Consider the following 136305-nt stretch of genomic DNA (forward strand, 5'->3'; position numbering starts at 1 on the left):
GTGGGTGTGTGAGAGTGTGTGTGAGCGTTTGAGTGTAGGTGTGTCTTTTTGAGTGCCTTTGTGGTTATTATATGTGTGTGTGTGAAAGTGTGTGTGTAAGTGTGAGTGGGAGTGAGAGTGGGACTGTGTGTACGAGTGTGTTATTGTGTGTGATTGTGTTTGTGGGTGAGTGTCTGAGCGTCTTTGTGTGCAGGTGTGTGTGTCTGACGGTTTTAGTGTGGGTGTGAGTGCATGTGACTCTGTGAGAGTGTGTGTGTAGTTGTGTGAGTGGGAGTGAGTGTGTGAATGTGTATACGATTGGGTGACTGTGTGTGAGTGTGTGTGATTGTGTGTGAGAATGTGTGTGTGTGAGTCTGTGTGTGTAGGTGTGTGATTGTGCCGAACCCTGTGTGATTGTGTGTGTTTGTGAGGGTGTGTGACAGTGTGTGTGAGTGTAGGAGTGTCTGAGTGCCTGTGTGATTTCTGTATGTGAGTGTGTGTGTGTTTGATGATGCGTTTGTTTGTGTGTGTGTAGGTGTGTTAGTGGGAGTGAGTGTGAATACGAGTGTGTGATTGTGTGTGAGTGTTTTTGTCTGTGAGTGGCTGTGAGTGTGTCTGTGAGTGCAGGTGAGAGTGCGTGAATTTTTGTGAGTGTGTATGTGATTGCATGTGAGCCTGTGTTTGTGTGTTGGTTTGTTTGTGTGTGTAGGTGTGCATGTGTGTTTGACAGTGTTTGAGTGAGTGTTAGTGCGTGTGTGTCTGTAAGTGTTTGTGTGAGTAGGTGTGTGAGTGTGTGTGACCGGGTGATTGTGTGTGTGAATGCGTGTGAGTCTGTGTGTCTGTGTGTTTGTGGGTGTGTCTACATGTGTGTAGGTGTGTGACTGTTTATGGCACTGTGTCATTGTGCGTGAGTGCTCATGTGTCTGTGTGTGTGTGAGTTTGTGAGAGTGTAGGTGTGAATGGGAATGAGTGTGTGAGTGTGTATATGAGTGTGTCATTGTGTTTGTGTGTGTGAGTGTGTTTTTGTTTAGGTGTGTGTGTGACATTGTGTGAGTCTATGTGGGAGTGCATTTCTGTCTGAGTGTGTGTGTGTCTGTGTGTAAGTGTGAGAGTGTGCTAGGGTGTTTGTGAGAGTGAAGGTGTGTGAGTGGGAGTGAGTGAGTGAATGTGTATATGAGTGGGTGACTGTGTGTGTGTGCATGTGTGTGCCTGACAGTCTGAATATGTGGGTGTTTCTGTGTGTAGGTGTGTGAGTGTGTGTGTGACATTGTGTGAGTGTGTGTGAGTGCATGTGAATCTGTGTGTGTTGGTGTGTGAGTATGTGTGCGAGAGCTTGTGGCAGTGTGTGAGTGTGTGTGTTTGTGACATTCTGTGAATGTGTGTTGGTGTCTCTGTGTGTGTAGATGTGTGAGTGATGCAGTGTGTGAGTGTGTGAGTGCGAATGAGTCTGTGAGTGTGTGTGGGTGTGAGTGTGTTTCTTTGTGAAATTCTAGTTGTGTGAGTGGGTGTGATTTTGTGAGTGTGTATATAAGTGTGTGATTGTGTGTGAGTGTGTGTGATTGTGTGTGAGTATATGTGTGTGTCTATATGTGTGTGTGTCTATGTGTAGGTGTGTAATTGTGTGTGTGCAAATGTGTGTGAGAATGTGGGTGCTTCTGTGTGTATGTGTGTGAATATGTGAATGTGTTTGTGAGAGTGTAGTTGTGTGAGTGTTTGTGTGTGTGTGAGTGTGTATACGGGTGTGTGATTGTGTCTGACTTTTTGTGATTGTGAGAATGTGAGCGATTGTGTGTGTGTGTATGTGTGTGAGTGTGTGAAACAGTGTCTCAGTCTTCGTGATTTTGTGTGGGTGTGTGAGAGTGTGTGTGAGCGTTTGAGTGTAGGTGTGTCTTTTTGAGTGCCTTTGTGGTTATTATATGTGTGTGTGTGAAAGTGTGTGTGTAAGTGTGAGTGGGAGTGAGAGTGGGACTGTGTGTACGAGTGTGTTATTGTGTGTGATTGTGTTTGTGGGTGAGTGTCTGAGCGTCTTTGTGTGCAGGTGTGTGTGTCTGACGGTTTTAGTGTGGGTGTGAGTGCATGTGACTCTGTGAGAGTGTGTGTGTAGTTGTGTGAGTGGGAGTGAGTGTGTGAATGTGTATACGATTGGGTGACTGTGTGTGAGTGTGTGTGATTGTGTGTGAGAATGTGTGTGTGTGAGTCTGTGTGTGTAGGTGTGTGATTGTGCCGAACCCTGTGTGATTGTGTGTGTTTGTGAGGGTGTGTGACAGTGTGTGTGAGTGTAGGAGTGTCTGAGTGCCTGTGTGATTTCTGTATGTGAGTGTGTGTGTGTTTGATGATGCGTTTGTTTGTGTGTGTGTAGGTGTGTTAGTGGGAGTGAGTGTGAATACGAGTGTGTGATTGTGTGTGAGTGTTTTTGTCTGTGAGTGGCTGTGAGTGTGTCTGTGAGTGCAGGTGAGAGTGCGTGACTATTTGTGAGTGTGTGTGTGATTGCATGTGAGCCTGTGTTTGTGTGTTGGTTTGTTTGTGTGTGTAGGTGTGCGTGTGTGTTTGACAGTGTTTGAGTGAGTGTTAGTGCGTGTGTGTCTGTAAGTGTTTGTGTGAGTAGGTGTGTGAGTGTGTGTGACCGGGTGATTGTGTGTGTGAATGCGTGTGAGTCTGTGTGTCTGTGTGTTTGTGGGTGTGTCTACATGTGTGTAGGTGTGTGACTCTTTATGGCACTGTGTCATTGTGCGTGAGTGCTCATGTGTCTGTGTGTGTGTGTGAGTTTGTGAGAGTGTAGGTGTGATTGGGAATGAGTGTGTGAGTGTGTATATGAGTGTGTCATTGTGTTTGTGTGTGTGTGTGAGTGTGTTTTGTTTAGGTGTGTGCGTGACATTTTGTGTGTCTATGTGTGAGTGTATTTTTGTCTGAGTGTGTGTGTCTGTGTGTAAGTGTGAGAGTGTGCTAGGGTGTTTGTGAGAGTGCAGGTGTGTGAGTGGGAGTGAGTGAGTGAATGTGTATATGAGTGGGTGACTGTGTGTGTGTGCATGTGTGTGCCTGACAGTCTGAATATGTGGGTGTTTCTGTGTGTAGGTGTGAGTGTGTGTGTGACATTGTGTGAGTGTGTGTGTGACATTGTGTGAGTGTGTGTGAGTGCATGTGAATCTGTGGGTGTTGGTGTGTGAGTAGGTGTGCGAGAGCTTGTGGCAGTGTGTGAGTGTGTGTGTTTGTGACATTCTGTGAATGTGTGTTGGTGTCTCTGTGTGTGTAGATGTGTGAGTGCAGCAGTGTGTGAGTGTGTGAGTGCGAATGAGTCTGTGAGTGTGTGCGGGTGTGAGTGTGTTTCTTTGTGAAATTTCAGTTGCGTGAGTTGGAGTGATTGTGTGAGTGTGTATATAAGTGTGCGATAGTGTGTGAGTGTGTGTGATTGTGTGTGAGTATGTGTGTGTGCCTATATGTGTTTGTGTCTATGTGTAGGTGCGTAATTGTGTGTGTGCGACTGTGTGTGAGAATGTGGTTGTTTCTGTGTGTAGGTGTGTGAATGTGTGAGTGTGTTTGTGAGAGTGTAGTTGTGTGAGTGTTTGTGTGTGTGTGAGTGTGTATACGGGTGTGTGATTGTGTCTGAGTTTTTGTGATTGTGTGTGAGAATGTGAGTGAATGTGTCTGTGTGTATGTGTGTGAGTGTGTGAAACAGTGTCTCAGTCTTCGTGATTTTGTGTGGGTGTGTGAGAGTGTGTGTGAGCGTTTGAGTGTAGGTGTGTCTTTTTGAGTGCCTTTGTGGTTATTATATGTGTGTGTGTGAAAGTGTGTGTGTAAGTGTGAGTGGGAGTGAGAGTGGGACTGTGTGTACGAGTGTGTTATTGTGTGTGATTGTGTTTGTGGGTGAGTGTCTGAGCGTCTTTGTGTGCAGGTGTGTGTGTCTGACGGTTTTAGTGTGGGTGTGAGTGCATGTGACTCTGTGAGAGTGTGTGTGTAGTTGTGTGAGTGGGAGTGAGTGTGTGAATGTGTATACGATTGGGTGACTGTGTGTGAGTGTGTGTGATTGTGTGTGAGAATGTGTGTGTGTGAGTCTGTGTGTGTAGGTGTGTGATTGTGCCGAACCCTGTGTGATTGTGTGTGTTTGTGAGGGTGTGTGACAGTGTGTGTGAGTGTAGGAGTGTCTGAGTGCCTGTGTGATTTCTGTATGTGAGTGTGTGTGTGTTTGATGATGCGTTTGTTTGTGTGTGTGTAGGTGTGTTAGTGGGAGTGAGTGTGAATACGAGTGTGTGATTGTGTGTGAGTGTTTTTGTCTGTGAGTGGCTGTGAGTGTGTCTGTGAGTGCAGGTGAGAGTGCGTGAATTTTTGTGAGTGTGTATGTGATTGCATGTGAGCCTGTGTTTGTGTGTTGGTTTGTTTGTGTGTGTAGGTGTGCATGTGTGTTTGACAGTGTTTGAGTGAGTGTTAGTGCGTGTGTGTCTGTAAGTGTTTGTGTGAGTAGGTGTGTGAGTGTGTGTGACCGGGTGATTGTGTGTGTGAATGCGTGTGAGTCTGTGTGTCTGTGTGTTTGTGGGTGTGTCTACATGTGTGTAGGTGTGTGACTGTTTATGGCACTGTGTCATTGTGCGTGAGTGCTCATGTGTCTGTGTGTGTGTGAGTTTGTGAGAGTGTAGGTGTGAATGGGAATGAGTGTGTGAGTGTGTATATGAGTGTGTCATTGTGTTTGTGTGTGTGAGTGTGTTTTTGTTTAGGTGTGTGTGTGACATTGTGTGAGTCTATGTGGGAGTGCATTTCTGTCTGAGTGTGTGTGTGTCTGTGTGTAAGTGTGAGAGTGTGCTAGGGTGTTTGTGAGAGTGAAGGTGTGTGAGTGGGAGTGAGTGAGTGAATGTGTATATGAGTGGGTGACTGTGTGTGTGTGCATGTGTGTGCCTGACAGTCTGAATATGTGGGTGTTTCTGTGTGTAGGTGTGTGAGTGTGTGTGTGACATTGTGTGAGTGTGTGTGAGTGCATGTGAATCTGTGTGTGTTGGTGTGTGAGTATGTGTGCGAGAGCTTGTGGCAGTGTGTGAGTGTGTGTGTTTGTGACATTCTGTGAATGTGTGTTGGTGTCTCTGTGTGTGTAGATGTGAGTGATGCAGTGTGTGAGTGTGTGAGTGCGAATGAGTCTGTGAGTGTGTGTGGGTGTGAGTGTGTTTCTTTGTGAAATTCTAGTTGTGTGAGTGGGTGTGATTTTGTGAGTGTGTATATAAGTGTGTGATTGTGTGTGAGTGTGTGTGATTGTGTGTGAGTATATGTGTGTGTCTATATGTGTGTGTGTCTATGTGTAGGTGTGTAATTGTGTGTGTGCAAATGTGTGTGAGAATGTGGGTGCTTCTGTGTGTATGTGTGTGAATATGTGAATGTGTTTGTGAGAGTGTATTTGTGTGAGTGTTTGTGTGTGTGTGAGTGTGTATACGGGTGTGTGATTGTGTCTGACTTTTTGTGATTGTGAGAATGTGAGCGATTGTGTGTGTGTGTATGTGTGTGAGTGTGTGAAACAGTGTCTCAGTCTTCGTGATTTTGTGTGGGTGTGTGAGAGTGTGTGTGAGCGTTTGAGTGTAGGTGTGTCTTTTTGAGTGCCTTTGTGGTTATTATATGTGTGTGTGTGAAAGTGTGTGTGTAAGTGTGAGTGGGAGTGAGAGTGGGACTGTGTGTACGAGTGTGTTATTGTGTGTGATTGTGTTTGTGGGTGAGTGTCTGAGCGTCTTTGTGTGCAGGTGTGTGTGTCTGACGGTTTTAGTGTGGGTGTGAGTGCATGTGACTCTGTGAGAGTGTGTGTGTAGTTGTGTGAGTGGGAGTGAGTGTGTGAATGTGTATACGATTGGGTGACTGTGTGTGAGTGTGTGTGATTGTGTGTGAGAATGTGTGTGTGTGAGTCTGTGTGTGTAGGTGTGTGATTGTGCCGAACCCTGTGTGATTGTGTGTGTTTGTGAGGGTGTGTGACAGTGTGTGTGAGTGTAGGAGTGTCTGAGTGCCTGTGTGATTTCTGTATGTGAGTGTGTGTGTGTTTGATGATGCGTTTGTTTGTGTGTGTGTAGGTGTGTTAGTGGGAGTGAGTGTGAATACGAGTGTGTGATTGTGTGTGAGTGTTTTTGTCTGTGAGTGGCTGTGAGTGTGTCTGTGAGTGCAGGTGAGAGTGCGTGACTATTTGTGAGTGTGTGTGTGATTGCATGTGAGCCTGTGTTTGTGTGTTGGTTTGTTTGTGTGTGTAGGTGTGCGTGTGTGTTTGACAGTGTTTGAGTGAGTGTTAGTGCGTGTGTGTCTGTAAGTGTTTGTGTGAGTAGGTGTGTGAGTGTGTGTGACCGGGTGATTGTGTGTGTGAATGCGTGTGAGTCTGTGTGTCTGTGTGTTTGTGGGTGTGTCTACATGTGTGTAGGTGTGTGACTGTTTATAGCACTGTGTCAATGTGCGTGAGTGCTCATGTGTCTGTGTGTGTGTGTGTGAGTTTGTGAGAGTGTAGGTGTGATTAGGAATGTGTGTGTGAGTGTGTATATGAGTGTGTCATTGTGTTTGAGTGTGTGTGTGAGTGTGTTTTTGTTTAGGTGTGTGTGTGACATTGTGTGAGTCTATGTGGGAGTGCATTTCTGTCTGAGTGTGTGTGTGTCTGTGAGTAAGGGTGAGAGTGTGTTAGGGTGTTTGTGAGAGTGCAGGTGTGTGAGTGGGAGTGAGTGAGTGAATGTGTATATGAGTGTGTGACTGTGTGTGTGTGCATGTGTGTGCCAGACAGTCTGAATATGTGGGTGTTTCTGTGTGTAGGTGTGTGAGTGTGTGTGTGAGTGCATGTGAATCTGTGTGAGTTGGTGTGTGAGTAGGTGTGCGAGAGCTTGTGGCAGTGTGTGAGTGTGTGTGATTGTGACATTCTGTGAATGTGTGTTGGTGTCTCTCTGTGTGTAGATGAGTTAGTGCAGCAGTGTGTGAGTGTGTGAGTGCGAATGAGTCTGTGAGTGTGTGTGGGTGTGAATGTGTTTATTTGTGAAATTTTAGTTGTGTGAGTGGGACTGATTGTGTGAGTGTGTATATAAGTGTGCGATTGTGTGTGAGAATGTGTGTGTGTCTATATGTGTGTGTGTCTATGTGTAGGTGCGTAATTTTGTGTGTGCAATTGTGTGTGAGAATGTGGGTGTTTCTCTGTGTAGGTGTGTGTATGTGTGAGTGTGTTTGTGAGAGTGTATTTGTGTGCGTGTTTGTGTGTGTGAGTGTGTATACGGGTGTTTGATAGTGTCTGAGTTTTTGTGATTGTGTGTGAGAATGTGAGTGAATGTGTCTGTGTGTATGTGTGTGAGTGTGTGAAACAGTGTCTCAGTCTTCGTGATTTTGTGTGGGTGTGTGAGAGTGTGTGTGAGCGTTTGAGTGTAGATGTTCCTGTTTGAGGGCCTTTGTGGTTATTATATGTGTGTGTGTGAGTGTGTGTGTGTGTAAGTGTGAGTGGGAGTGAGAGTGGGAGTGTGTGTACGTGTGTGTTATTGTGTGTGATTGTGTTTGTGGGTGAGTGTCTGAGCGTCTTTGTGTGCAGGTGTGTGTGTCTGACGGTTTTAGTGTGGGTGTGAGTGCATGTGACTCTGTGAGAGTGTGTGTGTAGTTGTGTGAGTGGGAGTGAGTGTGTGAATGTGTATACGATTGGGTGACTGTGTGTGAGTGTGTGTGATTGTGTGTGAGAATGTGTGTGTGTGAGTCTGTGTGTGTAGGTGTGTGATTGTGCCGAACCCTGTGTGATTGTGTGTGTTTGTGAGGGTGTGTGACAGTGTGTGTGAGTGTAGGAGTGTCTGAGTGCCTGTGTGATTTCTGTATGTGAGTGTGTGTGTGTTTGATGATGCGTTTGTTTGTGTGTGTGTAGGTGTGTTAGTGGGAGTGAGTGTGAATACGAGTGTGTGATTGTGTGTGAGTGTTTTTGTCTGTGAGTGGCTGTGAGTGTGTCTGTGAGTGCAGGTGAGAGTGCGTGACTATTTGTGAGTGTGTGTGTGATTGCATGTGAGCCTGTGTTTGTGTGTTGGTTTGTTTGTGTGTGTAGGTGTGCGTGTGTGTTTGACAGTGTTTGAGTGAGTGTTAGTGCGTGTGTGTCTGTAAGTGTTTGTGTGAGTAGGTGTGTGAGTGTGTGTGACCGGGTGATTGTGTGTGTGAATGCGTGTGAGTCTGTGTGTCTGTGTGTTTGTGGGTGTGTCTACATGTGTGTAGGTGTGTGACTGTTTATAGCACTGTGTCAATGTGCGTGAGTGCTCATGTGTCTGTGTGTGTGTGTGAGTTTGTGAGAGTGTAGGTGTGATTAGGAATGTGTGTGTGAGTGTGTATATGAGTGTGTCATTGTGTTTGAGTGTGTGTGTGAGTGTGTTTTTGTTTAGGTGTGTGTGTGACATTGTGTGAGTATGTGGGAGTGCATTTCTGTCTGAGTGTGTGTGTGTCTGTGAGTAAGGGTGAGAGTGTGTTAGGGTGTTTGTGAGAGTGCAGGTGTGTGAGTGGGAGTGAGTGAGTGAATGTGTATATGAGTGTGTGACTGTGTGTGTGTGCATGTGTGTGCCAGACAGTCTGAATATGTGGGTGTTTCTGTGTGTAGGTGTGTGAGTGTGTGTGTGAGTGCATGTGAATCTGTGTGAGTTGGTGTGTGAGTAGGTGTGCGAGAGCTTGTGGCAGTGTGTGAGTGTGTGTGATTGTGACATTCTGTGAATGTGTGTTGGTGTCTCTCTGTGTGTAGATGAGTTAGTGCAGCAGTGTGTGAGTGTGTGAGTGCGAATGAGTCTGTGAGTGTGTGTGGGTGTGAGTGTGTTTATTTGTGAAATTTTAGTTGTGTGAGTGGGACTGATTGTGTGAGTGTGTATATAAGTGTGCGATTGTGTGTGAGAATGTGTGTGTGTCTATATGTGTGTGTGTCTATGTGTAGGTGCGTAATTTTGTGTGTGCAATTGTGTGTGAGAATGTGGGTGTTTCTCTGTGTAGGTGTGTGTATGTGTGAGTGTGTTTGTGAGAGTGTATTTGTGTGCGTGTTTGTGTGTGTGAGTGTGTATACGGGTGTTTGATAGTGTCTGAGTTTTTGTGATTGTGTGTGAGAATGTGAGTGAATGTGTCTGTGTGTATGTGTGTGAGTGTGTGAAACAGTGTCTCAGTCTTCGTGATTTTGTGTGGGTGTGTGAGAGTGTGTGTGAGCGTTTGAGTGTAGTTGTTCCTGTTTGAGGGCCTTTGTGGTTATTATATGTGTGTGTGTGAGTGTGTGTGTGTGTAAGTGTGAGTGGGAGTGAGAGTGGGAGTGTGTGTACGTGTGTGTTATTGTGTGTGATTGTGTTTGTGGGTGAGTGTCTGAGCGTCTTTGTGTGCAGGTGTGTGTGTCTGACGGTTTTAGTGTGGGTGTGAGTGCATGTGACTCTGTGAGAGTGTGTGTGTAGTTGTGTGAGTGGGAGTGAGTGTGTGAATGTGTATACGATTGGGTGACTGTGTGTGAGTGTGTGTGATTGTGTGTGAGAATGTGTGTGTGTGAGTCTGTGTGTGTAGGTGTGTGATTGTGCCGAACCCTGTGTGATTGTGTGTGTTTGTGAGGGTGTGTGACAGTGTGTGTGAGTGTAGGAGTGTCTGAGTGCCTGTGTGATTTCTGTATGTGAGTGTGTGTGTGTTTGATGATGCGTTTGTTTGTGTGTGTGTAGGTGTGTTAGTGGGAGTGAGTGTGAATACGAGTGTGTGATTGTGTGTGAGTGTTTTTGTCTGTGAGTGGCTGTGAGTGTGTCTGTGAGTGCAGGTGAGAGTGCGTGACTATTTGTGAGTGTGTGTGTGATTGCATGTGAGCCTGTGTTTGTGTGTTGGTTTGTTTGTGTGTGTAGGTGTGCGTGTGTGTTTGACAGTGTTTGAGTGTGTGTTAGTGCATGTGTGTCTGTAAGTGTTTGTGTGAGTAGGTGTGTGAGTGTGTGTGACCGGGTGATTGTGTGTGTGAATGCGTGTGAGTCTGTGTGTCTGTGTGTTTGTGGGTGTGTCTACATGTGTGTAGGTGTGTGACTGTTTATGGCACTGTGTCATTGTGCGTGAGTGCTCATGTGTCTGTGTGTGTGTGTGAGATTGTGACAGTGTAGGTGTGATTGGGAATTAGTGTGTGAGTGTGTATATGAGTGTGTCATTGTGTTTGTGTGTGTGTGTGAGTGTGTTTTGTTTAGGTGTGTGCGTGACATTTTGTGTGTCTATGTGTGAGTGTATTTTTGTCTGAGTGTGTGTGTCTGTGTGTAAGTGTGAGAGTGTGCTAGGGTGTTTGTGAGAGTGAAGTGTGTGTGAGTGGGAGTGAGTGAGTGAATGTGTATATGAGAGGGTGACTGTGTGTGTGTGCATGTGTGTGCCTGACAGTCTGAATATGTGGGTGTTTCTGTGTGTAGGTGTGTGAGTGTGTGTGTGACATTGTGTGAGTGTGTGTGTGACATTGTGTGAGTGTGTGTGAGTGCATGTGAATCTGTGTGTGTTGGTGTGTGAGTAGGTGTGCGAGAGCTTGTGGCAGTGTGTGAGTGTGTGTGTTTGTGACATTCTGTGAATGTGTGTTGGTGTCTCTGTGTGTGTAGATGTGTGAGTGCAGCAGTGTGTGAGTGTGTGAGTGCGAATGAGTCTGTGAGTGTGTGCGGGTGTGAGTGTGTTTCTTTGTGAAATTTCAGTTGCGTGAGTTGGAGTGATTGTGTGAGTGTGTATATAAGTGTGCGATAGTGTGTGAGTGTGTGTGATTGTGTGTGAGTATGTGTGTGTGCCTATATGTGTTTGTGTCTATGTGTAGGTGCGTAATTGTGTGTGTGCGACTGTGTGTGAGAATGTGGTTGTTTCTGTGTGTAGGTGTGTGAATGTGTGAGTGTGTTTGTGAGAGTGTAGTTGTGTGCGTGTTTGTGTGTGTGTGAGTGTGTATACGGGTGTGTGATTGTGTCTGAGTTTTTGTGATTGTGTGTGAGAATGTGAGTGAATGTGTCTGTGTGTATGTGTGTGAGTGTGTGAAACAGTGTCTCAGTCTTCGTGATTTTGTGTGGGTGTGTGAGAGTGTGTGTGAGCGTTTGAGTGTAGGTGTGTCTTTTTGAGTGCCTTTGTGGTTATTATATGTGTGTGTGTGAAAGTGTGTGTGTAAGTGTTAGTGGGAGTGAGAGTGGGACTGTGTGTACGAGTGTGTTATTGTGTGTGATTGTGTTTGTGGGTGAGTGTCTGAGCGTCTTTGTGTGCAGGTGTGTGTGTCTGACGGTTTTAGTGTGGGTGTGAGTGCATGTGACTCTGTGAGAGTGTGTGTGTAGTTGTGTGAGTGGGAGTGAGTGTGTGAATGTGTATACGATTGGGTGACTGTGTGTGAGTGTGTGTGATTGTGTGTGAGAATGTGTGTGTGTGAGTCTGTGTGTGTAGGTGTGTGATTGTGCCGAACCCTGTGTGATTGTGTGTGTTTGTGAGGGTGTGTGACAGTGTGTGTGAGTGTAGGAGTGTCTGAGTGCCTGTGTGATTTCTGTATGTGAGTGTGTGTGTGTTTGATGATGCGTTTGTTTGTGTGTGTGTAGGTGTGTTAGTGGGAGTGAGTGTGAATACGAGTGTGTGATTGTGTGTGAGTGTTTTTGTCTGTGAGTGGCTGTGAGTGTGTCTGTGAGTGCAGGTGAGAGTGCGTGACTATTTGTGAGTGTGTGTGTGATTGCATGTGAGCCTGTGTTTGTGTGTTGGTTTGTTTGTGTGTGTAGGTGTGCGTGTGTGTTTGACAGTGTTTGAGTGAGTGTTAGTGCGTGTGCGTCTGTAAGTGTTTGTGTGAGTAGGTGTGTGAGTGTGTGTGACCGGGTGATTGTGTGTGTGAATGCGTGTGAGTCTGTGTGTCTGTGTGTTTGTGGGTGTGTCTACATGTGTGTAGGTGTGTGACTGTTTATGGCACTGTGTCATTGTGCGTGAGTGCTCATGTGTCTGTGTGTGTGTGTGAGTTTGTGAGAGTGTAGGTGTGATTGGGAATGAGTGTGTGAGTGTGTATATGAGTGTGTCATTGTGTTTGTGTGTGTGTGTGAGTGTGTTTTGTTTAGGTGTGTGCGTGACATTTTGTGTGTCTATGAGTGAGTGTATAATTGTCTGAGTGTGTGTGTCTGTGTGTAAGTGTGAGAGTGTGCTAGGGTGTTTGTGAGAGTGAAGGTGTGTGAGTGGGAGTGAGTGAGTGAATGTGTATATGAGTGGGTGACTGTGTGTGTGCATGTGTGTGCCTGACAGTCTGAATATGTGGGTGTTTCTGTGTGTAGGTGTGTGAGTGTGTGTGTGACATTGTATGAGTGTGTGTGTGACATTGTGTGATTGTGTGTGAGTGCATGTGAATCTGTGTGTGTTGGTGTGTGAGTAGGTGTGCGAGAGCTTGTGGCAGTGTGTGAGTGTGTGTGTTTGTGACATTCTGTGAATGTGTGTTGGTGTCTCTGTGTGTGTAGTTGTGTGAGTGCTGCAGTGTGTGAGTGTGTGAGTGCGAATGAGTCTGTGAGTGTGTGCGGGTGTGAGTGTGTTTCTTTGTGAAATTTCAGTTGCGTGAGTTGGAATGATTGTGTGAGTGTGTATATAAGTGTGCGATAGTGTGTGAGTGTGTGTGATTGTGTGTGAGTATGTGTGTGTGCCTATATGTGTTTGTGTCTATGTGTAGGTGCGTAATTGTGTGTGTGCGACTGTGTGTGAGAATGTGGTTGTTTCTGTGTGTAGGTGTGTGAATGTGTGAGTGTGTTTGTGAGAGTTTAGTTGTGTGAGTGTTTGTGTGTGTGTGAGTGTGTATACGGGTGTGTGATTGTGTCTGAGTTTTTGTGATTGTGTGTGAGAATGTGAGTGAATGTGTCTGTGTGTATGTGTGTGAGTGTGTGAAACAGTGTCTCAGTCTTCGTGATTTTGTGTGGGTGTGTGAGAGTGTGTGTGAGCGTTTGAGTGTAGGTGTGTCTTTTTGAGTGCCTTTGTGGTTATTATATGTGTGTGTGTGAAAGTGTGTGTGTAAGTGTGAGTGGGAGTGAGAGTGGGACTGTGTGTACGAGTGTGTTATTGTGTGTGATTGTGTTTGTGGGTGAGTGTCTGAGCGTCTTTGTGTGCAGGTGTGTGTGTCTGACGGTTTTAGTGTGGGTGTGAGTGCATGTGACTCTGTGAGAGTGTGTGTGTAGTTGTGTGAGTGGGAGTGAGTGTGTGAATGTGTATACGATTGGGTGACTGTGTGTGAGTGTGTGTGATTGTGTGTGAGAATGTGTGTGTGTGAGTCTGTGTGTGTAGGTGTGTGATTGTGCCGAACCCTGTGTGATTGTGTGTGTTTGTGAGGGTGTGTGACAGTGTGTGTGAGTGTAGGAGTGTCTGAGTGCCTGTGTGATTTCTGTATGTGAGTGTGTGTGTGTTTGATGATGCATTTGTTTGTGTGTGTGTAGGTGTGTTAGTGGGAGTGAGTGTGTATACGAGTGTGTGATTGTGTGTGAGTGTTTTTGTCTGTGAGTGGCTGTGAGTGTGTCTGTGAGTGCAGGTGAGAGTGCGTGACTATTTGTGAGTGTGTGTGTGATTGCATGTGAGCCTGTGTTTGTGTGTTGGTTTGTTTGTGTGTGTAGGTGTGCGTGTGTGTTTGACAGTGTTTGAGTGAGTGTTAGTGCGTGTGCGTCTGTAAGTGTTTGTGTGAGTAGGTGTGTGAGTGTGTGTGACCGGGTGATTGTGTGTGTGAATGCGTGTGAGTCTGTGTGTCTGTGTGTTTGTGGGTGTGTCTACATGTGTGTAGGTGTGTGACTGTTTATGGCACTGTGTCATTGTGCGTGAGTGCTCATGTGTCTGTGTGTGTGTGTGAGTTTGTGAGAGTGTAGGTGTGATTGGGAATGAGTGTGTGAGTGTGTATATGAGTGTGTCATTGTGTTTGTGTGTGTGTGTGAGTGTGTTTTGTTTAGGTGTGTGCGTGACATTTTGTGTGTCTATGAGTGAGTGTATATTTGTCTGAGTGTGTGTGTCTGTGTGTAAGTGTGAGAGTGTGCTAGGGTGTTTGTGAGAGTGAAGGTGTGTGAGTGGGAGTGAGTGAGTGAATGTGTATATGAGTGGGTGACTGTGTGTGTGTGCATGTGTGTGCCTGACAGTCTGAATATGTGGGTGTTTCTGTGTGTAGGTGTGTGAGTGTGTGTGTGACATTGTGTGATTGTGTGTGAGTGCATGTGAATCTGTGTGTGTTGGTGTGTGAGTAGGTGTGCGAGAGCTTGTGGCAGTGTGTGAGTGTGTGTGTTTGTGACATTCTGTGAATGTGTGTTGGTGTCTCTGTGTGTGTAGTTGTGTGAGTGCTGCAGTGTGTGAGTGTGTGAGTGCGAATGAGTCTGTGAGTGTGTGCGGGTGTGAGTGTGTTTCTTTGTGAAATTTCAGTTGCGTGAGTTGGAGTGATTGTGTGAGTGTGTATATAAGTGTGCGATAGTGTGTGAGTGTGTGTGATTGTGTGTGAGTATGTGTGTGTGCCTATATGTGTTTGTGTCTATGTGTAGGTGCGTAATTGTGTGTGTGCGACTGTGTGTGAGAATGTGGTTGTTTCTGTGTGTAGGTGTGTGAATGTGTGAGTGTGTTTGTGAGAGTGTAGTTGTGTGAGTGTTTGTGTGTGTGTGAGTGTGTATACGGGTGTGTGATTGTGTCTGAGTTTTTGTGATTGTGTGTGAGAATGTGAGTGAATGTGTCTGTGTGTATGTGTGTGAGTGTGTGAAACAGTGTCTCAGTCTTCGTGATTTTGTGTGGGTGTGTGAGAGTGTGTGTGAGCGTTTGAGTGTAGGTGTGTCTTTTTGAGTGCCTTTGTGGTTATTATATGTGTGTGTGTGAAAGTGTGTGTGTAAGTGTGAGTGGGAGTGAGAGTGGGACTGTGTGTACGAGTGTGTTATTGTGTGTGATTGTGTTTGTGGGTGAGTGTCTGAGCGTCTTTGTGTGCAGGTGTGTGTGTCTGACGGTTTTAGTGTGGGTGTGAGTGCATGTGACTCTGTGAGAGTGTGTGTGTAGTTGTGTGAGTGGGAGTGAGTGTGTGAATGTGTATACGATTGGGTGACTGTGTGTGAGTGTGTGTGATTGTGTGTGAGAATGTGTGTGTGTGAGTCTGTGTGTGTAGGTGTGTGATTGTGCCGAACCCTGTGTGATTGTGTGTGTTTGTGAGGGTGTGTGACAGTGTGTGTGAGTGTAGGAGTGTCTGAGTGCCTGTGTGATTTCTGTATGTGAGTGTGTGTGTGTTTGATGATGCATTTGTTTGTGTGTGTGTAGGTGTGTTAGTGGGAGTGAGTGTGTATACGAGTGTGTGATTGTGTGTGAGTGTTTTTGTCTGTGAGTGGCTGTGAGTGTGTCTGTGAGTGCAGGTGAGAGTGCGTGACTATTTGTGAGTGTGTGTGTGATTGCATGTGAGCCTGTGTTTGTGTGTTGGTTTGTTTGTGTGTGTAGGTGTGCGTGTGTGTTTGACAGTGTTTGAGTGAGTGTTAGTGCGTGTGCGTCTGTAAGTGTTTGTGTGAGTAGGTGTGTGAGTGTGTGTGACCGGGTGATTGTGTGTGTGAATGCGTGTGAGTCTGTGTGTCTGTGTGTTTGTGGGTGTGTCTACATGTGTGTAGGTGTGTGACTGTTTATGGCACTGTGTCATTGTGCGTGAGTGCTCATGTGTCTGTGTGTGTGTGTGAGTTTGTGAGAGTGTAGGTGTGATTGGGAATGAGTGTGTGAGTGTGTATATGAGTGTGTCATTGTGTTTGTGTGTGTGTGTGAGTGTGTTTTGTTTAGGTGTGTGCGTGACATTTTGTGTGTCTATGAGTGAGTGTATATTTGTCTGAGTGTGTGTGTCTGTGTGTAAGTGTGAGAGTGTGCTAGGGTGTTTGTGAGAGTGAAGGTGTGTGAGTGGGAGTGAGTGAGTGAATGTGTATATGAGTGGGTGACTGTGTGTGTGTGCATGTGTGTGCCTGACAGTCTGAATATGTGGGTGTTTCTGTGTGTAGGTGTGTGAGTGTGTGTGTGACATTGTGTGATTGTGTGTGAGTGCATGTGAATCTGTGTGTGTTGGTGTGTGAGTAGGTGTGCGAGAGCTTGTGGCAGTGTGTGAGTGTGTGTGTTTGTGACATTCTGTGAATGTGTGTTGGTGTCTCTGTGTGTGTAGTTGTGTGAGTGCTGCAGTGTGTGAGTGTGTGAGTGCGAATGAGTCTGTGAGTGTGTGCGGGTGTGAGTGTGTTTCTTTGTGAAATTTCAGTTGCGTGAGTTGGAGTGATTGTGTGAGTGTGTATATAAGTGTGCGATAGTGTGTGAGTGTGTGTGATTGTGTGTGAGTATGTGTGTGTGCCTATATGTGTTTGTGTCTATGTGTAGGTGCGTAATTGTGTGTGTGCGACTGTGTGTGAGAATGTGGTTGTTTCTGTGTGTAGGTGTGTGAATGTGTGAGTGTGTTTGTGAGAGTGTAGTTGTGTGAGTGTTTGTGTGTGTGTGAGTGTGTATACGGGTGTGTGATTGTGTCTGAGTTTTTGTGATTGTGTGTGAGAATGTGAGTGAATGTGTCTGTGTGTATGTGTGTGAGTGTGTGAAACAGTGTCTCAGTCTTCGTGATTTTGTGTGGGTGTGTGAGAGTGTGTGTGAGCGTTTGAGTGTAGGTGTGTCTTTTTGAGTGCCTTTGTGGTTATTATATGTGTGTGTGTGAAAGTGTGTGTGTAAGTGTGAGTGGGAGTGAGAGTGGGACTGTGTGTACGAGTGTGTTATTGTGTGTGATTGTGTTTGTGGGTGAGTGTCTGAGCGTCTTTGTGTGCAGGTGTGTGTGTCTGACGGTTTTAGTGTGGGTGTGAGTGCATGTGACTCTGTGAGAGTGTGTGTGTAGTTGTGTGAGTGGGAGTGAGTGTGTGAATGTGTATACGATTGGGTGACTGTGTGTGAGTGTGTGTGATTGTGTGTGAGAATGTGTGTGTGTGAGTCTGTGTGTGTAGGTGTGTGATTGTGCCGAACCCTGTGTGATTGTGTGTGTTTGTGAGGGTGTGTGACAGTGTGTGTGAGTGTAGGAGTGTCTGAGTGCCTGTGTGATTTCTGTATGTGAGTGTGTGTGTGTTTGATGATGCGTTTGTTTGTGTGTGTGTAGGTGTGTTAGTGGGAGTGAGTGTGAATACGAGTGTGTGATTGTGTGTGAGTGTTTTTGTCTGTGAGTGGCTGTGAGTGTGTCTGTGAGTGCAGGTGAGAGTGCGTGAATTTTTGTGAGTGTGTATGTGATTGCATGTGAGCCTGTGTTTGTGTGTTGGTTTGTTTGTGTGTGTAGGTGTGCATGTGTGTTTGACAGTGTTTGAGTGAGTGTTAGTGCGTGTGTGTCTGTAAGTGTTTGTGTGAGTAGGTGTGTGAGTGTGTGTGACCGGGTGATTGTGTGTGTGAATGCGTGTGAGTCTGTGTGTCTGTGTGTTTGTGGGTGTGTCTACATGTGTGTAGGTGTGTGACTGTTTATGGCACTGTGTCATTGTGCGTGAGTGCTCATGTGTCTGTGTGTGTGTGAGTTTGTGAGAGTGTAGGTGTGAATGGGAATGAGTGTGTGAGTGTGTATATGAGTGTGTCATTGTGTTTGTGTGTGTGAGTGTGTTTTTGTTTAGGTGTGTGTGTGACATTGTGTGAGTCTATGTGGGAGTGCATTTCTGTCTGAGTGTGTGTGTGTCTGTGTGTAAGTGTGAGAGTGTGCTAGGGTGTTTGTGAGAGTGAAGGTGTGTGAGTGGGAGTGAGTGAGTGAATGTGTATATGAGTGGGTGACTGTGTGTGTGTGCATGTGTGTGCCTGACAGTCTGAATATGTGGGTGTTTCTGTGTGTAGGTGTGTGAGTGTGTGTGTGACATTGTGTGAGTGTGTGTGAGTGCATGTGAATCTGTGTGTGTTGGTGTGTGAGTATGTGTGCGAGAGCTTGTGGCAGTGTGTGAGTGTGTGTGTTTGTGACATTCTGTGAATGTGTGTTGGTGTCTCTGTGTGTGTAGATGTGTGAGTGATGCAGTGTGTGAGTGTGTGAGTGCGAATGAGTCTGTGAGTGTGTGTGGGTGTGAGTGTGTTTCTTTGTGAAATTCTAGTTGTGTGAGTGGGTGTGATTTTGTGAGTGTGTATATAAGTGTGTGATTGTGTGTGAGTGTGTGTGATTGTGTGTGAGTATATGTGTGTGTCTATATGTGTGTGTGTCTATGTGTAGGTGTGTAATTGTGTGTGTGCAAATGTGTGTGAGAATGTGGGTGCTTCTGTGTGTATGTGTGTGAATATGTGAATGTGTTTGTGAGAGTGTAGTTGTGTGAGTGTTTGTGTGTGTGTGAGTGTGTATACGGGTGTGTGATTGTGTCTGACTTTTTGTGATTGTGAGAATGTGAGCGATTGTGTGTGTGTGTATGTGTGTGAGTGTGTGAAACAGTGTCTCAGTCTTCGTGATTTTGTGTGGGTGTGTGAGAGTGTGTGTGAGCGTTTGAGTGTAGGTGTGTCTTTTTGAGTGCCTTTGTGGTTATTATATGTGTGTGTGTGAAAGTGTGTGTGTAAGTGTGAGTGGGAGTGAGAGTGGGACTGTGTGTACGAGTGTGTTATTGTGTGTGATTGTGTTTGTGGGTGAGTGTCTGAGCGTCTTTGTGTGCAGGTGTGTGTGTCTGACGGTTTTAGTGTGGGTGTGAGTGCATGTGACTCTGTGAGAGTGTGTGTGTAGTTGTGTGAGTGGGAGTGAGTGTGTGAATGTGTATACGATTGGGTGACTGTGTGTGAGTGTGTGTGATTGTGTGTGAGAATGTGTGTGTGTGAGTCTGTGTGTGTAGGTGTGTGATTGTGCCGAACCCTGTGTGATTGTGTGTGTTTGTGAGGGTGTGTGACAGTGTGTGTGAGTGTAGGAGTGTCTGAGTGCCTGTGTGATTTCTGTATGTGAGTGTGTGTGTGTTTGATGATGCGTTTGTTTGTGTGTGTGTAGGTGTGTTAGTGGGAGTGAGTGTGAATACGAGTGTGTGATTGTGTGTGAGTGTTTTTGTCTGTGAGTGGCTGTGAGTGTGTCTGTGAGTGCAGGTGAGAGTGCGTGACTATTTGTGAGTGTGTGTGTGATTGCATGTGAGCCTGTGTTTGTGTGTTGGTTTGTTTGTGTGTGTAGGTGTGCGTGTGTGTTTGACAGTGTTTGAGTGAGTGTTAGTGCGTGTGTGTCTGTAAGTGTTTGTGTGAGTAGGTGTGTGAGTGTGTGTGACCGGGTGATTGTGTGTGTGAATGCGTGTGAGTCTGTGTGTCTGTGTGTTTGTGGGTGTGTCTACATGTGTGTAGGTGTGTGACTGTTTATAGCACTGTGTCAATGTGCGTGAGTGCTCATGTGTCTGTGTGTGTGTGTGTGAGTTTGTGAGAGTGTAGGTGTGATTAGGAATGTGTGTGTGAGTGTGTATATGAGTGTGTCATTGTGTTTGAGTGTGTGTGTGAGTGTGTTTTTGTTTAGGTGTGTGTGTGACATTGTGTGAGTCTATGTGGGAGTGCATTTCTGTCTGAGTGTGTGTGTGTCTGTGAGTAAGGGTGAGAGTGTGTTAGGGTGTTTGTGAGAGTGCAGGTGTGTGAGTGGGAGTGAGTGAGTGAATGTGTATATGAGTGTGTGACTGTGTGTGTGTGCATGTGTGTGCCAGACAGTCTGAATATGTGGGTGTTTCTGTGTGTAGGTGTGTGAGTGTGTGTGTGAGTGCATGTGAATCTGTGTGAGTTGGTGTGTGAGTAGGTGTGCGAGAGCTTGTGGCAGTGTGTGAGTGTGTGTGATTGTGACATTCTGTGAATGTGTGTTGGTGTCTCTCTGTGTGTAGATGAGTTAGTGCAGCAGTGTGTGAGTGTGTGAGTGCGAATGAGTCTGTGAGTGTGTGTGGGTGTGAATGTGTTTATTTGTGAAATTTTAGTTGTGTGAGTGGGACTGATTGTGTGAGTGTGTATATAAGTGTGCGATTGTGTGTGAGAATGTGTGTGTGTCTATATGTGTGTGTGTCTATGTGTAGGTGCGTAATTTTGTGTGTGCAATTGTGTGTGAGAATGTGGGTGTTTCTCTGTGTAGGTGTGTGTATGTGTGAGTGTGTTTGTGAGAGTGTATTTGTGTGCGTGTTTGTGTGTGTGAGTGTGTATACGGGTGTTTGATAGTGTCTGAGTTTTTGTGATTGTGTGTGAGAATGTGAGTGAATGTGTCTGTGTGTATGTGTGTGAGTGTGTGAAACAGTGTCTCAGTCTTCGTGATTTTGTGTGGGTGTGTGAGAGTGTGTGTGAGCGTTTGAGTGTAGATGTTCCTGTTTGAGGGCCTTTGTGGTTATTATATGTGTGTGTGTGAGTGTGTGTGTGTGTAAGTGTGAGTGGGAGTGAGAGTGGGAGTGTGTGTACGTGTGTGTTATTGTGTGTGATTGTGTTTGTGGGTGAGTGTCTGAGCGTCTTTGTGTGCAGGTGTGTGTGTCTGACGGTTTTAGTGTGGGTGTGAGTGCATGTGACTCTGTGAGAGTGTGTGTGTAGTTGTGTGAGTGGGAGTGAGTGTGTGAATGTGTATACGATTGGGTGACTGTGTGTGAGTGTGTGTGATTGTGTGTGAGAATGTGTGTGTGTGAGTCTGTGTGTGTAGGTGTGTGATTGTGCCGAACCCTGTGTGATTGTGTGTGTTTGTGAGGGTGTGTGACAGTGTGTGTGAGTGTAGGAGTGTCTGAGTGCCTGTGTGATTTCTGTATGTGAGTGTGTGTGTGTTTGATGATGCGTTTGTTTGTGTGTGTGTAGGTGTGTTAGTGGGAGTGAGTGTGAATACGAGTGTGTGATTGTGTGTGAGTGTTTTTGTCTGTGAGTGGCTGTGAGTGTGTCTGTGAGTGCAGGTGAGAGTGCGTGACTATTTGTGAGTGTGTGTGTGATTGCATGTGAGCCTGTGTTTGTGTGTTGGTTTGTTTGTGTGTGTAGGTGTGCGTGTGTGTTTGACAGTGTTTGAGTGAGTGTTAGTGCGTGTGTGTCTGTAAGTGTTTGTGTGAGTAGGTGTGTGAGTGTGTGTGACCGGGTGATTGTGTGTGTGAATGCGTGTGAGTCTGTGTGTCTCTGTGTTTGTGGGTGTGTCTACATGTGTGTAGGTGTGTGACTGTTTATAGCACTGTGTCAATGTGCGTGAGTGCTCATGTGTCTGTGTGTGTGTGTGTGAGTTTGTGAGAGTGTAGGTGTGATTAGGAATGTGTGTGTGAGTGTGTATATGAGTGTGTCATTGTGTTTGAGTGTGTGTGTGAGTGTGTTTTTGTTTAGGTGTGTGTGTGACATTGTGTGAGTATGTGGGAGTGCATTTCTGTCTGAGTGTGTGTGTGTCTGTGAGTAAGGGTGAGAGTGTGTTAGGGTGTTTGTGAGAGTGCAGGTGTGTGAGTGGGAGTGAGTGAGTGAATGTGTATATGAGTGTGTGACTGTGTGTGTGTGCATGTGTGTGCCAGACAGTCTGAATATGTGGGTGTTTCTGTGTGTAGGTGTGTGAGTGTGTGTGTGAGAGCATGTGAATCTGTGTGAGTTGGTGTGTGAGTAGGTGTGCGAGAGCTTGTGGCAGTGTGTGAGTGTGTGTGATTGTGACATTCTGTGAATGTGTGTTGGTGTCTCTCTGTGTGTAGATGAGTTAGTGCAGCAGTGTGTGAGTGTGTGAGTGCGAATGAGTCTGTGAGTGTGTGTGGGTGTGAGTGTGTTTATTTGTGAAATTTTAGTTGTGTGAGTGGGACTGATTGTGTGAGTGTGTATATAAGTGTGCGATTGTGTGTGAGAATGTGTGTGTGTCTATATGTGTGTGTGTCTATGTGTAGGTGCGTAATTTTGTGTGTGCAATTGTGTGTGAGAATGTGGGTGTTTCTCTGTGTAGGTGTGTGTATGTGTGAGTGTGTTTGTGAGAGTGTATTTGTGTGCGTGTTTGTGTGTGTGAGTGTGTATACGGGTGTTTGATAGTGTCTGAGTTTTTGTGATTGTGTGTGAGAATGTGAGTGAATGTGTCTGTGTGTATGTGTGTGAGTGTGTGAAACAGTGTCTCAGTCTTCGTGATTTTGTGTGGGTGTGTGAGAGTGTGTGTGAGCGTTTGAGTGTAGTTGTTCCTGTTTGAGGGCCTTTGTGGTTATTATATGTGTGTGTGTGAGTGTGTGTGTGTGTAAGTGTGAGTGGGAGTGAGAGTGGGAGTGTGTGTACGTGTGTGTTATTGTGTGTGATTGTGTTTGTGGGTGAGTGTCTGAGCGTCTTTGTGTGCAGGTGTGTGTGTCTGACGGTTTTAGTGTGGGTGTGAGTGCATGTGACTCTGTGAGAGTGTGTGTGTAGTTGTGTGAGTGGGAGTGAGTGTGTGAATGTGTATACGATTGGGTGACTGTGTGTGAGTGTGTGTGATTGTGTGTGAGAATGTGTGTGTGTGAGTCTGTGTGTGTAGGTGTGTGATTGTGCCGAACCCTGTGTGATTGTGTGTGTTTGTGAGGGTGTGTGACAGTGTGTGTGAGTGTAGGAGTGTCTGAGTGCCTGTGTGATTTCTGTATGTGAGTGTGTGTGTGTTTGATGATGCGTTTGTTTGTGTGTGTGTAGGTGTGTTAGTGGGAGTGAGTGTGAATACGAGTGTGTGATTGTGTGTGAGTGTTTTTGTCTGTGAGTGGCTGTGAGTGTGTCTGTGAGTGCAGGTGAGAGTGCGTGACTATTTGTGAGTGTGTGTGTGATTGCATGTGAGCCTGTGTTTGTGTGTTGGTTTGTTTGTGTGTGTAGGTGTGCGTGTGTGTTTGACAGTGTTTGAGTGTGTGTTAGTGCATGTGTGTCTGTGTTTGTGTGAGTAGGTGTGTGAGTGTGTGTGACCGGGTGATTGTGTGTGTGAATGCGTGTGAGTCTGTGTGTCTGTGTGTTTGTGGGTGTGTCTACATGTGTGTAGGTGTGTGACTGTTTATGGCACTGTGTCATTGTGCGTGAGTGCTCATGTGTCTGTGTGTGTGTGTGAGATTGTGACAGTGTAGGTGTGATTGGGAATTAGTGTGTGAGTGTGTATATGAGTGTGTCATTGTGTTTGTGTGTGTGTGTGAGTGTGTTTTGTTTAGGTGTGTGCGTGACATTTTGTGTGTCTATGTGGGAGTGTATTTTTGTCTGAGTGTGTGTGTCTGTGTGTAAGTGTGAGAGTGTGCTAGGGTGTTTGTGAGAGTGAAGGTGTGTGAGTGGGAGTGAGTGAGTGAATGTGTATATGAGAGGGTGACTGTGTGTGTGTGCATGTGTGTGCCTGACAGTCTGAATATGTGGGTGTTTCTGTGTGTAGGTGTGTGAGTGTGTGTGTGACATTGTGTGAGTGTGTGTGTGACATTGTGTGAGTGTGTGTGAGTGCATGTGAATCTGTGTGTGTTGGTGTGTGAGTAGGTGTGCGAGAGCTTGTGGCAGTGTGTGAGTGTGTGTGTTTGTGACATTCTGTGAATGTGTGTTGGTGTCTCTGTGTGTGTAGATGTGTGAGTGCAGCAGTGTGTGAGTGTGTGAGTGCGAATGAGTCTGTGAGTGTGTGCGGGTGTGAGTGTGTTTCTTTGTGAAATTTCAGTTGCGTGAGTTGGAGTGATTGTGTGAGTGTGTATATAAGTGTGCGATAGTGTGTGAGTGTGTGTGATTGTGTGTGAGTATGTGTGTGTGCCTATATGTGTTTGTGTCTATGTGTAGGTGCGTAATTGTGTGTGTGCGACTGTGTGTGAGAATGTGGTTGTTTCTGTGTGTAGGTGTGTGAATGTGTGAGTGTGTTTGTGAGAGTGTAGTTGTGTGCGTGTTTGTGTGTGTGTGAGTGTGTATACGGGTGTGTGATTGTGTCTGAGTTTTTGTGATTGTGTGTGAGAATGTGAGTGAATGTGTCTGTGTGTATGTGTGTGAGTGTGTGAAACAGTGTCTCAGTCTTCGTGATTTTGTGTGGGTGTGTGAGAGTGTGTGTGAGCGTTTGAGTGTAGGTGTGTCTTTTTGAGTGCCTTTGTGGTTATTATATGTGTGTGTGTGAAAGTGTGTGTGTGTTAGTGGGAGTGAGAGTGGGACTGTGTGTACGAGTGTGTTATTGTGTGTGATTGTGTTTGTGGGTGAGTGTCTGAGCGTCTTTGTGTGCAGGTGTGTGTGTCTGACGGTTTTAGTGTGGGTGTGAGTGCATGTGACTCTGTGAGAGTGTGTGTGTAGTTGTGTGAGTGGGAGTGAGTGTGTGAATGTGTATACGATTGGGTGACTGTGTGTGAGTGTGTGTGATTGTGTGTGAGAATGTGTGTGTGTGAGTCTGTGTGTGTAGGTGTGTGATTGTGCCGAACCCTGTGTGATTGTGTGTGTTTGTGAGGGTGTGTGACAGTGTGTGTGAGTGTAGGAGTGTCTGAGTGCCTGTGTGATTTCTGTATGTGAGTGTGTGTGTGTTTGATGATGCGTTTGTTTGTGTGTGTGTAGGTGTGTTAGTGGGAGTGAGTGTGAATACGAGTGTGTGATTGTGTGTGAGTGTTTTTGTCTGTGAGTGGCTGTGAGTGTGTCTGTGAGTGCAGGTGAGAGTGCGTGACTATTTGTGAGTGTGTGTGTGATTGCATGTGAGCCTGTGTTTGTGTGTTGGTTTGTTTGTGTGTGTAGGTGTGCGTGTGTGTTTGACAGTGTTTGAGTGAGTGTTAGTGCGTGTGCGTCTGTAAGTGTTTGTGTGAGTAGGTGTGTGAGTGTGTGTGACCGGGTGATTGTGTGTGTGAATGCGTGTGAGTCTGTGTGTCTGTGTGTTTGTGGGTGTGTCTACATGTGTGTAGGTGTGTGACTGTTTATGGCACTGTGTCATTGTGCGTGAGTGCTCATGTGTCTGTGTGTGTGTGAGTTTGTGAGAGTGTAGGTGTGATTGGGAATGAGTGTGTGAGTGTGTATATGAGTGTGTCATTGTGTTTGTGTGTGTGTGTGAGTGTGTTTTGTTTAGGTGTGTGCGTGACATTTTGTGTGTCTATGAGTGAGTGTATAATTGTCTGAGTGTGTGTGTCTGTGTGTAAGTGTGAGAGTGTGCTAGGGTGTTTGTGAGAGTGAAGGTGTGTGAGTGGGAGTGAGTGAGTGAATGTGTATATGAGTGGGTGACTGTGTGTGTGCATGTGTGTGCCTGACAGTCTGAATATGTGGGTGTTTCTGTGTGTAGGTGTGTGAGTGTGTGTGTGACATTGTATGAGTGTGTGTGTGACATTGTGTGATTGTGTGTGAGTGCATGTGAATCTGTGTGTGTTGGTGTGTGAGTAGGTGTGCGAGAGCTTGTGGCAGTGTGTGAGTGTGTGTGTTTGTGACATTCTGTGAATGTGTGTTGGTGTCTCTGTGTGTGTAGTTGTGTGAGTGCTGCAGTGTGTGAGTGTGTGAGTGCGAATGAGTCTGTGAGTGTGTGCGGGTGTGAGTGTGTTTCTTTGTGAAATTTCAGTTGCGTGAGTTGGAATGATTGTGTGAGTGTGTATATAAGTGTGCGATAGTGTGTGAGTGTGTGTGATTGTGTGTGAGTATGTGTGTGTGCCTATATGTGTTTGTGTCTATGTGTAGGTGCGTAATTGTGTGTGTGCGACTGTGTGTGAGAATGTGGTTGTTTCTGTGTGTAGGTGTGTGAATGTGTGAGTGTGTTTGTGAGAGTTTAGTTGTGTGAGTGTTTGTGTGTGTGTGAGTGTGTATACGGGTGTGTGATTGTGTCTGAGTTTTTGTGATTGTGTGTGAGAATGTGAGTGAATGTGTCTGTGTGTATGTGTGTGAGTGTGTGAAACAGTGTCTCAGTCTTCGTGATTTTGTGTGGGTGTGTGAGAGTGTGTGTGAGCGTTTGAGTGTAGGTGTGTCTTTTTGAGTGCCTTTGTGGTTATTATATGTGTGTGTGTGAAAGTGTGTGTGTAAGTGTGAGTGGGAGTGAGAGTGGGACTGTGTGTACGAGTGTGTTATTGTGTGTGATTGTGTTTGTGGGTGAGTGTCTGAGCGTCTTTGTGTGCAGGTGTGTGTGTCTGACGGTTTTAGTGTGGGTGTGAGTGCATGTGACTCTGTGAGAGTGTGTGTGTAGTTGTGTGAGTGGGAGTGAGTGTGTGAATGTGTATACGATTGGGTGACTGTGTGTGAGTGTGTGTGATTGTGTGTGAGAATGTGTGTGTGTGAGTCTGTGTGTGTAGGTGTGTGATTGTGCCGAACCCTGTGTGATTGTGTGTGTTTGTGAGGGTGTGTGACAGTGTGTGTGAGTGTAGGAGTGTCTGAGTGCCTGTGTGATTTCTGTATGTGAGTGTGTGTGTGTTTGATGATGCATTTGTTTGTGTGTGTGTAGGTGTGTTAGTGGGAGTGAGTGTGTATACGAGTGTGTGATTGTGTGTGAGTGTTTTTGTCTGTGAGTGGCTGTGAGTGTGTCTGTGAGTGCAGGTGAGAGTGCGTGACTATTTGTGAGTGTGTGTGTGATTGCATGTGAGCCTGTGTTTGTGTGTTGGTTTGTTTGTGTGTGTAGGTGTGCGTGTGTGTTTGACAGTGTTTGAGTGAGTGTTAGTGCGTGTGCGTCTGTAAGTGTTTGTGTGAGTAGGTGTGTGAGTGTGTGTGACCGGGTGATTGTGTGTGTGAATGCGTGTGAGTCTGTGTGTCTGTGTGTTTGTGGGTGTGTCTACATGTGTGTAGGTGTGTGACTGTTTATGGCACTGTGTCATTGTGCGTGAGTGCTCATGTGTCTGTGTGTGTGTGTGAGTTTTTGAGAGTGTAGGTGTGATTGGGAATGAGTGTGTGAGTGTGTATATGAGTGTGTCATTGTGTTTGTGTGTGTGTGTGAGTGTGTTTTGTTTAGGTGTGTGCGTGACATTTTGTGTGTCTATGAGTGAGTGTATATTTGTCTGAGTGTGTGTGTCTGTGTGTAAGTGTGAGAGTGTGCTAGGGTGTTTGTGAGAGTGAAGGTGTGTGAGTGGGAGTGAGTGAGTGAATGTGTATATGAGTGGGTGACTGTGTGTGTGTGCATGTGTGTGCCTGACAGTCTGAATATGTGGGTGTTTCTGTGTGTAGGTGTGTGAGTGTGTGTGTGACATTGTGTGATTGTGTGTGAGTGCATGTGAATCTGTGTGTGTTGGTGTGTGAGTAGGTGTGCGAGAGCTTGTGGCAGTGTGTGAGTGTGTGTGTTTGTGACATTCTGTGAATGTGTGTTGGTGTCTCTGTGTGTGTAGTTGTGTGAGTGCTGCAGTGTGTGAGTGTGTGAGTGCGAATGAGTCTGTGAGTGTGTGCGGGTGTGAGTGTGTTTCTTTGTGAAATTTCAGTTGCGTGAGTTGGAGTGATTGTGTGAGTGTGTATATAAGTGTGCGATAGTGTGTGAGTGTGTGTGATTGTGTGTGAGTATGTGTGTGTGCCTATATGTGTTTGTGTCTATGTGTAGGTGCGTAATTGTGTGTGTGCGACTGTGTGTGAGAATGTGGTTGTTTCTGTGTGTAGGTGTGTGAATGTGTGAGTGTGTTTGTGAGAGTGTAGTTGTGTGAGTGTTTGTGTGTGTGTGAGTGTGTATACGGGTGTGTGATTGTGTCTGAGTTTTTGTGATTGTGTGTGAGAATGTGAGTGAATGTGTCTGTGTGTATGTGTGTGAGTGTGTGAAACAGTGTCTCAGTCTTCGTGATTTTGTGTGGGTGTGTGAGAGTGTGTGTGAGCGTTTGAGTGTAGGTGTGTCTTTTTGAGTGCCTTTGTGGTTATTATATGTGTGTGTGTGAAAGTGTGTGTGTAAGTGTGAGTGGGAGTGAGAGTGGGACTGTGTGTACGAGTGTGTTATTGTGTGTGATTGTGTTTGTGGGTGAGTGTCTGAGCGTCTTTGTGTGCAGGTGTGTGTGTCTGACGGTTTTAGTGTGGGTGTGAGTGCATGTGACTCTGTGAGAGTGTGTGTGTAGTTGTGTGAGTGGGAGTGAGTGTGTGAATGTGTATACGATTGGGTGACTGTGTGTGAGTGTGTGTGATTGTGTGTGAGAATGTGTGTGTGTGAGTCTGTGTGTGTAGGTGTGTGATTGTGCCGAACCCTGTGTGATTGTGTGTGTTTGTGAGGGTGTGTGACAGTGTGTGTGAGTGTAGGAGTGTCTGAGTGCCTGTGTGATTTCTGTATGTGAGTGTGTGTGTGTTTGATGATGCGTTTGTTTGTGTGTGTGTAGGTGTGTTAGTGGGAGTGAGTGTGAATACGAGTGTGTGATTGTGTGTGAGTGTTTTTGTCTGTGAGTGGCTGTGAGTGTGTCTGTGAGTGCAGGTGAGAGTGCGTGAATTTTTGTGAGTGTGTATGTGATTGCATGTGAGCCTGTGTTTGTGTGTTGGTTTGTTTGTGTGTGTAGGTGTGCATGTGTGTTTGACAGTGTTTGAGTGAGTGTTAGTGCGTGTGTGTCTGTAAGTGTTTGTGTGAGTAGGTGTGTGAGTGTGTGTGACCGGGTGATTGTGTGTGTGAATGCGTGTGAGTCTGTGTGTCTGTGTGTTTGTGGGTGTGTCTACATGTGTGTAGGTGTGTGACTGTTTATGGCACTGTGTCATTGTGCGTGAGTGCTCATGTGTCTGTGTGTGTGTGAGTTTGTGAGAGTGTAGGTGTGAATGGGAATGAGTGTGTGAGTGTGTATATGAGTGTGTCATTGTGTTTGTGTGTGTGAGTGTGTTTTTGTTTAGGTGTGTGTGTGACATTGTGTGAGTCTATGTGGGAGTGCATTTCTGTCTGAGTGTGTGTGTGTCTGTGTGTAAGTGTGAGAGTGTGCTAGGGTGTTTGTGAGAGTGAAGGTGTGTGAGTGGGAGTGAGTGAGTGAATGTGTATATGAGTGGGTGACTGTGTGTGTGTGCATGTGTGTGCCTGACAGTCTGAATATGTGGGTGTTTCTGTGTGTAGGTGTGTGAGTGTGTGTGTGACATTGTGTGAGTGTGTGTGAGTGCATGTGAATCTGTGTGTGTTGGTGTGTGAGTATGTGTGCGAGAGCTTGTGGCAGTGTGTGAGTGTGTGTGTTTGTGACATTCTGTGAATGTGTGTTGGTGTCTCTGTGTGTGTAGATGTGTGAGTGATGCAGTGTGTGAGTGTGTGAGTGCGAATGAGTCTGTGAGTGTGTGTGGGTGTGAGTGTGTTTCTTTGTGAAATTCTAGTTGTGTGAGTGGGTGTGATTTTGTGAGTGTGTATATAAGTGTGTGATTGTGTGTGAGTGTGTGTGATTGTGTGTGAGTATATGTGTGTGTCTATATGTGTGTGTGTCTATGTGTAGGTGTGTAATTGTGTGTGTGCAAATGTGTGTGAGAATGTGGGTGCTTCTGTGTGTATGTGTGTGAATATGTGAATGTGTTTGTGAGAGTGTAGTTGTGTGAGTGTTTGTGTGTGTGTGAGTGTGTATACGGGTGTGTGATTGTGTCTGACATTTTGTGATTGTGAGAATGTGAGCGATTGTGTGTGTGTGTATGTGTGTGAGTGTGTGAAACAGTGTCTCAGTCTTCGTGATTTTGTGTGGGTGTGTGAGAGTGTGTGTGAGCGTTTGAGTGTAGGTGTGTCTTTTTGAGTGCCTTTGTGGTTATTATATGTGTGTGTGTGAAAGTGTGTGTGTAAGTGTGAGTGGGAGTGAGAGTGGGACTGTGTGTACGAGTGTGTTATTGTGTGTGATTGTGTTTGTGGGTGAGTGTCTGAGCGTCTTTGTGTGCAGGTGTGTGTGTCTGACGGTTTTAGTGTGGGTGTGAGTGCATGTGACTCTGTGAGAGTGTGTGTGTAGTTGTGTGAGTGGGAGTGAGTGTGTGAATGTGTATACGATTGGGTGACTGTGTGTGAGTGTGTGTGATTGTGTGTGAGAATGTGTGTGTGTGAGTCTGTGTGTGTAGGTGTGTGATTGTGCCGAACCCTGTGTGATTGTGTGTGTTTGTGAGGGTGTGTGACAGTGTGTGTGAGTGTAGGAGTGTCTGAGTGCCTGTGTGATTTCTGTATGTGAGTGTGTGTGTGTTTGATGATGCGTTTGTTTGTGTGTGTGTAGGTGTGTTAGTGGGAGTGAGTGTGAATACGAGTGTGTGATTGTGTGTGAGTGTTTTTGTCTGTGAGTGGCTGTGAGTGTGTCTGTGAGTGCAGGTGAGAGTGCGTGACTATTTGTGAGTGTGTGTGTGATTGCATGTGAGCCTGTGTTTGTGTGTTGGTTTGTTTGTGTGTGTAGGTGTGCGTGTGTGTTTGACAGTGTTTGAGTGAGTGTTAGTGCGTGTGTGTCTGTAAGTGTTTGTGTGAGTAGGTGTGTGAGTGTGTGTGACCGGGTGATTGTGTGTGTGAATGCGTGTGAGTCTGTGTGTCTGTGTGTTTGTGGGTGTGTCTACATGTGTGTAGGTGTGTGACTCTTTATGGCACTGTGTCATTGTGCGTGAGTGCTCATGTGTCTGTGTGTGTGTGTGAGTTTGTGAGAGTGTAGGTGTGATTGGGAATGAGTGTGTGAGTGTGTATATGAGTGTGTCATTGTGTTTGTGTGTGTGTGTGAGTGTGTTTTGTTTAGGTGTGTGCGTGACATTTTGTGTGTCTATGTGTGAGTGTATTTTTGTCTGAGTGTGTGTGTCTGTGTGTAAGTGTGAGAGTGTGCTAGGGTGTTTGTGAGAGTGCAGGTGTGTGAGTGGGAGTGAGTGAGTGAATGTGTATATGAGTGGGTGACTGTGTGTGTGTGCATGTGTGTGCCTGACAGTCTGAATATGTGGGTGTTTCTGTGTGTAGGTGTGAGTGTGTGTGTGACATTGTGTGAGTGTGTGTGTGACATTGTGTGAGTGTGTGTGAGTGCATGTGAATCTGTGGGTGTTGGTGTGTGAGTAGGTGTGCGAGAGCTTGTGGCAGTGTGTGAGTGTGTGTGTTTGTGACATTCTGTGAATGTGTGTTGGTGTCTCTGTGTGTGTAGATGTGTGAGTGCAGCAGTGTGTGAGTGTGTGAGTGCGAATGAGTCTGTGAGTGTGTGCGGGTGTGAGTGTGTTTCTTTGTGAAATTTCAGTTGCGTGAGTTGGAGTGATTGTGTGAGTGTGTATATAAGTGTGCGATAGTGTGTGAGTGTGTGTGATTGTGTGTGAGTATGTGTGTGTGCCTATATGTGTTTGTGTCTATGTGTAGGTGCGTAATTGTGTGTGTGCGACTGTGTGTGAGAATGTGGTTGTTTCTGTGTGTAGGTGTGTGAATGTGTGAGTGTGTTTGTGAGAGTGTAGTTGTGTGAGTGTTTGTGTGTGTGTGAGTGTGTATACGGGTGTGTGATTGTGTCTGAGTTTTTGTGATTGTGTGTGAGAATGTGAGTGAATGTGTCTGTGTGTATGTGTGTGAGTGTGTGAAACAGTGTCTCAGTCTTCGTGATTTTGTGTGGGTGTGTGAGAGTGTGTGTGAGCGTTTGAGTGTAGGTGTGTCTTTTTGAGTGCCTTTGTGGTTATTATATGTGTGTGTGTGAAAGTGTGTGTGTAAGTGTGAGTGGGAGTGAGAGTGGGACTGTGTGTACGAGTGTGTTATTGTGTGTGATTGTGTTTGTGGGTGAGTGTCTGAGCGTCTTTGTGTGCAGGTGTGTGTGTCTGACGGTTTTAGTGTGGGTGTGAGTGCATGTGACTCTGTGAGAGTGTGTGTGTAGTTGTGTGAGTGGGAGTGAGTGTGTGAATGTGTATACGATTGGGTGACTGTGTGTGAGTGTGTGTGATTGTGTGTGAGAATGTGTGTGTGTGAGTCTGTGTGTGTAGGTGTGTGATTGTGCCGAACCCTGTGTGATTGTGTGTGTTTGTGAGGGTGTGTGACAGTGTGTGTGAGTGTAGGAGTGTCTGAGTGCCTGTGTGATTTCTGTATGTGAGTGTGTGTGTGTTTGATGATGCGTTTGTTTGTGTGTGTGTAGGTGTGTTAGTGGGAGTGAGTGTGAATACGAGTGTGTGATTGTGTGTGAGTGTTTTTGTCTGTGAGTGGCTGTGAGTGTGTCTGTGAGTGCAGGTGAGAGTGCGTGAATTTTTGTGAGTGTGTATGTGATTGCATGTGAGCCTGTGTTTGTGTGTTGGTTTGTTTGTGTGTGTAGGTGTGCATGTGTGTTTGACAGTGTTTGAGTGAGTGTTAGTGCGTGTGTGTCTGTAAGTGTTTGTGTGAGTAGGTGTGTGAGTGTGTGTGACCGGGTGATTGTGTGTGTGAATGCGTGTGAGTCTGTGTGTCTGTGTGTTTGTGGGTGTGTCTACATGTGTGTAGGTGTGTGACTGTTTATGGCACTGTGTCATTGTGCGTGAGTGCTCATGTGTCTGTGTGTGTGTGAGTTTGTGAGAGTGTAGGTGTGAATGGGAATGAGTGTGTGAGTGTGTATATGAGTGTGTCATTGTGTTTGTGTGTGTGAGTGTGTTTTTGTTTAGGTGTGTGTGTGACATTGTGTGAGTCTATGTGGGAGTGCATTTCTGTCTGAGTGTGTGTGTGTCTGTGTGTAAGTGTGAGAGTGTGCTAGGGTGTTTGTGAGAGTGAAGGTGTGTGAGTGGGAGTGAGTGAGTGAATGTGTATATGAGTGGGTGACTGTGTGTGTGTGCATGTGTGTGCCTGACAGTCTGAATATGTGGGTGTTTCTGTGTGTAGGTGTGTGAGTGTGTGTGTGACATTGTGTGAGTGTGTGTGAGTGCATGTGAATCTGTGTGTGTTGGTGTGTGAGTATGTGTGCGAGAGCTTGTGGCAGTGTGTGAGTGTGTGTGTTTGTGACATTCTGTGAATGTGTGTTGGTGTCTCTGTGTGTGTAGATGTGTGAGTGATGCAGTGTGTGAGTGTGTGAGTGCGAATGAGTCTGTGAGTGTGTGTGGGTGTGAGTGTGTTTCTTTGTGAAATTCTAGTTGTGTGAGTGGGTGTGATTTTGTGAGTGTGTATATAAGTGTGTGATTGTGTGTGAGTGTGTGTGATTGTGTGTGAGTATATGTGTGTGTCTATATGTGTGTGTGTCTATGTGTAGGTGTGTAATTGTGTGTGTGCAAATGTGTGTGAGAATGTGGGTGCTTCTGTGTGTATGTGTGTGAATATGTGAATGTGTTTGTGAGAGTGTAGTTGTGTGAGTGTTTGTGTGTGTGTGAGTGTGTATACGGGTGTGTGATTGTGTCTGACTTTTTGTGATTGTGAGAATGTGAGCGATTGTGTCTGTGTGTATGTGTGTGAGTGTCTGAAACAGTGTCTCAGTCTTCATGATTTTGTGTGTGTGTGTGAGTGTGTGTGCGTTTGAGTGTAGCTGTGTCTGTTTGAGGGCCTTTGTGGTTAATATATGTGTGTGTGTGAGTGTGTGTGTGTGTAGGTGTGAGTGGGTGTGAGAGTGGGAGTGTGTGTACGAGCGTGTTATTGTGTGTGATTGTGTTTGTGGGTGAGTGTCTGAGCGTCTTTGTGTGCAGGTGTGTGTGTCTGACGGTTTTAGTGTGGGTGTGAGTAGATGTGACTCTGTGAGAGTGTGTGTGTGTAGTTGTGTGAGTGGGAGTGAGTGTGTGAATGTGTATACGATTGGGTGACTGTGTGTGAGTGTGTGTGATTGTGTGTGAGAATGTGTGTGAGTGAGTCTGTGTGTGTAGGTGTGTGATTGTGCCGAACCCTGTGTGATTGTGTGTGTTTGTGAGGGTGTGTGACAGTGTGTGTGAGTGTAGGAGTGTCTGAGTGCCTGTGTGATTTCTGTATGTGAGTGTGTGTGTGTTTGATGATGCGTTTGTTTGTGTGTGTGTAGGTGTGTTAGTGGGAGTGAGTGTGTATACGAGTGTGTGATTGTGTGTGAGTGTTTTTGTCTGTGAGTGGCTGTGAGTGTGTCTGTGAGTGCAGGTGAGAGTGCGTGACTATTTGTGAGTGTGTGTGTGATTGCATGTGAGCCTGTGTTTGTGTGTTGGTTTGTTTGTGTGTGTAGGTGTGCGTGTGTGTTTGACAGTGTTTGAGTGAGTGTTAGTGCGTGTGCGTCTGTAAGTGTTTGTGTGAGTAGGTGTGTGAGTGTGTGTGACCGGGTGATTGTGTGTGTGAATGCGTGTGAGTCTGTGTGTCTGTGTGTTTGTGGGTGTGTCTACATGTGTGTAGGTGTGTGACTGTTTATGGCACTGTGTCATTGTGCGTGAGTGCTCATGTGTCTGTGTGTGTGTGTGAGTTTGTGACAGTGTAGGTGTGATTGGGAATGAGTGTGTGAGTGTGTATATGAGTGTGTCATTGTGTTTGTGTGTGTGAGTGTGTTTTTGTTTAGGTGTGTGTGTGACATTGTGTGAGTCTATGTGGGAGTGCATTTCTGTCTGAGTGTGTGTGTGTCTGTGTGTAAGTGTGAGAGTGTGCTAGGGTGTTTGTGAGAGTGAAGGTGTGTGAGTGGGAGTGAGTGAGTGAATGTGTATATGAGTGGGTGACTGTGTGTGTGTGCATGTGTGTGCCTGACAGTCTGAATATGTGGGTGTTTCTGTGTGTAGGTGTGTGAGTGTGTGTGTGACATTGTATGAGTGTGTGTGTGACATTGTGTGATTGTGTGTGAGTGCATGTGAATCTGTGTGTGTTGGTGTGTGAGTAGGTGTGCGAGAGCTTGTGGCAGTGTGTGAGTGTGTGTGTTTGTGACATTCTGTGAATGTGTGTTGGTGTCTCTGTGTGTGTAGATGTGTGAGTGAAGCAGTGTGTGAGTGTGTGAGTGCGAATGAGTCTGTGAGTGTGTGCGGGTGTGAGTGTGTTTCTTTGTGAAATTTCAGTTGCGTGAGTTGGAGTGATTGTGTGAGTGTGTATATAAGTGTGCGATAGTGTGTGAGTGTGTGTGATTGTGTGTGAGTATGTGTGTGTGCCTATATGTGTTTGTGTCTATGTGTAGGTGCGTAATTGTGTGTGTGCGACTGTGTGTGAGAATGTGGTTGTTTCTGTGTGTAGGTGTGTGAATGTGTGAGTGTGTTTGTGAGAGTGTAGTTGTGTGAGTGTTTGTGTGTGTGTGAGTGTGTATACGGGTGTGTGATTGTGTCTGAGTTTTTGTGATTGTGTGTGAGAATGTGAGTGAATGTGTCTGTGTGTATGTGTGTGAGTGTGTGAAACAGTGTCTCAGTCTTCGTGATTTTGTGTGGGTGTGTGAGAGTGTGTGTGAGCGTTTGAGTGTAGGTGTGTCTTTTTGAGTGCCTTTGTGGTTATTATATGTGTGTGTGTGAAAGTGTGTGTGTAAGTGTGAGTGGGAGTGAGAGTGGGACTGTGTGTACGAGTGTGTTATTGTGTGTGATTGTGTTTGTGGGTGAGTGTCTGAGCGTCTTTGTGTGCAGGTGTGTGTGTCTGACGGTTTTAGTGTGGGTGTGAGTGCATGTGACTCTGTGAGAGTGTGTGTGTAGTTGTGTGAGTGGGAGTGAGTGTGTGAATGTGTATACGATTGGGTGACTGTGTGTGAGTGTGTGTGATTGTGTGTGAGAATGTGTGTGTGTGAGTCTGTGTGTGTAGGTGTGTGATTGTGCCGAACCCTGTGTGATTGTGTGTGTTTGTGAGGGTGTGTGACAGTGTGTGTGAGTGTAGGAGTGTCTGAGTGCCTGTGTGATTTCTGTATGTGAGTGTGTGTGTGTTTGATGATGCGTTTGTTTGTGTGTGTGTAGGTGTGTTAGTGGGAGTGAGTGTGAATACGAGTGTGTGATTGTGTGTGAGTGTTTTTGTCTGTGAGTGGCTGTGAGTGTGTCTGTGAGTGCAGGTGAGAGTGCGTGAATTTTTGTGAGTGTGTATGTGATTGCATGTGAGCCTGTGTTTGTGTGTTGGTTTGTTTGTGTGTGTAGGTGTGCATGTGTGTTTGACAGTGTTTGAGTGAGTGTTAGTGCGTGTGTGTCTGTAAGTGTTTGTGTGAGTAGGTGTGTGAGTGTGTGTGACCGGGTGATTGTGTGTGTGAATGCGTGTGAGTCTGTGTGTCTGTGTGTTTGTGGGTGTGTCTACATGTGTGTAGGTGTGTGACTGTTTATGGCACTGTGTCATTGTGCGTGAGTGCTCATGTGTCTGTGTGTGTGTGAGTTTGTGAGAGTGTAGGTGTGAATGGGAATGAGTGTGTGAGTGTGTATATGAGTGTGTCATTGTGTTTGTGTGTGTGAGTGTGTTTTTGTTTAGGTGTGTGCGTGACATTGTGTGAGTCTATGTGGGAGTGCATTTCTGTCTGAGTGTGTGTGTGTCTGTGTGTAAGTGTGAGAGTGTGCTAGGGTGTTTGTGAGAGTGAAGGTGTGTGAGTGGGAGTGAGTGAGTGAATGTGTATATGAGTGGGTGACTGTGTGTGTGTGCATGTGTGTGCCTGACAGTCTGAATATGTGGGTGTTTCTGTGTGTAGGTGTGTGAGTGTGTGTGTGACATTGTGTGAGTGTGTGTGAGTGCATGTGAATCTGTGTGTGTTGGTGTGTGAGTATGTGTGCGAGAGCTTGTGGCAGTGTGTGAGTGTGTGTGTTTGTGACATTCTGTGAATGTGTGTTGGTGTCTCTGTGTGTGTAGATGTGTGAGTGATGCAGTGTGTGAGTGTGTGAGTGCGAATGAGTCTGTGAGTGTGTGTGGGTGTGAGTGTGTTTCTTTGTTAAATTCTAGTTGTGTGAGTGGGTGTGATTTTGTGAGTGTGTATATAAGTGTGTGATTGTGTGTGAGTGTGTGTGATTGTGTGTGAGTATGTGTGTGTGTCTATATGTGTGTGTGTCTATGTGTAGGTGTGTAATTGTGTGTGTGCAAATGTGTGTGAGAATGTGGGTGCTTCTGTGTGTATGTGTGTGAATATGTGAATGTGTTTGTGAGAGTGTAGTTGTGTGAGTGTTTGTGTGTGTGTGAGTGTGTATACGGGTGTGTGATTGTGTCTGACTTTTTGTGATTGTGAGAATGTGAGCGATTGTGTCTGTGTGTATGTGTGTGAGTGTCTGAAACAGTGTCTCAGTCTTCATGATTTTGTGTGTGTGTGTGAGTGTGTGTGCGTTTGAGTGTAGCTGTGTCTGTTTGAGGGCCTTTGTGGTTAATATATGTGTGTGTGTGAGTGTGTGTGTGTGTAGGTGTGAGTGGGTGCGAGAGTGGGAGTGTGTGTACGAGCGTGTTATTGTGTGTGATTGTGTTTGTGGGTGAGTGTCTGAGCGTCTTTGTGTGCAGGTGTGTGTGTCTGACGGTTTTAGTGTGGGTGTGAGTAGATGTGACTCTGTGAGAGTGTGTGTGTGTAGTTGTGTGAGTGGGAGTGAGTGTGTGAATGTGTATACGATTGGGTGACTGTGTGTGAGTGTGTGTGATTGTGTGTGAGAATGTGTGTGAGTGAGTCTGTGTGTGTAGGTGTGTGATTGTGCCGAACCCTGTGTGATTGTGTGTGTTTGTGAGGGTGTGTGACAGTGTGTGTGAGTGTAGGAGTGTCTGAGTGCCTGTGTGATTTCTGTATGTGAGTGTGTGTGTGTTTGATGATGCGTTTGTTTGTGTGTGTGTAGGTGTGTTAGTGGGAGTGAGTGTGTATACGAGTGTGTGATTGTGTGTGAGTGTTTTTGTCTGTGAGTGGCTGTGAGTGTGTCTGTGAGTGCAGGTGAGAGTGCGTGACTATTTGTGAGTGTGTGTGTGATTGCATGTGAGCCTGTGTTTGTGTGTTGGTTTGTTTGTGTGTGTAGGTGTGCGTGTGTGTTTGACAGTGTTTGAGTGAGTGTTAGTGCGTGTGCGTCTGTAAGTGTTTGTGTGAGTAGGTGTGTGAGTGTGTGTGACCGGGTGATTGTGTGTGTGAATGCGTGTGAGTCTGTGTGTCTGTGTGTTTGTGGGTGTGTCTACATGTGTGTAGGTGTGTGACTGTTTATGGCACTGTGTCATTGTGCGTGAGTGCTCATGTGTCTGTGTGTGTGTGTGAGTTTGTGACAGTGTAGGTGTGATTGGGAATGAGTGTGTGAGTGTGTATATGAGTGTGTCATTGTGTTTGTGTGTGTGTGTGAGTGTGTTTTGTTTAGGTGTGTGCGTGACATTTTGTGTGTCTATGAGTGAGTGTATATTTGTCTGAGTGTGTGTGTCTGTGTGTAAGTGTGAGAGTGTGCTAGGGTGTTTGTGAGAGTGAAGGTGTGTGAGTGGGAGTGAGTGAGTGAATGTGTATATGAGTGGGTGACTGTGTGTGTGTGCATGTGTGTGCCTGACAGTCTGAATATGTGGGTGTTTCTGTGTGTAGGTGTGTGAGTGTGTGTGTGACATTGTATGAGTGTGTGTGTGACATTGTGTGATTGTGTGTGAGTGCATGTGAATCTGTGTGTGTTGGTGTGTGAGTAGGTGTGCGAGAGCTTGTGGCAGTGTGTGAGTGTGTGTGTTTGTGACATTCTGTGAATGTGTGTTGGTGTCTCTGTGTGTGTAGATGTGTGAGTGCTGCAGTGTGTGAGTGTGTGAGTGCGAATGAGTCTGTGAGTGTGTGCGGGTGTGAGTGTGTTTCTTTGTGAAATTTCAGTTGCGTGAGTTGGAGTGATTGTGTGAGTGTGTATATAAGTGTGCGATAGTGTGTGAGTGTGTGTGATTGTGTGTGAGTATGTGTGTGTGCCTATATGTGTTTGTGTCTATGTGTAGGTGCGTAATTGTGTGTGTGCGACTGTGTGTGAGAATGTGGTTGTTTCTGTGTGTAGGTGTGTGAATGTGTGAGTGTGTTTGTGAGAGTGTAGTTGTGTGAGTGTTTGTGTGTGTGTGAGTGTGTATACGGGTGTGTGATTGTGTCTGAGTTTTTGTGATTGTGTGTGAGAATGTGAGTGAATGTGTCTGTGTGTATGTGTGTGAGTGTGTGAAACAGTGTCTCAGTCTTCGTGATTTTGTGTGGGTGTGTGAGAGTGTGTGTGAGCGTTTGAGTGTAGGTGTGTCTTTTTGAGTGCCTTTGTGGTTATTATATGTGTGTGTGTGAAAGTGTGTGTGTAAGTGTGAGTGGGAGTGAGAGTGGGACTGTGTGTACGAGTGTGTTATTGTGTGTGATTGTGTTTGTGGGTGAGTGTCTGAGCGTCTTTGTGTGCAGGTGTGTGTGTCTGACGGTTTTAGTGTGGGTGTGAGTGCATGTGACTCTGTGAGAGTGTGTGTGTAGTTGTGTGAGTGGGAGTGAGTGTGTGAATGTGTATACGATTGGGTGACTGTGTGAGTGTGTGTGATTGTGTGTGAGAATGTGTGTGTGTGAGTCTGTGTGTGTAGGTGTGTGATTGTGCCGAACCCTGTGTGATTGTGTGTGTTTGTGAGGGTGTGTGACAGTGTGTGTGAGTGTAGGAGTGTCTGAGTGCCTGTGTGATTTCTGTATGTGAGTGTGTGTGTGTTTGATGATGCGTTTGTTTGTGTGTGTGTAGGTGTGTTAGTGGGAGTGAGTGTGAATACGAGTGTGTGATTGTGTGTGAGTGTTTTTGTCTGTGAGTGGCTGTGAGTGTGTCTGTGAGTGCAGGTGAGAGTGCGTGAATTTTTGTGAGTGTGTATGTGATTGCATGTGAGCCTGTGTTTGTGTGTTGGTTTGTTTGTGTGTGTAGGTGTGCATGTGTGTTTGACAGTGTTTGAGTGAGTGTTAGTGCGTGTGTGTCTGTAAGTGTTTGTGTGAGTAGGTGTGTGAGTGTGTGTGACCGGGTGATTGTGTGTGTGAATGCGTGTGAGTCTGTGTGTCTGTGTGTTTGTGGGTGTGTCTACATGTGTGTAGGTGTGTGACTGTTTATGGCACTGTGTCATTGTGCGTGAGTGCTCATGTGTCTGTGTGTGTGTGAGTTTGTGAGAGTGTAGGTGTGAATGGGAATGAGTGTGTGAGTGTGTATATGAGTGTGTCATTGTGTTTGTGTGTGTGAGTGTGTTTTTGTTTAGGTGTGTGTGTGACATTGTGTGAGTCTATGTGGGAGTGCATTTCTGTCTGAGTGTGTGTGTGTCTGTGTGTAAGTGTGAGAGTGTGCTAGGGTGTTTGTGAGAGTGAAGGTGTGTGAGTGGGAGTGAGTGAGTGAATGTGTATATGAGTGGGTGACTGTGTGTGTGTGCATGTGTGTGCCTGACAGTCTGAATATGTGGGTGTTTCTGTGTGTAGGTGTGTGAGTGTGTGTGTGACATTGTATGAGTGTGTGTGTGACATTGTGTGATTGTGTGTGAGTGCATGTGAATCTGTGTGTGTTGGTGTGTGAGTAGGTGTGCGAGAGCTTGTGGCAGTGTGTGAGTGTGTGTGTTTGTGACATTCTGTGAATCTGTGTTGGTGTCTCTGTGTGTGTAGTTGTGTGAGTGCTGCAGTGTGTGAGTGTGTGAGTGCGAATGAGTCTGTGAGTGTGTGCGGGTGTGAGTGTGTTTCTTTGTGAAATTTCAGTTGCGTGAGTTGGAGTGATTGTGTGAGTGTGTATATAAGTGTGCGATAGTGTGTGAGTGTGTGTGATTGTGTGTGAGTATGTGTGTGTGCCTATATGTGTTTGTGTCTATGTGTAGGTGCGTAATTGTGTGTGTGCGACTGTGTGATAATGTGGTTGTTTCTGTGTGTAGGTGTGTGAATGTGTGATTGTGTTTGTGAGAGTGTAGTTGTGTGAGTGTTTGTGTGTGTGTGAGTGTGTATACGGGTGTGTGATTGTGTCTGAGTTTTTGTGATTGTGTGTGAGAATGTGAGTGAATGTGTCTGTGTGTATGTGTGTGAGTGTGTGAAACAGTGTCTCAGTCTTCGTGATTTTGTGTGGGTGTGTGAGAGTGTGTGTGAGCGTTTGAGTGTAGGTGTGTCTTTTTGAGTGCCTTTGTGGTTATTATATGTGTGTGTGTGAAAGTGTGTGTGTAAGTGTGAGTGGGAGTGAGAGTGGGACTGTGTGTACGAGTGTGTTATTGTGTGTGATTGTGTTTGTGGGTGAGTGTCTGAGCGTCTTTGTGTGCAGGTGTGTGTGTCTGACGGTTTTAGTGTGGGTGTGAGTGCATGTGACTCTGTGAGAGTGTGTGTGTAGTTGTGTGAGTGGGAGTGAGTGTGTGAATGTGTATACGATTGGGTGACTGTGTGTGAGTGTGTGTGATTGTGTGTGAGAATGTGTGTGTGAGTCTGTGTGTGTAGGTGTGTGATTGTGCCGAACCCTGTGTGATTGTGTGTGTTTGTGAGGGTGTGTGACAGTGTGTGTGAGTGTAGGAGTGTCTGAGTGCCTGTGTGATTTCTGTATGTGAGTGTGTGTGTGTTTGATGATGCGTTTGTTTGTGTGTGTGTAGGTGTGTTAGTGGGAGTGAGTGTGAATACGAGTGTGTGATTGTGTGTGAGTGTTTTTGTCTGTGAGTGGCTGTGAGTGTGTCTGTGAGTGCAGGTGAGAGTGCGTGAATTTTTGTGAGTGTGTATGTGATTGCATGTGAGCCTGTGTTTGTGTGTTGGTTTGTTTGTGTGTGTAGGTGTGCATGTGTGTTTGACAGTGTTTGAGTGAGTGTTAGTGCGTGTGTGTCTGTAAGTGTTTGTGTGAGTAGGTGTGTGAGTGTGTGTGACCGGGTGATTGTGTGTGTGAATGCGTGTGAGTCTGTGTGTCTGTGTGTTTGTGGGTGTGTCTACATGTGTGTAGGTGTGTGACTGTTTATGGCACTGTGTCATTGTGCGTGAGTGCTCATGTGTCTGTGTGTGTGTGAGTTTGTGAGAGTGTAGGTGTGAATGGGAATGAGTGTGTGAGTGTGTATATGAGTGTGTCATTGTGTTTGTGTGTGTGAGTGTGTTTTTGTTTAGGTGTGTGTGTGACATTGTGTGAGTCTATGTGGGAGTGCATTTCTGTCTGAGTGTGTGTGTGTCTGTGTGTAAGTGTGAGAGTGTGCTAGGGTGTTTGTGAGAGTGAAGGTGTGTGAGTGGGAGTGAGTGAGTGAATGTGTATATGAGTGGGTGACTGTGTGTGTGTGCATGTGTGTGCCTGACAGTCTGAATATGTGGGTGTTTCTGTGTGTAGGTGTGTGAGTGTGTGTGTGACATTGTGTGAGTGTGTGTGAGTGCATGTGAATCTGTGTGTGTTGGTGTGTGAGTATGTGTGCAAGAGCTTGTGGCAGTGTGTGAGTGTGTGTGTTTGTGACATTCTGTGAATGTGTGTTGGTGTCTCTGTGTGTGTAGATGTGTGAGTGATGCAGTGTGTGAGTGTGTGAGTGCGAATGAGTCTGTGAGTGTGTGTGGGTGTGAGTGTGTTTCTTTGTTAAATTCTAGTTGTGTGAGTGGGTGTGATTTTGTGAGTGTGTATATAAGTGTGTGATTGTGTGTGAGTGTGTGTGATTGTGTGTGAGTATGTGTGTGTGTCTATATGTGTGTGTGTCTATGTGTAGGTGTGTAATTGTGTGTGTGCAAATGTGTGTGAGAATGTGGGTGCTTCTGTGTGTATGTGTGTGAATATGTGAATGTGTTTGTGAGAGTGTAGTTGTGTGAGTGTTTGTGTGTGTGTGAGTGTGTATACGGGTGTGTGATTGTGTCTGACTTTTTGTGATTGTGAGAATGTGAGCGATTGTGTCTGTGTGTATGTGTGTGAGTGTCTGAAACAGTGTCTCAGTCTTCATGATTTTGTGTGTGTGTGTTTGAGTGTAGCTGTGTCTGTTTGAGGGCCTTTGTGGTTAATATATGTGTGTGTGTGAGTGTGTGTGTGTGTAGGTGTGAGTGGGTGTGAGAGTGGGAGTGTGTGTACGAGCGTGTTATTGTGTGTGATTGTGTTTGTGGGTGAGTGTCTGAGCGTCTTTGTGTGCAGGTGTGTGTGTCTGACGGTTTTAGTGTGGGTGTGAGTAGATGTGACTCTGTGAGAGTGTGTGTGTGTAGTTGTGTGAGTGGGAGTGAGTGTGTGAATGTGTATACGATTGGGTGACTGTGTGTGAGTGTGTGTGATTGTGTGTGAGAATGTGTGTGAGTGAGTCTGTGTGTGTAGGTGTGTGATTGTGCCGAACCCTGTGTGATTGTGTGTGTTTGTGAGGGTGTGTGACAGTGTGTGTGAGTGTAGGAGTGTCTGAGTGCCTGTGTGATTTCTGTATGTGAGTGTGTGTGTGTTTGATGATGCGTTTGTTTGTGTGTGTGTAGGTGTGTTAGTGGGAGTGAGTGTGTATACGAGTGTGTGATTGTGTGTGAGTGTTTTTGTCTGTGAGTGGCTGTGAGTGTGTCTGTGAGTGCAGGTGAGAGTGCGTGACTATTTGTGAGTGTGTGTGTGATTGCATGTGAGCCTGTGTTTGTGTGTTGGTTTGTTTGTGTGTGTAGGTGTGCGTGTGTGTTTGACAGTGTTTGAGTGAGTGTTAGTGCGTGTGCGTCTGTAAGTGTTTGTGTGAGTAGGTGTGTGAGTGTGTGTGACCGGGTGATTGTGTGTGTGAATGCGTGTGAGTCTGTGTGTCTGTGTGTTTGTGGGTGTGTCTACATGTGTGTAGGTGTGTGACTGTTTATGGCACTGTGTCATTGTGCGTGAGTGCTCATGTGTCTGTGTGTGTGTGTGAGTTTGTGAGAGTGTAGGTGTGATTGGGAATGAGTGTGTGAGTGTGTATATGAGTGTGTCATTGTGTTTGTGTGTGTGTGTGAGTGTGTTTTGTTTAGGTGTGTGCGTGACATTTTGTGTGTCTATGAGTGAGTGTATATTTGTCTGAGTGTGTGTGTCTGTGTGTAAGTGTGAGAGTGTGCTAGGGTGTTTGTGAGAGTGAAGGTGTGTGAGTGGGAGTGAGTGAGTGAATGTGTATATGAGTGGGTGACTGTGTGTGTGTGCATGTGTGTGCCTGACAGTCTGAATATGTGGGTGTTTCTGTGTGTAGGTGTGTGAGTGTGTGTGTGACATTGTATGAGTGTGTGTGTGACATTGTGTGATTGTGTGTGAGTGCATGTGAATCTGTGTGTGTTGGTGTGTGAGTAGGTGTGCGAGAGCTTGTGGCAGTGTGTGAGTGTGTGTGTTTGTGACATTCTGTGAATGTGTGTTGGTGTCTCTGTGTGTGTAGTTGTGTGAGTGCTGCAGTGTGTGAGTGTGTGAGTGCGAATGAGTCTGTGAGTGTGTGCGGGTGTGAGTGTGTTTCTTTGTGAAATTTCAGTTGCGTGAGTTGGAGTGATTGTGTGAGTGTGTATATAAGTGTGCGATAGTGTGTGAGTGTGTGTGATTGTGTGTGAGTATGTGTGTGTGCCTATATGTGTTTGTGTCTATGTGTAGGTGCGTAATTGTGTGTGTGCGACTGTGTGTGAGAATGTGGTTGTTTCTGTGTGTAGGTGTGTGAATGTGTGAGTGTGTTTGTGAGAGTGTAGTTGTGTGAGTGTTTGTGTGTGTGTGAGTGTGTATACGGGTGTGTGATTGTGTCTGAGTTTTTGTGATTGTGTGTGAGAATGTGAGTGAATGTGTCTGTGTGTATGTGTGTGAGTGTGTGAAACAGTGTCTCAGTCTTCGTGATTTTGTGTGGGTGTGTGAGAGTGTGTGTGAGCGTTTGAGTGTAGGTGTGTCTTTTTGAGTGCCTTTGTGGTTATTATATGTGTGTGTGTGAAAGTGTGTGTGTAAGTGTGAGTGGGAGTGAGAGTGGGACTGTGTGTACGAGTGTGTTATTGTGTGTGATTGTGTTTGTGGGTGAGTGTCTGAGCGTCTTTGTGTGCAGGTGTGTGTGTCTGACGGTTTTAGTGTGGGTGTGAGTGCATGTGACTCTGTGAGAGTGTGTGTGTAGTTGTGTGAGTGGGAGTGAGTGTGTGAATGTGTATACGATTGGGTGACTGTGTGTGAGTGTGTGTGATTGTGTGTGAGAATGTGTGTGTGTGAGTCTGTGTGTGTAGGTGTGTGATTGTGCCGAACCCTGTGTGATTGTGTGTGTTTGTGAGGGTGTGTGACAGTGTGTGTGAGTGTAGGAGTGTCTGAGTGCCTGTGTGATTTCTGTATGTGAGTGTGTGTGTGTTTGATGATGCGTTTGTTTGTGTGTGTGTAGGTGTGTTAGTGGGAGTGAGTGTGTATACGAGTGTGTGATTGTGTGTGAGTGTTTTTGTCTGTGAGTGGCTGTGAGTGTGTCTGTGAGTGCAGGTGAGAGTGCGTGACTATTTGTGAGTGTGTGTGTGATTGCATGTGAGCCTGTGTTTGTGTGTTGGTTTGTTTGTGTGTGTAGGTGTGCGTGTGTGTTTGACAGTGTTTGAGTGAGTGTTAGTGCGTGTGCGTCTGTAAGTGTTTGTGTGAGTAGGTGTGTGAGTGTGTGTGACCGGGTGATTGTGTGTGTGAATGCGTGTGAGTCTGTGTGTCTGTGTGTTTGTGGGTGTGTCTACATGTGTGTAGGTGTGTGACTGTTTATGGCACTGTGTCATTGTGCGTGAGTGCTCATGTGTCTGTGTGTGTGTGTGAGTTTGTGAGAGTGTAGGTGTGATTGGGAATGAGTGTGTGAGTGTGTATATGAGTGTGTCATTGTGTTTGTGTGTGTGTGTGAGTGTGTTTTGTTTAGGTGTGTGCGTGACATTTTGTGTGTCTATGAGTGAGTGTATATTTGTCTGAGTGTGTGTGTCTGTGTGTAAGTGTGAGAGTGTGCTAGGGTGTTTGTGAGAGTGAAGGTGTGTGAGTGGGAGTGAGTGAGTGAATGTGTATATGAGTGGGTGACTGTGTGTGTGTGCATGTGTGTGCCTGACAGTCTGAATATGTGGGTGTTTCTGTGTGTAGGTGTGTGAGTGTGTGTGTGACATTGTATGAGTGTGTGTGTGACATTGTGTGATTGTGTGTGAGTGCATGTGAATCTGTGTGTGTTGGTGTGTGAGTAGGTGTGCGAGAGCTTGTGGCAGTGTGTGAGTGTGTGTGTTTGTGACATTCTGTGAATGTGTGTTGGTGTCTCTGTGTGTGTAGTTGTGTGAGTGCTGCAGTGTGTGAGTGTGTGAGTGCGAATGAGTCTGTGAGTGTGTGCGGGTGTGAGTGTGTTTCTTTGTGAAATTTCAGTTGCGTGAGTTGGAGTGATTGTGTGAGTGTGTATATAAGTGTGCGATAGTGTGTGAGTGTGTGTGATTGTGTGTGAGTATGTGTGTGTGCCTATATGTGTTTGTGTCTATGTGTAGGTGCGTAATTGTGTGTGTGCGACTGTGTGTGAGAATGTGGTTGTTTCTGTGTGTAGGTGTGTGAATGTGTGAGTGTGTTTGTGAGAGTGTAGTTGTGTGAGTGTTTGTGTGTGTGTGAGTGTGTATACGGGTGTGTGATTGTGTCTGAGTTTTTGTGATTGTGTGTGAGAATGTGAGTGAATGTGTCTGTGTGTATGTGTGTGAGTGTGTGAAACAGTGTCTCAGTCTTCGTGATTTTGTGTGGGTGTGTGAGAGTGTGTGTGAGCGTTTGAGTGTAGGTGTGTCTTTTTGAGTGCCTTTGTGGTTATTATATGTGTGTGTGTGAAAGTGTGTGTGTAAGTGTGAGTGGGAGTGAGAGTGGGACTGTGTGTACGAGTGTGTTATTGTGTGTGATTGTGTTTGTGGGTGAGTGTCTGAGCGTCTTTGTGTGCAGGTGTGTGTGTCTGACGGTTTTAGTGTGGGTGTGAGTGCATGTGACTCTGTGAGAGTGTGTGTGTAGTTGTGTGAGTGGGAGTGAGTGTGTGAATGTGTATACGATTGGGTGACTGTGTGTGAGTGTGTGTGATTGTGTGTGAGAATGTGTGTGTGTGAGTCTGTGTGTGTAGGTGTGTGATTGTGCCGAACCCTGTGTGATTGTGTGTGTTTGTGAGGGTGTGTGACAGTGTGTGTGAGTGTAGGAGTGTCTGAGTGCCTGTGTGATTTCTGTATGTGAGTGTGTGTGTGTTTGATGATGCGTTTGTTTGTGTGTGTGTAGGTGTGTTAGTGGGAGTGAGTGTGAATACGAGTGTGTGATTGTGTGTGAGTGTTTTTGTCTGTGAGTGGCTGTGAGTGTGTCTGTGAGTGCAGGTGAGAGTGCGTGAATTTTTGTGAGTGTGTATGTGATTGCATGTGAGCCTGTGTTTGTGTGTTGGTTTGTTTGTGTGTGTAGGTGTGCATGTGTGTTTGACAGTGTTTGAGTGAGTGTTAGTGCGTGTGTGTCTGTAAGTGTTTGTGTGAGTAGGTGTGTGAGTGTGTGTGACCGGGTGATTGTGTGTGTGAATGCGTGTGAGTCTGTGTGTCTGTGTGTTTGTGGGTGTGTCTACATGTGTGTAGGTGTGTGACTGTTTATGGCACTGTGTCATTGTGCGTGAGTGCTCATGTGTCTGTGTGTGTGTGAGTTTGTGAGAGTGTAGGTGTGAATGGGAATGAGTGTGTGAGTGTGTATATGAGTGTGTCATTGTGTTTGTGTGTGTGAGTGTGTTTTTGTTTAGGTGTGTGCGTGACATTGTGTGAGTCTATGTGGGAGTGCATTTCTGTCTGAGTGTGTGTGTGTCTGTGTGTAAGTGTGAGAGTGTGCTAGGGTGTTTGTGAGAGTGAAGGTGTGTGAGTGGGAGTGAGTGAGTGAATGTGTATATGAGTGGGTGACTGTGTGTGTGTGCATGTGTGTGCCTGACAGTCTGAATATGTGGGTGTTTCTGTGTGTAGGTGTGTGAGTGTGTGTGTGACATTGTGTGAGTGTGTGTGAGTGCATGTGAATCTGTGTGTGTTGGTGTGTGAGTATGTGTGCGAGAGCTTGTGGCAGTGTGTGAGTGTGTGTGTTTGTGACATTCTGTGAATGTGTGTTGGTGTCTCTGTGTGTGTAGATGTGTGAGTGATGCAGTGTGTGAGTGTGTGAGTGCGAATGAGTCTGTGAGTGTGTGTGGGTGTGAGTGTGTTTCTTTGTTAAATTCTAGTTGTGTGAGTGGGTGTGATTTTGTGAGTGTGTATATAAGTGTGTGATTGTGTGTGAGTGTGTGTGATTGTGTGTGAGTATGTGTGTGTGTCTATATGTGTGTGTGTCTATGTGTAGGTGTGTAATTGTGTGTGTGCAAATGTGTGTGAGAATGTGGGTGCTTCTGTGTGTATGTGTGTGAATATGTGAATGTGTTTGTGAGAGTGTAGTTGTGTGAGTGTTTGTGTGTGTGTGAGTGTGTATACGGGTGTGTGATTGTGTCTGACTTTTTGTGATTGTGAGAATGTGAGCGATTGTGTCTGTGTGTATGTGTGTGAGTGTCTGAAACAGTGTCTCAGTCTTCATGATTTTGTGTGTGTGTGTGAGTGTGTGTGCGTTTGAGTGTAGCTGTGTCTGTTTGAGGGCCTTTGTGGTTAATATATGTGTGTGTGTGAGTGTGTGTGTGTGTAGGTGTGAGTGGGTGCGAGAGTGGGAGTGTGTGTACGAGCGTGTTATTGTGTGTGATTGTGTTTGTGGGTGAGTGTCTGAGCGTCTTTGTGTGCAGGTGTGTGTGTCTGACGGTTTTAGTGTGGGTGTGAGTAGATGTGACTCTGTGAGAGTGTGTGTGTGTAGTTGTGTGAGTGGGAGTGAGTGTGTGAATGTGTATACGATTGGGTGACTGTGTGTGAGTGTGTGTGATTGTGTGTGAGAATGTGTGTGAGTGAGTCTGTGTGTGTAGGTGTGTGATTGTGCCGAACCCTGTGTGATTGTGTGTGTTTGTGAGGGTGTGTGACAGTGTGTGTGAGTGTAGGAGTGTCTGAGTGCCTGTGTGATTTCTGTATGTGAGTGTGTGTGTGTTTGATGATGCGTTTGTTTGTGTGTGTGTAGGTGTGTTAGTGGGAGTGAGTGTGTATACGAGTGTGTGATTGTGTGTGAGTGTTTTTGTCTGTGAGTGGCTGTGAGTGTGTCTGTGAGTGCAGGTGAGAGTGCGTGACTATTTGTGAGTGTGTGTGTGATTGCATGTGAGCCTGTGTTTGTGTGTTGGTTTGTTTGTGTGTGTAGGTGTGCGTGTGTGTTTGACAGTGTTTGAGTGAGTGTTAGTGCGTGTGCGTCTGTAAGTGTTTGTGTGAGTAGGTGTGTGAGTGTGTGTGACCGGGTGATTGTGTGTGTGAATGCGTGTGAGTCTGTGTGTCTGTGTGTTTGTGGGTGTGTCTACATGTGTGTAGGTGTGTGACTGTTTATGGCACTGTGTCATTGTGCGTGAGTGCTCATGTGTCTGTGTGTGTGTGTGTGAGTTTGTGAGAGTGTAGGTGTGATTGGGAATGAGTGTGTGAGTGTGTATATGAGTGTGTCATTGTGTTTGTGTGTGTGTGTGAGTGTGTTTTGTTTAGGTGTGTGCGTGACATTTTGTGTGTCTATGAGTGAGTGTATATTTGTCTGAGTGTGTGTGTCTGTGTGTAAGTGTGAGAGTGTGCTAGGGTGTTTGTGAGAGTGAAGGTGTGTGAGTGGGAGTGAGTGAGTGAATGTGTATATGAGTGGGTGACTGTGTGTGTGTGCATGTGTGTGCCTGACAGTCTGAATATGTGGGTGTTTCTGTGTGTAGGTGTGTGAGTGTGTGTGTGACATTGTATGAGTGTGTGTGTGACATTGTGTGATTGTGTGTGAGTGCATGTGAATCTGTGTGTGTTGGTGTGTGAGTAGGTGTGCGAGAGCTTGTGGCAGTGTGTGAGTGTGTGTGTTTGTGACATTCTGTGAATGTGTGTTGGTGTCTCTGTGTGTGTAGATGTGTGAGTGCTGCAGTGTGTGAGTGTGTGAGTGCGAATGAGTCTGTGAGTGTGTGCGGGTGTGAGTGTGTTTCTTTGTGAAATTTCAGTTGCGTGAGTTGGAGTGATTGTGTGAGTGTGTATATAAGTGTGCGATAGTGTGTGAGTGTGTGTGATTGTGTGTGAGTATGTGTGTGTGCCTATATGTGTTTGTGTCTATGTGTAGGTGCGTAATTGTGTGTGTGCGACTGTGTGTGAGAATGTGGTTGTTTCTGTGTGTAGGTGTGTGAATGTGTGAGTGTGTTTGTGAGAGTGTAGTTGTGTGAGTGTTTGTGTGTGTGTGAGTGTGTATACGGGTGTGTGATTGTGTCTGAGTTTTTGTGATTGTGTGTGAGAATGTGAGTGAATGTGTCTGTGTGTATGTGTGTGAGTGTGTGAAACAGTGTCTCAGTCTTCGTGATTTTGTGTGGGTGTGTGAGAGTGTGTGTGAGCGTTTGAGTGTAGGTGTGTCTTTTTGAGTGCCTTTGTGGTTATTATATGTGTGTGTGTGAAAGTGTGTGTGTAAGTGTGAGTGGGAGTGAGAGTGGGACTGTGTGTACGAGTGTGTTATTGTGTGTGATTGTGTTTGTGGGTGAGTGTCTGAGCGTCTTTGTGTGCAGGTGTGTGTGTCTGACGGTTTTAGTGTGGGTGTGAGTGCATGTGACTCTGTGAGAGTGTGTGTGTAGTTGTGTGAGTGGGAGTGAGTGTGTGAATGTGTATACGATTGGGTGACTGTGTGAGTGTGTGTGATTGTGTGTGAGAATGTGTGTGTGTGAGTCTGTGTGTGTAGGTGTGTGATTGTGCCGAACCCTGTGTGATTGTGTGTGTTTGTGAGGGTGTGTGACAGTGTGTGTGAGTGTAGGAGTGTCTGAGTGCCTGTGTGATTTCTGTATGTGAGTGTGTGTGTGTTTGATGATGCGTTTGTTTGTGTGTGTGTAGGTGTGTTAGTGGGAGTGAGTGTGAATACGAGTGTGTGATTGTGTGTGAGTGTTTTTGTCTGTGAGTGGCTGTGAGTGTGTCTGTGAGTGCAGGTGAGAGTGCGTGAATTTTTGTGAGTGTGTATGTGATTGCATGTGAGCCTGTGTTTGTGTGTTGGTTTGTTTGTGTGTGTAGGTGTGCATGTGTGTTTGACAGTGTTTGAGTGAGTGTTAGTGCGTGTGTGTCTGTAAGTGTTTGTGTGAGTAGGTGTGTGAGTGTGTGTGACCGGGTGATTGTGTGTGTGAATGCGTGTGAGTCTGTGTGTCTGTGTGTTTGTGGGTGTGTCTACATGTGTGTAGGTGTGTGACTGTTTATGGCACTGTGTCATTGTGCGTGAGTGCTCATGTGTCTGTGTGTGTGTGAGTTTGTGAGAGTGTAGGTGTGAATGGGAATGAGTGTGTGAGTGTGTATATGAGTGTGTCATTGTGTTTGTGTGTGTGAGTGTGTTTTTGTTTAGGTGTGTGTGTGACATTGTGTGAGTCTATGTGGGAGTGCATTTCTGTCTGAGTGTGTGTGTGTCTGTGTGTAAGTGTGAGAGTGTGCTAGGGTGTTTGTGAGAGTGAAGGTGTGTGAGTGGGAGTGAGTGAGTGAATGTGTATATGAGTGGGTGACTGTGTGTGTGTGCATGTGTGTGCCTGACAGTCTGAATATGTGGGTGTTTCTGTGTGTAGGTGTGTGAGTGTGTGTGTGACATTGTATGAGTGTGTGTGTGACATTGTGTGATTGTGTGTGAGTGCATGTGAATCTGTGTGTGTTGGTGTGTGAGTAGGTGTGCGAGAGCTTGTGGCAGTGTGTGAGTGTGTGTGTTTGTGACATTCTGTGAATCTGTGTTGGTGTCTCTGTGTGTGTAGTTGTGTGAGTGCTGCAGTGTGTGAGTGTGTGAGTGCGAATGAGTCTGTGAGTGTGTGCGGGTGTGAGTGTGTTTCTTTGTGAAATTTCAGTTGCGTGAGTTGGAGTGATTGTGTGAGTGTGTATATAAGTGTGCGATAGTGTGTGAGTGTGTGTGATTGTGTGTGAGTATGTGTGTGTGCCTATATGTGTTTGTGTCTATGTGTAGGTGCGTAATTGTGTGTGTGCGACTGTGTGATAATGTGGTTGTTTCTGTGTGTAGGTGTGTGAATGTGTGATTGTGTTTGTGAGAGTGTAGTTGTGTGAGTGTTTGTGTGTGTGTGAGTGTGTATACGGGTGTGTGATTGTGTCTGAGTTTTTGTGATTGTGTGTGAGAATGTGAGTGAATGTGTCTGTGTGTATGTGTGTGAGTGTGTGAAACAGTGTCTCAGTCTTCGTGATTTTGTGTGGGTGTGTGAGAGTGTGTGTGAGCGTTTGAGTGTAGGTGTGTCTTTTTGAGTGCCTTTGTGGTTATTATATGTGTGTGTGTGAAAGTGTGTGTGTAAGTGTGAGTGGGAGTGAGAGTGGGACTGTGTGTACGAGTGTGTTATTGTGTGTGATTGTGTTTGTGGGTGAGTGTCTGAGCGTCTTTGTGTGCAGGTGTGTGTGTCTGACGGTTTTAGTGTGGGTGTGAGTGCATGTGACTCTGTGAGAGTGTGTGTGTAGTTGTGTGAGTGGGAGTGAGTGTGTGAATGTGTATACGATTGGGTGACTGTGTGTGAGTGTGTGTGATTGTGTGTGAGAATGTGTGTGTGTGAGTCTGTGTGTGTAGGTGTGTGATTGTGCCGAACCCTGTGTGATTGTGTGTGTTTGTGAGGGTGTGTGACAGTGTGTGTGAGTGTAGGAGTGTCTGAGTGCCTGTGTGATTTCTGTATGTGAGTGTGTGTGTGTTTGATGATGCGTTTGTTTGTGTGTGTGTAGGTGTGTTAGTGGGAGTGAGTGTGAATACGAGTGTGTGATTGTGTGTGAGTGTTTTTGTCTGTGAGTGGCTGTGAGTGTGTCTGTGAGTGCAGGTGAGAGTGCGTGAATTTTTGTGAGTGTGTATGTGATTGCATGTGAGCCTGTGTTTGTGTGTTGGTTTGTTTGTGTGTGTAGGTGTGCATGTGTGTTTGACAGTGTTTGAGTGAGTGTTAGTGCGTGTGTGTCTGTAAGTGTTTGTGTGAGTAGGTGTGTGAGTGTGTGTGACCGGGTGATTGTGTGTGTGAATGCGTGTGAGTCTGTGTGTCTGTGTGTTTGTGGGTGTGTCTACATGTGTGTAGGTGTGTGACTGTTTATGGCACTGTGTCATTGTGCGTGAGTGCTCATGTGTCTGTGTGTGTGTGAGTTTGTGAGAGTGTAGGTGTGAATGGGAATGAGTGTGTGAGTGTGTATATGAGTGTGTCATTGTGTTTGTGTGTGTGAGTGTGTTTTTGTTTAGGTGTGTGTGTGACATTGTGTGAGTCTATGTGGGAGTGCATTTCTGTCTGAGTGTGTGTGTGTCTGTGTGTAAGTGTGAGAGTGTGCTAGGGTGTTTGTGAGAGTGAAGGTGTGTGAGTGGGAGTGAGTGAGTGAATGTGTATATGAGTGGGTGACTGTGTGTGTGTGCATGTGTGTGCCTGACAGTCTGAATATGTGGGTGTTTCTGTGTGTAGGTGTGTGAGTGTGTGTGTGACATTGTGTGAGTGTGTGTGAGTGCATGTGAATCTGTGTGTGTTGGTGTGTGAGTATGTGTGCAAGAGCTTGTGGCAGTGTGTGAGTGTGTGTGTTTGTGACATTCTGTGAATGTGTGTTGGTGTCTCTGTGTGTGTAGATGTGTGAGTGATGCAGTGTGTGAGTGTGTGAGTGCGAATGAGTCTGTGAGTGTGTGTGGGTGTGAGTGTGTTTCTTTGTTAAATTCTAGTTGTGTGAGTGGGTGTGATTTTGTGAGTGTGTATATAAGTGTGTGATTGTGTGTGAGTGTGTGTGATTGTGTGTGAGTATGTGTGTGTGTCTATATGTGTGTGTGTCTATGTGTAGGTGTGTAATTGTGTGTGTGCAAATGTGTGTGAGAATGTGGGTGCTTCTGTGTGTATGTGTGTGAATATGTGAATGTGTTTGTGAGAGTGTAGTTGTGTGAGTGTTTGTGTGTGTGTGAGTGTGTATACGGGTGTGTGATTGTGTCTGACTTTTTGTGATTGTGAGAATGTGAGCGATTGTGTCTGTGTGTATGTGTGTGAGTGTCTGAAACAGTGTCTCAGTCTTCATGATTTTGTGTGTGTGTGTTTGAGTGTAGCTGTGTCTGTTTGAGGGCCTTTGTGGTTAATATATGTGTGTGTGTGAGTGTGTGTGTGTGTAGGTGTGAGTGGGTGTGAGAGTGGGAGTGTGTGTACGAGCGTGTTATTGTGTGTGATTGTGTTTGTGGGTGAGTGTCTGAGCGTCTTTGTGTGCAGGTGTGTGTGTCTGACGGTTTTAGTGTGGGTGTGAGTAGATGTGACTCTGTGAGAGTGTGTGTGTGTAGTTGTGTGAGTGGGAGTGAGTGTGTGAATGTGTATACGATTGGGTGACTGTGTGTGAGTGTGTGTGATTGTGTGTGAGAATGTGTGTGAGTGAGTCTGTGTGTGTAGGTGTGTGATTGTGCCGAACCCTGTGTGATTGTGTGTGTTTGTGAGGGTGTGTGACAGTGTGTGTGAGTGTAGGAGTGTCTGAGTGCCTGTGTGATTTCTGTATGTGAGTGTGTGTGTGTTTGATGATGCGTTTGTTTGTGTGTGTGTAGGTGTGTTAGTGGGAGTGAGTGTGTATACGAGTGTGTGATTGTGTGTGAGTGTTTTTGTCTGTGAGTGGCTGTGAGTGTGTCTGTGAGTGCAGGTGAGAGTGCGTGACTATTTGTGAGTGTGTGTGTGATTGCATGTGAGCCTGTGTTTGTGTGTTGGTTTGTTTGTGTGTGTAGGTGTGCGTGTGTGTTTGACAGTGTTTGAGTGAGTGTTAGTGCGTGTGCGTCTGTAAGTGTTTGTGTGAGTAGGTGTGTGAGTGTGTGTGACCGGGTGATTGTGTGTGTGAATGCGTGTGAGTCTGTGTGTCTGTGTGTTTGTGGGTGTGTCTACATGTGTGTAGGTGTGTGACTGTTTATGGCACTGTGTCATTGTGCGTGAGTGCTCATGTGTCTGTGTGTGTGTGTGAGTTTGTGAGAGTGTAGGTGTGATTGGGAATGAGTGTGTGAGTGTGTATATGAGTGTGTCATTGTGTTTGTGTGTGTGTGTGAGTGTGTTTTGTTTAGGTGTGTGCGTGACATTTTGTGTGTCTATGAGTGAGTGTATATTTGTCTGAGTGTGTGTGTCTGTGTGTAAGTGTGAGAGTGTGCTAGGGTGTTTGTGAGAGTGAAGGTGTGTGAGTGGGAGTGAGTGAGTGAATGTGTATATGAGTGGGTGACTGTGTGTGTGTGCATGTGTGTGCCTGACAGTCTGAATATGTGGGTGTTTCTGTGTGTAGGTGTGTGAGTGTGTGTGTGACATTGTATGAGTGTGTGTGTGACATTGTGTGATTGTGTGTGAGTGCATGTGAATCTGTGTGTGTTGGTGTGTGAGTAGGTGTGCGAGAGCTTGTGGCAGTGTGTGAGTGTGTGTGTTTGTGACATTCTGTGAATGTGTGTTGGTGTCTCTGTGTGTGTAGATGTGTGAGTGCTGCAGTGTGTGAGTGTGTGAGTGCGAATGAGTCTGTGAGTGTGTGCGGGTGTGAGTGTGTTTCTTTGTGAAATTTCAGTTGCGTGAGTTGGAGTGATTGTGTGAGTGTGTATATAAGTGTGCGATAGTGTGTGAGTGTGTGTGATTGTGTGTGAGTATGTGTGTGTGCCTATATGTGTTTGTGTCTATGTGTAGGTGCGTAATTGTGTGTGTGCGACTGTGTGTGAGAATGTGGTTGTTTCTGTGTGTAGGTGTGTGAATGTGTGAGTGTGTTTGTGAGAGTGTAGTTGTGTGAGTGTTTGTGTGTGTGTGAGTGTGTATACGGGTGTGTGATTGTGTCTGAGTTTTTGTGATTGTGTGTGAGAATGTGAGTGAATGTGTCTGTGTGTATGTGTGTGAGTGTGTGAAACAGTGTCTCAGTCTTCGTGATTTTGTGTGGGTGTGTGAGAGTGTGTGTGAGCGTTTGAGTGTAGGTGTGTCTTTTTGAGTGCCTTTGTGGTTATTATATGTGTGTGTGTGAAAGTGTGTGTGTAAGTGTGAGTGGGAGTGAGAGTGGGACTGTGTGTACGAGTGTGTTATTGTGTGTGATTGTGTTTGTGGGTGAGTGTCTGAGCGTCTTTGTGTGCAGGTGTGTGTGTCTGACGGTTTTAGTGTGGGTGTGAGTGCATGTGACTCTGTGAGAGTGTGTGTGTAGTTGTGTGAGTGGGAGTGAGTGTGTGAATGTGTATACGATTGGGTGACTGTGTGAGTGTGTGTGATTGTGTGTGAGAATGTGTGTGTGTGAGTCTGTGTGTGTAGGTGTGTGATTGTGCCGAACCCTGTGTGATTGTGTGTGTTTGTGAGGGTGTGTGACAGTGTGTGTGAGTGTAGGAGTGTCTGAGTGCCTGTGTGATTTCTGTATGTGAGTGTGTGTGTGTTTGATGATGCGTTTGTTTGTGTGTGTGTAGGTGTGTTAGTGGGAGTGAGTGTGAATACGAGTGTGTGATTGTGTGTGAGTGTTTTTGTCTGTGAGTGGCTGTGAGTGTGTCTGTGAGTGCAGGTGAGAGTGCGTGAATTTTTGTGAGTGTGTATGTGATTGCATGTGAGCCTGTGTTTGTGTGTTGGTTTGTTTGTGTGTGTAGGTGTGCATGTGTGTTTGACAGTGTTTGAGTGAGTGTTAGTGCGTGTGTGTCTGTAAGTGTTTGTGTGAGTAGGTGTGTGAGTGTGTGTGACCGGGTGATTGTGTGTGTGAATGCGTGTGAGTCTGTGTGTCTGTGTGTTTGTGGGTGTGTCTACATGTGTGTAGGTGTGTGACTGTTTATGGCACTGTGTCATTGTGCGTGAGTGCTCATGTGTCTGTGTGTGTGTGAGTTTGTGAGAGTGTAGGTGTGAATGGGAATGAGTGTGTGAGTGTGTATATGAGTGTGTCATTGTGTTTGTGTGTGTGAGTGTGTTTTTGTTTAGGTGTGTGTGTGACATTGTGTGAGTCTATGTGGGAGTGCATTTCTGTCTGAGTGTGTGTGTGTCTGTGTGTAAGTGTGAGAGTGTGCTAGGGTGTTTGTGAGAGTGAAGGTGTGTGAGTGGGAGTGAGTGAGTGAATGTGTATATGAGTGGGTGACTGTGTGTGTGTGCATGTGTGTGCCTGACAGTCTGAATATGTGGGTGTTTCTGTGTGTAGGTGTGTGAGTGTGTGTGTGACATTGTGTGAGTGTGTGTGAGTGCATGTGAATCTGTGTGTGTTGGTGTGTGAGTATGTGTGCAAGAGCTTGTGGCAGTGTGTGAGTGTGTGTGTTTGTGACATTCTGTGAATGTGTGTTGGTGTCTCTGTGTGTGTAGATGTGTGAGTGATGCAGTGTGTGAGTGTGTGAGTGCGAATGAGTCTGTGAGTGTGTGTGGGTGTGAGTGTGTTTCTTTGTTAAATTCTAGTTGTGTGAGTGGGTGTGATTTTGTGAGTGTGTATATAAGTGTGTGATTGTGTGTGAGTGTGTGTGATTGTGTGTGAGTATGTGTGTGTGTCTATATGTGTGTGTGTCTATGTGTAGGTGTGTAATTGTGTGTGTGCAAATGTGTGTGAGAATGTGGGTGCTTCTGTGTGTATGTGTGTGAATATGTGAATGTGTTTGTGAGAGTGTAGTTGTGTGAGTGTTTGTGTGTGTGTGAGTGTGTATACGGGTGTGTGATTGTGTCTGACTTTTTGTGATTGTGAGAATGTGAGCGATTGTGTCTGTGTGTATGTGTGTGAGTGTCTGAAACAGTGTCTCAGTCTTCATGATTTTGTGTGTGTGTGTTTGAGTGTAGCTGTGTCTGTTTGAGGGCCTTTGTGGTTAATATATGTGTGTGTGTGAGTGTGTGTGTGTGTAGGTGTGAGTGGGTGTGAGAGTGGGAGTGTGTGTACGAGCGTGTTATTGTGTGTGATTGTGTTTGTGGGTGAGTGTCTGAGCGTCTTTGTGTGCAGGTGTGTGTGTCTGACGGTTTTAGTGTGGGTGTGAGTAGATGTGACTCTGTGAGAGTGTGTGTGTGTAGTTGTGTGAGTGGGAGTGAGTGTGTGAATGTGTATACGATTGGGTGACTGTGTGTGAGTGTGTGTGATTGTGTGTGAGAATGTGTGTGAGTGAGTCTGTGTGTGTAGGTGTGTGATTGTGCCGAACCCTGTGTGATTGTGTGTGTTTGTGAGGGTGTGTGACAGTGTGTGTGAGTGTAGGAGTGTCTGAGTGCCTGTGTGATTTCTGTATGTGAGTGTGTGTGTGTTTGATGATGCGTTTGTTTGTGTGTGTGTAGGTGTGTTAGTGGGAGTGAGTGTGTATACGAGTGTGTGATTGTGTGTGAGTGTTTTTGTCTGTGAGTGGCTGTGAGTGTGTCTGTGAGTGCAGGTGAGAGTGCGTGACTATTTGTGAGTGTGTGTGTGATTGCATGTGAGCCTGTGTTTGTGTGTTGGTTTGTTTGTGTGTGTAGGTGTGCGTGTGTGTTTGACAGTGTTTGAGTGAGTGTTAGTGCGTGTGCGTCTGTAAGTGTTTGTGTGAGTAGGTGTGTGAGTGTGTGTGACCGGGTGATTGTGTGTGTGAATGCGTGTGAGTCTGTGTGTCTGTGTGTTTGTGGGTGTGTCTACATGTGTGTAGGTGTGTGACTGTTTATGGCACTGTGTCATTGTGCGTGAGTGCTCATGTGTCTGTGTGTGTGTGTGAGTTTGTGAGAGTGTAGGTGTGATTGGGAATGAGTGTGTGAGTGTGTATATGAGTGTGTCATTGTGTTTGTGTGTGTGTGTGAGTGTGTTTTGTTTAGGTGTGTGCGTGACATTTTGTGTGTCTATGAGTGAGTGTATATTTGTCTGAGTGTGTGTGTCTGTGTGTAAGTGTGAGAGTGTGCTAGGGTGTTTGTGAGAGTGAAGGTGTGTGAGTGGGAGTGAGTGAGTGAATGTGTATATGAGTGGGTGACTGTGTGTGTGTGCATGTGTGTGCCTGACAGTCTGAATATGTGGGTGTTTCTGTGTGTAGGTGTGTGAGTGTGTGTGTGACATTGTATGAGTGTGTGTGTGACATTGTGTGATTGTGTGTGAGTGCATGTGAATCTGTGTGTGTTGGTGTGTGAGTAGGTGTGCGAGAGCTTGTGGCAGTGTGTGAGTGTGTGTGTTTGTGACATTCTGTGAATGTGTGTTGGTGTCTCTGTGTGTGTAGTTGTGTGAGTGCTGCAGTGTGTGAGTGTGTGAGTGCGAATGAGTCTGTGAGTGTGTGCGGGTGTGAGTGTGTTTCTTTGTGAAATTTCAGTTGCGTGAGTTGGAGTGATTGTGTGAGTGTGTATATAAGTGTGCGATAGTGTGTGAGTGTGTGTGATTGTGTGTGAGTATGTGTGTGTGCCTATATGTGTTTGTGTCTATGTGTAGGTGCGTAATTGTGTGTGTGCGACTGTGTGTGAGAATGTGGTTGTTTCTGTGTGTAGGTGTGTGAATGTGTGAGTGTGTTTGTGAGAGTGTAGTTGTGTGAGTGTTTGTGTGTGTGTGAGTGTGTATACGGGTGTGTGATTGTGTCTGAGTTTTTGTGATTGTGTGTGAGAATGTGAGTGAATGTGTCTGTGTGTATGTGTGTGAGTGTGTGAAACAGTGTCTCAGTCTTCGTGATTTTGTGTGGGTGTGTGAGAGTGTGTGTGAGCGTTTGAGTGTAGGTGTGTCTTTTTGAGTGCCTTTGTGGTTATTATATGTGTGTGTGTGAAAGTGTGTGTGTAAGTGTGAGTGGGAGTGAGAGTGGGACTGTGTGTACGAGTGTGTTATTGTGTGTGATTGTGTTTGTGGGTGAGTGTCTGAGCGTCTTTGTGTGCAGGTGTGTGTGTCTGACGGTTTTAGTGTGGGTGTGAGTGCATGTGACTCTGTGAGAGTGTGTGTGTAGTTGTGTGAGTGGGAGTGAGTGTGTGAATGTGTATACGATTGGGTGACTGTGTGTGAGTGTGTGTGATTGTGTGTGAGAATGTGTGTGTGTGAGTCTGTGTGTGTAGGTGTGTGATTGTGCCGAACCCTGTGTGATTGTGTGTGTTTGTGAGGGTGTGTGACAGTGTGTGTGAGTGTAGGAGTGTCTGAGTGCCTGTGTGATTTCTGTATGTGAGTGTGTGTGTGTTTGATGATGCGTTTGTTTGTGTGTGTGTAGGTGTGTTAGTGGGAGTGAGTGTGTATACGAGTGTGTGATTGTGTGTGAGTGTTTTTGTCTGTGAGTGGCTGTGAGTGTGTCTGTGAGTGCAGGTGAGAGTGCGTGACTATTTGTGAGTGTGTGTGTGATTGCATGTGAGCCTGTGTTTGTGTGTTGGTTTGTTTGTGTGTGTAGGTGTGCGTGTGTGTTTGACAGTGTTTGAGTGAGTGTTAGTGCGTGTGCGTCTGTAAGTGTTTGTGTGAGTAGGTGTGTGAGTGTGTGTGACCGGGTGATTGTGTGTGTGAATGCGTGTGAGTCTGTGTGTCTGTGTGTTTGTGGGTGTGTCTACATGTGTGTAGGTGTGTGACTGTTTATGGCACTGTGTCATTGTGCGTGAGTGCTCATGTGTCTGTGTGTGTGTGTGAGTTTGTGAGAGTGTAGGTGTGATTGGGAATGAGTGTGTGAGTGTGTATATGAGTGTGTCATTGTGTTTGTGTGTGTGTGTGAGTGTGTTTTGTTTAGGTGTGTGCGTGACATTTTGTGTGTCTATGAGTGAGTGTATATTTGTCTGAGTGTGTGTGTCTGTGTGTAAGTGTGAGAGTGTGCTAGGGTGTTTGTGAGAGTGAAGGTGTGTGAGTGGGAGTGAGTGAGTGAATGTGTATATGAGTGGGTGACTGTGTGTGTGTGCATGTGTGTGCCTGACAGTCTGAATATGTGGGTGTTTCTGTGTGTAGGTGTGTGAGTGTGTGTGTGACATTGTATGAGTGTGTGTGTGACATTGTGTGATTGTGTGTGAGTGCATGTGAATCTGTGTGTGTTGGTGTGTGAGTAGGTGTGCGAGAGCTTGTGGCAGTGTGTGAGTGTGTGTGTTTGTGACATTCTGTGAATGTGTGTTGGTGTCTCTGTGTGTGTAGTTGTGTGAGTGCTGCAGTGTGTGAGTGTGTGAGTGCGAATGAGTCTGTGAGTGTGTGCGGGTGTGAGTGTGTTTCTTTGTGAAATTTCAGTTGCGTGAGTTGGAGTGATTGTGTGAGTGTGTATATAAGTGTGCGATAGTGTGTGAGTGTGTGTGATTGTGTGTGAGTATGTGTGTGTGCCTATATGTGTTTGTGTCTATGTGTAGGTGCGTAATTGTGTGTGTGCGACTGTGTGTGAGAATGTGGTTGTTTCTGTGTGTAGGTGTGTGAATGTGTGAGTGTGTTTGTGAGAGTGTAGTTGTGTGAGTGTTTGTGTGTGTGTGAGTGTGTATACGGGTGTGTGATTGTGTCTGAGTTTTTGTGATTGTGTGTGAGAATGTGAGTGAATGTGTCTGTGTGTATGTGTGTGAGTGTGTGAAACAGTGTCTCAGTCTTCGTGATTTTGTGTGGGTGTGTGAGAGTGTGTGTGAGCGTTTGAGTGTAGGTGTGTCTTTTTGAGTGCCTTTGTGGTTATTATATGTGTGTGTGTGAAAGTGTGTGTGTAAGTGTGAGTGGGAGTGAGAGTGGGACTGTGTGTACGAGTGTGTTATTGTGTGTGATTGTTTGTGGGTGAGTGTCTGAGCGTCTTTGTGTGCAGGTGTGTGTGTCTGACGGTTTTAGTGTGGGTGTGAGTGCATGTGACTCTGTGAGAGTGTGTGTGTAGTTGTGTGAGTGGGAGTGAGTGTGTGAATGTGTATACGATTGGGTGACTGTGTGTGAGTGTGTGTGATTGTGTGTGAGAATGTGTGTGTGTGAGTCTGTGTGTGTAGGTGTGTGATTGTGCCGAACCCTGTGTGATTGTGTGTGTTTGTGAGGGTGTGTGACAGTGTGTGTGAGTGTAGGAGTGTCTGAGTGCCTGTGTGATTTCTGTATGTGAGTGTGTGTGTGTTTGATGATGCGTTTGTTTGTGTGTGTGTAGGTGTGTTAGTGGGAGTGAGTGTGAATACGAGTGTGTGATTGTGTGTGAGTGTTTTTGTCTGTGAGTGGCTGTGAGTGTGTCTGTGAGTGCAGGTGAGAGTGCGTGAATTTTTGTGAGTGTGTATGTGATTGCATGTGAGCCTGTGTTTGTGTGTTGGTTTGTTTGTGTGTGTAGGTGTGCATGTGTGTTTGACAGTGTTTGAGTGAGTGTTAGTGCGTGTGTGTCTGTAAGTGTTTGTGTGAGTAGGTGTGTGAGTGTGTGTGACCGGGTGATTGTGTGTGTGAATGCGTGTGAGTCTGTGTGTCTGTGTGTTTGTGGGTGTGTCTACATGTGTGTAGGTGTGTGACTGTTTATGGCACTGTGTCATTGTGCGTGAGTGCTCATGTGTCTGTGTGTGTGTGAGTTTGTGAGAGTGTAGGTGTGAATGGGAATGAGTGTGTGAGTGTGTATATGAGTGTGTCATTGTGTTTGTGTGTGAGTGTGTTTTTGTTTAGGTGTGTGTGTGACATTGTGTGAGTCTATGTGGGAGTGCATTTCTGTCTGAGTGTGTGTGTGTCTGTGTGTAAGTGTGAGAGTGTGCTAGGGTGTTTGTGAGAGTGAAGGTGTGTGAGTGGGAGTGAGTGAGTGAATGTGTATATGAGTGGGTGACTGTGTGTGTGTGCATGTGTGTGCCTGACAGTCTGAATATGTGGGTGTTTCTGTGTGTAGGTGTGTGAGTGTGTGTGTGACATTGTGTGAGTGTGTGTGAGTGCATGTGAATCTGTGTGTGTTGGTGTGTGAGTATGTGTGCGAGAGCTTGTGGCAGTGTGTGAGTGTGTGTGTTTGTGACATTCTGTGAATGTGTGTTGGTGTCTCTGTGTGTGTAGATGTGTGAGTGATGCAGTGTGTGAGTGTGTGAGTGCGAATGAGTCTGTGAGTGTGTGTGGGTGTGAGTGTGTTTCTTTGTTAAATTCTAGTTGTGTGAGTGGGTGTGATTTTGTGAGTGTGTATATAAGTGTGTGATTGTGTGTGAGTGTGTGTGATTGTGTGTGAGTATGTGTGTGTGTCTATATGTGTGTGTGTCTATGTGTAGGTGTGTAATTGTGTGTGTGCAAATGTGTGTGAGAATGTGGGTGCTTCTGTGTGTATGTGTGTGAATATGTGAATGTGTTTGTGAGAGTGTAGTTGTGTGAGTGTTTGTGTGTGTGTGAGTGTGTATACGGGTGTGTGATTGTGTCTGACTTTTTGTGATTGTGAGAATGTGAGCGATTGTGTCTGTGTGTATGTGTGTGAGTGTCTGAAACAGTGTCTCAGTCTTCATGATTTTGTGTGTGTGTGTTTGAGTGTAGCTGTGTCTGTTTGAGGGCCTTTGTGGTTAATATATGTGTGTGTGTGAGTGTGTGTGTGTGTAGGTGTGAGTGGGTGTGAGAGTGGGAGTGTGTGTACGAGCGTGTTATTGTGTGTGATTGTGTTTGTGGGTGAGTGTCTGAGCGTCTTTGTGTGCAGGTGTGTGTGTCTGACGGTTTTAGTGTGGGTGTGAGTAGATGTGACTCTGTGAGAGTGTGTGTGTGTAGTTGTGTGAGTGGGAGTGAGTGTGTGAATGTGTATACGATTGGGTGACTGTGTGTGAGTGTGTGTGATTGTGTGTGAGAATGTGTGTGAGTGAGTCTGTGTGTGTAGGTGTGTGATTGTGCCGAACCCTGTGTGATTGTGTGTGTTTGTGAGGGTGTGTGACAGTGTGTGTGAGTGTAGGAGTGTCTGAGTGCCTGTGTGATTTCTGTATGTGAGTGTGTGTGTGTTTGATGATGCGTTTGTTTGTGTGTGTGTAGGTGTGTTAGTGGGAGTGAGTGTGTATACGAGTGTGTGATTGTGTGTGAGTGTTTTTGGCTGTGAGTGGCTGTGAGTGTGTCTGTGAGTGCAGGTGAGAGTGCGTGACTATTTGTGAGTGTGTGTGTGATTGCATGTGAGCCTGTGTTTGTGTGTTGGTTTGTTTGTGTGTGTAGGTGTGCGTGTGTGTTTGACAGTGTTTGAGTGAGTGTTAGTGCGTGTGCGTCTGTAAGTGTTTGTGTGAGTAGGTGTGTGAGTGTGTGTGACCGGGTGATTGTGTGTGTGAATGCGTGTGAGTCTGTGTGTCTGTGTGTTTGTGGGTGTGTCTACATGTGTGTAGGTGTGTGACTGTTTATGGCACTGTGTCATTGTGCGTGAGTGCTCATGTGTCTGTGTGTGTGTGTGAGTTTGTGAGAGTGTAGGTGTGATTGGGAATGAGTGTGTGAGTGTGTATATGAGTGTGTCATTGTGTTTGTGTGTGTGTGTGAGTGTGTTTTGTTTAGGTGTGTGCGTGACATTTTGTGTGTCTATGAGTGAGTGTATATTTGTCTGAGTGTGTGTGTCTGTGTGTAAGTGTGAGAGTGTGCTAGGGTGTTTGTGAGAGTGAAGGTGTGTGAGTGGGAGTGAGTGAGTGAATGTGTATATGAGTGGGTGACTGTGTGTGTGTGCATGTGTGTGCCTGACAGTCTGAATATGTGGGTGTTTCTGTGTGTAGGTGTGTGAGTGTGTGTGTGACATTGTATGAGTGTGTGTGTGACATTGTGTGATTGTGTGTGAGTGCATGTGAATCTGTGTGTGTTGGTGTGTGAGTAGGTGTGCGAGAGCTTGTGGCAGTGTGTGAGTGTGTGTGTTTGTGACATTCTGTGAATGTGTGTTGGTGTCTCTGTGTGTGTAGTTGTGTGAGTGCTGCAGTGTGTGAGTGTGTGAGTGCGAATGAGTCTGTGAGTGTGTGCGGGTGTGAGTGTGTTTCTTTGTGAAATTTCAGTTGCGTGAGTTGGAGTGATTGTGTGAGTGTGTATATAAGTGTGCGATAGTGTGTGAGTGTGTGTGATTGTGTGTGAGTATGTGTGTGTGCCTATATGTGTTTGTGTCTATGTGTAGGTGCGTAATTGTGTGTGTGCGACTGTGTGTGAGAATGTGGTTGTTTCTGTGTGTAGGTGTGTGAATGTGTGAGTGTGTTTGTGAGAGTGTAGTTGTGTGCGTGTTTGTGTGTGTGTGAGTGTGTATACGGGTGTGTGATTGTGTCTGAGTTTTTGTGATTGTGTGTGAGAATGTGAGTGAATGTGTCTGTGTGTATGTGTGTGAGTGTGTGAAACAGTGTCTCAGTCTTCGTGATTTTGTGTGGGTGTGTGAGAGTGTGTGTGAGCGTTTGAGTGTAGGTGTGTCTTTTTGAGTGCCTTTGTGGTTATTATATGTGTGTGTGTGAAAGTGTGTGTGTAAGTGTGAGTGGGAGTGAGAGTGGGACTGTGTGTACGAGTGTGTTATTGTGTGTGATTGTGTTTGTGGGTGAGTGTCTGAGCGTCTTTGTGTGCAGGTGTGTGTGTCTGAAGGTTTTAGTGTGGGTGTGAGTGCATGTGACTCTGTGAGAGTGTGTGTGTAGTTGTGTGAGTGGGAGTGAGTGTGTGAATGTGTATACGATTGGGTGACTGTGTGTGAGTGTGTGTGATTGTGTGTGAGAATGTGTGTGTGTGAGTCTGTGTGTGTAGGTGTGTGATTGTGCCGAACCCTGTGTGATTGTGTGTGTTTGTGAGGGTGTGTGACAGTGTGTGTGAGTGTAGGAGTGTCTGAGTGCCTGTGTGATTTCTGTATGTGAGTGTGTGTGTGTTTGATGATGCGTTTGTTTGTGTGTGTGTAGGTGTGTTAGTGGGAGTGAGTGTGAATACGAGTGTGTGATTGTGTGTGAGTGTTTTTGTCTGTGAGTGGGTGTGAGTGTGTCTGTGAGTGCAGGTGAGAGTGCGTGACTATTTGTGAGTGTGTGTGTGATTGCATGTGAGCCTGTGTTTGTGTGTTGGTTTGTTTGTGTGTGTAGGTGTGCGTGTGTGTTTGACAGTGTTTGAGTGAGTGTTAGTGCGTGTGTGTCTGTAAGTGTTTGTGTGAGTAGGTGTGTGAGTGTGTGTGACCGGGTCATTGTGTGTGTGAATGCGTGTGAGTCTGTGTGTCTGTGTGTTTGTGGGTGTGTCTACATGTGTGTAGGTGTGTGACTGTTTATAGCACTGTGTCAATGTGCGTGAGTGCTCATGTGTCTGTGTGTGTGTGTGAGTTTGTGAGTGTGTAGGTGTGATTAGGAATGTGTGTGTGAGTGTGTATATGAGTGTGTCATTGTGTTTGAGTGTGTGTGTGAGTGTGTTTTTGTTTAGGTGTGTGTGTGACATTGTGTGAGTCTATGTGGGAGTGCATTTCTGTCTGAGTGTGTGTGTGTCTGTGAGTAAGTGTGAGTGTGCTAGGGTGTTTGTGAGAGTGAAGGTGTGTGAGTGGGAGTGAGTGAGTGAATGTGTATATGAGTGGGTGACTGTGTGTGTGTGCATGTGTGTGCCTGACAGTCTGAATATGAGGGTGTTTCTGTGTGTAGGTGTGGGAGTGTGTGTGTGACATTGTATGAGTGTGTGTGTGACATTGTGTGAGTGTGTGTGAGTGCATGTGAATCTGTGTGTGTTGGTGTGTGAGTAGGTGTGTGAGAGCTTGTGGCAGTGTGTGAGTGTGTGTGTTTGTGACATTCTGTGAATGTGTGTTGGTCTCTCTGTGTGTGTAGTTGTGTGAGTGCTGCAGTGTGTGAGTGTGTGAGTGCGAATGAGTCTGTGAGTGTGTGCGGGTGTGAGTGTGTTTCTTTGTGAAATTTCAGTTGCGTGAGTTGGAGTGATTGTGTGAGTGTGTATATAAGTGTGCGATAGTGTGTGAGTGTGTGTGATTGTGTGTGAGTATGTGTGTGTGCCTATATGTGTTTGTGTCTATGTGTAGGTGCGTAATTGTGTGTGTGCGACTGTGTGATAATGTGGTTGTTTCTGTGTGTAGGTGTGTGAATGTGTGAGTGTGTTTGTGAGAGTGTAGTTGTGTGAGTGTTTGTGTGTGTGTGAGTGTGTATACGGGTGTGTGATTGTGTCTGAGTTTTTGTGATTGTGTGTGAGAATGTGAGTGAATGTGTCTGTGTGTATGTGTGTGAGTGTGTGAAACAGTGTCTCAGTCTTCGTGATTTTGTGTGGGTGTGTGAGAGTGTGTGTGAGCGTTTGAGTGTAGGTGTGTCTTTTTGAGTGCCTTTGTGGTTATTATATGTGTGTGTGTGAAAGTGTGTGTGTAAGTGTGAGTGGGAGTGAGAGTGGGACTGTGTGTACGAGTGTGTTATTGTGTGTGATTGTGTTTGTGGGTGAGTGTCTGAGCGTCTTTGTGTGCAGGTGTGTGTGTCTGACGGTTTTAGTGTGGGTGTGAGTGCATGTGACTCTGTGAGAGTGTGTGTGTAGTTGTGTGAGTGGGAGTGAGTGTGTGAATGTGTATACGATTGGGTGACTGTGTGTGAGTGTGTGTGATTGTGTGTGAGAATGTGTGTGTGTGAGTCTGTGTGTGTAGGTGTGTGATTGTGCCGAACCCTGTGTGATTGTGTGTGTTTGTGAGGGTGTGTGACAGTGTGTGTGAGTGTAGGAGTGTCTGAGTGCCTGTGTGATTTCTGTATGTGAGTGTGTGTGTGTTTGATGATGCGTTTGTTTGTGTGTGTGTAGGTGTGTTAGTGGGAGTGAGTGTGAATACGAGTGTGTGATTGTGTGTGAGTGTTTTTGTCTGTGAGTGGCTGTGAGTGTGTCTGTGAGTGCAGGTGAGAGTGCGTGAATTTTTGTGAGTGTGTATGTGATTGCATGTGAGCCTGTGTTTGTGTGTTGGTTTGTTTGTGTGTGTAGGTGTGCATGTGTGTTTGACAGTGTTTGAGTGAGTGTTAGTGCGTGTGTGTCTGTAAGTGTTTGTGTGAGTAGGTGTGTGAGTGTGTGTGACCGGGTGATTGTGTGTGTGAATGCGTGTGAGTCTGTGTGTCTGTGTGTTTGTGGGTGTGTCTACATGTGTGTAGGTGTGTGACTGTTTATGGCACTGTGTCATTGTGCGTGAGTGCTCATGTGTCTGTGTGTGTGTGAGTTTGTGAGAGTGTAGGTGTGAATGGGAATGAGTGTGTGAGTGTGTATATGAGTGTGTCATTGTGTTTGTGTGTGTGAGTGTGTTTTTGTTTAGGTGTGTGTGTGACATTGTGTGAGTCTATGTGGGAGTGCATTTCTGTCTGAGTGTGTGTGTGTCTGTGTGTAAGTGTGAGAGTGTGCTAGGGTGTTTGTGAGAGTGAAGGTGTGTGAGTGGGAGTGAGTGAGTGAATGTGTATATGAGTGGGTGACTGTGTGTGTGTGCATGTGTGTGCCTGACAGTCTGAATATGTGGGTGTTTCTGTGTGTAGGTGTGTGAGTGTGTGTGTGACATTGTGTGAGTGTGTGTGAGTGCATGTGAATCTGTGTGTGTTGGTGTGTGAGTATGTGTGCGAGAGCTTGTGGCAGTGTGTGAGTGTGTGTGTTTGTGACATTCTGTGAATGTGTGTTGGTGTCTCTGTGTGTGTAGATGTGTGAGTGATGCAGTGTGTGAGTGTGTGAGTGCGAATGAGTCTGTGAGTGTGTGTGGGTGTGAGTGTGTTTCTTTGTTAAATTCTAGTTGTGTGAGTGGGTGTGATTTTGTGAGTGTGTATATAAGTGTGTGATTGTGTGTGAGTGTGTGTGATTGTGTGTGAGTATGTGTGTGTGTCTATATGTGTGTGTGTCTATGTGTAGGTGTGTAATTGTGTGTGTGCAAATGTGTGTGAGAATGTGGGTGCTTCTGTGTGTATGTGTGTGAATATGTGAATGTGTTTGTGAGAGTGTAGTTGTGTGAGTGTTTGTGTGTGTGTGAGTGTGTATACGGGTGTGTGATTGTGTCTGACTTTTTGTGATTGTGAGAATGTGAGCGATTGTGTCTGTGTGTATGTGTGTGAGTGTCTGAAACAGTGTCTCAGTCTTCATGATTTTGTGTGTGTGTGTTTGAGTGTAGCTGTGTCTGTTTGAGGGCCTTTGTGGTTAATATATGTGTGTGTGTGAGTGTGTGTGTGTGTAGGTGTGAGTGGGTGTGAGAGTGGGAGTGTGTGTACGAGCGTGTTATTGTGTGTGATTGTGTTTGTGGGTGAGTGTCTGAGCGTCTTTGTGTGCAGGTGTGTGTGTCTGACGGTTTTAGTGTGGGTGTGAGTAGATGTGACTCTGTGAGAGTGTGTGTGTGTAGTTGTGTGAGTGGGAGTGAGTGTGTGAATGTGTATACGATTGGGTGACTGTGTGTGAGTGTGTGTGATTGTGTGTGAGAATGTGTGTGAGTGAGTCTGTGTGTGTAGGTGTGTGATTGTGCCGAACCCTGTGTGATTGTGTGTGTTTGTGAGGGTGTGTGACAGTGTGTGTGAGTGTAGGAGTGTCTGAGTGCCTGTGTGATTTCTGTATGTGAGTGTGTGTGTGTTTGATGATGCGTTTGTTTGTGTGTGTGTAGGTGTGTTAGTGGGAGTGAGTGTGTATACGAGTGTGTGATTGTGTGTGAGTGTTTTTGGCTGTGAGTGGCTGTGAGTGTGTCTGTGAGTGCAGGTGAGAGTGCGTGACTATTTGTGAGTGTGTGTGTGATTGCATGTGAGCCTGTGTTTGTGTGTTGGTTTGTTTGTGTGTGTAGGTGTGCGTGTGTGTTTGACAGTGTTTGAGTGAGTGTTAGTGCGTGTGCGTCTGTAAGTGTTTGTGTGAGTAGGTGTGTGAGTGTGTGTGACCGGGTGATTGTGTGTGTGAATGCGTGTGAGTCTGTGTGTCTGTGTGTTTGTGGGTGTGTCTACATGTGTGTAGGTGTGTGACTGTTTATGGCACTGTGTCATTGTGCGTGAGTGCTCATGTGTCTGTGTGTGTGTGTGAGTTTGTGAGAGTGTAGGTGTGATTGGGAATGAGTGTGTGAGTGTGTATATGAGTGTGTCATTGTGTTTGTGTGTGTGTGTGAGTGTGTTTTGTTTAGGTGTGTGCGTGATATTTTGTGTGTCTATGAGTGAGTGTATATTTGTCTGAGTGTGTGTGTCTGTGTGTAAGTGTGAGAGTGTGCTAGGGTGTTTGTGAGAGTGAAGGTGTGTGAGTGGGAGTGAGTGAGTGAATGTGTATATGAGTGGGTGACTGTGTGTGTGTGCATGTGTGTGCCTGACAGTCTGAATATGTGGGTGTTTCTGTGTGTAGGTGTGTGAGTGTGTGTGTGACATTGTATGAGTGTGTGTGTGACATTGTGTGATTGTGTGTGAGTGCATGTGAATCTGTGTGTGTTGGTGTGTGAGTAGGTGTGCGAGAGCTTGTGGCAGTGTGTGAGTGTGTGTGTTTGTGACATTCTGTGAATGTGTGTTGGTGTCTCTGTGTGTGTAGTTGTGTGAGTGCTGCAGTGTGTGAGTGTGTGAGTGCGAATGAGTCTGTGAGTGTGTGCGGGTGTGAGTGTGTTTCTTTGTGAAATTTCAGTTGCGTGAGTTGGAGTGATTGTGTGAGTGTGTATATAAGTGTGCGATAGTGTGTGAGTGTGTGTGATTGTGTGTGAGTATGTGTGTGTGCCTATATGTGTTTGTGTCTATGTGTAGGTGCGTAATTGTGTGTGTGCGACTGTGTGTGAGAATGTGGTTGTTTCTGTGTGTAGGTGTGTGAATGTGTGAGTGTGTTTGTGAGAGTGTAGTTGTGTGAGTGTTTGTGTGTGTGTGAGTGTGTATACGGGTGTGTGATTGTGTCTGAGTTTTTGTGATTGTGTGTGAGAATGTGAGTGAATGTGTCTGTGTGTATGTGTGTGAGTGTGTGAAACAGTGTCTCAGTCTTCGTGATTTTGTGTGGGTGTGTGAGAGTGTGTGTGAGCGTTTGAGTGTAGGTGTGTCTTTTTGAGTGCCTTTGTGGTTATTATATGTGTGTGTGTGAAAGTGTGTGTGTAAGTGTGAGTGGGAGTGAGAGTGGGACTGTGTGTACGAGTGTGTTATTGTGTGTGATTGTGTTTGTGGGTGAGTGTCTGAGCGTCTTTGTGTGCAGGTGTGTGTGTCTGACGGTTTTAGTGTGGGTGTGAGTGCATGTGACTCTGTGAGAGTGTGTGTGTAGTTGTGTGAGTGGGAGTGAGTGTGTGAATGTGTATACGATTGGGTGACTGTGTGTGAGTGTGTGTGATTGTGTGTGAGAATGTGTGTGTGTGAGTCTGTGTGTGTAGGTGTGTGATTGTGCCGAACCCTGTGTGATTGTGTGTGTTTGTGAGGGTGTGTGACAGTGTGTGTGAGTGTAGGAGTGTCTGAGTGCCTGTGTGATTTCTGTATGTGAGTGTGTGTGTGTTTGATGATGCGTTTGTTTGTGTGTGTGTAGGTGTGTTAGTGGGAGTGAGTGTGAATACGAGTGTGTGATTGTGTGTGAGTGTTTTTGTCTGTGAGTGGCTGTGAGTGTGTCTGTGAGTGCAGGTGAGAGTGCGTGAATTTTTGTGAGTGTGTATGTGATTGCATGTGAGCCTGTGTTTGTGTGTTGGTTTGTTTGTGTGTGTAGGTGTGCATGTGTGTTTGACAGTGTTTGAGTGAGTGTTAGTGCGTGTGTGTCTGTAAGTGTTTGTGTGAGTAGGTGTGTGAGTGTGTGTGACCGGGTGATTGTGTGTGTGAATGCGTGTGAGTCTGTGTGTCTGTGTGTTTGTGGGTGTGTCTACATGTGTGTAGGTGTGTGACTGTTTATGGCACTGTGTCATTGTGCGTGAGTGCTCATGTGTCTGTGTGTGTGTGAGTTTGTGAGAGTGTAGGTGTGAATGGGAATGAGTGTGTGAGTGTGTATATGAGTGTGTCATTGTGTTTGTGTGTGAGTGTGTTTTTGTTTAGGTGTGTGTGTGACATTGTGTGAGTCTATGTGGGAGTGCATTTCTGTCTGAGTGTGTGTGTGTCTGTGTGTAAGTGTGAGAGTGTGCTAGGGTGTTTGTGAGAGTGAAGGTGTGTGAGTGGGAGTGAGTGAGTGAATGTGTATATGAGTGGGTGACTGTGTGTGTGTGCATGTGTGTGCCTGACAGTCTGAATATGTGGGTGTTTCTGTGTGTAGGTGTGTGAGTGTGTGTGTGACATTGTGTGAGTGTGTGTGAGTGCATGTGAATCTGTGTGTGTTGGTGTGTGAGTATGTGTGCGAGAGCTTGTGGCAGTGTGTGAGTGTGTGTGTTTGTGACATTCTGTGAATGTGTGTTGGTGTCTCTGTGTGTGTAGATGTGTGAGTGATGCAGTGTGTGAGTGTGTGAGTGCGAATGAGTCTGTGAGTGTGTGTGGGTGTGAGTGTGTTTCTTTGTTAAATTCTAGTTGTGTGAGTGGGTGTGATTTTGTGAGTGTGTATATAAGTGTGTGATTGTGTGTGAGTGTGTGTGATTGTGTGTGAGTATGTGTGTGTGTCTATATGTGTGTGTGTCTATGTGTAGGTGTGTAATTGTGTGTGTGCAAATGTGTGTGAGAATGTGGGTGCTTCTGTGTGTATGTGTGTGAATATGTGAATGTGTTTGTGAGAGTGTAGTTGTGTGAGTGTTTGTGTGTGTGTGAGTGTGTATACGGGTGTGTGATTGTGTCTGACTTTTTGTGATTGTGAGAATGTGAGCGATTGTGTCTGTGTGTATGTGTGTGAGTGTCTGAAACAGTGTCTCAGTCTTCATGATTTTGTGTGTGTGTGTGAGTGTGTGTGTGTTTGAGTGTAGCTGTGTCTGTTTGAGGGCCTTTGTGGTTAATATATGTGTGTGTGTGAGTGTGTGTGTGTGTAGGTGTGAGTGGGTGTGAGAGTGGGAGTGTGTGTACGAGCGTGTTATTGTGTGTGATTGTGTTTGTGGGTGAGTGTCTGAGCGTCTTTGTGTGCAGGTGTGTGTGTCTGACGGTTTTAGTGTGGGTGTGAGTAGATGTGACTCTGTGAGAGTGTGTGTGTGTAGTTGTGTGAGTGGGAGTGAGTGTGTGAATGTGTATACGATTGGGTGACTGTGTGTGAGTGTGTGTGATTGTGTGTGAGAATGTGTGTGAGTGAGTCTGTGTGTGTAGGTGTGTGATTGTGCCGAACCCTGTGTGATTGTGTGTGTTTGTGAGGGTGTGTGACAGTGTGTGTGAGTGTAGGAGTGTCTGAGTGCCTGTGTGATTTCTGTATGTGAGTGTGTGTGTGTTTGATGATGCGTTTGTTTGTGTGTGTGTAGGTGTGTTAGTGGGAGTGAGTGTGTATACGAGTGTGTGATTGTGTGTGAGTGTTTTTGGCTGTGAGTGGCTGTGAGTGTGTCTGTGAGTGCAGGTGAGAGTGCGTGACTATTTGTGAGTGTGTGTGTGATTGCATGTGAGCCTGTGTTTGTGTGTTGGTTTGTTTGTGTGTGTAGGTGTGCGTGTGTGTTTGACAGTGTTTGAGTGAGTGTTAGTGCGTGTGCGTCTGTAAGTGTTTGTGTGAGTAGGTGTGTGAGTGTGTGTGACCGGGTGATTGTGTGTGTGAATGCGTGTGAGTCTGTGTGTCTGTGTGTTTGTGGGTGTGTCTACATGTGTGTAGGTGTGTGACTGTTTATGGCACTGTGTCATTGTGCGTGAGTGCTCATGTGTCTGTGTGTGTGTGAGTTTGTGACAGTGTAGGTGTGATTGGGAATGAGTGTGTGAGTGTGTATATGAGTGTGTCATTGTGTTTGTGTGTGTGTGTGAGTGTGTTTTGTTTAGGTGTGTGCGTGACATTTTGTGTGTCTATGAGTGAGTGTATATTTGTCTGAGTGTGTGTGTCTGTGTGTAAGTGTGAGAGTGTGCTAGGGTGTTTGTGAGAGTGAAGGTGTGTGAGTGGGAGTGAGTGAGTGAATGTGTATATGAGTGGGTGACTGTGTGTGTGTGCATGTGTGTGCCTGACAGTCTGAATATGTGGGTGTTTCTGTGTGTAGGTGTGTGAGTGTGTGTGTGACATTGTATGAGTGTGTGTGTGACATTGTGTGATTGTGTGTGAGTTCATGTGAATCTGTGTGTGTTGGTGTGTGAGTAGGTGTGCGAGAGCTTGTGGCAGTGTGTGAGTGTGTGTGTTTGTGACATTCTGTGAATGTGTGTTGGTGTCTCTGTGTGTGTAGTTGTGTGAGTGCTGCAGTGTGTGAGTGTGTGAGTGCGAATGAGTCTGTGAGTGTGTGCGGGTGTGAGTGTGTTTCTTTGTGAAATTTCAGTTGCGTGAGTTGGAGTGATTGTGTGAGTGTGTATATAAGTGTGCGATAGTGTGTGAGTGTGTGTGATTGTGTGTGAGTATGTGTGTGTGCCTATATGTGTTTGTGTCTATGTGTAGGTGCGTAATTGGGTGTGTGCGACTGTGTGTGAGAATGTGGTTGTTTCTGTGTGTAGGTGTGTGAATGTGTGAGTGTGTTTGTGAGAGTGTAGTTGTGTGAGTGTTTGTGTGTGTGTGAGTGTGTATACGGGTGTGTGATTGTGTCTGAGTTTTTGTGATTGTGTGTGAGAATGTGAGTGAATGTGTCTGTGTGTATGTGTGTGAGTGTGTGAAACAGTGTCTCAGTCTTCGTGATTTTGTGTGGGTGTGTGAGAGTGTGTGTGAGCGTTTGAGTGTAGGTGTGTCTTTTTGAGTGCCTTTGTGGTTATTATATGTGTGTGTGTGAAAGTGTGTGTGTAAGTGTGAGTGGGAGTGAGAGTGGGACTGTGTGTACGAGTGTGTTATTGTGTGTGATTGTGTTTGTGGGTGAGTGTCTGAGCGTCTTTGTGTGCAGGTGTGTGTGTCTGACGGTTTTAGTGTGGGTGTGAGTGCATGTGACTCTGTGAGAGTGTGTGTGTAGTTGTGTGAGTGGGAGTGAGTGTGTGAATGTGTATACGATTGGGTGACTGTGTGTGAGTGTGTGTGATTGTGTGTGAGAATGTGTGTGTGTGAGTCTGTGTGTGTAGGTGTGTGATTGTGCCGAACCCTGTGTGATTGTGTGTGTTTGTGAGGGTGTGTGACAGTGTGTGTGAGTGTAGGAGTGTCTGAGTGCCTGTGTGATTTCTGTATGTGAGTGTGTGTGTGTTTGATGATGCGTTTGTTTGTGTGTGTGTAGGTGTGTTAGTGGGAGTGAGTGTGAATACGAGTGTGTGATTGTGTGTGAGTGTTTTTGTCTGTGAGTGGCTGTGAGTGTGTCTGTGAGTGCAGGTGAGAGTGCGTGAATTTTTGTGAGTGTGTATGTGATTGCATGTGAGCCTGTGTTTGTGTGTTGGTTTGTTTGTGTGTGTAGGTGTGCATGTGTGTTTGACAGTGTTTGAGTGAGTGTTAGTGCGTGTGTGTCTGTAAGTGTTTGTGTGAGTAGGTGTGTGAGTGTGTGTGACCGGGTGATTGTGTGTGTGAATGCGTGTGAGTCTGTGTGTCTGTGTGTTTGTGGGTGTGTCTACATGTGTGTAGGTGTGTGACTGTTTATGGCACTGTGTCATTGTGCGTGAGTGCTCATGTGTCTGTGTGTGTGTGAGTTTGTGAGAGTGTAGGTGTGAATGGGAATGAGTGTGTGAGTGTGTATATGAGTGTGTCATTGTGTTTGTGTGTGTGAGTGTGTTTTTGTTTAGGTGTGTGTGTGACATTGTGTGAGTCTATGTGGGAGTGCATTTCTGTCTGAGTGTGTGTGTGTCTGTGTGTAAGTGTGAGAGTGTGCTAGGGTGTTTGTGAGAGTGAAGGTGTGTGAGTGGGAGTGAGTGAGTGAATGTGTATATGAGTGGGTGACTGTGTGTGTGTGCATGTGTGTGCCTGACAGTCTGAATATGTGGGTGTTTCTGTGTGTAGGTGTGTGAGTGTGTGTGTGACATTGTGTGAGTGTGTGTGAGTGCATGTGAATCTGTGTGTGTTGGTGTGTGAGTATGTGTGCGAGAGCTTGTGGCAGTGTGTGAGTGTGTGTGTTTGTGACATTCTGTGAATGTGTGTTGGTGTCTCTGTGTGTGTAGATGTGTGAGTGATGCAGTGTGTGAGTGTGTGAGTGCGAATGAGTCTGTGAGTGTGTGTGGGTGTGAGTGTGTTTCTTTGTTAAATTCTAGTTGTGTGAGTGGGTGTGATTTTGTGAGTGTGTATATAAGTGTGTGATTGTGTGTGAGTGTGTGTGATTGTGTGTGAGTATGTGTGTGTGTCTATATGTGTGTGTGTCTATGTGTAGGTGTGTAATTGTGTGTGTGCAAATGTGTGTGAGAATGTGGGTGCTTCTGTGTGTATGTGTGTGAATATGTGAATGTGTTTGTGAGAGTGTAGTTGTGTGAGTGTTTGTGTGTGTGTGAGTGTGTATACGGGTGTGTGATTGTGTCTGACTTTTTGTGATTGTGAGAATGTGAGCGATTGTGTCTGTGTGTATGTGTGTGAGTGTCTGAAACAGTGTCTCAGTCTTCATGATTTTGTGTGTGTGTGTGTGTTTGAGTGTAGCTGTGTCTGTTTGAGGGCCTTTGTGGTTAATATATGTGTGTGTGTGAGTGTGTGTGTGTGTAGGTGTGAGTGGGTGTGAGAGTGGGAGTGTGTGTACGAGCGTGTTATTGTGTGTGATTGTGTTTGTGGGTGAGTGTCTGAGCGTCTTTGTGTGCAGGTGTGTGTGTCTGACGGTTTTAGTGTGGGTGTGAGTAGATGTGACTCTGTGAGAGTGTGTGTGTGTAGTTGTGTGAGTGGGAGTGAGTGTGTGAATGTGTATACGATTGGGTGACTGTGTGTGAGTGTGTGTGATTGTGTGTGAGAATGTGTGTGAGTGAGTCTGTGTGTGTAGGTGTGTGATTGTGCCGAACCCTGTGTGATTGTGTGTGTTTGTGAGGGTGTGTGACAGTGTGTGTGAGTGTAGGAGTGTCTGAGTGCCTGTGTGATTTCTGTATGTGAGTGTGTGTGTGTTTGATGATGCGTGTTTGTGTGTGTGTGTAGGTGTGTTAGTGGGAGTGAGTGTGTATACGAGTGTGTGATTGTGTGTGAGTGTTTTTGTGTGTGAGTGGCTGTGAGTGTGTCTGTGAGTGCAGGTGAGAGTGCGTGACTATTTGTGAGTGTGTGTGTGATCGCATGTGAGCCTGTGTTTGTGTGTTGGTTTGTTTGTGTGTGTAGGTGTGCGTGTGTGTTTGACAGTGTTTGAGTGAGTGTTAGTGCGTGTGCGTCTGTAAGTGTTTGTGTGAGTAGGTGTGTGAGTGTGTGTGACCGGGTGATTGTGTGTGTGAATGCGTGTGAGTCTGTGTGTCTGTGTGTTTGTGGGTGTGTCTACATGTGTGTAGGTGTGTGACTGTTTATGGCACTGTGTCATTGTGCGTGAGTGCTCATGTGTCTGTGTGTGTGTGTTTGTGACAGTGTAGGTGTGATTGGGAATGAGTGTGTGAGTGTGTATATGAGTGTGTCATTGTGTTTGTGTGTGTGTGTGAGTGTGTTTTGTTTAGGTGTGTGCGTGACATTTTGTGTGTCTATGAGTGAGTGTATATTTGAGTGTGTGTGTCTGTGTGTAAGTGTGAGAGTGTGCTAGGGTGTTTGTGAGAGTGAAGGTGTGTGAGTGGGAGTGAGTGAGTGAATGTGTATATGAGTGGGTGACTGTGTGTGTGTGCATGTGTGTGCCTGACAGTCTGAATATGTGGGTGTTTCTGTGTGTAGGTGTGTGAGTGTGTGTGTGACATTGTATGAGTGTGTGTGTGACATTGTGTGATTGTGTGTGAGTGCATGTGAATCTGTGTGTGTTGGTGTGTGAGTAGGTGTGCGAGAGCTTGTGGCAGTGTGTGAGTGTGTGTGTTTGTGACATTCTGTGAATGTGTGTTGGTGTCTCTGTGTGTGTAGTTGTGTGAGTGCTGCAGTGTGTGAGTGTGTGAGTGCGAATGAGTCTGTGAGTGTGTGCGGGTGTGAGTGTGTTTCTTTGTGAAATTTCAGTTGCGTGAGTTGGAGTGATTGTGTGAGTGTGTATATAAGTGTGCGATAGTGTGTGAGTGTGTGTGATTGTGTGTGAGTATGTGTGTGTGCCTATATGTGTTTGTGTCTATGTGTAGGTGCGTAATTGTGTGTGTGCGACTGTGTGTGAGAATGTGGTTGTTTCTGTGTGTAGGTGTGTGAATGTGTGAGTGTGTTTGTGAGAGTGTAGTTGTGTGCGTGTTTGTGTGTGTGTGAGTGTGTATACGGGTGTGTGATTGTGTCTGAGTTTTTGTGATTGTGTGTGAGAATGTGAGTGAATGTGTCTGTGTGTATGTGTGTGAGTGTGTGAAACAGTGTCTCAGTCTTCGTGATTTTGTGTGGGTGTGTGAGAGTGTGTGTGAGCGTTTGAGTGTAGGTGTGTCTTTTTGAGTGCCTTTGTGGTTATTATATGTGTGTGTGTGAAAGTGTGTGTGTAAGTGTGAGTGGGAGTGAGAGTGGGACTGTGTGTACGAGTGTGTTATTGTGTGTGATTGTGTTTGTGGGTGAGTGTCTGAGCGTCTTTGTGTGCAGGTGTGTGTGTCTGAAGGTTTTAGTGTGGGTGTGAGTGCATGTGACTCTGTGAGAGTGTGTGTGTAGTTGTGTGAGTGGGAGTGAGTGTGTGAATGTGTATACGATTGGGTGACTGTGTGTGAGTGTGTGTGATTGTGTGTGAGAATGTGTGTGTGTGAGTCTGTGTGTGTAGGTGTGTGATTGTGCCGAACCCTGTGTGATTGTGTGTGTTTGTGAGGGTGTGTGACAGTGTGTGTGAGTGTAGGAGTGTCTGAGTGCCTGTGTGATTTCTGTATGTGAGTGTGTGTGTGTTTGATGATGCGTTTGTTTGTGTGTGTGTAGGTGTGTTAGTGGGAGTGAGTGTGAATACGAGTGTGTGATTGTGTGTGAGTGTTTTTGTCTGTGAGTGGGTGTGAGTGTGTCTGTGAGTGCAGGTGAGAGTGCGTGACTATTTGTGAGTGTGTGTGTGATTGCATGTGAGCCTGTGTTTGTGTGTTGGTTTGTTTGTGTGTGTAGGTGTGCGTGTGTGTTTGACAGTGTTTGAGTGAGTGTTAGTGCGTGTGTGTCTGTAAGTGTTTGTGTGAGTAGGTGTGTGAGTGTGTGTGACCGGGTCATTGTGTGTGTGAATGCGTGTGAGTCTGTGTGTCTGTGTGTTTGTGGGTGTGTCTACATGTGTGTAGGTGTGTGACTGTTTATAGCACTGTGTCAATGTGCGTGAGTGCTCATGTGTCTGTGTGTGTGTGTGAGTTTGTGAGTGTGTAGGTGTGATTAGGAATGTGTGTGTGAGTGTGTATATGAGTGTGTCATTGTGTTTGAGTGTGTGTGTGAGTGTGTTTTTGTTTAGGTGTGTGTGTGACATTGTGTGAGTCTATGTGGGAGTGCATTTCTGTCTGAGTGTGTGTGTGTCTGTGAGTAAGTGTGAGAGTGTGCTAGGGTGTTTGTGAGAGTGAAGGTGTGTGAGTGGGAGTGAGTGAGTGAATGTGTATATGAGTGGGTGACTGTGTGTGTGTGCATGTGTGTGCCTGACAGTCTGAATATGAGGGTGTTTCTGTGTGTAGGTGTGTGAGTGTGTGTGTGACATTGTATGAGTGTGTGTGTGACATTGTGTGATTGTGTGTGAGTGCATGTGAATCTGTGTGTGTTGGTGTGTGAGTAGGTGTGCGAGAGCTTGTGGCAGTGTGTGAGTGTGTGTGTTTGTGACATTCTGTGAATGTGTGTTGGTCTCTCTGTGTGTGTAGTTGTGTGAGTGCTGCAGTGTGTGAGTGTGTGAGTGCGAATGAGTCTGTGAGTGTGTGCGGGTGTGAGTGTGTTTCTTTGTGAAATTTCAGTTGCGTGAGTTGGAGTGATTGTGTGAGTGTGTATATAAGTGTGCGATAGTGTGTGAGTGTGTGTGATTGTGTGTGAGTATGTGTGTGTGCCTATATGTGTTTGTGTCTATGTGTAGGTGCGTAATTGTGTGTGTGCGACTGTGTGATAATGTGGTTGTTTCTGTGTGTAGGTGTGTGAATGTGTGAGTGTGTTTGTGAGAGTGTAGTTGTGTGAGTGTTTGTGTGTGTGTGAGTGTGTATACGGGTGTGTGATTGTGTCTGAGTTTTTGTGATTGTGTGTGAGAATGTGAGTGAATGTGTCTGTGTGTATGTGTGTGAGTGTGTGAAACAGTGTCTCAGTCTTCGTGATTTTGTGTGGGTGTGTGAGAGTGTGTGTGAGCGTTTGAGTGTAGGTGTGTCTTTTTGAGTGCCTTTGTGGTTATTATATGTGTGTGTGTGAAAGTGTGTGTGTAAGTGTGAGTGGGAGTGAGAGTGGGACTGTGTGTACGAGTGTGTTATTGTGTGTGATTGTGTTTGTGGGTGAGTGTCTGAGCGTCTTTGTGTGCAGGTGTGTGTGTCTGACGGTTTTAGTGTGGGTGTGAGTGCATGTGACTCTGTGAGAGTGTGTGTGTAGTTGTGTGAGTGGGAGTGAGTGTGTGAATGTGTATACGATTGGGTGACTGTGTGTGAGTGTGTGTGATTGTGTGTGAGAATGTGTGTGTGTGAGTCTGTGTGTGTAGGTGTGTGATTGTGCCGAACCCTGTGTGATTGTGTGTGTTTGTGAGGGTGTGTGACAGTGTGTGTGAGTGTAGGAGTGTCTGAGTGCCTGTGTGATTTCTGTATGTGAGTGTGTGTGTGTTTGATGATGCGTTTGTTTGTGTGTGTGTAGGTGTGTTAGTGGGAGTGAGTGTGAATACGAGTGTGTGATTGTGTGTGAGTGTTTTTGTCTGTGAGTGGCTGTGAGTGTGTCTGTGAGTGCAGGTGAGAGTGCGTGAATTTTTGTGAGTGTGTATGTGATTGCATGTGAGCCTGTGTTTGTGTGTTGGTTTGTTTGTGTGTGTAGGTGTGCATGTGTGTTTGACAGTGTTTGAGTGAGTGTTAGTGCGTGTGTGTCTGTAAGTGTTTGTGTGAGTAGGTGTGTGAGTGTGTGTGACCGGGTGATTGTGTGTGTGAATGCGTGTGAGTCTGTGTGTCTGTGTGTTTGTGGGTGTGTCTACATGTGTGTAGGTGTGTGACTGTTTATGGCACTGTGTCATTGTGCGTGAGTGCTCATGTGTCTGTGTGTGTGTGAGTTTGTGAGAGTGTAGGTGTGAATGGGAATGAGTGTGTGAGTGTGTATATGAGTGTGTCATTGTGTTTGTGTGTGTGAGTGTGTTTTTGTTTAGGTGTGTGTGTGACATTGTGTGAGTCTATGTGGGAGTGCATTTCTGTCTGAGTGTGTGTGTGTCTGTGTGTAAGTGTGAGAGTGTGCTAGGGTGTTTGTGAGAGTGAAGGTGTGTGAGTGGGAGTGAGTGAGTGAATGTGTATATGAGTGGGTGACTGTGTGTGTGTGCATGTGTGTGCCTGACAGTCTGAATATGTGGGTGTTTCTGTGTGTAGGTGTGTGAGTGTGTGTGTGACATTGTGTGAGTGTGTGTGAGTGCATGTGAATCTGTGTGTGTTGGTGTGTGAGTATGTGTGCGAGAGCTTGTGGCAGTGTGTGAGTGTGTGTGTTTGTGACATTCTGTGAATGTGTGTTGGTGTCTCTGTGTGTGTAGATGTGTGAGTGATGCAGTGTGTGAGTGTGTGAGTGCGAATGAGTCTGTGAGTGTGTGTGGGTGTGAGTGTGTTTCTTTGTTAAATTCTAGTTGTGTGAGTGGGTGTGATTTTGTGAGTGTGTATATAAGTGTGTGATTGTGTGTGAGTGTGTGTGATTGTGTGTGAGTATGTGTGTGTGTCTATATGTGTGTGTGTCTATGTGTAGGTGTGTAATTGTGTGTGTGCAAATGTGTGTGAGAATGTGGGTGCTTCTGTGTGTATGTGTGTGAATATGTGAATGTGTTTGTGAGAGTGTAGTTGTGTGAGTGTTTGTGTGTGTGTGAGTGTGTATACGGGTGTGTGATTGTGTCTGACTTTTTGTGATTGTGAGAATGTGAGCGATTGTGTCTGTGTGTATGTGTGTGAGTGTCTGAAACAGTGTCTCAGTCTTCATGATTTTGTGTGTGTGTGTGTGTTTGAGTGTAGCTGTGTCTGTTTGAGGGCCTTTGTGGTTAATATATGTGTGTGTGTGAGTGTGTGTGTGTGTAGGTGTGAGTGGGTGTGAGAGTGGGAGTGTGTGTACGAGCGTGTTATTGTGTGTGATTGTGTTTGTGGGTGAGTGTCTGAGCGTCTTTGTGTGCAGGTGTGTGTGTCTGACGGTTTTAGTGTGGGTGTGAGTAGATGTGACTCTGTGAGAGTGTGTGTGTGTAGTTGTGTGAGTGGGAGTGAGTGTGTGAATGTGTATACGATTGGGTGACTGTGTGTGAGTGTGTGTGATTGTGTGTGAGAATGTGTGTGAGTGAGTCTGTGTGTGTAGGTGTGTGATTGTGCCGAACCCTGTGTGATTGTGTGTGTTTGTGAGGGTGTGTGACAGTGTGTGTGAGTGTAGGAGTGTCTGAGTGCCTGTGTGATTTCTGTATGTGAGTGTGTGTGTGTTTGATGATGCGTGTTTGTGTGTGTGTGTAGGTGTGTTAGTGGGAGTGAGTGTGTATACGAGTGTGTGATTGTGTGTGAGTGTTTTTGTGTGTGAGTGGCTGTGAGTGTGTCTGTGAGTGCAGGTGAGAGTGCGTGACTATTTGTGAGTGTGTGTGTGATCGCATGTGAGCCTGTGTTTGTGTGTTGGTTTGTTTGTGTGTGTAGGTGTGCGTGTGTGTTTGACAGTGTTTGAGTGAGTGTTAGTGCGTGTGCGTCTGTAAGTGTTTGTGTGAGTAGGTGTGTGAGTGTGTGTGACCGGGTGATTGTGTGTGTGAATGCGTGTGAGTCTGTGTGTCTGTGTGTTTGTGGGTGTGTCTACATGTGTGTAGGTGTGTGACTGTTTATGGCACTGTGTCATTGTGCGTGAGTGCTCATGTGTCTGTGTGTGTGTGAGTTTGTGACAGTGTAGGTGTGATTGGGAATGAGTGTGTGAGTGTGTATATGAGTGTGTCATTGTGTTTGTGTGTGTGTGTGAGTGTGTTTTGTTTAGGTGTGTGCGTGACATTTTGTGTGTCTATGAGTGAGTGTATATTTGAGTGTGTGTGTCTGTGTGTAAGTGTGAGAGTGTGCTAGGGTGTTTGTGAGAGTGAAGGTGTGTGAGTGGGAGTGAGTGAGTGAATGTGTATATGAGTGGGTGACTGTGTGTGTGTGCATGTGTGTGCCTGACAGTCTGAATATGTGGGTGTTTCTGTGTGTAGGTGTGTGAGTGTGTGTGTGACATTGTATGAGTGTGTGTGTGACATTGTGTGATTGTGTGTGAGTGCATGTGAATCTGTGTGTGTTGGTGTGTGAGTAGGTGTGCGAGAGCTTGTGGCAGTGTGTGAGTGTGTGTGTTTGTGACATTCTGTGAATGTGTGTTGGTGTCTCTGTGTGTGTAGTTGTGTGAGTGCTGCAGTGTGTGAGTGTGTGAGTGCGAATGAGTCTGTGAGTGTGTGCGGGTGTGAGTGTGTTTCTTTGTGAAATTTCAGTTGCGTGAGTTGGAGTGATTGTGTGAGTGTGTATATAAGTGTGCGATAGTGTGTGAGTGTGTGTGATTGTGTGTGAGTATGTGTGTGTGCCTATATGTGTTTGTGTCTATGTGTAGGTGCGTAATTGTGTGTGTGCGACTGTGTGTGAGAATGTGGTTGTTTCTGTGTGTAGGTGTGTGAATGTGTGAGTGTGTTTGTGAGAGTGTAGTTGTGTGCGTGTTTGTGTGTGTGTGAGTGTGTATACGGGTGTGTGATTGTGTCTGAGTTTTTGTGATTGTGTGTGAGAATGTGAGTGAATGTGTCTGTGTGTATGTGTGTGAGTGTGTGAAACAGTGTCTCAGTCTTCGTGATTTTGTGTGGGTGTGTGAGAGTGTGTGTGAGCGTTTGAGTGTAGGTGTGTCTTTTTGAGTGCCTTTGTGGTTATTATATGTGTGTGTGTGAAAGTGTGTGTGTAAGTGTGAGTGGGAGTGAGAGTGGGACTGTGTGTACGAGTGTGTTATTGTGTGTGATTGTGTTTGTGGGTGAGTGTCTGAGCGTCTTTGTGTGCAGGTGTGTGTGTCTGAAGGTTTTAGTGTGGGTGTGAGTGCATGTGACTCTGTGAGAGTGTGTGTGTAGTTGTGTGAGTGGGAGTGAGTGTGTGAATGTGTATACGATTGGGTGACTGTGTGTGAGTGTGTGTGATTGTGTGTGAGAATGTGTGTGTGTGAGTCTGTGTGTGTAGGTGTGTGATTGTGCCGAACCCTGTGTGATTGTGTGTGTTTGTGAGGGTGTGTGACAGTGTGTGTGAGTGTAGGAGTGTCTGAGTGCCTGTGTGATTTCTGTATGTGAGTGTGTGTGTGTTTGATGATGCGTTTGTTTGTGTGTGTGTAGGTGTGTTAGTGGGAGTGAGTGTGAATACGAGTGTGTGATTGTGTGTGAGTGTTTTTGTCTGTGAGTGGGTGTGAGTGTGTCTGTGAGTGCAGGTGAGAGTGCGTGACTATTTGTGAGTGTGTGTGTGATTGCATGTGAGCCTGTGTTTGTGTGTTGGTTTGTTTGTGTGTGTAGGTGTGCGTGTGTGTTTGACAGTGTTTGAGTGAGTGTTAGTGCGTGTGTGTCTGTAAGTGTTTGTGTGAGTAGGTGTGTGAGTGTGTGTGACCGGGTCATTGTGTGTGTGAATGCGTGTGAGTCTGTGTGTCTGTGTGTTTGTGGGTGTGTCTACATGTGTGTAGGTGTGTGACTGTTTATAGCACTGTGTCAATGTGCGTGAGTGCTCATGTGTCTGTGTGTGTGTGTGAGTTTGTGAGTGTGTAGGTGTGATTAGGAATGTGTGTGTGAGTGTGTATATGAGTGTGTCATTGTGTTTGAGTGTGTGTGTGAGTGTGTTTTTGTTTAGGTGTGTGTGTGACATTGTGTGAGTCTATGTGGGAGTGCATTTCTGTCTGAGTGTGTGTGTGTCTGTGAGTAAGTGTGAGAGTGTGCTAGGGTGTTTGTGAGAGTGAAGGTGTGTGAGTGGGAGTGAGTGAGTGAATGTGTATATGAGTGGGTGACTGTGTGTGTGTGCATGTGTGTGCCTGACAGTCTGAATATGAGGGTGTTTCTGTGTGTAGGTGTGTGAGTGTGTGTGTGACATTGTATGAGTGTGTGTGTGACATTGTGTGATTGTGTGTGAGTGCATGTGAATCTGTGTGTGTTGGTGTGTGAGTAGGTGTGCGAGAGCTTGTGGCAGTGTGTGAGTGTGTGTGTTTGTGACATTCTGTGAATGTGTGTTGGTCTCTCTGTGTGTGTAGTTGTGTGAGTGCTGCAGTGTGTGAGTGTGTGAGTGCGAATGAGTCTGTGAGTGTGTGCGGGTGTGAGTGTGTTTCTTTGTGAAATTTCAGTTGCGTGAGTTGGAGTGATTGTGTGAGTGTGTATATAAGTGTGCGATAGTGTGTGAGTGTGTGTGATTGTGTGTGAGTATGTGTGTGTGCCTATATGTGTTTGTGTCTATGTGTAGGTGCGTAATTGTGTGTGTGCGACTGTGTGATAATGTGGTTGTTTCTGTGTGTAGGTGTGTGAATGTGTGAGTGTGTTTGTGAGAGTGTAGTTGTGTGAGTGTTTGTGTGTGTGTGAGTGTGTATACGGGTGTGTGATTGTGTCTGAGTTTTTGTGATTGTGTGTGAGAATGTGAGTGAATGTGTCTGTGTGTATGTGTGTGAGTGTGTGAAACAGTGTCTCAGTCTTCGTGATTTTGTGTGGGTGTGTGAGAGTGTGTGTGAGCGTTTGAGTGTAGGTGTGTCTTTTTGAGTGCCTTTGTGGTTATTATATGTGTGTGTGTGAAAGTGTGTGTGTAAGTGTGAGTGGGAGTGAGAGTGGGACTGTGTGTACGAGTGTGTTATTGTGTGTGATTGTGTTTGTGGGTGAGTGTCTGAGCGTCTTTGTGTGCAGGTGTGTGTGTCTGACGGTTTTAGTGTGGGTGTGAGTGCATGTGACTCTGTGAGAGTGTGTGTGTAGTTGTGTGAGTGGGAGTGAGTGTGTGAATGTGTATACGATTGGGTGACTGTGTGTGAGTGTGTGTGATTGTGTGTGAGAATGTGTGTGTGTGAGTCTGTGTGTGTAGGTGTGTGATTGTGCCGAACCCTGTGTGATTGTGTGTGTTTGTGAGGGTGTGTGACAGTGTGTGTGAGTGTAGGAGTGTCTGAGTGCCTGTGTGATTTCTGTATGTGAGTGTGTGTGTGTTTGATGATGCGTTTGTTTGTGTGTGTGTAGGTGTGTTAGTGGGAGTGAGTGTGAATACGAGTGTGTGATTGTGTGTGAGTGTTTTTGTCTGTGAGTGGCTGTGAGTGTGTCTGTGAGTGCAGGTGAGAGTGCGTGAATTTTTGTGAGTGTGTATGTGATTGCATGTGAGCCTGTGTTTGTGTGTTGGTTTGTTTGTGTGTGTAGGTGTGCATGTGTGTTTGACAGTGTTTGAGTGAGTGTTAGTGCGTGTGTGTCTGTAAGTGTTTGTGTGAGTAGGTGTGTGAGTGTGTGTGACCGGGTGATTGTGTGTGTGAATGCGTGTGAGTCTGTGTGTCTGTGTGTTTGTGGGTGTGTCTACATGTGTGTAGGTGTGTGACTGTTTATGGCACTGTGTCATTGTGCGTGAGTGCTCATGTGTCTGTGTGTGTGTGAGTTTGTGAGAGTGTAGGTGTGAATGGGAATGAGTGTGTGAGTGTGTATATGAGTGTGTCATTGTGTTTGTGTGTGTGAGTGTGTTTTTGTTTAGGTGTGTGTGTGACATTGTGTGAGTCTATGTGGGAGTGCATTTCTGTCTGAGTGTGTGTGTGTCTGTGTGTAAGTGTGAGAGTGTGCTAGGGTGTTTGTGAGAGTGAAGGTGTGTGAGTGGGAGTGAGTGAGTGAATGTGTATATGAGTGGGTGACTGTGTGTGTGTGCATGTGTGTGCCTGACAGTCTGAATATGTGGGTGTTTCTGTGTGTAGGTGTGTGAGTGTGTGTGTGACATTGTGTGAGTGTGTGTGAGTGCATGTGAATCTGTGTGTGTTGGTGTGTGAGTATGTGTGCGAGAGCTTGTGGCAGTGTGTGAGTGTGTGTGTTTGTGACATTCTGTGAATGTGTGTTGGTGTCTCTGTGTGTGTAGATGTGTGAGTGATGCAGTGTGTGAGTGTGTGAGTGCGAATGAGTCTGTGAGTGTGTGTGGGTGTGAGTGTGTTTCTTTGTTAAATTCTAGTTGTGTGAGTGGGTGTGATTTTGTGAGTGTGTATATAAGTGTGTGATTGTGTGTGAGTGTGTGTGATTGTGTGTGAGTATGTGTGTGTGTCTATATGTGTGTGTGTCTATGTGTAGGTGTGTAATTGTGTGTGTGCAAATGTGTGTGAGAATGTGGGTGCTTCTGTGTGTATGTGTGTGAATATGTGAATGTGTTTGTGAGAGTGTAGTTGTGTGAGTGTTTGTGTGTGTGTGAGTGTGTATACGGGTGTGTGATTGTGTCTGACTTTTTGTGATTGTGAGAATGTGAGCGATTGTGTCTGTGTGTATGTGTGTGAGTGTCTGAAACAGTGTCTCAGTCTTCATGATTTTGTGTGTGTGTGTTTGAGTGTAGCTGTGTCTGTTTGAGGGCCTTTGTGGTTAATATATGTGTGTGTGTGAGTGTGTGTGTGTGTAGGTGTGAGTGGGTGTGAGAGTGGGAGTGTGTGTACGAGCGTGTTATTGTGTGTGATTGTGTTTGTGGGTGAGTGTCTGAGCGTCTTTGTGTGCAGGTGTGTGTGTCTGACGGTTTTAGTGTGGGTGTGAGTAGATGTGACTCTGTGAGAGTGTGTGTGTGTAGTTGTGTGAGTGGGAGTGAGTGTGTGAATGTGTATACGATTGGGTGACTGTGTGTGAGTGTGTGTGATTGTGTGTGAGAATGTGTGTGAGTGAGTCTGTGTGTGTAGGTGTGTGATTGTGCCGAACCCTGTGTGATTGTGTGTGTTTGTGAGGGTGTGTGACAGTGTGTGTGAGTGTAGGAGTGTCTGAGTGCCTGTGTGATTTCTGTATGTGAGTGTGTGTGTGTTTGATGATGCGTTTGTTTGTGTGTGTGTAGGTGTGTTAGTGGGAGTGAGTGTGTATACGAGTGTGTGATTGTGTGTGAGTGTTTTTGGCTGTGAGTGGCTGTGAGTGTGTCTGTGAGTGCAGGTGAGAGTGCGTGACTATTTGTGAGTGTGTGTGTGATTGCATGTGAGCCTGTGTTTGTGTGTTGGTTTGTTTGTGTGTGTAGGTGTGCGTGTGTGTTTGACAGTGTTTGAGTGAGTGTTAGTGCGTGTGCGTCTGTAAGTGTTTGTGTGAGTAGGTGTGTGAGTGTGTGTGACCGGGTGATTGTGTGTGTGAATGCGTGTGAGTCTGTGTGTCTGTGTGTTTGTGGGTGTGTCTACATGTGTGTAGGTGTGTGACTGTTTATGGCACTGTGTCATTGTGCGTGAGTGCTCATGTGTCTGTGTGTGTGTGTGAGTTTGTGACAGTGTAGGTGTGATTGGGAATGAGTGTGTGAGTGTGTATATGAGTGTGTCATTGTGTTTGTGTGTGTGTGTGAGTGTGTTTTGTTTAGGTGTGTGCGTGACATTTTGTGTGTCTATGAGTGAGTGTATATTTGTCTGAGTGTGTGTGTCTGTGTGTAAGTGTGAGAGTGTGCTAGGGTGTTTGTGAGAGTGAAGGTGTGTGAGTGGGAGTGAGTGAGTGAATGTGTATATGAGTGGGTGACTGTGTGTGTGTGCATGTGTGTGCCTGACAGTCTGAATATGTGGGTGTTTCTGTGTGTAGGTGTGTGAGTGTGTGTGTGACATTGTATGAGTGTGTGTGTGACATTGTGTGATTGTGTGTGAGTGCATGTGAATCTGTGTGTGTTGGTGTGTGAGTAGGTGTGCGAGAGCTTGTGGCAGTGTGTGAGTGTGTGTGTTTGTGACATTCTGTGAATGTGTGTTGGTGTCTCTGTGTGTGTAGTTGTGTGAGTGCTGCAGTGTGTGAGTGTGTGAGTGCGAATGAGTCTGTGAGTGTGTGCGGGTGTGAGTGTGTTTCTTTGTGAAATTTCAGTTGCGTGAGTTGGAGTGATTGTGTGAGTGTGTATATAAGTGTGCGATAGTGTGTGAGTGTGTGTGATTGTGTGTGAGTATGTGTGTGTGCCTATATGTGTTTGTGTCTATGTGTAGGTGCGTAATTGTGTGTGTGCGACTGTGTGTGAGAATGTGGTTGTTTCTGTGTGTAGGTGTGTGAATGTGTGAGTGTGTTTGTGAGAGTGTAGTTGTGTGAGTGTTTGTGTGTGTGTGAGTGTGTATACGGGTGTGTGATTGTGTCTGAGTTTTTGTGATTGTGTGTGAGAATGTGAGTGAATGTGTCTGTGTGTATGTGTGTGAGTGTGTGAAACAGTGTCTCAGTCTTCGTGATTTTGTGTGGGTGTGTGAGAGTGTGTGTGAGCGTTTGAGTGTAGGTGTGTCTTTTTGAGTGCCTTTGTGGTTATTATATGTGTGTGTGTGAAAGTGTGTGTGTAAGTGTGAGTGGGAGTGAGAGTGGGAGTGTGTGTACGAGTGTGTTATTGTGTGTGATTGTGTTTGTGGGTGAGTGTCTGAGCGTCTTTGTGTGCAGGTGTGTGTGTCTGACGGTTTTAGTGTGGGTGTGAGTGCATGTGACTCTGTGAGAGTGTGTGTGTAGTTGTGTGAGTGGGAGTGAGTGTGTGAATGTGTATACGATTGGGTGACTGTGTGTGAGTGTGTGTGATTGTGTGTGAGAATGTGTGTGTGTGAGTCTGTGTGTGTAGGTGTGTGATTGTGCCGAACCCTGTGTGATTGTGTGTGTTTGTGAGGGTGTGTGACAGTGTGTGTGAGTGTAGGAGTGTCTGAGTGCCTGTGTGATTTCTGTATGTGAGTGTGTGTGTGTTTGATGATGCGTTTGTTTGTGTGTGTGTAGGTGTGTTAGTGGGAGTGAGTGTGAATACGAGTGTGTGATTGTGTGTGAGTGTTTTTGTCTGTGAGTGGCTGTGAGTGTGTCTGTGAGTGCAGGTGAGAGTGCGTGAATTTTTGTGAGTGTGTATGTGATTGCATGTGAGCCTGTGTTTGTGTGTTGGTTTGTTTGTGTGTGTAGGTGTGCATGTGTGTTTGACAGTGTTTGAGTGAGTGTTAGTGCGTGTGTGTCTGTAAGTGTTTGTGTGAGTAGGTGTGTGAGTGTGTGTGACCGGGTGATTGTGTGTGTGAATGCGTGTGAGTCTGTGTGTCTGTGTGTTTGTGGGTGTGTCTACATGTGTGTAGGTGTGTGACTGTTTATGGCACTGTGTCATTGTGCGTGAGTGCTCATGTGTCTGTGTGTGTGTGAGTTTGTGAGAGTGTAGGTGTGAATGGGAATGAGTGTGTGAGTGTGTATATGAGTGTGTCATTGTGTTTGTGTGTGAGTGTGTTTTTGTTTAGGTGTGTGTGTGACATTGTGTGAGTCTATGTGGGAGTGCATTTCTGTCTGAGTGTGTGTGTGTCTGTGTGTAAGTGTGAGAGTGTGCTAGGGTGTTTGTGAGAGTGAAGGTGTGTGAGTGGGAGTGAGTGAGTGAATGTGTATATGAGTGGGTGACTGTGTGTGTGTGCATGTGTGTGCCTGACAGTCTGAATATGTGGGTGTTTCTGTGTGTAGGTGTGTGAGTGTGTGTGTGACATTGTGTGAGTGTGTGTGAGTGCATGTGAATCTGTGTGTGTTGGTGTGTGAGTATGTGTGCGAGAGCTTGTGGCAGTGTGTGAGTGTGTGTGTTTGTGACATTCTGTGAATGTGTGTTGGTGTCTCTGTGTGTGTAGATGTGTGAGTGATGCAGTGTGTGAGTGTGTGAGTGCGAATGAGTCTGTGAGTGTGTGTGGGTGTGAGTGTGTTTCTTTGTTAAATTCTAGTTGTGTGAGTGGGTGTGATTTTGTGAGTGTGTATATAAGTGTGTGATTGTGTGTGAGTGTGTGTGATTGTGTGTGAGTATGTGTGTGTGTCTATATGTGTGTGTGTCTATGTGTAGGTGTGTAATTGTGTGTGTGCAAATGTGTGTGAGAATGTGGGTGCTTCTGTGTGTATGTGTGTGAATATGTGAATGTGTTTGTGAGAGTGTAGTTGTGTGAGTGTTTGTGTGTGTGTGAGTGTGTATACGGGTGTGTGATTGTGTCTGACTTTTTGTGATTGTGAGAATGTGAGCGATTGTGTCTGTGTGTATGTGTGTGAGTGTCTGAAACAGTGTCTCAGTCTTCATGATTTTGTGTGTGTGTGTGAGTGTGTGTGTGTTTGAGTGTAGCTGTGTCTGTTTGAGGGCCTTTGTGGTTAATATATGTGTGTGTGTGAGTGTGTGTGTGTGTAGGTGTGAGTGGGTGTGAGAGTGGGAGTGTGTGTACGAGCGTGTTATTGTGTGTGATTGTGTTTGTGGGTGAGTGTCTGAGCGTCTTTGTGTGCAGGTGTGTGTGTCTGACGGTTTTAGTGTGGGTGTGAGTAGATGTGACTCTGTGAGAGTGTGTGTGTGTAGTTGTGTGAGTGGGAGTGAGTGTGTGAATGTGTATACGATTGGGTGACTGTGTGTGAGTGTGTGTGATTGTGTGTGAGAATGTGTGTGAGTGAGTCTGTGTGTGTAGGTGTGTGATTGTGCCGAACCCTGTGTGATTGTGTGTGTTTGTGAGGGTGTGTGACAGTGTGTGTGAGTGTAGGAGTGTCTGAGTGCCTGTGTGATTTCTGTATGTGAGTGTGTGTGTGTTTGATGATGCGTTTGTTTGTGTGTGTGTAGGTGTGTTAGTGGGAGTGAGTGTGTATACGAGTGTGTGATTGTGTGTGAGTGTTTTTGGCTGTGAGTGGCTGTGAGTGTGTCTGTGAGTGCAGGTGAGAGTGCGTGACTATTTGTGAGTGTGTGTGTGATTGCATGTGAGCCTGTGTTTGTGTGTTGGTTTGTTTGTGTGTGTAGGTGTGCGTGTGTGTTTGACAGTGTTTGAGTGAGTGTTAGTGCGTGTGCGTCTGTAAGTGTTTGTGTGAGTAGGTGTGTGAGTGTGTGTGACCGGGTGATTGTGTGTGTGAATGCGTGTGAGTCTGTGTGTCTGTGTGTTTGTGGGTGTGTCTACATGTGTGTAGGTGTGTGACTGTTTATGGCACTGTGTCATTGTGCGTGAGTGCTCATGTGTCTGTGTGTGTGTGAGTTTGTGACAGTGTAGGTGTGATTGGGAATGAGTGTGTGAGTGTGTATATGAGTGTGTCATTGTGTTTGTGTGTGTGTGTGAGTGTGTTTTGTTTAGGTGTGTGCGTGACATTTTGTGTGTCTATGAGTGAGTGTATATTTGTCTGAGTGTGTGTGTCTGTGTGTAAGTGTGAGAGTGTGCTAGGGTGTTTGTGAGAGTGAAGGTGTGTGAGTGGGAGTGAGTGAGTGAATGTGTATATGAGTGGGTGACTGTGTGTGTGTGCATGTGTGTGCCTGACAGTCTGAATATGTGGGTGTTTCTGTGTGTAGGTGTGTGAGTGTGTGTGTGACATTGTATGAGTGTGTGTGTGACATTGTGTGATTGTGTGTGAGTGCATGTGAATCTGTGTGTGTTGGTGTGTGAGTAGGTGTGCGAGAGCTTGTGGCAGTGTGTGAGTGTGTGTGTTTGTGACATTCTGTGAATGTGTGTTGGTGTCTCTGTGTGTGTAGTTGTGTGAGTGCTGCAGTGTGTGAGTGTGTGAGTGCGAATGAGTCTGTGAGTGTGTGCGGGTGTGAGTGTGTTTCTTTGTGAAATTTCAGTTGCGTGAGTTGGAGTGATTGTGTGAGTGTGTATATAAGTGTGCGATAGTGTGTGAGTGTGTGTGATTGTGTGTGAGTATGTGTGTGTGCCTATATGTGTTTGTGTCTATGTGTAGGTGCGTAATTGGGTGTGTGCGACTGTGTGTGAGAATGTGGTTGTTTCTGTGTGTAGGTGTGTGAATGTGTGAGTGTGTTTGTGAGAGTGTAGTTGTGTGAGTGTTTGTGTGTGTGTGAGTGTGTATACGGGTGTGTGATTGTGTCTGAGTTTTTGTGATTGTGTGTGAGAATGTGAGTGAATGTGTCTGTGTGTATGTGTGTGAGTGTGTGAAACAGTGTCTCAGTCTTCGTGATTTTGTGTGGGTGTGTGAGAGTGTGTGTGAGCGTTTGAGTGTAGGTGTGTCTTTTTGAGTGCCTTTGTGGTTATTATATGTGTGTGTGTGAAAGTGTGTGTGTAAGTGTGAGTGGGAGTGAGAGTGGGACTGTGTGTACGAGTGTGTTATTGTGTGTGATTGTGTTTGTGGGTGAGTGTCTGAGCGTCTTTGTGTGCAGGTGTGTGTGTCTGACGGTTTTAGTGTGGGTGTGAGTGCATGTGACTCTGTGAGAGTGTGTGTGTAGTTGTGTGAGTGGGAGTGAGTGTGTGAATGTGTATACGATTGGGTGACTGTGTGTGAGTGTGTGTGATTGTGTGTGAGAATGTGTGTGTGTGAGTCTGTGTGTGTAGGTGTGTGATTGTGCCGAACCCTGTGTGATTGTGTGTGTTTGTGAGGGTGTGTGACAGTGTGTGTGAGTGTAGGAGTGTCTGAGTGCCTGTGTGATTTCTGTATGTGAGTGTGTGTGTGTTTGATGATGCGTTTGTTTGTGTGTGTGTAGGTGTGTTAGTGGGAGTGAGTGTGAATACGAGTGTGTGATTGTGTGTGAGTGTTTTTGTCTGTGAGTGGCTGTGAGTGTGTCTGTGAGTGCAGGTGAGAGTGCGTGAATTTTTGTGAGTGTGTATGTGATTGCATGTGAGCCTGTGTTTGTGTGTTGGTTTGTTTGTGTGTGTAGGTGTGCATGTGTGTTTGACAGTGTTTGAGTGAGTGTTAGTGCGTGTGTGTCTGTAAGTGTTTGTGTGAGTAGGTGTGTGAGTGTGTGTGACCGGGTGATTGTGTGTGTGAATGCGTGTGAGTCTGTGTGTCTGTGTGTTTGTGGGTGTGTCTACATGTGTGTAGGTGTGTGACTGTTTATGGCACTGTGTCATTGTGCGTGAGTGCTCATGTGTCTGTGTGTGTGTGAGTTTGTGAGAGTGTAGGTGTGAATGGGAATGAGTGTGTGAGTGTGTATATGAGTGTGTCATTGTGTTTGTGTGTGTGAGTGTGTTTTTGTTTAGGTGTGTGTGTGACATTGTGTGAGTCTATGTGGGAGTGCATTTCTGTCTGAGTGTGTGTGTGTCTGTGTGTAAGTGTGAGAGTGTGCTAGGGTGTTTGTGAGAGTGAAGGTGTGTGAGTGGGAGTGAGTGAGTGAATGTGTATATGAGTGGGTGACTGTGTGTGTGTGCATGTGTGTGCCTGACAGTCTGAATATGTGGGTGTTTCTGTGTGTAGGTGTGTGAGTGTGTGTGTGACATTGTGTGAGTGTGTGTGAGTGCATGTGAATCTGTGTGTGTTGGTGTGTGAGTATGTGTGCGAGAGCTTGTGGCAGTGTGTGAGTGTGTGTGTTTGTGACATTCTGTGAATGTGTGTTGGTGTCTCTGTGTGTGTAGATGTGTGAGTGATGCAGTGTGTGAGTGTGTGAGTGCGAATGAGTCTGTGAGTGTGTGTGGGTGTGAGTGTGTTTCTTTGTTAAATTCTAGTTGTGTGAGTGGGTGTGATTTTGTGAGTGTGTATATAAGTGTGTGATTGTGTGTGAGTGTGTGTGATTGTGTGTGAGTATGTGTGTGTGTCTATATGTGTGTGTGTCTATGTGTAGGTGTGTAATTGTGTGTGTGCAAATGTGTGTGAGAATGTGGGTGCTTCTGTGTGTATGTGTGTGAATATGTGAATGTGTTTGTGAGAGTGTAGTTGTGTGAGTGTTTGTGTGTGTGTGAGTGTGTATACGGGTGTGTGATTGTGTCTGACTTTTTGTGATTGTGAGAATGTGAGCGATTGTGTCTGTGTGTATGTGTGTGAGTGTCTGAAACAGTGTCTCAGTCTTCATGATTTTGTGTGTGTGTGTGTGTTTGAGTGTAGCTGTGTCTGTTTGAGGGCCTTTGTGGTTAATATATGTGTGTGTGTGAGTGTGTGTGTGTGTAGGTGTGAGTGGGTGTGAGAGTGGGAGTGTGTGTACGAGCGTGTTATTGTGTGTGATTGTGTTTGTGGGTGAGTGTCTGAGCGTCTTTGTGTGCAGGTGTGTGTGTCTGACGGTTTTAGTGTGGGTGTGAGTAGATGTGACTCTGTGAGAGTGTGTGTGTGTAGTTGTGTGAGTGGGAGTGAGTGTGTGAATGTGTATACGATTGGGTGACTGTGTGTGAGTGTGTGTGATTGTGTGTGAGAATGTGTGTGAGTGAGTCTGTGTGTGTAGGTGTGTGATTGTGCCGAACCCTGTGTGATTGTGTGTGTTTGTGAGGGTGTGTGACAGTGTGTGTGAGTGTAGGAGTGTCTGAGTGCCTGTGTGATTTCTGTATGTGAGTGTGTGTGTGTTTGATGATGCGTTTGTTTGTGTGTGTGTGTAGGTGTGTTAGTGGGAGTGAGTGTGTATACGAGTGTGTGATTGTGTGTGAGTGTTTTTGTGTGTGAGTGGCTGTGAGTGTGTCTGTGAGTGCAGGTGAGAGTGCGTGACTATTTGTGAGTGTGTGTGTGATTGCATGTGAGCCTGTGTTTGTGTGTTGGTTTGTTTGTGTGTGTAGGTGTGCGTGTGTGTTTGACAGTGTTTGAGTGAGTGTTAGTGCGTGTGCGTCTGTAAGTGTTTGTGTGAGTAGGTGTGTGAGTGTGTGTGACCGGGTGATTGTGTGTGTGAATGCGTGTGAGTCTGTGTGTCTGTGTGTTTGTGGGTGTGTCTACATGTGTGTAGGTGTGTGACTGTTTATGGCACTGTGTCATTGTGCGTGAGTGCTCATGTGTCTGTGTGTGTGTGAGTTTGTGACAGTGTAGGTGTGATTGGGAATGAGTGTGTGAGTGTGTATATGAGTGTGTCATTGTGTTTGTGTGTGTGTGTGAGTGTGTTTTGTTTAGGTGTGTGCGTGACATTTTGTGTGTCTATGAGTGAGTGTATATTTGTCTGAGTGTGTGTGTCTGTGTGTAAGTGTGAGAGTGTGCTAGGGTGTTTGTGAGAGTGAAGGTGTGTGAGTGGGAGTGAGTGAGTGAATGTGTATATGAGTGGGTGACTGTGTGTGTGTGCATGTGTGTGCCTGACAGTCTGAATATGTGGGTGTTTCTGTGTGTAGGTGTGTGAGTGTGTGTGTGACATTGTATGAGTGTGTGTGTGACATTGTGTGATTGTGTGTGAGTGCATGTGAATCTGTGTGTGTTGGTGTGTGAGTAGGTGTGCGAGAGCTTGTGGCAGTGTGTGAGTGTGTGTGTTTGTGACATTCTGTGAATGTGTGTTGGTGTCTCTGTGTGTGTAGTTGTGTGAGTGCTGCAGTGTGTGAGTGTGTGAGTGCGAATGAGTCTGTGAGTGTGTGCGGGTGTGAGTGTGTTTCTTTGTGAAATTTCAGTTGCGTGAGTTGGAGTGATTGTGTGAGTGTGTATATAAGTGTGCGATAGTGTGTGAGTGTGTGTGATTGTGTGTGAGTATGTGTGTGTGCCTATATGTGTTTGTGTCTATGTGTAGGTGCGTAATTGTGTGTGTGCGACTGTGTGTGAGAATGTGGTTGTTTCTGTGTGTAGGTGTGTGAATGTGTGAGTGTGTTTGTGAGAGTGTAGTTGTGTGAGTGTTTGTGTGTGTGTGAGTGTGTATACGGGTGTGTGATTGTGTCTGAGTTTTTGTGATTGTGTGTGAGAATGTGAGTGAATGTGTCTGTGTGTATGTGTGTGAGTGTGTGAAACAGTGTCTCAGTCTTCGTGATTTTGTGTGGGTGTGTGAGAGTGTGTGTGAGCGTTTGAGTGTAGGTGTGTCTTTTTGAGTGCCTTTGTGGTTATTATATGTGTGTGTGTGAAAGTGTGTGTGTAAGTGTGAGTGGGAGTGAGAGTGGGACTGTGTGTACGAGTGTGTTATTGTGTGTGATTGTGTTTGTGGGTGAGTGTCTGAGCGTCTTTGTGTGCAGGTGTGTGTGTCTGACGGTTTTAGTGTGGGTGTGAGTGCATGTGACTCTGTGAGAGTGTGTGTGTAGTTGTGTGAGTGGGAGTGAGTGTGTGAATGTGTATACGATTGGGTGACTGTGTGTGAGTGTGTGTGATTGTGTGTGAGAATGTGTGTGTGTGAGTCTGTGTGTGTAGGTGTGTGATTGTGCCGAACCCTGTGTGATTGTGTGTGTTTGTGAGGGTGTGTGACAGTGTGTGTGAGTGTAGGAGTGTCTGAGTGCCTGTGTGATTTCTGTATGTGAGTGTGTGTGTGTTTGATGATGCGTTTGTTTGTGTGTGTGTAGGTGTGTTAGTGGGAGTGAGTGTGAATACGAGTGTGTGATTGTGTGTGAGTGTTTTTGTCTGTGAGTGGCTGTGAGTGTGTCTGTGAGTGCAGGTGAGAGTGCGTGAATTTTTGTGAGTGTGTATGTGATTGCATGTGAGCCTGTGTTTGTGTGTTGGTTTGTTTGTGTGTGTAGGTGTGCATGTGTGTTTGACAGTGTTTGAGTGAGTGTTAGTGCGTGTGTGTCTGTAAGTGTTTGTGTGAGTAGGTGTGTGAGTGTGTGTGACCGGGTGATTGTGTGTGTGAATGCGTGTGAGTCTGTGTGTCTGTGTGTTTGTGGGTGTGTCTACATGTGTGTAGGTGTGTGACTGTTTATGGCACTGTGTCATTGTGCGTGAGTGCTCATGTGTCTGTGTGTGTGTGAGTTTGTGAGAGTGTAGGTGTGAATGGGAATGAGTGTGTGAGTGTGTATATGAGTGTGTCATTGTGTTTGTGTGTGTGAGTGTGTTTTTGTTTAGGTGTGTGTGTGACATTGTGTGAGTCTATGTGGGAGTGCATTTCTGTCTGAGTGTGTGTGTGTCTGTGTGTAAGTGTGAGAGTGTGCTAGGGTGTTTGTGAGAGTGAAGGTGTGTGAGTGGGAGTGAGTGAGTGAATGTGTATATGAGTGGGTGACTGTGTGTGTGTGCATGTGTGTGCCTGACAGTCTGAATATGTGGGTGTTTCTGTGTGTAGGTGTGTGAGTGTGTGTGTGACATTGTGTGAGTGTGTGTGAGTGCATGTGAATCTGTGTGTGTTGGTGTGTGAGTATGTGTGCGAGAGCTTGTGGCAGTGTGTGAGTGTGTGTGTTTGTGACATTCTGTGAATGTGTGTTGGTGTCTCTGTGTGTGTAGATGTGTGAGTGATGCAGTGTGTGAGTGTGTGAGTGCGAATGAGTCTGTGAGTGTGTGTGGGTGTGAGTGTGTTTCTTTGTTAAATTCTAGTTGTGTGAGTGGGTGTGATTTTGTGAGTGTGTATATAAGTGTGTGATTGTGTGTGAGTGTGTGTGATTGTGTGTGAGTATGTGTGTGTGTCTATATGTGTGTGTGTCTATGTGTAGGTGTGTAATTGTGTGTGTGCAAATGTGTGTGAGAATGTGGGTGCTTCTGTGTGTATGTGTGTGAATATGTGAATGTGTTTGTGAGAGTGTAGTTGTGTGAGTGTTTGTGTGTGTGTGAGTGTGTATACGGGTGTGTGATTGTGTCTGACTTTTTGTGATTGTGAGAATGTGAGCGATTGTGTCTGTGTGTATGTGTGTGAGTGTCTGAAACAGTGTCTCAGTCTTCATGATTTTGTGTGTGTGTGTTTGAGTGTAGCTGTGTCTGTTTGAGGGCCTTTGTGGTTAATATATGTGTGTGTGTGAGTGTGTGTGTGTGTAGGTGTGAGTGGGTGTGAGAGTGGGAGTGTGTGTACGAGCGTGTTATTGTGTGTGATTGTGTTTGTGGGTGAGTGTCTGAGCGTCTTTGTGTGCAGGTGTGTGTGTCTGACGGTTTTAGTGTGGGTGTGAGTAGATGTGACTCTGTGAGAGTGTGTGTGTGTAGTTGTGTGAGTGGGAGTGAGTGTGTGAATGTGTATACGATTGGGTGACTGTGTGTGAGTGTGTGTGATTGTGTGTGAGAATGTGTGTGAGTGAGTCTGTGTGTGTAGGTGTGTGATTGTGCCGAACCCTGTGTGATTGTGTGTGTTTGTGAGGGTGTGTGACAGTGTGTGTGAGTGTAGGAGTGTCTGAGTGCCTGTGTGATTTCTGTATGTGAGTGTGTGTGTGTTTGATGATGCGTTTGTTTGTGTGTGTGTAGGTGTGTTAGTGGGAGTGAGTGTGTATACGAGTGTGTGATTGTGTGTGAGTGTTTTTGGCTGTGAGTGGCTGTGAGTGTGTCTGTGAGTGCAGGTGAGAGTGCGTGACTATTTGTGAGTGTGTGTGTGATTGCATGTGAGCCTGTGTTTGTGTGTTGGTTTGTTTGTGTGTGTAGGTGTGCGTGTGTGTTTGACAGTGTTTGAGTGAGTGTTAGTGCGTGTGCGTCTGTAAGTGTTTGTGTGAGTAGGTGTGTGAGTGTGTGTGACCGGGTGATTGTGTGTGTGAATGCGTGTGAGTCTGTGTGTCTGTGTGTTTGTGGGTGTGTCTACATGTGTGTAGGTGTGTGACTGTTTATGGCACTGTGTCATTGTGCGTGAGTGCTCATGTGTCTGTGTGTGTGTGTGAGTTTGTGAGAGTGTAGGTGTGATTGGGAATGAGTGTGTGAGTGTGTATATGAGTGTGTCATTGTGTTTGTGTGTGTGTGTGAGTGTGTTTTGTTTAGGTGTGTGCGTGACATTTTGTGTGTCTATGAGTGAGTGTATATTTGTCTGAGTGTGTGTGTCTGTGTGTAAGTGTGAGAGTGTGCTAGGGTGTTTGTGAGAGTGAAGGTGTGTGAGTGGGAGTGAGTGAGTGAATGTGTATATGAGTGGGTGACTGTGTGTGTGTGCATGTGTGTGCCTGACAGTCTGAATATGTGGGTGTTTCTGTGTGTAGGTGTGTGAGTGTGTGTGTGACATTGTATGAGTGTGTGTGTGACATTGTGTGATTGTGTGTGAGTGCATGTGAATCTGTGTGTGTTGGTGTGTGAGTAGGTGTGCGAGAGCTTGTGGCAGTGTGTGAGTGTGTGTGTTTGTGACATTCTGTGAATGTGTGTTGGTGTCTCTGTGTGTGTAGTTGTGTGAGTGCTGCAGTGTGTGAGTGTGTGAGTGCGAATGAGTCTGTGAGTGTGTGCGGGTGTGAGTGTGTTTCTTTGTGAAATTTCAGTTGCGTGAGTTGGAGTGATTGTGTGAGTGTGTATATAAGTGTGCGATAGTGTGTGAGTGTGTGTGATTGTGTGTGAGTATGTGTGTGTGCCTATATGTGTTTGTGTCTATGTGTAGGTGCGTAATTGTGTGTGTGCGACTGTGTGTGAGAATGTGGTTGTTTCTGTGTGTAGGTGTGTGAATGTGTGAGTGTGTTTGTGAGAGTGTAGTTGTGTGAGTGTTTGTGTGTGTGTGAGTGTGTATACGGGTGTGTGATTGTGTCTGAGTTTTTGTGATTGTGTGTGAGAATGTGAGTGAATGTGTCTGTGTGTATGTGTGTGAGTGTGTGAAACAGTGTCTCAGTCTTCGTGATTTTGTGTGGGTGTGTGAGAGTGTGTGTGAGCGTTTGAGTGTAGGTGTGTCTTTTTGAGTGCCTTTGTGGTTATTATATGTGTGTGTGTGAAAGTGTGTGTGTAAGTGTGAGTGGGAGTGAGAGTGGGACTGTGTGTACGAGTGTGTTATTGTGTGTGATTGTGTTTGTGGGTGAGTGTCTGAGCGTCTTTGTGTGCAGGTGTGTGTGTCTGACGGTTTTAGTGTGGGTGTGAGTGCATGTGACTCTGTGAGAGTGTGTGTGTAGTTGTGTGAGTGGGAGTGAGTGTGTGAATGTGTATACGATTGGGTGACTGTGTGTGAGTGTGTGTGATTGTGTGTGAGAATGTGTGTGTGTGAGTCTGTGTGTGTAGGTGTGTGATTGTGCCGAACCCTGTGTGATTGTGTGTGTTTGTGAGGGTGTGTGACAGTGTGTGTGAGTGTAGGAGTGTCTGAGTGCCTGTGTGATTTCTGTATGTGAGTGTGTGTGTGTTTGATGATGCGTTTGTTTGTGTGTGTGTAGGTGTGTTAGTGGGAGTGAGTGTGAATACGAGTGTGTGATTGTGTGTGAGTGTTTTTGTCTGTGAGTGGCTGTGAGTGTGTCTGTGAGTGCAGGTGAGAGTGCGTGAATTTTTGTGAGTGTGTATGTGATTGCATGTGAGCCTGTGTTTGTGTGTTGGTTTGTTTGTGTGTGTAGGTGTGCATGTGTGTTTGACAGTGTTTGAGTGAGTGTTAGTGCGTGTGTGTCTGTAAGTGTTTGTGTGAGTAGGTGTGTGAGTGTGTGTGACCGGGTGATTGTGTGTGTGAATGCGTGTGAGTCTGTGTGTCTGTGTGTTTGTGGGTGTGTCTACATGTGTGTAGGTGTGTGACTGTTTATGGCACTGTGTCATTGTGCGTGAGTGCTCATGTGTCTGTGTGTGTGTGAGTTTGTGAGAGTGTAGGTGTGAATGGGAATGAGTGTGTGAGTGTGTATATGAGTGTGTCATTGTGTTTGTGTGTGAGTGTGTTTTTGTTTAGGTGTGTGTGTGACATTGTGTGAGTCTATGTGGGAGTGCATTTCTGTCTGAGTGTGTGTGTGTCTGTGTGTAAGTGTGAGAGTGTGCTAGGGTGTTTGTGAGAGTGAAGGTGTGTGAGTGGGAGTGAGTGAGTGAATGTGTATATGAGTGGGTGACTGTGTGTGTGTGCATGTGTGTGCCTGACAGTCTGAATATGTGGGTGTTTCTGTGTGTAGGTGTGTGAGTGTGTGTGTGACATTGTGTGAGTGTGTGTGAGTGCATGTGAATCTGTGTGTGTTGGTGTGTGAGTATGTGTGCGAGAGCTTGTGGCAGTGTGTGAGTGTGTGTGTTTGTGACATTCTGTGAATGTGTGTTGGTGTCTCTGTGTGTGTAGATGTGTGAGTGATGCAGTGTGTGAGTGTGTGAGTGCGAATGAGTCTGTGAGTGTGTGTGGGTGTGAGTGTGTTTCTTTGTTAAATTCTAGTTGTGTGAGTGGGTGTGATTTTGTGAGTGTGTATATAAGTGTGTGATTGTGTGTGAGTGTGTGTGATTGTGTGTGAGTATGTGTGTGTGTCTATATGTGTGTGTGTCTATGTGTAGGTGTGTAATTGTGTGTGTGCAAATGTGTGTGAGAATGTGGGTGCTTCTGTGTGTATGTGTGTGAATATGTGAATGTGTTTGTGAGAGTGTAGTTGTGTGAGTGTTTGTGTGTGTGTGAGTGTGTATACGGGTGTGTGATTGTGTCTGACTTTTTGTGATTGTGAGAATGTGAGCGATTGTGTCTGTGTGTATGTGTGTGAGTGTCTGAAACAGTGTCTCAGTCTTCATGATTTTGTGTGTGTGTGTGAGTGTGTGTGTGTTTGAGTGTAGCTGTGTCTGTTTGAGGGCCTTTGTGGTTAATATATGTGTGTGTGTGAGTGTGTGTGTGTGTAGGTGTGAGTGGGTGTGAGAGTGGGAGTGTGTGTACGAGCGTGTTATTGTGTGTGATTGTGTTTGTGGGTGAGTGTCTGAGCGTCTTTGTGTGCAGGTGTGTGTGTCTGACGGTTTTAGTGTGGGTGTGAGTAGATGTGACTCTGTGAGAGTGTGTGTGTGTAGTTGTGTGAGTGGGAGTGAGTGTGTGAATGTGTATACGATTGGGTGACTGTGTGTGAGTGTGTGTGATTGTGTGTGAGAATGTGTGTGAGTGAGTCTGTGTGTGTAGGTGTGTGATTGTGCCGAACCCTGTGTGATTGTGTGTGTTTGTGAGGGTGTGTGACAGTGTGTGTGAGTGTAGGAGTGTCTGAGTGCCTGTGTGATTTCTGTATGTGAGTGTGTGTGTGTTTGATGATGCGTTTGTTTGTGTGTGTGTAGGTGTGTTAGTGGGAGTGAGTGTGTATACGAGTGTGTGATTGTGTGTGAGTGTTTTTGGCTGTGAGTGGCTGTGAGTGTGTCTGTGAGTGCAGGTGAGAGTGCGTGACTATTTGTGAGTGTGTGTGTGATTGCATGTGAGCCTGTGTTTGTGTGTTGGTTTGTTTGTGTGTGTAGGTGTGCGTGTGTGTTTGACAGTGTTTGAGTGAGTGTTAGTGCGTGTGCGTCTGTAAGTGTTTGTGTGAGTAGGTGTGTGAGTGTGTGTGACCGGGTGATTGTGTGTGTGAATGCGTGTGAGTCTGTGTGTCTGTGTGTTTGTGGGTGTGTCTACATGTGTGTAGGTGTGTGACTGTTTATGGCACTGTGTCATTGTGCGTGAGTGCTCATGTGTCTGTGTGTGTGTGAGTTTGTGACAGTGTAGGTGTGATTGGGAATGAGTGTGTGAGTGTGTATATGAGTGTGTCATTGTGTTTGTGTGTGTGTGTGAGTGTGTTTTGTTTAGGTGTGTGCGTGACATTTTGTGTGTCTATGAGTGAGTGTATATCTGTCTGAGTGTGTGTGTCTGTGTGTAAGTGTGAGAGTGTGCTAGGGTGTTTGTGAGAGTGAAGGTGTGTGAGTGGGAGTGAGTGAGTGAATGTGTATATGAGTGGGTGACTGTGTGTGTGTGCATGTGTGTGCCTGACAGTCTGAATATGTGGGTGTTTCTGTGTGTAGGTGTGTGAGTGTGTGTGTGACATTGTATGAGTGTGTGTGTGACATTGTGTGATTGTGTGTGAGTGCATGTGAATCTGTGTGTGTTGGTGTGTGAGTAGGTGTGCGAGAGCTTGTGGCAGTGTGTGAGTGTGTGTGTTTGTGACATTCTGTGAATGTGTGTTGGTGTCTCTGTGTGTGTAGTTGTGTGAGTGCTGCAGTGTGTGAGTGTGTGAGTGCGAATGAGTCTGTGAGTGTGTGCGGGTGTGAGTGTGTTTCTTTGTGAAATTTCAGTTGCGTGAGTTGGAGTGATTGTGTGAGTGTGTATATAAGTGTGCGATAGTGTGTGAGTGTGTGTGATTGTGTGTGAGTATGTGTGTGTGCCTATATGTGTTTGTGTCTATGTGTAGGTGCGTAATTGGGTGTGTGCGACTGTGTGTGAGAATGTGGTTGTTTCTGTGTGTAGGTGTGTGAATGTGTGAGTGTGTTTGTGAGAGTGTAGTTGTGTGAGTGTTTGTGTGTGTGTGAGTGTGTATACGGGTGTGTGATTGTGTCTGAGCTTTTGTGATTGTGTGTGAGAATGTGAGTGAATGTGTCTGTGTGTATGTGTGTGAGTGTGTGAAACAGTGTCTCAGTCTTCGTGATTTTGTGTGGGTGTGTGAGAGTGTGTGTGAGCGTTTGAGTGTAGGTGTGTCTTTTTGAGTGCCTTTGTGGTTATTATATGTGTGTGTGTGAAAGTGTGTGTGTAAGTGTGAGTGGGAGTGAGAGTGGGACTGTGTGTACGAGTGTGTTATTGTGTGTGATTGTGTTTGTGGGTGAGTGTCTGAGCGTCTTTGTGTGCAGGTGTGTGTGTCTGACGGTTTTAGTGTGGGTGTGAGTGCATGTGACTCTGTGAGAGTGTGTGTGTAGTTGTGTGAGTGGGAGTGAGTGTGTGAATGTGTATACGATTGGGTGACTGTGTGTGAGTGTGTGTGATTGTGTGTGAGAATGTGTGTGTGTGAGTCTGTGTGTGTAGGTGTGTGATTGTGCCGAACCCTGTGTGATTGTGTGTGTTTGTGAGGGTGTGTGACAGTGTGTGTGAGTGTAGGAGTGTCTGAGTGCCTGTGTGATTTCTGTATGTGAGTGTGTGTGTGTTTGATGATGCGTTTGTTTGTGTGTGTGTAGGTGTGTTAGTGGGAGTGAGTGTGAATACGAGTGTGTGATTGTGTGTGAGTGTTTTTGTCTGTGAGTGGCTGTGAGTGTGTCTGTGAGTGCAGGTGAGAGTGCGTGAATTTTTGTGAGTGTGTATGTGATTGCATGTGAGCCTGTGTTTGTGTGTTGGTTTGTTTGTGTGTGTAGGTGTGCATGTGTGTTTGACAGTGTTTGAGTGAGTGTTAGTGCGTGTGTGTCTGTAAGTGTTTGTGTGAGTAGGTGTGTGAGTGTGTGTGACCGGGTGATTGTGTGTGTGAATGCGTGTGAGTCTGTGTGTCTGTGTGTTTGTGGGTGTGTCTACATGTGTGTAGGTGTGTGACTGTTTATGGCACTGTGTCATTGTGCGTGAGTGCTCATGTGTCTGTGTGTGTGTGAGTTTGTGAGAGTGTAGGTGTGAATGGGAATGAGTGTGTGAGTGTGTATATGAGTGTGTCATTGTGTTTGTGTGTGTGAGTGTGTTTTTGTTTAGGTGTGTGTGTGACATTGTGTGAGTCTATGTGGGAGTGCATTTCTGTCTGAGTGTGTGTGTGTCTGTGTGTAAGTGTGAGAGTGTGCTAGGGTGTTTGTGAGAGTGAAGGTGTGTGAGTGGGAGTGAGTGAGTGAATGTGTATATGAGTGGGTGACTGTGTGTGTGTGCATGTGTGTGCCTGACAGTCTGAATATGTGGGTGTTTCTGTGTGTAGGTGTGTGAGTGTGTGTGTGACATTGTGTGAGTGTGTGTGAGTGCATGTGAATCTGTGTGTGTTGGTGTGTATGTGTGCGAGAGCTTGTGGCAGTGTGTGAGTGTGTGTGTTTGTGACATTCTGTGAATGTGTGTTGGTGTCTCTGTGTGTGTAGATGTGTGAGTGATGCAGTGTGTGAGTGTGTGAGTGCGAATGAGTCTGTGAGTGTGTGTGGGTGTGAGTGTGTTTCTTTGTTAAATTCTAGTTGTGTGAGTGGGTGTGATTTTGTGAGTGTGTATATAAGTGTGTGATTGTGTGTGAGTGTGTGTGATTGTGTGTGAGTATGTGTGTGTGTCTATATGTGTGTGTGTCTATGTGTAGGTGTGTAATTGTGTGTGTGCAAATGTGTGTGAGAATGTGGGTGCTTCTGTGTGTATGTGTGTGAATATGTGAATGTGTTTGTGAGAGTGTAGTTGTGTGAGTGTTTGTGTGTGTGTGAGTGTGTATACGGGTGTGTGATTGTGTCTGACTTTTTGTGATTGTGAGAATGTGAGCGATTGTGTCTGTGTGTATGTGTGTGAGTGTCTGAAACAGTGTCTCAGTCTTCATGATTTTGTGTGTGTGTGTTTGAGTGTAGCTGTGTCTGTTTGAGGGCCTTTGTGGTTAATATATGTGTGTGTGTGAGTGTGTGTGTGTGTAGGTGTGAGTGGGTGTGAGAGTGGGAGTGTGTGTACGAGCGTGTTATTGTGTGTGATTGTGTTTGTGGGTGAGTGTCTGAGCGTCTTTGTGTGCAGGTGTGTGTGTCTGACGGTTTTAGTGTGGGTGTGAGTAGATGTGACTCTGTGAGAGTGTGTGTGTGTAGTTGTGTGAGTGGGAGTGAGTGTGTGAATGTGTATACGATTGGGTGACTGTGTGTGAGTGTGTGTGATTGTGTGTGAGAATGTGTGTGAGTGAGTCTGTGTGTGTAGGTGTGTGATTGTGCCGAACCCTGTGTGATTGTGTGTGTTTGTGAGGGTGTGTGACAGTGTGTGTGAGTGTAGGAGTGTCTGAGTGCCTGTGTGATTTCTGTATGTGAGTGTGTGTGTGTTTGATGATGCGTTTGTTTGTGTGTGTGTAGGTGTGTTAGTGGGAGTGAGTGTGTATACGAGTGTGTGATTGTGTGTGAGTGTTTTTGGCTGTGAGTGGCTGTGAGTGTGTCTGTGAGTGCAGGTGAGAGTGCGTGACTATTTGTGAGTGTGTGTGTGATTGCATGTGAGCCTGTGTTTGTGTGTTGGTTTGTTTGTGTGTGTAGGTGTGCGTGTGTGTTTGACAGTGTTTGAGTGAGTGTTAGTGCGTGTGCGTCTGTAAGTGTTTGTGTGAGTAGGTGTGTGAGTGTGTGTGACCGGGTGATTGTGTGTGTGAATGCGTGTGAGTCTGTGTGTCTGTGTGTTTGTGGGTGTGTCTACATGTGTGTAGGTGTGTGACTGTTTATGGCACTGTGTCATTGTGCGTGAGTGCTCATGTGTCTGTGTGTGTGTGTGAGTTTGTGACAGTGTAGGTGTGATTGGGAATGAGTGTGTGAGTGTGTATATGAGTGTGTCATTGTGTTTGTGTGTGTGTGTGAGTGTGTTTTGTTTAGGTGTGTGCGTGACATTTTGTGTGTCTATGAGTGAGTGTATATTTGTCTGAGTGTGTGTGTCTGTGTGTAAGTGTGAGAGTGTGCTAGGGTGTTTGTGAGAGTGAAGGTGTGTGAGTGGGAGTGAGTGAGTGAATGTGTATATGAGTGGGTGACTGTGTGTGTGTGCATGTGTGTGCCTGACAGTCTGAATATGTGGGTGTTTCTGTGTGTAGGTGTGTGAGTGTGTGTGTGACATTGTGTGATTGTGTGTGAGTGCATGTGAATCTGTGTGTGTTGGTGTGTGAGTAGGTGTGCGAGAGCTTGTGGCAGTGTGTGAGTGTGTGTGTTTGTGACATTCTGTGAATGTGTGTTGGTGTCTCTGTGTGTGTAGTTGTGTGAGTGCTGCAGTGTGTGAGTGTGTGAGTGCGAATGAGTCTGTGAGTGTGTGCGGGTGTGAGTGTGTTTCTTTGTGAAATTTCAGTTGCGTGAGTTGGAGTGATTGTGTGAGTGTGTATATAAGTGTGCGATAGTGTGTGAGTGTGTGTGATTGTGTGTGAGTATGTGTGTGTGCCTATATGTGTTTGTGTCTATGTGTAGGTGCGTAATTGTGTGTGTGCGACTGTGTGTGAGAATGTGGTTGTTTCTGTGTGTAGGTGTGTGAATGTGTGAGTGTGTTTGTGAGAGTGTAGTTGTGTGAGTGTTTGTGTGTGTGTGAGTGTGTATACGGGTGTGTGATTGTGTCTGAGTTTTTGTGATTGTGTGTGAGAATGTGAGTGAATGTGTCTGTGTGTATGTGTGTGAGTGTGTGAAACAGTGTCTCAGTCTTCGTGATTTTGTGTGGGTGTGTGAGAGTGTGTGTGAGCGTTTGAGTGTAGGTGTGTCTTTTTGAGTGCCTTTGTGGTTATTATATGTGTGTGTGTGAAAGTGTGTGTGTAAGTGTGAGTGGGAGTGAGAGTGGGACTGTGTGTACGAGTGTGTTATTGTGTGTGATTGTGTTTGTGGGTGAGTGTCTGAGCGTCTTTGTGTGCAGGTGTGTGTGTCTGAAGGTTTTAGTGTGGGTGTGAGTGCATGTGACTCTGTGAGAGTGTGTGTGTAGTTGTGTGAGTGGGAGTGAGTGTGTGAATGTGTATACGATTGGGTGACTGTGTGTGAGTGTGTGTGATTGTGTGTGAGAATGTGTGTGTGTGAGTCTGTGTGTGTAGGTGTGTGATTGTGCCGAACCCTGTGTGATTGTGTGTGTTTGTGAGGGTGTGTGACAGTGTGTGTGAGTGTAGGAGTGTCTGAGTGCCTGTGTGATTTCTGTATGTGAGTGTGTGTGTGTTTGATGATGCGTTTGTTTGTGTGTGTGTAGGTGTGTTAGTGGGAGTGAGTGTGAATACGAGTGTGTGATTGTGTGTGAGTGTTTTTGTCTGTGAGTGGCTGTGAGTGTGTCTGTGAGTGCAGGTGAGAGTGCGTGAATTTTTGTGAGTGTGTATGTGATTGCATGTGAGCCTGTGTTTGTGTGTTGGTTTGTTTGTGTGTGTAGGTGTGCATGTGTGTTTGACAGTGTTTGAGTGAGTGTTAGTGCGTGTGTGTCTGTAAGTGTTTGTGTGAGTAGGTGTGTGAGTGTGTGTGACCGGGTGATTGTGTGTGTGAATGCGTGTGAGTCTGTGTGTCTGTGTGTTTGTGGGTGTGTCTACATGTGTGTAGGTGTGTGACTGTTTATGGCACTGTGTCATTGTGCGTGAGTGCTCATGTGTCTGTGTGTGTGTGAGTTTGTGAGAGTGTAGGTGTGAATGGGAATGAGTGTGTGAGTGTGTATATGAGTGTGTCATTGTGTTTGTGTGTGAGTGTGTTTTTGTTTAGGTGTGTGTGTGACATTGTGTGAGTCTATGTGGGAGTGCATTTCTGTCTGAGTGTGTGTGTGTCTGTGTGTAAGTGTGAGAGTGTGCTAGGGTGTTTGTGAGAGTGAAGGTGTGTGAGTGGGAGTGAGTGAGTGAATGTGTATATGAGTGGGTGACTGTGTGTGTGTGCATGTGTGTGCCTGACAGTCTGAATATGTGGGTGTTTCTGTGTGTAGGTGTGTGAGTGTGTGTGTGACATTGTGTGAGTGTGTGTGAGTGCATGTGAATCTGTGTGTGTTGGTGTGTGAGTATGTGTGCGAGAGCTTGTGGCAGTGTGTGAGTGTGTGTGTTTGTGACATTCTGTGAATGTGTGTTGGTGTCTCTGTGTGTGTAGATGTGTGAGTGATGCAGTGTGTGAGTGTGTGAGTGCGAATGAGTCTGTGAGTGTGTGTGGGTGTGAGTGTGTTTCTTTGTTAAATTCTAGTTGTGTGAGTGGGTGTGATTTTGTGAGTGTGTATATAAGTGTGTGATTGTGTGTGAGTGTGTGTGATTGTGTGTGAGTATGTGTGTGTGTCTATATGTGTGTGTGTCTATGTGTAGGTGTGTAATTGTGTGTGTGCAAATGTGTGTGAGAATGTGGGTGCTTCTGTGTGTATGTGTGTGAATATGTGAATGTGTTTGTGAGAGTGTAGTTGTGTGAGTGTTTGTGTGTGTGTGAGTGTGTATACGGGTGTGTGATTGTGTCTGACTTTTTGTGATTGTGAGAATGTGAGCGATTGTGTCTGTGTGTATGTGTGTGAGTGTCTGAAACAGTGTCTCAGTCTTCATGATTTTGTGTGTGTGTGTGAGTGTGTGTGTGTTTGAGTGTAGCTGTGTCTGTTTGAGGGCCTTTGTGGTTAATATATGTGTGTGTGTGAGTGTGTGTGTGTGTAGGTGTGAGTGGGTGTGAGAGTGGGAGTGTGTGTACGAGCGTGTTATTGTGTGTGATTGTGTTTGTGGGTGAGTGTCTGAGCGTCTTTGTGTGCAGGTGTGTGTGTCTGACGGTTTTAGTGTGGGTGTGAGTAGATGTGACTCTGTGAGAGTGTGTGTGTGTAGTTGTGTGAGTGGGAGTGAGTGTGTGAATGTGTATACGATTGGGTGACTGTGTGTGAGTGTGTGTGATTGTGTGTGAGAATGTGTGTGAGTGAGTCTGTGTGTGTAGGTGTGTGATTGTGCCGAACCCTGTGTGATTGTGTGTGTTTGTGAGGGTGTGTGACAGTGTGTGTGAGTGTAGGAGTGTCTGAGTGCCTGTGTGATTTCTGTATGTGAGTGTGTGTGTGTTTGATGATGCGTTTGTTTGTGTGTGTGTAGGTGTGTTAGTGGGAGTGAGTGTGTATACGAGTGTGTGATTGTGTGTGAGTGTTTTTGGCTGTGAGTGGCTGTGAGTGTGTCTGTGAGTGCAGGTGAGAGTGCGTGACTATTTGTGAGTGTGTGTGTGATTGCATGTGAGCCTGTGTTTGTGTGTTGGTTTGTTTGTGTGTGTAGGTGTGCGTGTGTGTTTGACAGTGTTTGAGTGAGTGTTAGTGCGTGTGCGTCTGTAAGTGTTTGTGTGAGTAGGTGTGTGAGTGTGTGTGACCGGGTGATTGTGTGTGTGAATGCGTGTGAGTCTGTGTGTCTGTGTGTTTGTGGGTGTGTCTACATGTGTGTAGGTGTGTGACTGTTTATGGCACTGTGTCATTGTGCGTGAGTGCTCATGTGTCTGTGTGTGTGTGAGTTTGTGACAGTGTAGGTGTGATTGGGAATGAGTGTGTGAGTGTGTATATGAGTGTGTCATTGTGTTTGTGTGTGTGTGTGAGTGTGTTTTGTTTAGGTGTGTGCGTGACATTTTGTGTGTCTATGAGTGAGTGTATATCTGTCTGAGTGTGTGTGTCTGTGTGTAAGTGTGAGAGTGTGCTAGGGTGTTTGTGAGAGTGAAGGTGTGTGAGTGGGAGTGAGTGAGTGAATGTGTATATGAGTGGGTGACTGTGTGTGTGTGCATGTGTGTGCCTGACAGTCTGAATATGTGGGTGTTTCTGTGTGTAGGTGTGTGAGTGTGTGTGTGACATTGTATGAGTGTGTGTGTGACATTGTGTGATTGTGTGTGAGTGCATGTGAATCTGTGTGTGTTGGTGTGTGAGTAGGTGTGCGAGAGCTTGTGGCAGTGTGTGAGTGTGTGTGTTTGTGACATTCTGTGAATGTGTGTTGGTGTCTCTGTGTGTGTAGTTGTGTGAGTGCTGCAGTGTGTGAGTGTGTGAGTGCGAATGAGTCTGTGAGTGTGTGCGGGTGTGAGTGTGTTTCTTTGTGAAATTTCAGTTGCGTGAGTTGGAGTGATTGTGTGAGTGTGTATATAAGTGTGCGATAGTGTGTGAGTGTGTGTGATTGTGTGTGAGTATGTGTGTGTGCCTATATGTGTTTGTGTCTATGTGTAGGTGCGTAATTGGGTGTGTGCGACTGTGTGTGAGAATGTGGTTGTTTCTGTGTGTAGGTGTGTGAATGTGTGAGTGTGTTTGTGAGAGTGTAGTTGTGTGAGTGTTTGTGTGTGTGTGAGTGTGTATACGGGTGTGTGATTGTGTCTGAGTTTTTGTGATTGTGTGTGAGAATGTGAGTGAATGTGTCTGTGTGTATGTGTGTGAGTGTGTGAAACAGTGTCTCAGTCTTCGTGATTTTGTGTGGGTGTGTGAGAGTGTGTGTGAGCGTTTGAGTGTAGGTGTGTCTTTTTGAGTGCCTTTGTGGTTATTATATGTGTGTGTGTGAAAGTGTGTGTGTAAGTGTGAGTGGGAGTGAGAGTGGGACTGTGTGTACGAGTGTGTTATTGTGTGTGATTGTGTTTGTGGGTGAGTGTCTGAGCGTCTTTGTGTGCAGGTGTGTGTGTCTGACGGTTTTAGTGTGGGTGTGAGTGCATGTGACTCTGTGAGAGTGTGTGTGTAGTTGTGTGAGTGGGAGTGAGTGTGTGAATGTGTATACGATTGGGTGACTGTGTGTGAGTGTGTGTGATTGTGTGTGAGAATGTGTGTGTGTGAGTCTGTGTGTGTAGGTGTGTGATTGTGCCGAACCCTGTGTGATTGTGTGTGTTTGTGAGGGTGTGTGACAGTGTGTGTGAGTGTAGGAGTGTCTGAGTGCCTGTGTGATTTCTGTATGTGAGTGTGTGTGTGTTTGATGATGCGTTTGTTTGTGTGTGTGTAGGTGTGTTAGTGGGAGTGAGTGTGAATACGAGTGTGTGATTGTGTGTGAGTGTTTTTGTCTGTGAGTGGCTGTGAGTGTGTCTGTGAGTGCAGGTGAGAGTGCGTGAATTTTTGTGAGTGTGTATGTGATTGCATGTGAGCCTGTGTTTGTGTGTTGGTTTGTTTGTGTGTGTAGGTGTGCATGTGTGTTTGACAGTGTTTGAGTGAGTGTTAGTGCGTGTGTGTCTGTAAGTGTTTGTGTGAGTAGGTGTGTGAGTGTGTGTGACCGGGTGATTGTGTGTGTGAATGCGTGTGAGTCTGTGTGTCTGTGTGTTTGTGGGTGTGTCTACATGTGTGTAGGTGTGTGACTGTTTATGGCACTGTGTCATTGTGCGTGAGTGCTCATGTGTCTGTGTGTGTGTGAGTTTGTGAGAGTGTAGGTGTGAATGGGAATGAGTGTGTGAGTGTGTATATGAGTGTGTCATTGTGTTTGTGTGTGTGAGTGTGTTTTTGTTTAGGTGTGTGTGTGACATTGTGTGAGTCTATGTGGGAGTGCATTTCTGTCTGAGTGTGTGTGTGTCTGTGTGTAAGTGTGAGAGTGTGCTAGGGTGTTTGTGAGAGTGAAGGTGTGTGAGTGGGAGTGAGTGAGTGAATGTGTATATGAGTGGGTGACTGTGTGTGTGTGCATGTGTGTGCCTGACAGTCTGAATATGTGGGTGTTTCTGTGTGTAGGTGTGTGAGTGTGTGTGTGACATTGTGTGAGTGTGTGTGAGTGCATGTGAATCTGTGTGTGTTGGTGTGTATGTGTGCGAGAGCTTGTGGCAGTGTGTGAGTGTGTGTGTTTGTGACATTCTGTGAATGTGTGTTGGTGTCTCTGTGTGTGTAGATGTGTGAGTGATGCAGTGTGTGAGTGTGTGAGTGCGAATGAGTCTGTGAGTGTGTGTGGGTGTGAGTGTGTTTCTTTGTTAAATTCTAGTTGTGTGAGTGGGTGTGATTTTGTGAGTGTGTATATAAGTGTGTGATTGTGTGTGAGTGTGTGTGATTGTGTGTGAGTATGTGTGTGTGTCTATATGTGTGTGTGTCTATGTGTAGGTGTGTAATTGTGTGTGTGCAAATGTGTGTGAGAATGTGGGTGCTTCTGTGTGTATGTGTGTGAATATGTGAATGTGTTTGTGAGAGTGTAGTTGTGTGAGTGTTTGTGTGTGTGTGAGTGTGTATACGGGTGTGTGATTGTGTCTGACTTTTTGTGATTGTGAGAATGTGAGCGATTGTGTCTGTGTGTATGTGTGTGAGTGTCTGAAACAGTGTCTCAGTCTTCATGATTTTGTGTGTGTGTGTTTGAGTGTAGCTGTGTCTGTTTGAGGGCCTTTGTGGTTAATATATGTGTGTGTGTGAGTGTGTGTGTGTGTAGGTGTGAGTGGGTGTGAGAGTGGGAGTGTGTGTACGAGCGTGTTATTGTGTGTGATTGTGTTTGTGGGTGAGTGTCTGAGCGTCTTTGTGTGCAGGTGTGTGTGTCTGACGGTTTTAGTGTGGGTGTGAGTAGATGTGACTCTGTGAGAGTGTGTGTGTGTAGTTGTGTGAGTGGGAGTGAGTGTGTGAATGTGTATACGATTGGGTGACTGTGTGTGAGTGTGTGTGATTGTGTGTGAGAATGTGTGTGAGTGAGTCTGTGTGTGTAGGTGTGTGATTGTGCCGAACCCTGTGTGATTGTGTGTGTTTGTGAGGGTGTGTGACAGTGTGTGTGAGTGTAGGAGTGTCTGAGTGCCTGTGTGATTTCTGTATGTGAGTGTGTGTGTGTTTGATGATGCGTTTGTTTGTGTGTGTGTAGGTGTGTTAGTGGGAGTGAGTGTGTATACGAGTGTGTGATTGTGTGTGAGTGTTTTTGGCTGTGAGTGGCTGTGAGTGTGTCTGTGAGTGCAGGTGAGAGTGCGTGACTATTTGTGAGTGTGTGTGTGATTGCATGTGAGCCTGTGTTTGTGTGTTGGTTTGTTTGTGTGTGTAGGTGTGCGTGTGTGTTTGACAGTGTTTGAGTGAGTGTTAGTGCGTGTGCGTCTGTAAGTGTTTGTGTGAGTAGGTGTGTGAGTGTGTGTGACCGGGTGATTGTGTGTGTGAATGCGTGTGAGTCTGTGTGTCTGTGTGTTTGTGGGTGTGTCTACATGTGTGTAGGTGTGTGACTGTTTATGGCACTGTGTCATTGTGCGTGAGTGCTCATGTGTCTGTGTGTGTGTGTGAGTTTGTGACAGTGTAGGTGTGATTGGGAATGAGTGTGTGAGTGTGTATATGAGTGTGTCATTGTGTTTGTGTGTGTGTGTGAGTGTGTTTTGTTTAGGTGTGTGCGTGACATTTTGTGTGTCTATGAGTGAGTGTATATTTGTCTGAGTGTGTGTGTCTGTGTGTAAGTGTGAGAGTGTGCTAGGGTGTTTGTGAGAGTGAAGGTGTGTGAGTGGGAGTGAGTGAGTGAATGTGTATATGAGTGGGTGACTGTGTGTGTGTGCATGTGTGTGCCTGACAGTCTGAATATGTGGGTGTTTCTGTGTGTAGGTGTGTGAGTGTGTGTGTGACATTGTATGAGTGTGTGTGTGACATTGTGTGATTGTGTGTGAGTGCATGTGAATCTGTGTGTGTTGGTGTGTGAGTAGGTGTGCGAGAGCTTGTGGCAGTGTGTGAGTGTGTGTGTTTGTGACATTCTGTGAATGTGTGTTGGTGTCTCTGTGTGTGTAGTTGTGTGAGTGCTGCAGTGTGTGAGTGTGTGAGTGCGAATGAGTCTGTGAGTGTGTGCGGGTGTGAGTGTGTTTCTTTGTGAAATTTCAGTTGCGTGAGTTGGAGTGATTGTGTGAGTGTGTATATAAGTGTGCGATAGTGTGTGAGTGTGTGTGATTGTGTGTGAGTATGTGTGTGTGCCTATATGTGTTTGTGTCTATGTGTAGGTGCGTAATTGTGTGTGTGCGACTGTGTGTGAGAATGTGGTTGTTTCTGTGTGTAGGTGTGTGAATGTGTGAGTGTGTTTGTGAGAGTGTAGTTGTGTGAGTGTTTGTGTGTGTGTGAGTGTGTATACGGGTGTGTGATTGTGTCTGAGTTTTTGTGATTGTGTGTGAGAATGTGAGTGAATGTGTCTGTGTGTATGTGTGTGAGTGTGTGAAACAGTGTCTCAGTCTTCGTGATTTTGTGTGGGTGTGTGAGAGTGTGTGTGAGCGTTTGAGTGTAGGTGTGTCTTTTTGAGTGCCTTTGTGGTTATTATATGTGTGTGTGTGAAAGTGTGTGTGTAAGTGTGAGTGGGAGTGAGAGTGGGACTGTGTGTACGAGTGTGTTATTGTGTGTGATTGTGTTTGTGGGTGAGTGTCTGAGCGTCTTTGTGTGCAGGTGTGTGTGTCTGACGGTTTTAGTGTGGGTGTGAGTGCATGTGACTCTGTGAGAGTGTGTGTGTAGTTGTGTGAGTGGGAGTGAGTGTGTGAATGTGTATACGATTGGGTGACTGTGTGTGAGTGTGTGTGATTGTGTGTGAGAATGTGTGTGTGTGAGTCTGTGTGTGTAGGTGTGTGATTGTGCCGAACCCTGTGTGATTGTGTGTGTTTGTGAGGGTGTGTGACAGTGTGTGTGAGTGTAGGAGTGTCTGAGTGCCTGTGTGATTTCTGTATGTGAGTGTGTGTGTGTTTGATGATGCGTTTGTTTGTGTGTGTGTAGGTGTGTTAGTGGGAGTGAGTGTGAATACGAGTGTGTGATTGTGTGTGAGTGTTTTTGTCTGTGAGTGGCTGTGAGTGTGTCTGTGAGTGCAGGTGAGAGTGCGTGAATTTTTGTGAGTGTGTATGTGATTGCATGTGAGCCTGTGTTTGTGTGTTGGTTTGTTTGTGTGTGTAGGTGTGCATGTGTGTTTGACAGTGTTTGAGTGAGTGTTAGTGCGTGTGTGTCTGTAAGTGTTTGTGTGAGTAGGTGTGTGAGTGTGTGTGACCGGGTGATTGTGTGTGTGAATGCGTGTGAGTCTGTGTGTCTGTGTGTTTGTGGGTGTGTCTACATGTGTGTAGGTGTGTGACTGTTTATGGCACTGTGTCATTGTGCGTGAGTGCTCATGTGTCTGTGTGTGTGTGAGTTTGTGAGAGTGTAGGTGTGAATGGGAATGAGTGTGTGAGTGTGTATATGAGTGTGTCATTGTGTTTGTGTGTGAGTGTGTTTTTGTTTAGGTGTGTGTGTGACATTGTGTGAGTCTATGTGGGAGTGCATTTCTGTCTGAGTGTGTGTGTGTCTGTGTGTAAGTGTGAGAGTGTGCTAGGGTGTTTGTGAGAGTGAAGGTGTGTGAGTGGGAGTGAGTGAGTGAATGTGTATATGAGTGGGTGACTGTGTGTGTGTGCATGTGTGTGCCTGACAGTCTGAATATGTGGGTGTTTCTGTGTGTAGGTGTGTGAGTGTGTGTGTGACATTGTGTGAGTGTGTGTGAGTGCATGTGAATCTGTGTGTGTTGGTGTGTGAGTATGTGTGCGAGAGCTTGTGGCAGTGTGTGAGTGTGTGTGTTTGTGACATTCTGTGAATGTGTGTTGGTGTCTCTGTGTGTGTAGATGTGTGAGTGATGCAGTGTGTGAGTGTGTGAGTGCGAATGAGTCTGTGAGTGTGTGTGGGTGTGAGTGTGTTTCTTTGTTAAATTCTAGTTGTGTGAGTGGGTGTGATTTTGTGAGTGTGTATATAAGTGTGTGATTGTGTGTGAGTGTGTGTGATTGTGTGTGAGTATGTGTGTGTGTCTATATGTGTGTGTGTCTATGTGTAGGTGTGTAATTGTGTGTGTGCAAATGTGTGTGAGAATGTGGGTGCTTCTGTGTGTATGTGTGTGAATATGTGAATGTGTTTGTGAGAGTGTAGTTGTGTGAGTGTTTGTGTGTGTGTGAGTGTGTATACGGGTGTGTGATTGTGTCTGACTTTTTGTGATTGTGAGAATGTGAGCGATTGTGTCTGTGTGTATGTGTGTGAGTGTCTGAAACAGTGTCTCAGTCTTCATGATTTTGTGTGTGTGTGTGAGTGTGTGTGTGTTTGAGTGTAGCTGTGTCTGTTTGAGGGCCTTTGTGGTTAATATATGTGTGTGTGTGAGTGTGTGTGTGTGTAGGTGTGAGTGGGTGTGAGAGTGGGAGTGTGTGTACGAGCGTGTTATTGTGTGTGATTGTGTTTGTGGGTGAGTGTCTGAGCGTCTTTGTGTGCAGGTGTGTGTGTCTGACGGTTTTAGTGTGGGTGTGAGTAGATGTGACTCTGTGAGAGTGTGTGTGTGTAGTTGTGTGAGTGGGAGTGAGTGTGTGAATGTGTATACGATTGGGTGACTGTGTGTGAGTGTGTGTGATTGTGTGTGAGAATGTGTGTGAGTGAGTCTGTGTGTGTAGGTGTGTGATTGTGCCGAACCCTGTGTGATTGTGTGTGTTTGTGAGGGTGTGTGACAGTGTGTGTGAGTGTAGGAGTGTCTGAGTGCCTGTGTGATTTCTGTATGTGAGTGTGTGTGTGTTTGATGATGCGTTTGTTTGTGTGTGTGTAGGTGTGTTAGTGGGAGTGAGTGTGTATACGAGTGTGTGATTGTGTGTGAGTGTTTTTGGCTGTGAGTGGCTGTGAGTGTGTCTGTGAGTGCAGGTGAGAGTGCGTGACTATTTGTGAGTGTGTGTGTGATTGCATGTGAGCCTGTGTTTGTGTGTTGGTTTGTTTGTGTGTGTAGGTGTGCGTGTGTGTTTGACAGTGTTTGAGTGAGTGTTAGTGCGTGTGCGTCTGTAAGTGTTTGTGTGAGTAGGTGTGTGAGTGTGTGTGACCGGGTGATTGTGTGTGTGAATGCGTGTGAGTCTGTGTGTCTGTGTGTTTGTGGGTGTGTCTACATGTGTGTAGGTGTGTGACTGTTTATGGCACTGTGTCATTGTGCGTGAGTGCTCATGTGTCTGTGTGTGTGTGAGTTTGTGACAGTGTAGGTGTGATTGGGAATGAGTGTGTGAGTGTGTATATGAGTGTGTCATTGTGTTTGTGTGTGTGTGTGAGTGTGTTTTGTTTAGGTGTGTGCGTGACATTTTGTGTGTCTATGAGTGAGTGTATATTTGTCTGAGTGTGTGTGTCTGTGTGTAAGTGTGAGAGTGTGCTAGGGTGTTTGTGAGAGTGAAGGTGTGTGAGTGGGAGTGAGTGAGTGAATGTGTATATGAGTGGGTGACTGTGTGTGTGTGCATGTGTGTGCCTGACAGTCTGAATATGTGGGTGTTTCTGTGTGTAGGTGTGTGAGTGTGTGTGTGACATTGTATGAGTGTGTGTGTGACATTGTGTGATTGTGTGTGAGTGCATGTGAATCTGTGTGTGTTGGTGTGTGAGTAGGTGTGCGAGAGCTTGTGGCAGTGTGTGAGTGTGTGTGTTTGTGACATTCTGTGAATGTGTGTTGGTGTCTCTGTGTGTGTAGTTGTGTGAGTGCTGCAGTGTGTGAGTGTGTGAGTGCGAATGAGTCTGTGAGTGTGTGCGGGTGTGAGTGTGTTTCTTTGTGAAATTTCAGTTGCGTGAGTTGGAGTGATTGTGTGAGTGTGTATATAAGTGTGCGATAGTGTGTGAGTGTGTGTGATTGTGTGTGAGTATGTGTGTGTGCCTATATGTGTTTGTGTCTATGTGTAGGTGCGTAATTGTGTGTGTGCGACTGTGTGTGAGAATGTGGTTGTTTCTGTGTGTAGGTGTGTGAATGTGTGAGTGTGTTTGTGAGAGTGTAGTTGTGTGAGTGTTTGTGTGTGTGTGAGTGTGTATACGGGTGTGTGATTGTGTCTGAGTTTTTGTGATTGTGTGTGAGAATGTGAGTGAATGTGTCTGTGTGTATGTGTGTGAGTGTGTGAAACAGTGTCTCAGTCTTCGTGATTTTGTGTGGGTGTGTGAGAGTGTGTGTGAGCGTTTGAGTGTAGGTGTGTCTTTTTGAGTGCCTTTGTGGTTATTATATGTGTGTGTGTGAAAGTGTGTGTGTAAGTGTGAGTGGGAGTGAGAGTGGGACTGTGTGTACGAGTGTGTTATTGTGTGTGATTGTGTTTGTGGGTGAGTGTCTGAGCGTCTTTGTGTGCAGGTGTGTGTGTCTGACGGTTTTAGTGTGGGTGTGAGTGCATGTGACTCTGTGAGAGTGTGTGTGTAGTTGTGTGAGTGGGAGTGAGTGTGTGAATGTGTATACGATTGGGTGACTGTGTGTGAGTGTGTGTGATTGTGTGTGAGAATGTGTGTGTGTGAGTCTGTGTGTGTAGGTGTGTGATTGTGCCGAACCCTGTGTGATTGTGTGTGTTTGTGAGGGTGTGTGACAGTGTGTGTGAGTGTAGGAGTGTCTGAGTGCCTGTGTGATTTCTGTATGTGAGTGTGTGTGTGTTTGATGATGCGTTTGTTTGTGTGTGTGTAGGTGTGTTAGTGGGAGTGAGTGTGAATACGAGTGTGTGATTGTGTGTGAGTGTTTTTGTCTGTGAGTGGCTGTGAGTGTGTCTGTGAGTGCAGGTGAGAGTGCGTGAATTTTTGTGAGTGTGTATGTGATTGCATGTGAGCCTGTGTTTGTGTGTTGGTTTGTTTGTGTGTGTAGGTGTGCATGTGTGTTTGACAGTGTTTGAGTGAGTGTTAGTGCGTGTGTGTCTGTAAGTGTTTGTGTGAGTAGGTGTGTGAGTGTGTGTGACCGGGTGATTGTGTGTGTGAATGCGTGTGAGTCTGTGTGTCTGTGTGTTTGTGGGTGTGTCTACATGTGTGTAGGTGTGTGACTGTTTATGGCACTGTGTCATTGTGCGTGAGTGCTCATGTGTCTGTGTGTGTGTGAGTTTGTGAGAGTGTAGGTGTGAATGGGAATGAGTGTGTGAGTGTGTATATGAGTGTGTCATTGTGTTTGTGTGTGTGAGTGTGTTTTTGTTTAGGTGTGTGTGTGACATTGTGTGAGTCTATGTGGGAGTGCATTTCTGTCTGAGTGTGTGTGTGTCTGTGTGTAAGTGTGAGAGTGTGCTAGGGTGTTTGTGAGAGTGAAGGTGTGTGAGTGGGAGTGAGTGAGTGAATGTGTATATGAGTGGGTGACTGTGTGTGTGTGCATGTGTGTGCCTGACAGTCTGAATATGTGGGTGTTTCTGTGTGTAGGTGTGTGAGTGTGTGTGTGACATTGTGTGAGTGTGTGTGAGTGCATGTGAATCTGTGTGTGTTGGTGTGTGAGTATGTGTGCGAGAGCTTGTGGCAGTGTGTGAGTGTGTGTGTTTGTGACATTCTGTGAATGTGTGTTGGTGTCTCTGTGTGTGTAGATGTGTGAGTGATGCAGTGTGTGAGTGTGTGAGTGCGAATGAGTCTGTGAGTGTGTGTGGGTGTGAGTGTGTTTCTTTGTTAAATTCTAGTTGTGTGAGTGGGTGTGATTTTGTGAGTGTGTATATAAGTGTGTGATTGTGTGTGAGTGTGTGTGATTGTGTGTGAGTATGTGTGTGTGTCTATATGTGTGTGTGTCTATGTGTAGGTGTGTAATTGTGTGTGTGCAAATGTGTGTGAGAATGTGGGTGCTTCTGTGTGTATGTGTGTGAATATGTGAATGTGTTTGTGAGAGTGTAGTTGTGTGAGTGTTTGTGTGTGTGTGAGTGTGTATACGGGTGTGTGATTGTGTCTGACTTTTTGTGATTGTGAGAATGTGAGCGATTGTGTCTGTGTGTATGTGTGTGAGTGTCTGAAACAGTGTCTCAGTCTTCATGATTTTGTGTGTGTGTGTGTGTTTGAGTGTAGCTGTGTCTGTTTGAGGGCCTTTGTGGTTAATATATGTGTGTGTGTGAGTGTGTGTGTGTGTAGGTGTGAGTGGGTGTGAGAGTGGGAGTGTGTGTACGAGCGTGTTATTGTGTGTGATTGTGTTTGTGGGTGAGTGTCTGAGCGTCTTTGTGTGCAGGTGTGTGTGTCTGACGGTTTTAGTGTGGGTGTGAGTAGATGTGACTCTGTGAGAGTGTGTGTGTGTGTAGTTGTGTGAGTGGGAGTGAGTGTGTGAATGTGTATACGATTGGGTGACTGTGTGTGAGTGTGTGTGATTGTGTGTGAGAATGTGTGTGAGTGAGTCTGTGTGTGTAGGTGTGTGATTGTGCCGAACCCTGTGTGATTGTGTGTGTTTGTGAGGGTGTGTGACAGTGTGTGTGAGTGTAGGAGTGTCTGAGTGCCTGTGTGATTTCTGTATGTGAGTGTGTGTGTGTTTGATGATGCGTTTGTTTGTGTGTGTGTGTAGGTGTGTTAGTGGGAGTGAGTGTGTATACGAGTGTGTGATTGTGTGTGAGTGTTTTTGTGTGTGAGTGGCTGTGAGTGTGTCTGTGAGTGCAGGTGAGAGTGCGTGACTATTTGTGAGTGTGTGTGTGATTGCATGTGAGCCTGTGTTTGTGTGTTGGTTTGTTTGTGTGTGTAGGTGTGCGTGTGTGTTTGACAGTGTTTGAGTGAGTGTTAGTGCGTGTGCGTCTGTAAGTGTTTGTGTGAGTAGGTGTGTGAGTGTGTGTGACCGGGTGATTGTGTGTGTGAATGCGTGTGAGTCTGTGTGTCTGTGTGTTTGTGGGTGTGTCTACATGTGTGTAGGTGTGTGACTGTTTATGGCACTGTGTCATTGTGCGTGAGTGCTCATGTGTCTGTGTGTGTGTGAGTTTGTGACAGTGTAGGTGTGATTGGGAATGAGTGTGTGAGTGTGTATATGAGTGTGTCATTGTGTTTGTGTGTGTGTGTGAGTGTGTTTTGTTTAGGTGTGTGCGTGACATTTTGTGTGTCTATGAGTGAGTGTATATTTGTCTGAGTGTGTGTGTCTGTGTGTAAGTGTGAGAGTGTGCTAGGGTGTTTGTGAGAGTGAAGGTGTGTGAGTGGGAGTGAGTGAGTGAATGTGTATATGAGTGGGTGACTGTGTGTGTGTGCATGTGTGTGCCTGACAGTCTGAATATGTGGGTGTTTCTGTGTGTAGGTGTGTGAGTGTGTGTGTGACATTGTATGAGTGTGTGTGTGACATTGTGTGATTGTGTGTGAGTGCATGTGAATCTGTGTGTGTTGGTGTGTGAGTAGGTGTGCGAGAGCTTGTGGCAGTGTGTGAGTGTGTGTGTTTGTGACATTCTGTGAATGTGTGTTGGTGTCTCTGTGTGTGTAGTTGTGTGAGTGCTGCAGTGTGTGAGTGTGTGAGTGCGAATGAGTCTGTGAGTGTGTGCGGGTGTGAGTGTGTTTCTTTGTGAAATTTCAGTTGCGTGAGTTGGAGTGATTGTGTGAGTGTGTATATAAGTGTGCGATAGTGTGTGAGTGTGTGTGATTGTGTGTGAGTATGTGTGTGTGCCTATATGTGTTTGTGTCTATGTGTAGGTGCGTAATTGTGTGTGTGCGACTGTGTGTGAGAATGTGGTTGTTTCTGTGTGTAGGTGTGTGAATGTGTGAGTGTGTTTGTGAGAGTGTAGTTGTGTGCGTGTTTGTGTGTGTGTGAGTGTGTATACGGGTGTGTGATTGTGTCTGAGTTTTTGTGATTGTGTGTGAGAATGTGAGTGAATGTGTCTGTGTGTATGTGTGTGAGTGTGTGAAACAGTGTCTCAGTCTTCGTGATTTTGTGTGGGTGTGTGAGAGTGTGTGTGAGCGTTTGAGTGTAGGTGTGTCTTTTTGAGTGCCTTTGTGGTTATTATATGTGTGTGTGTGAAAGTGTGTGTGTAAGTGTGAGTGGGAGTGAGAGTGGGACTGTGTGTACGAGTGTGTTATTGTGTGTGATTGTGTTTGTGGGTGAGTGTCTGAGCGTCTTTGTGTGCAGGTGTGTGTGTCTGACGGTTTTAGTGTGGGTGTGAGTGCATGTGACTCTGTGAGAGTGTGTGTGTAGTTGTGTGAGTGGGAGTGAGTGTGTGAATGTGTATACGATTGGGTGACTGTGTGTGAGTGTGTGTGATTGTGTGTGAGAATGTGTGTGTGTGAGTCTGTGTGTGTAGGTGTGTGATTGTGCCGAACCCTGTGTGATTGTGTGTGTTTGTGAGGGTGTGTGACAGTGTGTGTGAGTGTAGGAGTGTCTGAGTGCCTGTGTGATTTCTGTATGTGAGTGTGTGTGTGTTTGATGATGCGTTTGTTTGTGTGTGTGTAGGTGTGTTAGTGGGAGTGAGTGTGAATACGAGTGTGTGATTGTGTGTGAGTGTTTTTGTCTGTGAGTGGGTGTGAGTGTGTCTGTGAGTGCAGGTGAGAGTGCGTGACTATTTGTGAGTGTGTGTGTGATTGCATGTGAGCCTGTGTTTGTGTGTTGGTTTGTTTGTGTGTGTAGGTGTGCGTGTGTGTTTGACAGTGTTTGAGTGAGTGTTAGTGCGTGTGTGTCTGTAAGTGTTTGTGTGAGTAGGTGTGTGAGTGTGTGTGACCGGGTCATTGTGTGTGTGAATGCGTGTGAGTCTGTGTGTCTGTGTGTTTGTGGGTGTGTCTACATGTGTGTAGGTGTGTGACTGTTTATAGCACTGTGTCAATGTGCGTGAGTGCTCATGTGTCTGTGTGTGTGTGTGAGTTTGTGAGTGTGTAGGTGTGATTAGGAATGTGTGTGTGAGTGTGTATATGAGTGTGTCATTGTGTTTGAGTGTGTGTGTGAGTGTGTTTTTGTTTAGGTGTGTGTGTGACATTGTGTGAGTCTATGTGGGAGTGCATTTCTGTCTGAGTGTGTGTGTGTCTGTGAGTAAGTGTGAGAGTGTGCTAGGGTGTTTGTGAGAGTGAAGGTGTGTGAGTGGGAGTGAGTGAGTGAATGTGTATATGAGTGGGTGACTGTGTGTGTGTGCATGTGTGTGCCTGACAGTCTGAATATGTGGGTGTTTCTGTGTGTAGGTGAGTGAGTGTGTGTGTGACATTGTATGAGTGTGTGTGTGACATTGTGTGAGTGTGTGTGAGTGCATGTGAATCTGTGTGTGTTGGTGTGTGAGTAGGTGTGCGAGAGCTTGTGGCAGTGTGTGAGTGTGTGTGTTTGTGACATTCTGTGAATGTGTGTTGGTCTCTCTGTGTGTGTAGTTGTGTGAGTGCTGCAGTGTGTGAGTGTGTGAGTGCGAATGAGTCTGTGAGTGTGTGCGGGTGTGAGTGTGTTTCTTTGTGAAATTTCAGTTGCGTGAGTTGGAGTGATTGTGTGAGTGTGTATATAAGTGTGCGATAGTGTGTGAGTGTGTGTGATTGTGTGTGAGTATGTGTGTGTGCCTATATGTGTTTGTGTCTATGTGTAGGTGCGTAATTGTGTGTGTGCGACTGTGTGATAATGTGGTTGTTTCTGTGTGTAGGTGTGTGAATGTGTGAGTGTGTTTGTGAGAGTGTAGTTGTGTGAGTGTTTGTGTGTGTGTGAGTGTGTATACGGGTGTGTGATTGTGTCTGAGTTTTTGTGATTGTGTGTGAGAATGTGAGTGAATGTGTCTGTGTGTATGTGTGTGAGTGTGTGAAACAGTGTCTCAGTCTTCGTGATTTTGTGTGGGTGTGTGAGAGTGTGTGTGAGCGTTTGAGTGTAGGTGTGTCTTTTTGAGTGCCTTTGTGGTTATTATATGTGTGTGTGTGAAAGTGTGTGTGTAAGTGTGAGTGGGAGTGAGAGTGGGACTGTGTGTACGAGTGTGTTATTGTGTGTGATTGTGTTTGTGGGTGAGTGTCTGAGCGTCTTTGTGTGCAGGTGTGTGTGTCTGACGGTTTTAGTGTGGGTGTGAGTGCATGTGACTCTGTGAGAGTGTGTGTGTAGTTGTGTGAGTGGGAGTGAGTGTGTGAATGTGTATACGATTGGGTGACTGTGTGTGAGTGTGTGTGATTGTGTGTGAGAATGTGTGTGTGTGAGTCTGTGTGTGTAGGTGTGTGATTGTGCCGAACCCTGTGTGATTGTGTGTGTTTGTGAGGGTGTGTGACAGTGTGTGTGAGTGTAGGAGTGTCTGAGTGCCTGTGTGATTTCTGTATGTGAGTGTGTGTGTGTTTGATGATGCGTTTGTTTGTGTGTGTGTAGGTGTGTTAGTGGGAGTGAGTGTGAATACGAGTGTGTGATTGTGTGTGAGTGTTTTTGTCTGTGAGTGGCTGTGAGTGTGTCTGTGAGTGCAGGTGAGAGTGCGTGAATTTTTGTGAGTGTGTATGTGATTGCATGTGAGCCTGTGTTTGTGTGTTGGTTTGTTTGTGTGTGTAGGTGTGCATGTGTGTTTGACAGTGTTTGAGTGAGTGTTAGTGCGTGTGTGTCTGTAAGTGTTTGTGTGAGTAGGTGTGTGAGTGTGTGTGACCGGGTGATTGTGTGTGTGAATGCGTGTGAGTCTGTGTGTCTGTGTGTTTGTGGGTGTGTCTACATGTGTGTAGGTGTGTGACTGTTTATGGCACTGTGTCATTGTGCGTGAGTGCTCATGTGTCTGTGTGTGTGTGAGTTTGTGAGAGTGTAGGTGTGAATGGGAATGAGTGTGTGAGTGTGTATATGAGTGTGTCATTGTGTTTGTGTGTGTGAGTGTGTTTTTGTTTAGGTGTGTGTGTGACATTGTGTGAGTCTATGTGGGAGTGCATTTCTGTCTGAGTGTGTGTGTGTCTGTGTGTAAGTGTGAGAGTGTGCTAGGGTGTTTGTGAGAGTGAAGGTGTGTGAGTGGGAGTGAGTGAGTGAATGTGTATATGAGTGGGTGACTGTGTGTGTGTGCATGTGTGTGCCTGACAGTCTGAATATGTGGGTGTTTCTGTGTGTAGGTGTGTGAGTGTGTGTGTGACATTGTGTGAGTGTGTGTGAGTGCATGTGAATCTGTGTGTGTTGGTGTGTGAGTATGTGTGCGAGAGCTTGTGGCAGTGTGTGAGTGTGTGTGTTTGTGACATTCTGTGAATGTGTGTTGGTGTCTCTGTGTGTGTAGATGTGTGAGTGATGCAGTGTGTGAGTGTGTGAGTGCGAATGAGTCTGTGAGTGTGTGTGGGTGTGAGTGTGTTTCTTTGTTAAATTCTAGTTGTGTGAGTGGGTGTGATTTTGTGAGTGTGTATATAAGTGTGTGATTGTGTGTGAGTGTGTGTGATTGTGTGTGAGTATGTGTGTGTGTCTATATGTGTGTGTGTCTATGTGTAGGTGTGTAATTGTGTGTGTGCAAATGTGTGTGAGAATGTGGGTGCTTCTGTGTGTATGTGTGTGAATATGTGAATGTGTTTGTGAGAGTGTAGTTGTGTGAGTGTTTGTGTGTGTGTGAGTGTGTATACGGGTGTGTGATTGTGTCTGACTTTTTGTGATTGTGAGAATGTGAGCGATTGTGTCTGTGTGTATGTGTGTGAGTGTCTGAAACAGTGTCTCAGTCTTCATGATTTTGTGTGTGTGTGTGTGTTTGAGTGTAGCTGTGTCTGTTTGAGGGCCTTTGTGGTTAATATATGTGTGTGTGTGAGTGTGTGTGTGTGTAGGTGTGAGTGGGTGTGAGAGTGGGAGTGTGTGTACGAGCGTGTTATTGTGTGTGATTGTGTTTGTGGGTGAGTGTCTGAGCGTCTTTGTGTGCAGGTGTGTGTGTCTGACGGTTTTAGTGTGGGTGTGAGTAGATGTGACTCTGTGAGAGTGTGTGTGTGTAGTTGTGTGAGTGGGAGTGAGTGTGTGAATGTGTATACGATTGGGTGACTGTGTGTGAGTGTGTGTGATTGTGTGTGAGAATGTGTGTGAGTGAGTCTGTGTGTGTAGGTGTGTGATTGTGCCGAACCCTGTGTGATTGTGTGTGTTTGTGAGGGTGTGTGACAGTGTGTGTGAGTGTAGGAGTGTCTGAGTGCCTGTGTGATTTCTGTATGTGAGTGTGTGTGTGTTTGATGATGCGTTTGTTTGTGTGTGTGTGTAGGTGTGTTAGTGGGAGTGAGTGTGTATACGAGTGTGTGATTGTGTGTGAGTGTTTTTGTGTGTGAGTGGCTGTGAGTGTGTCTGTGAGTGCAGGTGAGAGTGCGTGACTATTTGTGAGTGTGTGTGTGATTGCATGTGAGCCTGTGTTTGTGTGTTGGTTTGTTTGTGTGTGTAGGTGTGCGTGTGTGTTTGACAGTGTTTGAGTGAGTGTTAGTGCGTGTGCGTCTGTAAGTGTTTGTGTGAGTAGGTGTGTGAGTGTGTGTGACCGGGTGATTGTGTGTGTGAATGCGTGTGAGTCTGTGTGTCTGTGTGTTTGTGGGTGTGTCTACATGTGTGTAGGTGTGTGACTGTTTATGGCACTGTGTCATTGTGCGTGAGTGCTCATGTGTCTGTGTGTGTGTGAGTTTGTGACAGTGTAGGTGTGATTGGGAATGAGTGTGTGAGTGTGTATATGAGTGTGTCATTGTGTTTGTGTGTGTGTGTGAGTGTGTTTTGTTTAGGTGTGTGCGTGACATTTTGTGTGTCTATGAGTGAGTGTATATTTGTCTGAGTGTGTGTGTCTGTGTGTAAGTGTGAGAGTGTGCTAGGGTGTTTGTGAGAGTGAAGGTGTGTGAGTGGGAGTGAGTGAGTGAATGTGTATATGAGTGGGTGACTGTGTGTGTGTGCATGTGTGTGCCTGACAGTCTGAATATGTGGGTGTTTCTGTGTGTAGGTGTGTGAGTGTGTGTGTGACATTGTATGAGTGTGTGTGTGACATTGTGTGATTGTGTGTGAGTGCATGTGAATCTGTGTGTGTTGGTGTGTGAGTAGGTGTGCGAGAGCTTGTGGCAGTGTGTGAGTGTGTGTGTTTGTGACATTCTGTGAATGTGTGTTGGTGTCTCTGTGTGTGTAGTTGTGTGAGTGCTGCAGTGTGTGAGTGTGTGAGTGCGAATGAGTCTGTGAGTGTGTGCGGGTGTGAGTGTGTTTCTTTGTGAAATTTCAGTTGCGTGAGTTGGAGTGATTGTGTGAGTGTGTATATAAGTGTGCGATAGTGTGTGAGTGTGTGTGATTGTGTGTGAGTATGTGTGTGTGCCTATATGTGTTTGTGTCTATGTGTAGGTGCGTAATTGTGTGTGTGCGACTGTGTGTGAGAATGTGGTTGTTTCTGTGTGTAGGTGTGTGAATGTGTGAGTGTGTTTGTGAGAGTGTAGTTGTGTGCGTGTTTGTGTGTGTGTGAGTGTGTATACGGGTGTGTGATTGTGTCTGAGTTTTTGTGATTGTGTGTGAGAATGTGAGTGAATGTGTCTGTGTGTATGTGTGTGAGTGTGTGAAACAGTGTCTCAGTCTTCGTGATTTTGTGTGGGTGTGTGAGAGTGTGTGTGAGCGTTTGAGTGTAGGTGTGTCTTTTTGAGTGCCTTTGTGGTTATTATATGTGTGTGTGTGAAAGTGTGTGTGTAAGTGTGAGTGGGAGTGAGAGTGGGACTGTGTGTACGAGTGTGTTATTGTGTGTGATTGTGTTTGTGGGTGAGTGTCTGAGCGTCTTTGTGTGCAGGTGTGTGTGTCTGAAGGTTTTAGTGTGGGTGTGAGTGCATGTGACTCTGTGAGAGTGTGTGTGTAGTTGTGTGAGTGGGAGTGAGTGTGTGAATGTGTATACGATTGGGTGACTGTGTGTGAGTGTGTGTGATTGTGTGTGAGAATGTGTGTGTGTGAGTCTGTGTGTGTAGGTGTGTGATTGTGCCGAACCCTGTGTGATTGTGTGTGTTTGTGAGGGTGTGTGACAGTGTGTGTGAGTGTAGGAGTGTCTGAGTGCCTGTGTGATTTCTGTATGTGAGTGTGTGTGTTTGATGATGCGTTTGTTTGTGTGTGTGTAGGTGTGTTAGTGGGAGTGAGTGTGAATACGAGTGTGTGATTGTGTGTGAGTGTTTTTGTCTGTGAGTGGGTGTGAGTGTGTCTGTGAGTGCAGGTGAGAGTGCGTGACTATTTGTGAGTGTGTGTGTGATTGCATGTGAGCCTGTGTTTGTGTGTTGGTTTGTTTGTGTGTGTAGGTGTGCGTGTGTGTTTGACAGTGTTTGAGTGAGTGTTAGTGCGTGTGTGTCTGTAAGTGTTTGTGTGAGTAGGTGTGTGAGTGTGTGTGACCGGGTCATTGTGTGTGTGAATGCGTGTGAGTCTGTGTGTCTGTGTGTTTGTGGGTGTGTCTACATGTGTGTAGGTGTGTGACTGTTTATAGCACTGTGTCAATGTGCGTGAGTGCTCATGTGTCTGTGTGTGTGTGTGAGTTTGTGAGTGTGTAGGTGTGATTAGGAATGTGTGTGTGAGTGTGTATATGAGTGTGTCATTGTGTTTGAGTGTGTGTGTGAGTGTGTTTTTGTTTAGGTGTGTGTGTGACATTGTGTGAGTCTATGTGGGAGTGCATTTCTGTCTGAGTGTGTGTGTGTCTGTGAGTAAGTGTGAGAGTGTGCTAGGGTGTTTGTGAGAGTGAAGGTGTGTGAGTGGGAGTGAGTGAGTGAATGTGTATATGAGTGGGTGACTGTGTGTGTGTGCATGTGTGTGCCTGACAGTCTGAATATGTGGGTGTTTCTGTGTGTAGGTGTGTGAGTGTGTGTGTGACATTGTATGAGTGTGTGTGTGACATTGTGTGAGTGTGTGTGAGTGCATGTGAATCTGTGTGTGTTGGTGTGTGAGTAGGTGTGCGAGAGCTTGTGGCAGTGTGTGAGTGTGTGTGTTTGTGACATTCTGTGAATGTGTGTTGGTCTCTCTGTGTGTGTAGTTGTGTGAGTGCTGCAGTGTGTGAGTGTGTGAGTGCGAATGAGTCTGTGAGTGTGTGCGGGTGTGAGTGTGTTTCTTTGTGAAATTTCAGTTGCGTGAGTTGGAGTGATTGTGTGAGTGTGTATATAAGTGTGCGATAGTGTGTGAGTGTGTGTGATTGTGTGTGAGTATGTGTGTGTGCCTATATGTGTTTGTGTCTATGTGTAGGTGCGTAATTGTGTGTGTGCGACTGTGTGATAATGTGGTTGTTTCTGTGTGTAGGTGTGTGAATGTGTGAGTGTGTTTGTGAGAGTGTAGTTGTGTGAGTGTTTGTGTGTGTGTGAGTGTGTATACGGGTGTGTGATTGTGTCTGAGTTTTTGTGATTGTGTGTGAGAATGTGAGTGAATGTGTCTGTGTGTATGTGTGTGAGTGTGTGAAACAGTGTCTCAGTCTTCGTGATTTTGTGTGGGTGTGTGAGAGTGTGTGTGAGCGTTTGAGTGTAGGTGTGTCTTTTTGAGTGCCTTTGTGGTTATTATATGTGTGTGTGTGAAAGTGTGTGTGTAAGTGTGAGTGGGAGTGAGAGTGGGACTGTGTGTACGAGTGTGTTATTGTGTGTGATTGTGTTTGTGGGTGAGTGTCTGAGCGTCTTTGTGTGCAGGTGTGTGTGTCTGACGGTTTTAGTGTGGGTGTGAGTGCATGTGACTCTGTGAGAGTGTGTGTGTAGTTGTGTGAGTGGGAGTGAGTGTGTGAATGTGTATACGATTGGGTGACTGTGTGTGAGTGTGTGTGATTGTGTGTGAGAATGTGTGTGAGTGAGTCTGTGTGTGTAGGTGTGTGATTGTGCCGAACCCTGTGTGATTGTGTGTGTTTCTGAGGGTGTGTGACAGTGTGTGTGAGTGTAGGAGTGTCTGAGTGGATGTGTGATTTCTGTATGTGAGTGTGTGTGTGTTTGATGATGCGTTTGTTTGTGTGTGTGTAGGTGTGATAGTGGGAGTGAGTGTGAATACGAGTGTGTGATTGTGTGTGAGTGTTTTTGTCTGTGAGTGGCTGTGAGTGTGTCTGTGAGTGCAGGTGAGAGTGCGTGACTATTTGTGAGTGTGTGTGTGATTGCATGTGAGCCTGTGTTTGTGTGTTGGTTTGTTTGTGTGTGTAGGTGTGCGTGTGTGTTTGACAGTGTTTGAGTGAGTGTTAGTGCGTGTGTGTCTGTAAGTGTTTGTGTGAGTAGGTGTGTGAGTGTGTGTGACCGGGTCATTGTGTGTGTGAATGCGTGTGAGTCTGTGTGTCTGTGTGTTTGTGGGTGTGTCTACATGTGTGTAGGTGTGTGACTGTTTATAGCACTGTGTCAATGTGCGTGAGTGCTCATGTGTCTGTGTGTGTGTGTGTGAGTTTGTGAGAGTGTAGGTGTGATTAGGAATGAGTGTGTGAGTGTGTATATGAGTGTGTCATTGTGTTTGTGTGTGTGTGAGTGTGTTTTTGTTTAGGTGTGTGTGTGACATTGTGTGAGTCTATGTGGGAGTGCATTTCTGTCTGAGTGTGTGTGTGTCTGTGAGTAAGGGTGAGAGTGTGTTAGGGTGTTTGTGAGAGTGCAGGTGTGTGAGTGGGAGTGAGTGAGTGAATGTGTATATGAGTGTGTGACTGTGTGTGTGTGCATGTGTGTGCCTGACAGTCTGAATATGTGGGTGTTTCTGTGTGTAGGTGTGTGAGTGTGTGTGTGACATTGTGTGAGTGTGTGTGTGAGTGAATGTGAATCTGTGTGTGTTGGTGTGTGAGTAGGTGTGCGAGAGCTTGTGGCAGTGTGTGAGTGTGTGTGATTGTGACATTCTGTGAATGTGTGTTGGTGTCTCTCTGTGTGTAGATGAGTGAGTGCAGCAGTGTGTGAGTGTGTGAGTGCGAATGAGTCTGTGAGTGTGTGTGGGTGTGAGTGTGTTTATTTGTGAAATTCTAGTTGTGTGAGTGGGACTGATTGTGTGAGTGTGTATATAAGTGTGCGATTGTGTGTGAGAATGTGTGTGTGTCTATATGTGTGTGTGTCTATGTGTAGGTGCGTAATTGTGTGTGTGCAATTGTGTGTGAGAATGTGGGTGTTTCTGTGTGTAGGTGTGTGAATGTGTGAGTGTGTTTGTGAGAGTGTATTTGTGTGCGTGTTTGTGTGTGTGAGTGTGTATACGGGTGTTTGATAGTGTCTGAGTTTTTGTGATTGTGTGTGAGAATGTGAGTGTATGTGTCTGTGTGTATGTGTGTGAGTGTGTGAAACAGTGTCTCAGTCTTCGTGATTTTGTGTGGGTGTGTGAGAGTGTGTGTGAGCGTTTGAGTGTAGGTGTTTCTGTTTGAGGGCCTTTGTGGTTATTATATGTGTGTGTGTGAGTGTGTGTGTAAGTGTGAGTGGGAGTGAGAGTGGGAGTGTGTGTACGTGTGTGTTATAGTGTGTGATTATGTTTTTGGGTTAGATTCTGAGCGTCTTTGTGTGCAGGTGTGTGTTTTTGACCGTTTTAGTGAGGGCGTGAGTGCATGTGACTCTGTGAGTGTGTGTAGTTGTGTGAGTGGGAGTGAGTGTGAGAATGTGGATATGATTTGTGTGATTGTGTGTGAGTGTGTGTGATTGTGTGTGAGAATGTGTGTGAGTGAGTCTGTGTGTGTAGGTGTGTGATTGTGCTGAAATCTGTGTGATTGCGTGTGTTTGTGAGTGTGTGTGACAGTGTGTGTGAGAGTAGGAGTGTCTGAGTGGCTGTGTGATTTCTGTATGTGAGTGTGTGTGTGTTTGATGATGCGTTTGTTTGTGTGTGTGTAGGTGTGTTAGTGGGAGAGAGTGTGTATACGAGTGTGTGATTGTGTGTGAGTGTTTTTGTCTGTGAGTGGGTGTGAGTGTGTCTGTGTGTGCAGGTGAGAGTGTGTCACTATTTGTGAGTGTGTATGTGTTTGCATGTGAGCCTGTGTTTGTGTGTTGGTTTGTGTGAGTAGGTGTGTGAGTGTGTGTGACCGGGTGATTGTGTGTGTGAATGCGTGTGAGTCTGTGTGTCTGTGTGTTTGTGGGTGTGTCTACATGTGTGTAGGTGTGTGACAGTTTATGGCACTGGGTTAATGCGCGTGAGTGCTCATGTGTCTGTGTGTGTGTGTTTGTGAGCGTGTAGGTGTGATTGGGAATGAGTGTGTGAGTGTGTATATGAGAGTGTCATTGTGTTTGTGTGTGTGTGTGAGTGTGTTTTTGTTTAGGTGTGTGTGAGACATTGTGTGAGTCTATGTGGGAGTGCATTTCTGTCTGAGTGTGTGTGTCTGTGAGTAAGTGTGAGAGTGTGTTAGGGTGTTTGTGAGAGTGCAGGGGTGTGAGTGGGAGTGAGTGAGTGAATGTGTATATGAGTGGGTGACTGTGTGTGTGTGCATGTGTGCGCCTGACAGTCTGAATATGTGGGTGTTTCAGTGTGTAGGTGTGTGAGTGTGTGTGTGACATTGTGTGAGTGTGTGTGTGAGTGCATGTCAATCTGTGTGCGTTGGTGTGTGAGTAGGTGTGCGAGAGCTTGTGGCAGTGTGTGAGTGTGTGTGTTTGTGACATTCTGTGAATGTGTGTTGGTGTCTCTGTGTGTGTAGATGTGTGAGTGCAGCAGTGTGTGAGTGTGTGTGTTTGTGACATTCTGTGAATGTGTGTTGGTGTCTCTCTGTGTGTAGATGAGTGAGTGCAGCAGTGTGTGAGTGTGTGAGTGCGAATGAGTCTGTGAGTGTGTGTGTGTGTGAGTGTATTTCTTTGTGAAATTCTAGTTGTGTAAGTGGGACTGATTGTGTGAGTGTGTATATAAATGTGCGATTGTGTGTGAGTATGTGTGTGTGTCTATATGTGTGTGTGTCTATGTGTATGTGCGTAATTGTGTGTGTGCAAATGTGTGTGATAATGTGGGTGCTTCTGTGTGTAGGTGTATGAATATGTGAGTGTGTTTGTGAGTGTGTATTTGTGTGCGTGTTTGTGTGTGGGTGAGTGTGTATACGGGTGTGTGATTGTGTCTGACATTTTGTGATTGTTTGTGAGAATGTGAGCGATTGTGTCTGTGTGTATGTGTGTGTGTCTGAAACAGTGTCTCAGTCTTCATGATTTTGTGTGGGTGTGTGAGAGTGTGTGTGTGTTTGAGTGTAGCTGTGTCTGTTTGAGGGCCTTTGTGGTTAATATATGTGTGTGTGTGAGTGTGTGTGTGTGTAGGTGTGAGTGGGTGTGAGAGTGGGAGTGTGTGTACGAGTGTGTTATTGTGTGTGATTGTGTTTGTGGGTGAGTGTCTGAGCGTCTTTGTGTGCAGGTGTGTGGGTCTGACGGTTTTAGTGTGGGTGTGAGTGCATGTGACTCTGTGAGAGTGTGTGTGTAGTTGTGTGAGTGGGAGTGAGTGTGTGAATGTGTATACGATTGGGTGATTGTGTGTGTGTGATTGTGTGTGAGAATGTGTGTGTGTGAGTCTGTGTGTGTAGGTGTTTGATTGTGCTGATATCTGCGTGATTGTGTGTGTTTGTGAGTTGTGTGACAGTGTGTGTGAGTGTAGGAGTGTCTGAGTGCCTGTGTGATTTCTGTATGTGAGTGTGTGTGTGTTTGATGATGCGTTTGTTTATGTGTGTGCAGGTGTGTTAGTGGGAGAGAGTGTGTATACGAGTGTGTGATTGTGTGTGAGTGTTTGTGTCTGTGAGGGGGTGTGAGTGTGTCTGTGTGTGCAGGTGAGAGTGTGTGACTATTTGTGAGTGTGTTTGTGTTTGCATGTGAGCCTGTGTTTGTGTGTTGGTTTGTGTGAGTAGGTGTGTGAGTGTGTGTGACCGGGTGATTGTGTGTGTGAATGCGTGTGAGTCTGTGTGTCTGTGTGTTTGTGGGTGTGTCTACATATGTATAGGTGTGTGACAGTTTATGGCACTGTGTTAATGGGCGTGAGTGCTCATGTGTCTGTGTGTGTGCGTTTGGGAGAGTGTAGGTGTGATTGGGAATGAGTGTGTGAGTGTGTATATGAGAGTGTCATTGTGTTTGTGTGTGTGTGTGAGTGTGTTTTGTTTAGGTCTGTGTGTGACATTGTGTGAGTCTATGTGGGAGTGCATTTCTGTCTGAGTGTGTGTGTGTCTGTGAGTAAGTGTGAGAGTGTGTTAGGGTGTTTGTGAGAGTGCAGGGGTGTGAGTGGGAGTTAGTGAGTGAATGTGTATATGAGTGGGTGACTGTGTGTGTGTGCATGTGTGTGCCTGACAGTCTGAATACGTGGGTGTTTCTGTGTGTAGGTGTGTGAGTGTGTGTGTGACATTGTGTGAGATTGTGTGTGACATAGTTTGAGTGTGTGTGACTGCATGAGAATCTGTGTGTGTTGGTGTGTGAGTAGGTGTGCGAGAGCTTGTGGCAGTGTGTGAGTGTGTGTGTTTGTGACATTCTGTGAATGTGTGTTGGTGTCTCTGTGTGTGTAGATGTGTGAGTGCAGCAGTGTGTGAGTGTGTGAGTGCGAATGAGTCTGTGAGTGTGTGTGGGTGTGAGTGTGTTTCTTTGTGAAATTTCATTTGTGTGAGTTGGAGTGATTGTGTGAGTGTGTATATAAGTGTGCGATAGTGTGTGAGTGTGTGTGATTGTGTGTGAGTATGTGTGTGTGCCTATATGTGTTTGTGTCTATGTGTAGGTGCGTAATTGTGTGTGTGCGATTGTGTGTGAGAATGTGGTTGTTTCTGTGTGTAGGTGTGTGAATGTGTGAGTGTGTTTGTGAGAGTGTAGTTGTGTGAGTGTTTGTGTGTGTGTGAGTGTGTATACGGGTGTGTGATTGTGTCTGAGTTTTTGTGATTGTGTGTGAGAATGTGAGTGAATGTGTCTGTGTGTATGTGTGTGAGTGTGTGAAACAGTGTCTCAGTCTTCGTGATTTTGTGTGGGTGTGTGAGAGTGTGTGTGAGCGTTTGAGTGTAGGTGTTTCTGTTTGAGGGCCTTTGTGGTTATTATATGTGTGTATGTGAGTGTGTGTGTGTGTAAGTGTGAGTGAGAGTGAGAGTGGGAGTGTGTGTACGTGTGTGTTATTGTGTGTGATTGTGTTTGTGGGTTAGATTCTGAGCGTCTTTGTGTGCAGGTGTGTGTTTTTGACAGTTTTAGTGTGGGCGTGAGTGCATGTGACTCTGTGAGTGTGTGTAGTTGTGTGAGTGGGAGTGAGTGTGAGAATGTGTATATGATTTGTGTGATTGTGTGTGAGTGTGTGTGATTGTGTGTGAGAATGTGTGTGAGTGAGTCTATGTGTGTTGGTGTGTGATTGTGCCGAAATCTGTGTGATTGCGTGTGTTTCTGAGTGTGCGTGACAGTGTGTGTCAGTGTAGGAGTGTCTGAGTGCCTGTGTGATTTCTGTATGTGAGTGTGTGTGTGTTTGATGATGCGTTTGTTTGTGTGTGTGTAGGTGTGTTAGTGGGAGGGAGTGTGTATACGAGTGTGTGATTGTGTGTGAGTGTTTTTATCTGTGAGTGGGTGTGAGTGTGTCTGTTTGTGCAGGTGAGAGTGTGTCACTATTTGTGAGTGTGTGTGTGATTGCATGTGAGCCTGTGTATCTGTGTTCGTTTGTTTGTGTGTGTTAGTGTGCGAGTGTGTTTGACAGTGTTTCAGTGTTAGTGCGTGTGTGTCTGTAAGTGTTTGTGTGAGTAGGTGTGTGTGTGTGACCGGGTGATTGTGAGTGTGAATGCGTGTGAGTCTGTGTGTCTGTCTGTTTCTGGGTGTGTCTACATGTGTATAGGTGTGTGACAGTTTATGGCACTGTGTTAATGCGCGTGAGTGCTCATGTGTGTGTGTGTGTGTGTTTCTGAGAGTGTAGGTGTGATTGGGAATGAGTGTGTGAGTGTGTATATGAGAGTGTCATTGTGTTTTTGTGTGTGTGTGAGTGTGTTTTTGTTTAGGTATGTGTGTGACATTGTGTGAGTCTATGTGGGAGTGCATTTCTGTCTGAGTGTGTGTGTGTCTGTGAGTAAGTGTGAGAGTGTGTTAGGGTGTTTGTGAGAGTGCAGGGTTGTGAGAGGGGTTGAGTGAGTGAATGTGTATATGAGTGGGTGACTGTGTGTGTGTGCATGTGTGTGCCTGACAGTCTGAATATGTGGGTGTTTCTTTGTGTAGGTGTGTGAGCTGTGATGTCGGTGATTTGCTCGTTTAGTGTGCGGGGCGGTGTTAATGTGGTTGTGTGTGTTTTACTGTGTGTTGCATTCCTTCTGTGCTGTGACTGTTGTGTATGTGACGTGTGCAGTTTGGGTACTTTGTTGTTTGTAGTGTGTGTTCTGCGTGTATTTCCCTGTGGAGTGCTGTGTGATCTGTGCGGTTGAGGGTGGTTCTGTGTGGGGTGTTGTGTGCTTGGATTGTGCCTTTGTGTGTGGCATGTTCGGCGTCATTTGTGTAGCATGTTGTGTTCGTGGTTGGGAATGTCGCAATAGTCTGTGAACGGTTTTCGGTTTCATGTTTAATGAGGGATGCGACCGCACGTGTGTTGCGTGACGTGCAATGTGTTGTGTTCTCAGTTGCCTGTGCGTTGTGTGTACTCTTACCTGTTTTGAATATTTTGTGTGTGTGTGTTTTGTCATCTGTGTGTTTTACGTGTTGTGTGGGATACTAACTGTGTTGTGTCTAATATGCACTGTGGATATGTTGTGCGCTTTGCACTGTGTGTTCTGGGAGGCTCTGTGTGCTGTACGACTTATGTGTGTTTTGTGTGGTATGTGTAGTGTGTGAAATGAGGGTTTCATAAATTCAGTGCTCTCTTTGTTTGTGGTTTGTGTGTTTTTTGCATGTCAATCGGCATGTGTTGTGTGTGGTGTGTGCTTTGAGCGTGTGGTTATGACTTGTGTGTGGTTGTGTTTGAGTGTATGTGTGGGTGTTTGCTTGCTTCGTGTGTGATGTGAGATGTGTTGTCTGTGCGTGGTTGTGCTTGTTAAATGTGCCTAATTGGGTGTGCTGTGGGCGCTCTGTGGAATGTGGTTCATGTGTGTTGTGAGAAATCGTGTGCTTTGATGTGTCTGGTGTGTGCCTTGTGACTTGTATTGCTACATTTTGGGTCTCGTGCGTGTGCGCTTTGCGTAGTGCAGCCCGTGGCTGGATATGAGTGCGGGGTGTCTGTGCATGACTGTGTGTGTGGTGCGTAGTGTGTGAAATGTGGCGCTATGTGGGTTTTTGTTGGTTGTGTGCTTTTCATGTGGTTTCGTGTGTGGTGTGCCTGTTTTGCGTGTGTGATTGTGATTTGTGTTTGGCTGTCTTTGAGAGGCTGTGTGTGCGTTGGATTTGAGTTATGTGTGTGATGTGAGATGTGTCGTCTGTGTGTGGTTGTGCTTGTTAGTGTGCCTCGCTGTGCTTGTTGTGTGTAGTCACTGAACTGTGATTTGTGTGAACTGTGTGTGCCTTGACGTCCTGTGATGTTTGCGCTGTATGTTGTTTTCCGTGATGTGCTGTGT

This window comes from Manis pentadactyla, chromosome 6 (genome assembly GCF_030020395.1).
Source record: "Manis pentadactyla isolate mManPen7 chromosome 6, mManPen7.hap1, whole genome shotgun sequence".
NCBI lineage: Eukaryota > Metazoa > Chordata > Mammalia > Pholidota > Manidae > Manis > Manis pentadactyla.